This window comes from Nicotiana sylvestris, chromosome 10 (genome assembly GCF_000393655.2).
Source record: "Nicotiana sylvestris chromosome 10, ASM39365v2, whole genome shotgun sequence".
Lineage (NCBI taxonomy): Eukaryota > Viridiplantae > Streptophyta > Magnoliopsida > Solanales > Solanaceae > Nicotiana > Nicotiana sylvestris.
In genome coordinates this window covers 172,730,427-172,874,605 of record NC_091066.1, presented here as the reverse complement: position 1 = coordinate 172,874,605, position 144,179 = coordinate 172,730,427, and the positions used below count along the sequence as shown (strand labels likewise).

Sequence of the window (144,179 nt, the reverse complement as noted above, 5' to 3'; positions counted from 1 at the left end):
GGATTCGATCCTGCTGTACGATGCATGTATCACTCTAATGTCCAAGGACATAGCATTGAAGACTGTCGTTCTTTGAAAAAGGAAATAGAAAGAATGATTCAGGAAGGGGCAATTGTGATCGATGACATGACAGAAGCACGCGAATCCTCTTGAGAACTTGTTGACCGATGTTGATGATATTGAAGCTGGTAATGGTCTTGGCAGTATCGATGCAAAGCTCAGTGGCTAAGATGCCAGTCTTGATAAAGTGGAAGGACGCTCTGTTCCTTGGTTAACAAGAAAGAAGCATTTGGTGGCTTATTTTGTTGTCATTTCTGTTGTCCGGATTATTAAGGTTGTAATTTGGATTTTGTCCTGTGTCAAACCTTCTTATCTTTCCATTTTGTCATAGCAGTTTGTTTTAAATTTTGTCCAGTTTGTGTTAGGATTTTATTATGGTTGTTTTGTTTGTTTTATTATTCAAACCATTTCGCTGGTAGTCTAATACAAAGCAGGTCTTTTGTTATTTCCAGTCGTCTTTTTGTTTAGTCCTTTTATCATTTCGTTCAATGCCGATTCTAGGGATATGACATGCGCACCCAGTTTGGGCCTAATCTTAAAAGTTAATCATAAAACCCTGGGAAGGTGATCAAAGCATTTAAAGGAAATAAGAACGGTTTGAGATTATTTGGATCCCGAGTCATGTGGAACTAGGGCAAGGAAAACACAAATAAAACCGTTAAAAGCAAGATTCGTCAAATTGGCATGAGGGTCATTCATGATAATGAGAGTGTCGCCCAACGATGCTTTAGAAATGACAAAGGAAAAAGCAAATATTTAACATAATTGTCAAGTCTAGCACCATCGGAAGAGACTATAAATCTATTGTTTGATTATGTTGTTTGCACTTGGCATGTCTTGAAGACTGGAATGACGAAGGAATTTTGTTCTGCTACCTAAACACTTTATCCTTCGTTACCTCTTTTGAGCCTTATTTATTTTCTTTCATACCCCTCGTTCGGAATCAGTAGCAACGAAAAAAAAAAGAGAAAGAAAGAAAACAACAAAACGAGAAAAGGCGGAAAAAAAAGAAAAGAAAAGAAAAGAGAAATGATAAAAAAAAAGGAAAGTCAAATGAAAACAAAGGAATTGGGAACTACGTTTGACCTGATTCCTCAAAGAGGATACGTAGGCGCTTCACGGCTCGGTCATAATTTTGAAAAATGAAAAAAAGATCAATCAATTAAAAAATCCCCAAGCAAGAAACTGGGGCAGATGTTGCGTTTGTTGTAAATAAATCTAGTTCCGAAGGTTGTAATTAATAACCCGAAATCGATGCATTTTTGAGCCTTTAATACCCTTTCTTTCTAACCCTATCCAAAACCCACATTACGGTCCCAAGAAAGTCCTTCTGATCAGTCTTCAAAAGATGCCAAGTCAGACAAATAAAGAGTCTTACCGGCGAACATAACATTATGTTCCACAGCAGAAAGGACTCTAATCTCCAGCAGAGAGAGTCATACCGGCAACACTCCAAATCCCCAACTGGGAAGTGATACAAATGAGAGAGTCTTATCGGTGAAAACCTTCACAGGAACCATAAGGCGATGAAAGCTGAGAGAAAACCAAAATGAGAGAGGCTTGATAGTGAAAACCCTTCGGGCACTACAAGTCTAATAAGATTGGGAATCAGATAGGGAATCGTCAAGGGAAGGTCTTGAAAGACGATTGACGGCAGAAGATAGGCCACATGTGCATGTCACGACCAATAGAGTCGGTATCTGCGTTTGATAGGTTTTTATTTATAGTTTCTTTTGTTAAAGAGTCATCCTTTTCCTTTGTCTTTATTCTGTTCCTTTTCATCTTTTCCTTTCATAGAAAAACTCCCCAATAGAGTCTGTCTGGTCAAAACAAGTGTGAATTGACTTCAAAATATGCCATCAGCTTTCCAATTATGCAAGATAAGATCTGACTAGTACATCCAAGTGGTATAGTCAGCGAGGAACAAACGCGAGGCCAGTGTCAAAAAAAGATATCCCCAGCAAAAGGGAATTGACAAAAGGATTGACAAGTGTCAAGAGGGATACCCTTGCCGAAATCAAAGGTTATAAACCTCAAGGCCAAGGCCCGTTGAACAAAGCAAGGAGAGCAGTGAGCATGATTTGGGGAAATTCATACTAGACTAAAAGGTCGGGGAAATGCCAGTTTCCGAGCTATGCCACAAAAGAAGAGGGATATCCCCAGCAGAAAGGGATTATCCCCAGCAAATAATATCATCCCCAACAAGTTGTGCAACGCAGAGCAAGGAAGGAAAAAGGGAAAACCATCCCAGCAGGAGTATCACAACCAACCACCATGTTTTAAACTAACAAATTCTGTTTGATTTGAAGCAGGTAAAGGAAATGACATTGAGACCAGAAATGCATGCCACAAGGGATATTATCAAACTGGGGCAAAAAAATTTCCTTCCATTAAGAAGATTTTCTGGAAGTCAGGTACCCATTCGGGGAAGAATAAAGATAACGCCAGTCTCAAGGGAAGTGGTCTTTAAACCAATGTTGCCCCTAACATAATAAGTTTCAATGGAGGAAGTCGTTCCCCAGCAAATGGATGAAACTTGAGCTTAGAAAAAGCAAGAGGCCAGCATCATTCCCAACAGCCTTCCGAAGAGTGAAACACTAGTTCTGAAGGAATCAGAATCCCCCAGCAGTGTTATCCTCAACAGCGCTATCCCCAGCTGATAACATTTTATCCCCCAATAGGTAAGTAAATAATTCCTCAGCAGTGATATCCCCAACAAGTTTTCGAGGTAAGACATTTTTCATGTTTTTTTCTTTGGGTTCATCCGCCCTCGAATAGGATATGTCGGGTTCATCCGCCCTCGAATAGGATATTTCGGGTTCATCCGCCCTCGAATAGGATATGTCGGGTTCATCCGCCCTCGAACAGGATATGTCGGGTTCATCCGCCCTCGAACAGGATATGTCGGGTTCATCCGCCCTCGAACAGGATATGTCGGGTTCATCCGCCCTCGAACAGGATATGTCGGGTTCATCCGCCCTCGAACAGGATATGTCGGGTTCATCCGCCCTCGAACAGGATATGTCGGGTTCATCCGCCCTCAAATAGGATAGTTTGGGTTCATCCGCCCTCAAATAGGATAGTTTGGGTTCATCCGCCCTCAAATAGGATGTTATTTTCAAAGTCATTGATGAAGACAGGCGCCCACCTGAATAACGAGAGGAATACATTTCTGTCTTTTCATTTCTGTTCTAGGTCACCCACCAGTATAATGCGGGCATATCATTTTTCATGTCTTTACTATTAGGTGCCCACCTGCATAACAAGGGAATACATTTCATGTCTTTACCAACAGGCGCCCACCTGAATAACGAGAGGAATACTTTTTGTCTGTGCATTTCATATTTTAGGCGCCCACCTGTATAACAAGGGAATACATTTTGTGTCTTTACCATTAGGCGCCCACCTGTATAACAAGGGAATACATTCCACGTCTTTACCCATAGGAGATGCATTTCCTCCTAAGTTTGTTTTAGTTTCACCCATAGGAGATGCATTTCCTCCTAAGTTTGTTTTAGTTTCACCCATAGGAGATGCATTTCCTCCTAAGTTTGTTTTTTACCCATAGGAGATGTATTTCCTCCTAAAGTTTATTTTTACCCATAGGAGATGCATTTCCTCCTAAGTTTGTTTAGTTTCACCCATAGGAGAGGCATTTCCTCCTAAGTTTGTCTTTACCCATAGGAGATGTATTTCCTCCTAAAGTTTATTTTTACCAATAGGAGACGCACTTCCTAAGTTTAGTTTCACCCATAGGAGAGGCATTTCCTCCTAAGTTTAATTTCAACCAATAGGAGACGTACTTCCTAAGTTAAGTTTCACCAATATGAGACGCACTTCCTAAGTTAAGTTTCACCAATAGGAGACGCACTTCCTAAGTTAAGTTTCACCAATAGGAGACGCACTTCCTAAGTTAGTTTCACCAACAGGAGACGCACTTCCTAAGTTAGCTTCACCAACAGGAGACGCACATCCTAAGCAAGTTTCACCAAGAGGAGACGCACATCCTAAGTTAGTTTCACCAACAGGAGACACACATCCTAAGTAAGTTTCACCAACAGGAGACGCACATCCTAAGTTAAGTTTCACCAATAGGAGACGCACTTCCTAAGTTAGCTTGACCAACAGGAGACGCACATCCTAAGTAAGTTTCACCAAGAGGAGACGCACATCCTAAGTTAAGTTTCACCAACAGGAGATGCACATCCTAAGTTAAGTTTCAACAATAGGAGACGCACATCCTAAGTTAGTTTCACCAACAGGAGACGCACTTCCTAAGTAAGTTTCACCAAGAGGAGACGCACATCCTAAGTAAGTTTCACCAAGAGGAGACGCACATCCTAAGTTAGTTTCACCAACAGGAGACGCACATCCTAAGTTAGTTTCACCAACATGAGACGCACATCCTAAGTTAGTTTCACCAACAGGAAACACACATCCTAAGTAAGTTTCACCAACAGGAGACGCACATCCTAAGTTAAGTTTCACCAACAGGAGACGCACATCCTAAGTTAGTTTCACCAACAGGAGACGCACATCCTAAGTAAGTTTCACCAACAGGAGACGCACATCCTAATTTAAGTTTCACCAAGAGGAGACGCACATCCTAAGTAAGTTTCACCAATAGGAGACGCACTTCCTAAGTTAAGTTTCAACAATAGGAGACGCACATCCTAAGTTAGTTTCACCAACAGGAGACGCACTTCCTAAGTAAGTTTCACCAAGAGGAGACGCACATCCTAAGTAAGTTTCACCAAGAGGAGACACACATCCTAAGTTAGTTTCACCAACAGGAGACGCACATCCTAAGCTAAGTTTCACCAACAGGAGACGCACATCCTAAGTTAGTTTCACCAACAGTAGACGCACATCCTAAGTAAGTTTCACCAACAGGAGACGCACATCCTAAGTTAAGTTTCACCAACAGGAGACGCACATCCTAAGTTAAGTTTCAACAATAGGAGACGCACATCCTAAGTTAGTTTCACCAACAGGAGACGCACTTCCTAAGTAAGTTTCACCAAGAGGAGACGCACATCCTAAGTAAGTTTCACCAAGAGGAGACGCACATCCTAAGTTAGTTTCACCAACAGGAGACGCACATCCTAAGTTAGTTTCACCAACATGAGACGCACATCCTAAGTTAGTTTCACCAACAGGAAACACACATCCTAAGTAAGTTTCACCAACAGGAGACGCACATCCTAAGTTAAGTTTCACCAACAGGAGACGCACATCCTAAGTAAGTTTCACCAACAGGAGACGCACATCCTAATTTAAGTTTCACCAAGAGGAGACGCACATCCTAAGTAAGTTTCACTAAGAGGAGACACACTTCCTAAGTTAGTTTCACCAAGAGGAGACGCACGTCCTAAGTAAGTTTTACCAATAGGAGACGCACTTCCTAAGAATAGTTTTACCAATAGGAGACGCACTTCCTAAGTTTAGTTTTTCCCAATAGGAGACGCACTTCCTAAAGTTATTGTACCCAATAGGAGACGCACTTCCTTAAGTTTAGTTTTGCCCATAGGAGACGCACTTCCTAAGTTTACTTTTACCCCATAGGAGACGCACTTCCTAAGTTTACTTTTACCCCATAGGAGACGACAACAACAACAACAACAACAACGACCCAGTGTAATCCCACAAGTGGGGTCTGGGGAGGGTAATATGTACGCAGACCTTACCCCATAGGAGACGCACTTCCTAAATTAAGATTTCGCGCATAGGAGACGCACTTCCTAAATTATTTTCATTCATAGGAGACACACTTCCTAGTTCAAAATCATTAAGGTTTCACCCATAGGAGACGCACTTCCTAAGACTATTTTACCCCTAGGAGACGCACTTCCTAAGTTTAATTTCATGCATAGGAAACGCACTTCCTGAATTAAGTTTTCATTATTAGGAGACGCACTTCCTAGTCTGGTTCGCTCAGGTTATACTTTTGCTTTAGGAGACGCACTTCCTAGTCTGGTTCATTTAAGATTTCATTCGTAGGAGACGCATTTCCTAGTTTGAGTCATTGAGATTTTACCCATAAGAGGCACACTTCCTAATATTGATAGTCCATTTATAGGAGACGCACTTCCTAGTTTGGCTTTTTCAGATTATATTTTATTTCAGGAGACGCACTTCCGGAATTGAGATTTCACCCTTAGGAGATGCACCTCCTAGTTTGATTCATTTTAAGTTCGACCATAGGAGACGCACTTCCTAGTCTAGTTTATTGAACTTTTACCTGTAGGAGACGCACTTCCTAATCAAGGTCTTTCAAGTTTTTTAGGAGACGCACTTCCTAAAATCGAGATTTTATTCATAGGAGACGCACTTCCTAGTTCTAGTCACTGAAGTTTTCACCCCAAGGAGACGCACTTCCTAGTTTAGTTCATTCCGATTCAACCATAGAAGAAGCACTTTCTAGTTTGAGTCATCGAGGTTTTTATTTTAGCAGACACATTTGCTAGCAAGAGTTTTTGGTTTTACTCGTAGGAGATGCACATCCTAGTCTAGTCTTTAGTTTACTCTCATCATTGCATCAGTAGTATAAATAGGTTACAATTTTGCTAACGACTCACAAATCTTCCCAGTGCAAACTGAGGTTAGGAAATTTTCGTTTGTTTTGTTTGTTTTGGTGGTAGGATCCCGCCTGGAAAATAGAGGTTGTTAAATTCAAGATGATGAAGCCAGGCGCCCACCTGTATAACGAGAGGAATACTTTTCAGTCTTCACATTTCATGCCAGGCGCCCACCTGTATAACGAGAGGAATACATTCAGTCTTTACATTTCAAGCGTTGAAGTTGGGAGCCCGCCCAGATAACAGAGGCATACATTTCAGCATTAATTTTCAAGTATTGAAGTTGGGAGCCCGCCCATACAACAGAGGCACACATTTCAAGATCAAGTCAGAGGACAATAAAACAGAGGGTTACAACAGGAATCCCCAGCAGGAAACAATAAAAATCCCCAGCACCGGGAAGCAAAAGGATGCAACAAGAGGTCCCAGCACAAACTCAAGTGCATGTGTCAAAAGGAAGAAAAGCATCTGAAGAAAAGCACCGGAGGAAACACAAGCCGACAAGAAAGCAAGGCAACAAGAACAAATTTTAGTCTAGCCTAGCTTCTTGTTTTCTTTTAAACACGGTGTAACAAGGAGATCGGTAAGCAGTGATAACAGCATGCAACAACAGTAACATTGCAGTCTCACGGTAGTCCCAGCTACCAAAACTTCCCGAACTACATTGACCTGATTCCTGTTTAGCCCAGGATATGTAGGAAACCTTTGAAGCAAAGGTTCGGTCAAATCTTTTTCAAAAAAAAAAAAAAATAAAAAAAATGCTTCACACGGAGTACTCGGATGGGCAAAAATCGCTCGCTTTATCTTTGCACGAAAACCCTTCGTGTCTTCGGGCAAAGAGGGGCAGCTGTAAGCACGTGATTTTTGCCCTATATGAGAATTACTCCCAAAAAATTCAAAAAATAAAATAATTTTTCTTGGTGTGCAATTTTTGTGATATTTTGTGTAACTATTTGTATGTTTGTCTATGCATGTTTATTTGTTAAATTAATAAAAAATACAAAATATGTCGCATTTTGCATGTAGGATTTAATTCTACAATTGTTAGTAATTAAATTTGTTTACAAAAATTAAAAATTACAAAAATAGGCATCTTTTGCATTTTTAGCATTTAATGTCCAAATGAACAATTTTATGCTTAATTATTACTTAATTGTGCGTTAATTGTTATTGGAAGTTAATTTGCGCTTTTATAACTTAATTTAGTTCTTAATAATAATTTAAGTACTTTTATAATTTAGTTTTAGAAAAATAAAAGAAGAAAAGAGAACAAAAATACAAAGAAAAATCGGATTGGGCCACTTCTTCAATTTCAAACCACAGGCCCAAATAATTGCCCAACTTTCCCCATGACCCGGTCCACTTCAAACCGGGTCGACCCGGTCCGCTCCATTAACCCAACACCCCTTCTTCATTTTTGTCCAACACAAAACAAAACCAAAAAAATAAAAAATAAAAGGTGAATTATCACTATTAATAGTTTTATTTTTTGTTTTTTTTATATATAAAAAATCCGAAAATATTTTATTTTTATTTTTATTTTAAAAAATATATATATATATAATAATTTCGGGAATGATTTAAAAAAAAATAAGAAAAAGGGAAGTATTGAATAAAAAAAATATAAAAGTAAAAATAGGTGAAATTATCTTTTTTAAAAAAAAAAGTAAAAGAATGTAGAAAATTTAAAAAAAATAAAAAAAAAGTAAAAAGTTTTAAAAAATTTAAAAGTAAAATAAGGTTGGAATTAAAAAATAAATATAAAGGTATCTGAAAATTTAAAAAATTTAAAGTAATTGAAAGTAGCATTTTTAAAAGAAAAAGAAAAGATAGTGGTTTGTTTTTTAAAGAAAAGTTAAATAAAGTGAGATTCTCTTTTAAAAAAATAAAAAGTGGGATTTTAAATAAGATAAAGTAATTAAAGTTGGAATTTTAAAAATAAAAGTAAATAAAGGTGGGATTTCTTTTTCTAAAAAAATAAAAGCAATTTGTAAGTGGGATTTCTTTTAATTAAAAAAATAATAAAATAATAAAAAAACAAATCTGAAAATTTCGAAAATTTTGCTATAAATAGAAGAGAAAATTTAGGAAGAAGTGAGGGAAAAAAATAGGAAAAACTAGATAGAGAGAAGAAGAAAAGAGGGGGCGGAGAGAGCAGTATACACTCGATATACACTCTGGATACACTGAATATACAAGGACAGAATTAATTTTTGAGAGAGTAAAAAAGATAGAAACAAATTTTCTGAAATATTGAGCGCGGAAGAACACCATAGAGAGTTCAAATCTAGAAAGAAAAAAATAAAGAGAGATTTTCGCACTATTTTTCTTCTCCATTTTTACTAGTTTTCTCCGTGTTGCTGGGATTTCTGGACTGAGGTGTTGAAGCTACTGTGTTGGGCTTTCTGCTGTTGTATGTTGCTGTGTTACATACTACTTTGCTGATCTTCTTCTTCTTGTACTGTCATTTCCAGGTACACATTTGTACACTCTCGGCTTGAAGCGAAATGAAATATTAATCAGGCTTTGTTCCTGTTGAATCCCTCCTGTTTAGATTTGTGTTTGAATATAATTTTCCTTTCTTTGTATAAAAATGTAGTCGATTAATTAATGAGTAATGGGCTTGCATATGTATAACTTCTTCATCTAATAATTTTAGTTTAAATTAATCAAATACTAGTTAATTTGTTTTTGATATTATGGTGTGTCAATCTCATGTTCCAGTATTATTGAATAATAGAATATAGAATGAAAGCAATTTTTCTTTGTACAAACTCGATCGCAATTTTCCATTCACATTAGCCGTAAACTAATAACTAATAAGTTATTTTTTTTCAGCATGTAATTAATTGAAAAATTTTCTTTTATTTTTAGAGACAAACTTAATAGAAGAAATGTAGTCACTATTGGTTTATCTTTAAAAATAAGAATGAGATGAGCCTCGCCAAATAAAAATACAAAATTGCGGGGCCCTCAGTAAATATTTGCTTTAAATTGCTTAGACTTCGGGATGGACCGTTTAGCAAAATTCCACGGCCCTACCCAAAGTAGATGATACGCTAGTCGCTTTAGGCGCGCCTTTAATAATTTAATTTTCTTAAACTCGGGTGCACATTGATGTGACCCAAATCCAAATCTCAACGGAGTCAAAGTGTGTCGACGACCACGGGTACATTGATTGTAACGCGGTTCGAGATACATTTTCACAACGTTGCAATTCCTTGTAAAAAATAATAATAATAATTATGAAAGCGGTAAAAAGTTAAAATTTGCACATGAGTTCATAATTGTATAAATCAGATAATCAAGCCAAATATGACAGTTGAGCGACCGTGCTAGAACCACGGAACTCGGGAATGCCTAACACCTTCTCCCGGGTTAACAGAATTCCTTATCCGGATTTCTGGTGCGCAGACTGTAATATGGAGTCATTCTTTTCCTCGATTCGGGATTAAAATTGGTGACTTGGGACACCCTAAATCTCCCAAGTGGCGACTCTGAAATAAATAAGCAAATCCCGTTTCGATTGTCCTTTAATTGGAAAAAACTCCATTGTACCCTCGCGGGTACGGAAAAAGGAGGTGTGACAGGTGGTTAGTTGGTTGGCATTCTGACAACTCACTCATACAACACCCGATCGAAAGACAGGTTGAAAATGGCCAATTAGGAATCGGAAACAAGTATTGTCGACCCATCGAAAGAAGGGGAAGAGTTGGACGTTAATGCAATGGGGAAGGAAATGTATAAGCTAAAGCAACAGATGGCTGAAATGTACCAAGCCTGGGCGAAGGGGCATCCACCGCCAGTCTATCCCGCTAACCCCGCTTATATCCCGCCATTGGCTCAACCTTAGGAACCTTTTACTGTGAACTCATCTCCAGCCTTTCCCCTCTACCAACAATGCCAAGGCACCACTTCCCATACATCACAAGCTCCTACACCCAAACAAGTCCCATACCCTCCTCCACCAGTCACTCCTGTTTTTGTGGCACCTCCACCTTCTACCTTACACCGATCTTCCAGTGAACCTCTATTCCAGACTCACGACAACCCGTATTATCCCCCTGAACCTACCTTCAAAGTTCCAAAACCCTATTCTTACACCCCTAATCTTGATCTCACGGCAGAAACTGAGAAGCCACCCAAAAATCCCGAGCATAAGGAGATGATCAGAAAGGTCAAAAGCTTAGAACAATCATTTCGAGATATGAAGGGGTTAGAGGGCCAAGTAAGTGTGGCCTATAAAGATTTATGTCTGTTCCCAGATGTTCAGTTACCAGCCGGGTTCAAGATGCCTAAGTTTTATCTGTACGATGGGCATGGCGACCCAGTAGCACATTTAAGGGAATTTTGTAGCAAGATGAGAGGAGCAGGTGGAAGAGATGAATTGCTGATGTCATATTTCAGCCAAAGTTTGAGTGGATCGATGCTACAATGGTACACCAGACAAGATCATAGCAGGTGGTACACATGGGACGATTTGGCCCAAGCCTTCGTCTGTCATTTTCAGTATAATCTCGAAATCATCCCAGATCGTCTGTCATTGATGAAGATCGAGAAGAAGCCCGGTAAGAGTTTTCGAGAATATGGGTTCCATTGTAGAGAGCAAGCAGCAAGGGTTGACCCTCCGATGAAAGAGAGTGAGATGGTTGATTATTTCTTGCAGGCTTTGGAGCCCACTTATTTCGGTCACTTGGTGTCAGCAGTGGGCAAATCCTTTAATGAATTTGTAAAAATGGGAGGCATGGTTGAAGAGGGACTCAAGTCCAACAAGATCATGAGTTATTCAGCAATCAAAGCGACCACCCAGGGCATTCAAAATGGTACTGGGGGTGTACTCGGAAAGAAGAAGAAAGAGGATGTTGCGACAATTGAGTCAGGAGCTTGGGCCGGATCTAGGAACCTTCCACGTTACTACAACCAGCCTCGACCCTATCCCCAAACTTACTCCCACACTCCATATAGCCCACCACAATATTACTACCCACCGCCAGATCCCCATTTTCCTGTCCATCACGCACAAACCTATACCCAACCTCCCGCTCACGCACAATAGCATGCGCCAGCTCCACAAAATCCATACCAGGCTCAAAAAATACCCATCCACCCCAAAGGCCTACAGAAATCCTCACGGAACAAGTTTTCGGCCCAATCAAGCTTTTAAGAATGAGAGGTTACAGAAGTAGAAGACTTTCACTCCATTAGGAGAATCATATACCAGTCTATTCTAGAGACTGAGACAGTTGGGTAAGTTGAATCCGATCGAGGCCAAAATGCCAAATCCCCTTCCTAGAAATCTTGACCGATCGATGAGTTGTGAGTATTGTTCAGGGGCCTCGGGACATGACACAGAGAAGTGTTGGAAATTGAAAACAGTTGTGCAAGAGCTTATTGATACTCATCGGATCGAGGTTCAAGCCCTAGAAGCACCAAATATCAACCAGAATCCACTGCCAGCTCGCCATGAGACCCATATGATTAAGTTGATACATAAGGTAGGGGAGCCTAAGAAACCCTCGCAGACGGTGATGATGATCCGTTCCAGTCAAACCAGTCCAAAGGAAAATGTAACCAGCGGGAAATCAGTGGTCCAGTTGAAAGAGGTAGACAACAAGCCAGCTGTGGTAGCCGAGAAAGGGTCGTCAAGTACTGTTGCAGTGAAACCAGAGAAAGCTAAAGTAGTGGTACCAGGGGTTACAAGTAAACCTGTTGTGGTCGTGAAGGGTGCTAGCACAGAGCATGTTATCATAAAACCGATAACTCAATTACCGATAGTCAACAACAAGGCGGTCCCGTGGAATTATGAACGAGTGATAGTAATTTACCAGGGGAAAGAGGTTAAAGAAGAAGTGTGTGAGACCCATGGGTTGACTCGACCGGGAAGATGCTTTGCCCCCGAAGAGTTGAGAAAAGCTAAAACTTCCAAAGACAACCCAGTGTTGGTGAAGAAAGCTGTGACCGAGGAAGAAGCAGAGGAATTTTTGAAAAAGATGAAGGTGCAAGACTATTCCATTGTGGAGCAGTTGAGGAAAACACCGGCTCAGATTTGATTGTTGTCATTATTGATCCATTCCGACGAGCACCGTCGAGCTTTGATGAAGATCTTGAATGAGGCCCACGTCCCTGACAAAATATCAGTAAACCACTTGGAAAAGATAGCTAACAAGATATTTGAGGTGAAGAGAGTCACGTTTTCTAATGATGAGCTACCCATGGAGGGCATTGAGCACAATAGAGCCCTCTATCTGACGGTGAAATATGAAGATTCCGTGGTTACTCGGGTACTGATTGACAATGGGTCTAGTACCAACATTTGTCCTCTCTCTACGTTGAACAAGCTAAAAGCGGAAGATGAAAGAATTCACAAGAATAGTATTTGCGTTTGGGGATTCGATGGTGGAGGGAAAGATTCAGTTGGGGACATAGTGCTTGAGCTCACCATAGGACCAGTTGATTTTACTATGGAATTATAGGTACTCGATGTGGCCGTTTCTTATAACCTGCTGTTGGGATGACCTTGGATTCATGCTGCCAAGGCAGTCTCGTCTACTCTACATCAAGTTGTCAAGTTTGAATGGGATCGACAGGAAATTATTGTACACGGTGAAGATAATTTGTGTGTGCCCGATGATGCTACTGTTCCGCTCATAGAGGTTGAAGACGACAAGGGGCCATGGGTTTATCAGGTTTTTGACACAGTATCGGTAGAGAAAATTCCGGAAGGAAAGTGTGTTCCAACTCCAAAGATGGTTGCGACATCAGTCATGGTAGCCGTTGAAATATTGAAAAATGGTTTTGTACCGGGAAGGGTTTATGTGCATCTCTGCAAGGTATTGTGCAACCAGTTTCTCTTTCAAAGAATCTGGATACTTTTGGTCTGGGGTTCAAGCCTACAGTTGCAGATGTTCGACAATCCCGCAAAATGAAACAGAAAGCATGGGCATTACCAAAGCCAATCCCGCGTCTGTCCAGATCATTCTTCAGGCCGAGTATCAGAAAGTAGTTGTTGTCAAAAGTTCTTGGATGATTGATTGGTGCTGATGGAGACTTGGAGAAGGGAATCGAAAGATTGTTCACCAAGGTTAACATGGTTGAGGCTGGGGAAGGGTCAAGCAAGGCAGATGTGCGATTCCCGGGACCACGTGCAAAAATCAACAATTGGGAAGCCACTCCTCTTCCTACCTAGAGGGATTCTTGGTAGTGGGTTTTGATTTTCTTTTAGTTGTCTGGATTATTCCAGGGTCTGTAATTCAGATATTATGTTCCATCCAGTTGAATGTGTCAAAACCCTGTTATCTTTAAATTCAATGAAATGCAATTATCCCTTTCCCTTCATTTCTTCTAAATTTTTTTTGTTTTCTTCTTGTGTACAGTTCTTTTTATGCTGATATCAATGACATGACATGCATGAGGAATCTTCGACCCAGTTTTAAAAGCCAATCTAACTCTAAAATAATAATACAAAAAATTGAGTGTGATGATGAGTTGGAATGTTACAACCCATATCCACATGTGTTAGTTCATGTCATATATTAGTTAACATAAATCCAAGAAGGAATTATCTTTGAGATGATAAGAAGTCAATCCTATTGGTCTTAAGTGATACAAGAGTGTATAAGGGTGATTAACCAGTATTAGAAGTTAAACGAATCAAGGATGTTGTAACTCATATTTTCAGGTAATCTAGCGGTGCTTAATACACTCAAGAGGTCATTTATTAAGGTATTTTAATCATATAATATCCGTATCATAAGTCTTGAAGTCAAACGAGTTATGAAACAAAAGTCGACAAAAGTTGTCGCAACTTAGGTTCATAATTTTACTTAAACATTAGGTCAAATGTTTCTAATCTTTTCTCATATTTACAAGGAATTACGGGGTGATATGCCAACCAAATTAAATATCTATGAGTCTAGTTTCCAACACATTAAACCGTTCATCGATACGATTTCGGAGTAGAGAGATATTCGCGTTTTCGCGAGACTGCGCCAAAGCACCTCTCTATGGGGCCCACTAAGGCGGTTTAAGATATTTGGACCTATATAGGATGCCTCCAACCCGTTTTAAGTCATTTCTTCTCACTATTTTCAGACCTTAGAACCCTAGGAACATCCTCTCAAGGTTCTCTCAAGATTCAAGACCCAAAAAAGGGGCAAACAACACAAATCAAGTGTCGGGAATTCCGTGGCGCTAGTAAGTCTCTTGTTCTTCTTGTTGTTGCTCATTTTTGTGTCGTTCCAGCTCGTGTGGGAGGTTGTTTTAAAGGGTTTATGTTCTGTAAATACTCCCTCATGTTCTTAATATCAATCCTAGGTGATTTCAAGCCTTCTAAAGTGATTCTAGTGCCGAAAAACACTAATTGATCGCTAGTTTCGCTTTTTTGTTGTTGTGGCAGCATTGGAGGGATATTTCATGGAAATTTAAGGTCAAATTGGAGTTGTTCTTTCTGTATAAAGGTAAGGAACCTCTTACTCTATATGTATTTAAGATTATCCAAGTTGCAGCTAAGCCATTGAAGCTAGAACTTGTGAAATATATATCAAAAGGCTTGGAAGTAATGTTATTGTTTTGTGGACTGTTTTCTGTTGTTGTTGGCTGCGTATTTTACTAATATCTTGTGGAGTTTTGGAGGAGTAAGGGTGTGGAGAAACACCATATATATGTAGGGTTATGGGCTGATAGTTATTCGTAACATTTCCAGGTTGTTTGACACGACTACGGTGGTCGTCGTATGTATGGAGTGATTAGGCTGTGTGTGGACTATTTTGGGAGGCTCAATATGTTTATTATTGATGTTGTTTGGGCTGTTTGGTGACTGTTTTGAATGGTGTGAGGTCATATATATAGGGGAGGTGCTGTCCGTTTCATCGTAAAATAGGTTGTGGTCGATACATAATAGTTATGACGCTTAAATGATAACGATAGTATCGTTTCTCTTATTGTAGACTAAGGAGTTTTGACAATTGCATAGCTTGAGATTGGGGCAGTATATACAAGGTATGTGAGGCTATCCCTTTCCTTCTTTTGCACGACTCTGATTGTACATAATGTAATGAACGAGCTTCCAAGATACTCTACTCTTAGAAGCTAGCAGTACTTACATTGTTTTCCCTCTTATGGAACGATTGATGTTAATGTTGCTTCTCTTAGTCTTATGTTATCAATGTTGTTGGTACTTCCTGATTCTTATAAGGTTCATAGTGAAGAGTTAGTCCTAATAACGTGTACAGAGGATACCGACCTTACGTCACTCCGAAAGGTTTAGAATGTGATTCCATGAGTCGAGCATGCATTATATATATGTATCTATTTTACTCTACCGAGCCACGCTATAGTTGGCCGGGTACGGCACCTATTGTGCAACCACTGATCAGTTGGGTTTTACCGAGCTCCACGTGGCCGGGTACGATTCTACCGAGCCTATTATGGCCGGGTACGATATGATGATGATGATGCCCATAGAGGCGAATGCTTTAAAGGTTTATGTACTTATACATATGTATCATGCATTTCATGTAAGTAGCCCTCAGAGGTACTAAGATGTTACATGTTGTATATTCTCTATCCTTGCTTACATTACTGATCGTATTTATGGTTCCTTGCCTTACATACTCAGTACTTTATTCGTACTGACGTCCTTTTATTTGTGGACGCTGCATGTCGTGCTGCAGGTCCTGATAGACAGGCAGGTGCAGCTCCCCCACCACAGTAGACTGTCCAGTTCAGCGGTGATTGGCGAGATCCCTTCTCCGGACTTGCCTTGGTCTTGGTATGCAATTTTTGTTATAGACATTATGGGTATGTCGGGGCCCTGTTCCGGCTATGTTGCAACACTTATGTTCTTTTAGAGGCTCATAGACAGGTGTCGGCTCATGTATAGTTTGGTATGCCTTGTCGGCTAGTTTTTGTTGTATAGTCTTTCATAGTAGCGTGGTAGCTCATACCTTATATGTAGTTTCTTGATTGTCTGGTCATCCCCTGCTATGTATGTTCATGCCGTCATATTTTATTGCTGGTTGTCCATGATCTAGGTCTACCATTTATATTGATCTCGTCAGCCCTAAAAGATAATAATGAAGGTTAGATGAAATGTGCGTTGGTGCTCGGCAAGTGTGGTCGGGTGCTAGTCATGGCCCTTCAGTTTGGGTCGTGACAAACTTGGTATCAGAGCAAGTCTGTCCTAGGGGTTGTCTATGAGCCGTGTCTAGTAGAGTCTTGATTATGGATGTGTAGCGCGCCACATTTATAATCAGGAGGCTACATGACATCTAGGGTTGTTACCTTCTTCCTGAATCTAGATCGTGCGTAGAGTTGAGTCGTAAGTGTTCGTCTCTAATATTCACCTTGTTTTTTTCCAGTGATGCCTTCGACTAGGAAGCAAACGATTAGTAGACGGCTTGATACAGCAGCGGGAGAGGGTACCAGTCAGGTGCCCCAAGTTAGAGCAGGACAAAGTGAGGCTCAAAGTGAGATGCCCTCTCATACCTCATCTACTCCATCTCCTCCAGAGGATATTAGAAGGCACCCAGCACCTCCAGTTCCTCCGTCTGGCACTCCAGACCAGGATATGCAGAGTGCTTTGCAGTTATTGACTAGCTTGGTAGCTGCTCAGGCTCAGAGGCAGAATACAGGTGCTGCTGAGAAACCAGTTAGTACAAGAGTTCGTGATTTTATTAATTTAGACCCTCCAGTGTTTACCGGATCAGACCCCAAGGAGGACCCACAGACTTTTATTGACCAGGTTCATCGTACACTTCGGGTTATGCATGTTAGTGATACAGAGGCAGTAGAGTTGGCTTCTTATCGGCTACGGGATTTAGCGGTTCTCTGGTATGATAGTTGGGAGAGATCCAGGGGTCCGAACCCTCCTCCAGCTGTGTGGAAGGAATTTTCTGAGGCCTTTCTTCGTCACTACTTGCCAGTTGAGATACGACGAGCTAGAGCTGATAAGTTCTTGAACCTTAGACAAGGTAATATGAGTGTGCGAGAGTACAGTATGCAGTTTGATTCTTTGGCAAGGTATGCTCCCCATATGGTGGCCGAGATGAGTGATAGGGTGCATATGTTCGTGAATGGGTTGGGACCACATCTGATAAATGAGTGTACGACAGCCTCCTTGGTGGAGGGCATGGATATTTCCCGTATTCAAGCTTATGCCCAGACCCTAGAGGATCGTAAGCGCCAGCAGAGGGCAGTTAGGGAGCAGGATAGGGGCCAGCATAAGAGGGCGAGATTTGCAGGGTATTCTGATGACTTCAGAGGCCGCATCAGGCCACAGTTTTCGAGGAGTTCGGCGCCACCTGTAGCTAGTGCTCCTCCACAGTTTCAGAGGCCTCGATATGATCGATCCTATTCTGGTCCAGGTCAGAGTTCGCGGGCATCTGGCTCGCAACATCACAGGGATACTAGTCAGATGAGACCCCCAACACCACATTGTGATCAGTGCGGCAAGGCCCACTTTGGACTGTGTCGTCGAGGTTCTGATGCATGCTATTCGTGCGGGCAGCCTGGCCATATGATGCGGGATTGTCCTAATAGAGGAGGTGATGGTATGGCTCAGCCGACTGGATCTGTGTCTGGTTCTTCCTCATCAGTTCGACCTCCAGCACGGGGTTTTCAGCAGTCGACAGGTCGTGGTAGGGGTAGAGGTGCAGTGCCGAGTTCGAGTGGTGCTCAAAATCGAACCTATGCTCTAGTAGGTCGACAGGATCTCGAGTCGTCTCCAGATGTTGTTACAGGTATTATATCTGTGTTTTCTTATGATGTATATGCGCTGATTGATCCGGGATCTACATTATCATATGTTACACCCTTTGTGGCTAATAAGTTTGGCATTGAACCTGAATTGATAAGTAAACCCCTCGCGGTATCTACTCCGATAGGAGATTCTGTGATTGCTAGAAGGGTATATAGAGGTTGCACTGTGATGATTTGTAGTCGTCAAACCTCGGCAAATTTATTTGAGTTAGAAATGGTTGATTTTGATGTGATAATGGGAATGGACTGGTTGGCCTCATGCTATGCAAATGTTGACTGTCGTACGAAGATGGTTAGGTTCCAATTTCCGGGTGAACCCGTCATTGAATGGAAAGGGAACATTGCTACACCGAAAGGTAGGTTTATTTCCTATCTTAAGGCAAGGAAAATGATCTCAAAAGGTTACATTTATCATCTCGTTCGCGTTAGGGATGCGGAGGCGAAACCGCCTACTTTACAATCAATCCCTGTGGTCAACGAATTCCCAGATGTTTTCCCAGATGAACTCCCAGGCCTTCCTCCTGAAAGGGAGATTGAGTTTAGCATTGATGTGTTGCCTGACACTCAACCGATCTCTATTCCTCCATACAGAATGGCCCCGGCAGAGTTGCGAGAGTTGAAGGTGCAGTTGAAGGACTTGCTGGATAAGGGCTTTATTAGGCCTAGCACTTCACCTTGGGGTGCACCAGTCCTATTCGTGCGGAAGAAAGACGGGTCGTTACGGATGTGTATCGACTATCGACAGTTGAATAAGTCTACTATAAAGAACAAGTATCCACTTCCAAGAATTGATGACCTGTTTGACCAACTCCAGGGTGCCAAGTATTTCTCTAAGATTGATTTACGTTCAGGGTATCATCAGGTGAGGGTTAGGGAGAAGGATATTCCAAAGACGGCCTTCCGGACAAGATATGGGCACTTTGAGTTCTTGGTGATGTCGTTCGGGCTAACAAATGCCCCAGCAGCTTTTATGGATCTCATGAATACTATATTCAGGCCCTATCTTGATGTGTTCGTGATTGTATTCATTGATGACATTCTAGTGTATTCTCGTTCGGAGGCGGAACATGCGGGCCACTTGCGGATAGTATTACAGACGCTTCAGGATCGTAAGTTATATGCTAAGCTCTCCAAATGTGAATTCTGGCTGAACTCAGTAGCATTCCTTGGCCATGTGATATCTGATGAGGGTATTAGTGTCGACACTCAGAAGATCGATGCAGTAAAGAATTGGCCGAGACCTACAACACCATCAGAAGTCCGCAGCTTCCTAGGGCTAGCAGGATATTATAGGCGGTTTGTAGAAGGATTTTCCTCTATATCATCACCATTGACTAAGTTAACACAAAAAGCTACCAAATTCCAGTGGTCTGACACTTGTGAACGTAGTTTTCAGGAGCTGAAGAATCGATTGACATCTGCACCAGTGCTCACTCTTCCTGAAGGAACAGAAGGTTATGTGGTATATTGTGATGCCTCAGGTATAGGTTTGGGGTGCGTATTGATGCAGCGTGGGAATGTGATTGCTTATGCATCAAGACAATTGAAGAAACATGAAAAGAATTATCCAACCCATGATTTGGAATTGGCTGCAGTAATATATGCTTTGAAGATATGGCGGCACTACTTATACGGCGTCCATGTTGACATCTACACAGATCACAAGAGTTTACAATACATCTTCAAGCAGAAAGAGTTGAATTTGAGGCAGCGTAGGTGGCTTGAATTATTGAAAGACTACGACGTCGAGATATTGTATCATCCCGGTAAAGCCAATGTTGTGGCAGACGCTCTCAGCCGTAAATCAATGGGAAGCTTAGTACATATTGAGGCAGGTAGATGGGGGTTGATTAAAGAGCTTCATCAGCTAGCCAATATGAGAATCAGATTGTTAGACTCTGATGATGGAGGTGTTACTGTACAGAATACATCAGAATCATCTTTGGTAGCCGAGGTAAAAGCACGACAATATGAAGATCCTATCTTAGTACGATTAAGAGAAAGCATTCAACAGTGTAAAAGTATGGCTTTTGGGATCGGAAAAGACGGGGCACTGAGATACCAGAGCCGATTGTGTGTGCCTAATGTGGCAGGGTTGCGAGAGAAGATTATGAATGAGATTCATCAATCCCGATATTCCATCCATCCCGGCTCGACAAAGATGTATCATGATGTCAAGGAGCAGTATTGGTGGGATAATATGAAGAAGTCTATTGCAGAATTTGTAGCCCAGTGTCCCAATTGTCAACAAGTAAAGATAGAACATCAGAAACCCGGTGGATTGCTTCAAAATATAGAGATTCCGACCTGGAAGTGGGAGGTGATTAATATGGACTTCATTATTGGATTACCTCGCTCTTATCATAAGTTTGACTCCATCTGGGTGATAATTGATCGACTTACAAAATGTGCCCATTTTCTGCCAGTGAAGACAACTTACACGGCTGAAGATTATGCAAAGTTGTATATCAAGGAGATTGTTAGGCTTCATGGTGTGCCCATATCTATTATATCAGACCGAGGAGCTCAATTTACGGCTAACTTTTGGAGGTCTTTCCAGAAGGGTTTAGGCACACAGGTAAATCTCAGCACTGCATTTCATCCGCAGACTGACGGACAGGCTGAACGTACCATTCAGACACTGGAAGATATGCTACGAGCATGTGTTCTAGATTTTAAGGGGAATTGGGATGATCATCTTCCACTCATAGAATTCGCCTATAACAATAGCTACCATTCCAGTATTAAAATGGCCCCATACGAGGCACTATACGGGAGGAGATGTAGATCACCAGTTGGATGGTTCGAAGTCGGTGAAACAGAATTATATGGGCCAGATTTGATTCACCAAGCTATTGAGAAGGTGAAAGTGATACAGGAGCGATTGAGGACGGCACAAAGCAGGCAAAAATCTTATTCTGATGTCCGACGTCGTGATCTAGAGTTTGAGGTTGGTGATTGGGTTTTCCTGAGGATCTCACCAATGAAGGGTATTATGCATTTTGGGAAGAAAGGTAAGCTGAGTCCAAGGTATATCGGGCCGTATAAAATTCTTCGACGGATTGGACAGGTTGCTTATGAGTTAGAATTGCCATCCGAATTGGAATTTGTCCACCCGGTATTCCATGTATCTATGTTGAGAAAATGTATTGGAGACCCTTCTCGAGTCGTCCCTATCAAAGATGTACAAGTTACAGAGGACCTATCATATGAAGAAGTGCCAGTGGCGATATTAGATCGGCAAGTCCGCAAGCTGAGAACAAAAGATGTAGCTTCCGTCAAAGTATTGTGGAGGAACAAAAATATGGAAGAAATGACATGGGAAGCAGAAGAGGAGATGAAGTCTAAATACCCTTACTTATTCCAGAATGAAGATAACAAGGATGCTGGTGGAAGACAGGATACATTGGAAGGTGAAACGGCTCTATGAGGTAAGCAATAATTTGAGAATACTCCTCCTTAATACAAAATGGTGATATGTAGATAATGTAAATACGCATAATGCTTTGTGTAGCCTTGTGAAGCCATATGTTGGGCTTAATTACTTGCAAGTTTTCCTAGTGACCATTTTATAGGGGAAAATTGATCGGAAATTTCCATTGGAATCCACGATGATTTAAACTCCCCATAAACCCTTACATTCGAGGACGAATGTTCCTAAGGGGGGAGGGTGTTACAACCCATATCCACATGTGTTAGTTCATGCCATATATTAGTTAACATAAATCCAAGAAGGAATTATCTTTGAGATGATAAGAAGTCAATCCTATTGGTCTTAAGTGATACAAGAGTGTATAAGGGTGATTAACCAGTATTAGAAGTTAAACGAATCAAGGATGTTGTAACTCGTATTTTCAGGTAATCTAGCGGTGCTTAATACACTCAAGAGGTCATTTATTAAGGTATTTTAATCATATAATATCCGTATCATAAGTCTTGAAGTCAAACGAGTTATGAAACAAAAGTCGACAAAAGTTGTCGCAACTTAGGTTCATAATTTTACTTAAACATTAGGTCAAATGTTTCTAATCTTTTCTCATAATTTACAAGGAATTACGGGGTTATCTACCAACCAAATTAAAGATCTATGAGTCTAGTTTCCAACGCATTAAACCGTTCATCGATACGATTTGGGAGTAGAGAGATATTTGCGTTTTCGCGAGACTGCGCCAAGCACCTCTCTATGGGGCCCACTAAGGCGGTTTAAGATATTTGGACCTATATAGGATGCCTCCAACCCGTTTTAAGTCATTTATTCTCACTATTTTCAGACCTTAGAACCCTAGGAACATCCTCTCAAGGTTCTCTCAAGATTCAAGACCCAAAAAAGGGGCAAACAACACAAATCAAGTGTCGGGAATTCCGTGGCGCTAGTAAGTCTCTTGTTCTTCTTGTTGTTGCTCATTTTTGTGTCGTTCCAGCTCGTGTGGGAGGTTGTTTTAAAGGGTTTATGTTCTGTAAATACTCCCTCATGTTCTTAATATCAATCCTAGGTGATTTCAAGCCTTCTAAAGTGATTCTAGTGCCGAAAAACACTAATTGATCGCTAGTTTCGCTTTTTTGTTGTTGTGGCAGCATTGGAGGGATATTTCATGGAAATTTAAGGTCAAATTGGAGTTGTTCTTTCTGTATAAAGGTAAGGAACCTCTTACTCTATATGTATTTAAGATTATCCAAGTTGCGGCTAAGCCATTGAAGCTAGAACTTGTGAGATATATATCGAAAGGCTTGGTAGTAATGTTATTGTTTTGTGGACTGTTTTGCGTTGTTGTTGGGCTGCGTATTTTACTACTATATTGTGGAGTTTTGGAGGAGGAAGGGTGTGGAGAAACACCATATATATGTAGGGTTATGGGCTGATAGTTATTCGTAACATTTCCAGGTTGTTTGACACGACTACGGTGGTCGTCGTATGTATGGAGTGATTAGGCTGTGTGTGGACTATTTTGGGAGGCTCAATATGTTTATTATTGATGTTGTTTGGGCTGTTTGGTGACTGTTTTGAATGGTGTGAGGTCATATATATAGGGGAGGTGCTGTCCGTTTCATCGTAAAATAGGTTGTGGTCGATACATAATAGTTATGACGCTTAAATGATAACGATAGTATCGTTTCTCTTATTGTAGACTAAGGAGTTTTGACAATTGCATAGCTTGAGATTGGGGAAGTATATACAAGGTATGTGAGGCTATCCCTTTCCTTCTTTTGCACGACTCCGATTGTACATAATGTAATGAACGAGCTTCCAAGATACTCTACTCTTAGAAGCTAGCAGTACTTACATTGTTTTCCCTCTTATGGAACGATTGATGTTAATGTTGCTTCTCTTATTCTTATGTTATCAATGTTGTTGGTACTTCCTGATTCTTATAAGGTTCATAGTGAAGAGTTAGTCCTAATAACGTGTACAGAGGATACCGACCTTACGTCACTCCGAAAGGTTTAGAATGTGATTCCATGAGTCGAGCATGCATTATATATATGTATCTATTTTACTCTACCGAGCCACGCTATAGTTGGCCGGGTACGACACCTATTGTGCAACCACTGATCAGTTGGGTTTTACCGAGCTCCACGTGGCCGGGTACGATTCTACCGAGCCTATTATGGCCGGGTACGATATGATGATGATGATGCCCATAGAGGCGAATGCTTTAAAGGTTTATGTATTTATACATATGTATCATGCATTTCATGTAAGTAGCCCTCAGAGGTACTAAGATGTTACATGTTGTATATTCTCTATCCTTGCTTACATTACTGATCGTATTTATGGTTCCTTGCCTTACATACTCAGTACTTTATTCGTACTGACGTCCTTTTATTTGTGGACGCTGCATGTCGTGCTGCAGGTCCTGATAGATAGGCAGGTGCAGCTCCCCCACCACAGTAGACTGTCCAGTTCAGCGGTGATTGGCGAGATCCCTTCTCCGGACTTGCCTTGGTCTTGGTATGCAATTTTTGTTATAGACATTATGGGTATGTCGGGGCCCTGTTCCGGCTATGTTGCAACACTTATGTTCTTTTAGAGGCTCATAGACAGGTGTCGGCTCATGTATAGTTTGGTATGCCTTGTCGGCTAGTTTTTGTTGTATAGTCTTTCATAGTAGCGTGGTAGCTCATACCTTATATGTAGTTTCTTGATTGTCTGGTCATCCCCTGCTATGTATGTTCATGCCGTCATATTTTATTGCTGGTTGTCCATGATCTAGGTCTACCATTTATATTGATCTCGTCAGCCCTAAAAGATAATAATGAAGGTTAGATGAAATGTGCGTTGGTGCTCGGCAAGTGTGGTCGGGTGCTAGTCATGGCCCTTCAGTTTGGGTCGTGACATGGAATTTGATGATGATGAGGCCTATGAAGAACTTAGTAAGGAACTAAGTCATTTTGAGGAAAATCCCAAGCCCAATTTGAATGATACAGAAGCAATTAATATAGGGGACCAAGATAATGTCTGTAAAACTAAAATAAGTGTCCATCTGGAACCTCAACTCAGGGAGGAGATAATTAAAGCACTGTTCGATTACAAAGATATTTTTGCATGCTTCTATGATGACATGCCGGGTCTAAGAACTGATTTAGTGGTTCACAAGTTGCCCACTGACCCGACATTCCCTCCTGTCAAACAGAAGCTGAGAAAGTTCAAAACGGATATGGGTGTAAAGATTAAAGAAGAGGTCACCCAGCAGTTCGATGCCAAAGTCATTCGGGTCACCCGGTATTCCACCTGGTTAGCCAATGTTGTGCCTGTGCTGAAGAAGGATGGTAAGACCAGGGTGTATGTTGACTATCGGGATCTCAACAAAGCGAGTCCAAAAGACAATTTCCCATTGTCGAACATCCATATCTTGATTGATAATTGTGCCAAAAATGAGATTGGTTCTTTTGTGGATTGTTACACGGGTTATCATCAGATCTTAATGGACGAGGAAGATGCAGAAAAGATGGCATTCATCACGCCATGGGGAACGTATTGCTATCGGGTCATGCCATTTGGTTTGAAAAATGCTGGGGCAACCTACATGAGGGAAATGACAACAATATTCCATGTTATGATACACCGAAAAATCGAGGTGTACGTGGATGATGTGATCGTGAAGTCTAGAAAGAAGTTTGACCATGTCAGGGATCTGAGCAAGTTCTTCCAAAGGCTTCGCAGGTATAATCTCAAGCTTAATCCTGCAAAATGCGCTTTCGGGGTACCGTCTGGGAAGTTGTTGGGGTTCGTAGTCAGCCATCGGGGTATTGAACTGGACCCATCGAAAATCAAGGCCATCCAGGAATTGCCACCTCCAAGGAACAAGACCGAGGTGATAAGTTTGTTGGGAATATTGAATTACATCAGCCGGTTTATTGCTCAGCTCACGACAACATGTGAGCCAATCTTCAAACTGCTAAAAAAGGATGCCGCGGTCAAGTGGACAGATGAATGTCAGGAAGCGTTTGATAAGATAAAGAGGTATTTGTCAAGTCCACCCGTGTTGGTCCCGCCAGAACTAGGGCGACCTTTGATTCTATATTTGACGGTTTTGGATAATTCATTCGGTTGTGTATTAGGTCAACATGATATCACTGGCAGTAAAGAGCATGCCATCTATTACCTCAGCAAGAAGTTCACATCCTACGAGGTTAAGTATACTCATCTTGAGAGGACATGTTGCGCCCTAACTTGGGTGGCACAGAAGCTGAAACACTATTTGTCATCTTATACTACTTACCTCATATCTCAATTGGATCCATTGAAGTATATCTTTCAGAAGCCTATGCCCACAGGGAGGCTTGCAAAGTGAAAGATCTTGCTCATAGAGTTTGACAGTGTCTACGTGACTCGGACTGCAATGAAAGCACAAGCCTTGGTGGACCATTTGGCCGAGAATTCGGTCGATGAATATTATGAACCTTTGAAAAATTATTTCCCCGATGAAGAAGTGATGCACATTGATGAGTTGGAGCAAGTTGAGAAGCCAGGATGGAAACATTTCTTTGATGGGCTGCAAACATGAAAGGCGTGGGGATAGGAGCGGTACTTATTTCTGAAATAGGGCAACACTACCCTGTTACGGCTCAACATCATTTTTACTATACCAACAACATTGCTGAATACGAGGCATGCATTCTATGTTTGAGGTTAGCTGTGGATATGGGTTTCCAGGAAGTCTTGGTCTTGGGTGACTCGGACCTTCTGGTGCAACAGATTCAGGGAGAATGGGAAACATGGGATTTGAAACTCATACCGTACAGACAATGTTTGCATGATCTTTATCAACGATTTCAGTCGATAGAGTTCAAGCATATCCCAAGGATCCATAATGAAGTCGTTGATGCTGTGCCTACTCTGGCGTCAATGTTACATCACCCAGATAAGGCTTATGTGGACCCTTTGCAGATTCAAGTTCGTGATCAACATACTTACTGTAATATGGTGGAAGAAGAACTTGATAGGGAGCCATGGTTCCATGATATCAAAGAATACATAAGGATGGGTGTATATCCGGTAGAGGCCACAGGTGATCAGAAAAGAACAATTCGACGATTGGCAAGTGGATTTTTCTTTAGTGGAGGGATATTGTACAAAAGAACTCCAGATCTGGGATTGCTAAGATGTATAGATGCAAGACATGCCACAACTATCATGACTGGGGTACATTCCAGAGTTTATGGACCGCATATGAGTGGGTACGTTCTGGCAAAGAAGATTCTCCAAGCAGGTTATTACTGGCTCACTATGGAACGGGATTGCATCAGTTTTGTGCGTAAATGTCATCAGTGCCAAGTGTATGGAGATTTGATTCATTCTCTACCATCTGAATTACATACAATGTCTGCACCATGACCTTTTGTTGCTTAGGGCATGGATGTCATTGGGCCAATCGAACCAGTAGCATCAAACGGACACATGTTTATTCTAGTAGCCATTGATTATTTCACCAAGTGGGTTGAAGCGAAAACTTTCAAATCTGTGACCAAGAAAGCAGTGGTCGATTTTGTGCATTCAAATATCATTTGTTGGTTTGGGATTCCGAAGGTAATCATCACGGACAATGGCGCTAATCTCAACAGTCATCTGATGACGGAGACATGTCAGCAGTTTAAGATTATACATCGCAATTCCACCCCATATCGCCCAAAGGCAAACAGAGCGGTTGAGGTGGCCAACAAGAATATAAAGAAGATAATTCGAAAAATGGTGGAAGGTTCTAGGCAATGGCATGAAAAACTGCTATTTGCATTGTTGGGATATCGCACTACTATTCGCACTTTAGTAAGGTCCACTCCTTATTTGTTGGTATATGCCACAGAGGCAGTAATACCCACAGAAATTGAAATCCCATCCCTTCGGATTGTCGCTGAGGCAGAAATTGATGACGCTGAATGGGTCAAAACCCGCTTGGAGCAATTAAGTCTGATTGATGAAAAGAGATTGGCGGCAATATGTCATGGCCAATTGTACCAACAGAGAATGGCGAGAGCATATAACAAGAAGGTACGTCCACGAAAGTTCGAAGTGGGTCAACTAGTGTTGAGACGTATCTTGCCTCATCAGGCTGAAGTAAAAGGAAAGTTCGCCCCAAACTGGCAGGGGCCATTTGTTGTAACTAGAGTGTTGTCCAATGGCGCATTGTATTTGACAGATATAGAAGGCAAATGTGTAGAAATGACTATCAATTCCGATGTAGTCAAGAGATACTATGTATGATTTCTTTCTTTGATTGTACTTGCTTGTATATGGCATATTTTGAAGATTGAAATGACGAAGACATTTTGTTCGACTATCTAAACACTTTACCCCTTATCACCCCGTTTGAGCCTTATTTATTTTCTTTCATACCCCTCTTTCGGGATCAACGACACAATTCAGAAACGCAAGTGCGGAGGATCAGTAAGGAAAAAAAAAGAAAGAATGAACAAGAAAGGAAAAGGAGAAGAAAAATGAAAGTAGAGAAGAAAGAGAAAGAAAAGAAAAGAAAAGAAAAGAGAAAAAACAAAAAAAAAAGAAAAAAAAAAAGAAAAAGAAAAAAAAAGAAGAGAAAAGAAGAATAACAGAAGAAAAAAGAGAGAAAGAAAAGAATGAGAGAAAAGAAAAATCACAACAACGAAGTAATTTCTATGACATGAACTACGTTCAACCTGATTCCTTTTAAGGATACGTAGGCAGCCTCACGGTTCGGTCCCATCAAAATAAAAATCCAAAGTCCCCATGCAAGAAACTGGGGTAGAAGTTGTGGTTGTTATGAGAAACCTGATTCCGAAAGATGTAACTCTAACCCATTTGAATTGTTTTGAGTTTTTTATACCCTTTCTTTCTAACCTTGTCCAAAATTCCACATTATGGTCCAAAGAAAGACCTTCTAATCAGTCTTTGAGAAATGCCAAGTCGAGCAGGTAAAGGTAATTCATGTTAGGGGCAACACTCTGGTTCAAGAAGGGAAAATAAAAGAGAAGAGAGGGGTACTAAGGATAACTTGAGGTAAGAGAGGGGTACAAGGAATCACCGGAAGTTTCATCGGTAGAATGGATTGGTAATGTCATGGGGGATGCAAAGGTTCGGAGAAAAGGGTCAGAGGTAAAACAACAGCATGGGTATAGAAATCTCGGTTCATCAAAGGTCATGGGGTGTGAAAGTCAGTCAGAAAGTCAAAGCGATTCAGGGCCAGTTCAGGGAAGCCAGTCAGAACAAAACAATGCAGCGGAAGGATCTTCAACACGAATGCCGTCAGCTAACCACCATTTTAAACTGATAAATTTTCTTTGATTGAAACAGGGGCAGAAAAGTTCGTTTGTTTCAGAGGAAGTCTCCGTGGAGAAAGTGAGTCACCAAACAAGTTTGATTTTCGATTTTCAGGACCCTCCTGGAAAATGGGACCTAGTTTAAAGTTCAGAAACAACATAATCTAGCATAAATGTATCCCAAAAAAATATAAGTTAGCTTAGAAGTTTGCATGCTCGATATAGGATTAATTAGGAGTTTCCAGGACCCTCTTGAATAATGGGACTTAGCTTTAAGATTTCGATTAGATAACAACATTTAGCGTAAACTCTGCTGTAGGTAGTATAATTCAGCCATGAAAGTTGTCACCCTTAAGATAAAATTGGACCTTTGATTTTCAGGACCCTCATGGATAATTGGGAGTAGTTTAAAGATTCTCTTCGATAGCAAGATTTAGCAGAAGTCACACCTGTAGAAGATATAACTTAGATTTAAAATTATCGTTTAGTCAAGAGTTGTCAGGACCCCCCTGCATAATGGGACCTAGCTTTCAAATTCTTAGTAATATTTGGTAACATGATTTATTTTTACACTCACATCTGTGCCTAGCCACCAATTGGGGCAGAAAATTTTCTTTGTTTTTGTCTATTTCATTGAAGTCAGGAGCCCGCTTGGAGAGCTGAGAATACATTTCAAGTTCAGCAGTCAGGAGCCTGCCTGGAGAGCAGGAAATACTTTCAAGTTGAAGTCAGGAGCCCGCCTGGAGAGCAGAGAATACATTTCAAGTCAGCAGTCAGGAGCCCGCATGGAGAGTAGGGAATACTTTCAAGCGCAGCAGTCAGGAGCCCGCCTGGAAAATAAGGGAGTACAATTTAAGTTTTAGCTTTCAAATTCTTTGTTTTATCTATGTTGAAGTCAGGAGCCCACCTAGAGAGTAGGGAATCCATTTCAAGTTGAAGTCAGGAGCCCTCCTGGAGAGCAGGGAATATTTTCAAGCGTAACAATCAGGAACCCGCCTGGAGAATAAGGGAGTGCAAGTTAAATTTTAGCTTTCAAAATTCTTTGTTCTATCTATATTAGAAGTCAGGATCCCGTCTGGAGAGCAGGGAATACTTTCAAATGAAGAAGTCAGGAGCTCGCCTGGAGAGCAGGGAATACATTTCAAGTTGAAGTCAGGAGCCCGCCTGAAGAGCAGGGAATACTTTCAAGCGTAGCAGTTAGGAGACCGCCTAGAGAACAAGGAAGTAAAATTTAAGTTCTAGCATTCAAACTCATTGTTTTGTCTATTTTGAAGTCAGGAACTCGCCTGGAGAGCAGGGAGCACTTTCAAGTTGAAGTCAGGAGCTCGCCTGGAAAGCAGGGAATACTTTCATGTTAGCAGTTATGAGCCCGCCTAGAGAACAAGGGAGTACAATTCAAGTTTTGGTTCTTCAAAATTCTTATTTTGGTAATGTGATTCGTTTTACACATGGGCCCAGCCACCAAACCGGGGCAGAAAATTCTCTTTGTTTTTTTCTATTTTGCTGAAGTCAGGAGCCCGCCTGGATAGCAGGGGAATACACTCATGTTTTGAAGTCAGGAACCTGCCTGGATAGCAGGGGAATATATTCATGTTTCGAAGTCAGGAGCCCGCCTGGATAGCATGGGATTGCATATTAAGTTCAGCAGTAAGGCATCCACCTGGAGAAAGGGAAACATCTTAGTTTACAATTCAAGGCGCCAACGAAGGAATTTTACCGAGAGAATACAAGGCAACAAGAAACACAAGATCAAGTTTGAAGATCTAGATAGGATTTCTAAAGCATAGGTCATAGTCTAGTCTAGCTTCTTTTTATTTTTGACATGGTGTAATAAGGTGTTCAGTGAGCAGCAGCGGCAGCAGAAACAGTGAAATCACAGCTCCATGGTAGTCCCAGCTACCAGACATTCCTGAACTACACTGACCTGATTTCTTTTTAGCCAAGGATATGTAGGCAACCTCGGAAGTAGGGTGCGGTCAAATCTTTCATAAATGCTTCCCACGGAGTATTCAAACGGGCAAAAATAGCTCGTATCCGCTCACTTATCTTTGCACGAAAACTCTTCGTGTTTCCGGGCAAAGAGGGTCAACTATGAGCACGTGATTTTTGCCCTATATGAAATACTCCAACAAATTCAAAACAAAATAATTTCTTTCAGTGTTTGCAATTTTGCTGGATTTCGTGGCACTTTCTGTTAATTATTTGCATTTGTATGTGCACGTTTATTTTATTTAATTCATGAAAAATACAAAAAATATGTTACATCTGCATTTAGGATTTGATTTTATATTTTTAGGTTAATTAGTAAATTAGTTGTTTACAAAAAATAAAAATTACAAAAAATAATTCATTTTGTATTTTTACTTTTTAATTTTTGAATTGTATAATTTTTCTTTAAATTTAGGATTTAATTAATTATTATACATGCCATGATGAGTGATTAATCTAATTGAGTAGTTTAATTCAGTTTAAAATTATTACGAGTATTAATTAATTTAGGGTTTATTTTAATTTTGAAAAGAATTTTTTTTTAAATTGAAAAGGAAAAAGAAAGAAATGAAAGGAAATCTGAATCTGGGCATAAACCAATCCAAACTTCTCCAGCCCAAGCGAAATTACCCGAAACCCGGCCCAAACCCACGCCTTGACCCAGTCGGTTTTCCCCCTAAAACCAAATGATGTCGTTTCATGGGCAATAGATTAGGACCGTCGAGGTTTCTTGATTGGACGGTCCTAAAGCCTGGGCCACTTAATATTTAAATGTCCAAACCTGCCCCCTACCCCTCACTCATCTCCCTCACAACCCGCCCCTGCAAACCCTAACGCCGCCGCCCTAAATTCCCCTACCACCAAGGGCGGCACCACCACAAACCGACCCCAAATTAACACCAAATACCCTCCTCAAATACTTCAGTCCAAATCAACAAGCACCTTCCATCGAATAAGCCCAGAACATCTCGAATCTTGGATTGAAAGAATAACCCTAGCGCCGCCCCTGTGTTCTCTGGTGGCAGCGCCGCCTCGGTTCAACCCCAAATCACACCCCTGAATCCTCGTCTCTCCCTAACCTTAAATACCCACTTAGATTCCCTCGAATCACCTCAGAACTCTCCGAATTTCAAATCTGAGTTCGAACCCTAAAAATTCCGTCAAAGCTGTGGGCATGCATGACCTTAAGCCTCTGATCTGCTCGAGTTTGAATCCTGATATAACACGACTTGATGCTGCTCATTTGTTTTTGACAAAGAACAAGTTATTAGCATCAGTTCCATTTAAATCAAGGTGTCTGACGCCATTTCGGGTTTGCTAGGGTAAGTTTCCTTCCCTTTTTCTTTTCTATCCGAGTTTACCTTCTGTTCCTCTTCTTTTCTTCTCCCTTTCTTTAAGTTTTTACCTTGATTGAAATTTGAACAAGGTTTTGGACCTAGTTTCCCTTAATATTGATTTGCGTTCGTAGTTGTTCCGTTGGCTTTTTAGCTTTCTTTTGTTGAAGTTTATGGTCTAGTTAACTTTCATTAGTGCCATGCTTAAATTTCTCATTTTTGTCTTTGTTTTGGTCACTAAGCTTAATTAGTTAGCTTAATCTGTTCCCCGCCTGTTTGTGATTGTTAATTAGTTGATTTGTTTGGTTTTTAGTCTTCTGAATTTGTTTGGGTTTCGTCTTTGGGCTCTAAGGTCAGTCTAAGATCTCATGATTAAAGGCGTTCTGTTTGGCCTGATTCAAAGCCCATGTCTGGTTAAGCATTGAGCCGGTTTGGGGATTCAAGCCCATGTTCAAGTCTGGCCGGGTTACAAGGTAAAATACAGGGGTAATAGGGGTAAATTGGGTAAGTCACCTAAGGGAATCTTGCTATAACAGACTAGGAAGCTTCTAAGAAGCTTGGGAAGGGTTGGTTCTAATTTTCTGTTTTTTATAAGGGTATCTGAGCTATAATGAAAATTGTAAAGGGGGCAGGGTGAAAAACTAAGTCTGCCCTAATAGTTTGCCTATGAAGGCAGCTTTTCTTGCCTTTCAAGGCAGACCCAAAAGGCTAAAAAGAAGGAAAGCTCAGAAAAATACAAAAAAATAGCAGAAATTTTACTGTTTCATTGAATTTCAGTGATTGTGGATTCCCTTTCAAATTTTGAAACTATTTTACTCATCCGAGTGGGAAAGGGACTGAACTTGGTCACCAAAAGTTAGGTTTAAAGTTTTGTTGGTATGCTGTGTGTTCGAGTTTGTTATGTTGAGCTGCTATACATCATTTCTGGGTGGGATTAATTTTTGCTGGCTGTTTCAGTGCTGATTCTTGTTGCTGCTCCTGTTGATTTTTCATTTTTTGTCTTTGTTCATTCCCAGGTATGTATCGATTCTCGATTAACCCATTAAGTGCAAATGTGAGCCATGTAACCAAGTTGAAAAGAAATGGCAAAAGCTAGTTTTCTACTGTCGAGTAATTGTTCGAATGTGTTGTATTTTGTCCATATGTTTAGCTTTACTCTGTATATTTCGCTCATGTGTTAGTCTGGTATTTCGTTACACGGCCTGAATATGTGGGTTTTCTTTTGAATGATGTCTGGACTCTCGTTTGGCCTGATTTAACTGAAGTTCGTTAAACTTTGGAGATGTTTTTTTTCTCTAGTAGTGTTTAAGCATCCCTCAAATTAGTTCTTTTATTTGCTCTTACTCAACAAATTTGGTTTGTATTCTGTTGCCCATCCATTAACTCTTTGAATAAGCTCAGTACTTCAGTTTGTTACCTAGCCTTACTTGACTCGTGAATAAATTCACAAAGGCCTTCAAATAGATATAGGATCTAATTTTGAACTTGATAATTCTCAGATTAGTTTAGTTCTTTGCATCTTGTTGTTTTATCTTGTGGAAATGACTAAAGGCATATGATTCTGACCAATGCATTGGCTTGAGCCCGATTTGGCATTGGGCTATGTAATTTGGCTCTCCTCTATATATGGGCTTAGTCTGGAGCCCAGATCTTTCCATTAGTGTTGTGTCATTGATACATATAGCATGCTACAGCCCACTTGGGCCTGGACTCATAGCCCATTTCTAAGTGGGTACGTGCAGTCCATTCTCTGGATCGGGTGTGACCAGTTCTCATTTGACCGTTGTTGCCACTCTCGTCCATAATAGGCACGGTCCAAAGGCCTAGAAGCCAATGAAAATGATATCCACATAGGCAATAGGCACGGTCCTCACTTCATTAATTTGAATCCTTAGTAACCAAGCATGCCATTTAGCTGAATTTGTATGGCCTTCACAAAGTTGAATATTCGTAGAGAAACCTTTAGGGCCGTTTAAAATACTATCGTGGTTGTGGACACGTTCGCGTGACATGATTACGGTTTCTAAAAATAAAATTGGAGTATGCGTTCGCACAACTTCGAGCACTTTCCTTTAACAATAGAAATAGTTGCTCATGGGCCACTAATCAATTTTAAGAGTTTTGAAGCATGCCATCTACAATTTAGTTTTTCATGGCCCTCATGTTAATAATCTAGATAAAAAGATGACAAATGTTGGTAGTTTGATCTAGGCACATTTAATACACTATCGTGATAGCGTATACGTCCACGTAACTTCGGCCAAACCTTTTGATAATAATAGTGCATTATTAGTTGTGGACACGTTCACGTGACATGATTTTGACGCGCCAAACAGATGGGTACACGTACGTGTGACTCATTTCATGATAATTTTTCTTTAAGCTGTAAAAGGTAAAAGCACATAGGTTCTAAAACGAGTAATTAAACAATTTTTATTAAGCCAAATACGATCAAAGCGACTGTACTAGAACCACGGAACTCGGGAGTGCCTAACACCTTCTTCTGGGTTAACAGAATTCCTTACTCAGATTTTTGGTTCGCAGACTATAATACAGAGTCAAGTTTTCCCCGATTCGGGATTTGAACCGGTGACTTGGGACACCATAAATCTCCCAAGTGGAGACTCTGAATCTTTTAATAATAAATCCCGTTTCGATTGTCCTTTAATTGGAAAAACTCCATTATACACCCTCTCGGGGGTATAGGCAAAAAAGGAGGTGTGACAGGTCCAATACCATATTCATGACTTGTTTTTGAATTTTGGTGAAAAACAGAGTTGGTTTGACGTGATTCGGACGTTCGGTTGAGAAAATAAAAGTTTTAAAGTTTTCTTGAAAATTTCATTTAATTTGGTGTTTAATTCATAATTCTATATGTTATTTTGGAGATTTGATCGCGCAAGTAAGTTCATATGATATTTTTAAACTTGTGTGCATAGTTGTTTTAAAGCCCGAGGGCTCGACTGAGTTTTGGATAGGCTACAGAGTGAAATTTGATTTGAAAATGTTGTTGGTGTTCCAGTTCTAGTGCAGGCCTCTGATCTCGTATTTACGAGATTAGGCTTCGCATTTGAGAGCTCTGAAGGGGCCGCATCTCCAAGCTTTTCCTCGCATTTGCGAAGAGTTGCTGGGCCTCATGATGTTCGCTTTTGCAAACAATTCTTTGCATTTGCGAAGTTGAGCTGGGGTAGGCAGTGGTCGCAATTGTGATCAAATGGTCGCAATTGCGGTGGTCTTGAGTTCGCATTTGCGAAGATAAAAAAAGTGTGAAGGTCTTCGCAAATGCAATGGATTCTTCAAATTTGCGAACCCCAGGTCGCAAATATGACATCTGCAACTGACCAAAATGGGACTTAGATAGGATTTTTGATTCATTCTTCAAATTTTCAAACCTAGAAATACTAAAGGCGATTTTTCAAAGAACTTTACTTCCCCAAATCATTGGTAAGTGATTCTAAACTAGTTTCATTCAATCTTTTACTACTTTTCCTAAGATTTCAACCTAAATCTAAGATTTTCATGGTGGAAATTGGGCGTTTTGGGTATAATTAAGGATTTTTGAAAAATAGGGATTTAGTCCTCAAATTGAGATTAGATTCCAGCACAAATTACATAACCGGGTTCGGGGGTGGATGGGTAATCGGGTTTGGGTCCGAATTTTGGGTTTGGACAAAGCTAGCCCCCCGTGTTGACTTTTGTTGACTTTTTCAGTAATGACCTAAATTGAATTCTTTACAATCGTGGGTAGTCCCTAAGGCTTAATTAGAATCGTTTGGTTGGTAATTTGCTAGATTCTATTGGTTTGGAGGCTTGTTTGAAAGGAAAAGGCGTGGTTGAGCTCTGAGTTTGGTCGTTAGAGCGAGGTAAGTGTCGTGGTTAAGCTTGACTTGAGGAAATAGGACTTGTTTGTCTATTTGCTACATGTTTAGATGTCGGGTACAACGTATATGTGAGGTGACGCGTATGTATGCGTTGTTGTTGGGTTAAAGTATGCGGGTGAGACTTGGTTTCTTGAAATTATTGCTTTCTTTGATTATGTTATCCATGTTAAGACTAGTATTGTTAAATTGATAGTTTTTATCATGTTTACAGATCTTTTGGTGATAATTGAGTATTGATTTCAAGGTTGAGGTTGGCATTGTAGAACCAAATGTTGAAGTAAGGCTTGTTCTTGTTATTTAATCTCCATGTTGTTGATTGATCATTGTTTTATGGTAAGGGAGAGCGTTAATGCACGAAGGGTGATACCGTGCCATATTGTGAGTGTTAATGCATGAATGGTGATGCCGTGCTATATTGTGAGTGTTAATGCACGAAGGGTGATGCCGTGCTATATTTTTAGTGTTAATGAACGAAGGATGATGCCGTGCCATGTTTTTAGAGTTAATGCACGAAGGGTGATGCCATGCCATTTCTATTGATTTATATGGTGAGGTTGAAGGTGAAAGCACGAAGGGTGATGCCGTGTATTTTCCTTTACTCTGTTTACTTGTTCTTATTGGTTCAAGGTATATTGGTTGTTCAAGTTATCATTACTGCTGTAATTCTCTATCTTGTATTCCCCTCAGCATGTCCCCCTCCCGATATTACTTGTCTAGCTTTTATTTGCTATTATTTTGTACATATACTATTATTTGCACATGTTATTTGGTAGGTGTCTTGTCATAGCCTCGCCACTACTTCGTCGAGGTTAGGCTCGATACTTACGAGTACATGGGGTAAGTTGTACTCATACTATACTCAACACTTCTTGTGCAGATATTGGTACCGGCCCAAGCTGATCGTGAGGTTAGCGACTTGATTGCTTGACAGGAGACCCAAGGTAGATCTCCTGGCGTCCGCAGACCTGGAGTCACTTCCTGAACTTGTTAATTTACTGTTTCTTTTCTTTTAGAATAGTATAATTCTTTTGAGACTCTGTTTGTAGTAAATCATAGTAGCTCGTGAGTTGTGACTCCACATCCTAAATGTATCAGATGTTATGGGTTTTTATGATATTCTGGCAAACCAGTTTTAGTTTCTGTTTAGCGTAATTGTTCTCGTTATTGAAATTGGCTAAATTTGGCATTATGAAACCTCTAACATTGGCTTGCCTAGCTAATGAAATGTTAGGCCCCATAACGATCCCGACGATGGGAATTCCGGGTCGTGACACATTCCCCGATGCCCAGGTTCAAGAACTTGCCTTACTCAATCCTATATGCAATGTAGAATTCCCACTTTCGAGTTCAACTCTAGATTCATAGATAGTACTTAATTGGTAATCAAGCAATCAAATAATTAAGCGTATGATTGAATAAACAAACCGATACGATAATCTAAGAAATCAAAATCAATATTCGAATAACAATAGTCATGAAAGAACCACAACCCTAGAACATGAAGTTTAGCTCCACATAGACATGTTAGCCAAACAACAAATCATACAAAGAAACATAAAACTTACTAAGTTTGGCGAAAGAAGATGAAATCCAGCCTCGATGGCGCTTCCTTGCTCCCCCTAGGTTGAATCCCCTTCAAAAAGTTTGTTCATGACCTAAAAGAGGCGTTTTTGGCTTATATATCGTGTGCAAAAGTCGTGGGCTAAAGTTTTCCTTTTCCTATTGCAAATCAGCTTCAGGGATTGATGCTAGGGTGGATGCTTCGCATCTGCCTCAACTTTCACTTCTCAGCATCGGATGCAAAGCATTTTCCCTTTATTCCTTCAATCTTGCTGTGCCCAGGTGCGGATGCTAAGGTGGATGCCTTATCCCGATTTCACTGCTAAGGGTGCTCCAAATAGCTTTTTTTCCAAGGTTAGATGCGACGTATCCACCCTCTTCTCCTATAGTTGGAGCACCTTTTCTTCAAATTTTTGCACTCCAAACACCCTAAATCATCACATACAGCTCAATTAGCCATAAAATCAATAATTAGCCCATGTTGGACATTTTAATGATCAAATAGCACCAAAAAGCAGTTAAAATATGGGTAAAGTAACATTAAAACATATAACAATATGCCCAACATCACCACCCTACACTTAAACCTTTGTTCGTCCTCGAACAAACCATCACTATAGTAGACGAAACAAAATTAAGCTCTTATCATTCAAAGCACACAACACCTATGACCATGGTTGATAGCAATATCTAAGCTCTAGCATATACATTCAACACATACTTTCCTTTAACTTATGCCATATTTCAAAAATATTCAAAACAAAATAACCATGCTATTAACAATCTTACCCTCAAAACCCGACTCAGTTTCACAATGCAGTCATGGCTTGAGCACCCAACATCATAGATAAGTCTAATAACGTATCCTATCCCTCGTGAAACTATGTTCCCTCACACCAAAATCATAGAGAATAAGAAGAATCCACACATTCGACTCAAATACTCAAATATATTTTAAGGACTCATATATCAAAGAAACGTCACTCACTCTCACAAAGAAGTCACATCCATGCACTTGGTACCATCGGCTTTTCCTTAATATAATTCTCTACTATTGTGGGATCGCTCGATCTAAAATCAACTAGAACTTTTTCATAGTTGTAATATGGGAAGAGGGATGGGTAGGATATATTTAGAAAAATTTACTCAACCTCCTAAGCACTTTAACACATCACATAATAAACTTTAAGCGCAAATTCTTCAATCCACTTCAGTTTCACAAACAAGATCACACTCCAAAAATATTTCCTCTTTCTTTAAGCATTATCGTTCTTTACACTCCACTAGCAAAAACAAAAGAATAATTTATTTGTCTACATACATTTTTTTCCTTCTTTTTTCCAGATTTCTCTCTCTGTTTTTTTCCAACTATTCTTTTTTTTTTCTATTATCAATTTTCGCTAGTGGTGTATTATTTTATAAAATAAGTGCACCTTTCTCCCTTTTATTGGTTCCACTCAAAAGACACCCCATTTTGCCTCCTTACTTCTTTTAGCGCTCATTTTACAATTAAAGCGGTTTAAGAGGTAAAGGGATAAAAAAGTATCAATTAAGAACAAAAAGGATATAGGCTTGTAATGTGGGTGCCAAATAAAAGTCTATAGGATCAAAAGGGTTAACTAGGGATAATTTTATTCATGATAAGCAATAAAGCTCAAAAAGATCAAAGAAAGCCTAAAATCATTTTTCAAACCTAGCATCACCTAAAAATTTGCTTCAACTCACATACTGGGCAAGAACTAGACACGATTACTATACACGGACTATACAAAAATCTCACCACACATGGCACATGACTCATTAAGGACAGTCCCACTCCGATTCTCAAATTTATACAAGTATTCTCATAGCCACAAGATATTAAGCATTAAGCACAAAGTGAAAAATAGTATAGTAAAAGAGACATGGCATCAAAAAACATGCTTTCCAATATATAAAGACATTATGCTCAATTTCAAACACATAGGTAAAATATTACACATGCCAAAGCCTAAATATGTTACTATTAACCAAGTTAAAGGCACCTAGGTTCATTATTCTTCCTGCATTTATTCCCTAAATTCCTAATCTACTCTAAAAAATTAAAAACTACTACTCGGTTCAAATTAATCCCATGAAAAAGAACCGAGGCACAAAGAAAAACCATGGAGGATTATTACTACCTAAAGAAAACAAAAAAAGCATGTTTTTTTTTCTTTTTTTCTTTTTTCTTTTTTGTTTAGAATTTAATACCTCAAAAAAACTGTCTAGGAGATCTGTTGTCAGGATATTTTTCAATTTTATAATTTTTAAATTAATCACCTAAAATACTTTAAAAAAATACGAAAATAAAAAAAGAAAAGAAATTAACATACTAATATCATACTACTAATGATATAAAGGAATTATCCTACTCCATACTTAAAATAGTGCAATGTCCCTAATGCACAAATAAAGCAAAAAATAAATAACGAGGGTGGACAAAAAACTCCCTGAAAGGCCAAAGGCCAAAGCAATAGTGGGTCATGTGGTACTTAGACTTTTCCCAGGAATGATCCTTTGTGCAGGCACCACATACTTAGTTCTAACCAGCTGGCAGACTTTTGTACACTTTCATGGATTTTCTCCTTATGCTCAAAATCCCATAAAATAAAACAACACTACACAAATAATAAAATAAAATAAAACAATCAAAACTAAAAGAAAGAAGTAAAGCTAGGTTGCCTCCCAACAAATGCTTGATTTAACGTCGCGGTACGACGTGACCACTTTTTGCCTCCTCCTCGAACTTATGAATTGAGCCTCCAATTTGGCTTCAAGCTTTTTGTTATGCTCCCAGGGCAGTGAGAAAAACTTAATTGGGCCAAGCAACCAATTTTGCATTCTACACTTCTTGGCCTTCGGATGAGGTATTTATTTCAGCCTCTCTAGCACGACGAATTCAAGAATGTAAGCACCCCTTTCATTGTCCATTGGCTACTCCAAAAGCTCAGATGACTCAATTTTCATGTCATTATCCAAATACAATGTTGAAAAATGTATGGAATAAGGACCAATACGTCCTAACTTTGGAATTGTATTACTCTTTACATCCTTATATTTACATGAACTAGAATCTTCAAGTATAACATTATCTGCTTCCTCGCATAACTCAAGTGTACTTTTCTCAACATGGGCATCACCAACAAACATTTGCTCGAATGATTTGACTCTCCACTTTTAGCTCCTCAATTTGGCGTATAAGATCCTTTTCAACTTCACACAACTCATTACTTTTTGTTGGGCGTTAGACACATCAATCTTTGCATTCAATTGAGCTTCTAAGTCGTGAATAGTAGTGCCAAATTTATTGATCTCTTGTCCCGGTTCAGCTCTTTCTTCTATTAAGTCTTTCATTCCATCTGTAATTTTCTCACGTTGAGCCTCATAAATTTCTAACTTTTCAGCTTGTTCCACTAGCCATGTTTGGCTCAAAATTTCCAATTTTTCAAAATTTTCCTTTTTTTTGGAACTTGCTCTCTTCATTCAATTCTTCCATCTTAGCCTTCATTCTTGTGATTGTTGCCCTCATTCTTTTCATATCATTTTTGAGTTCATCATGTTGCTCTGCTACTTGCCTCAGAATATCGCTAACATATGCATCACGTTCCATATCCTGCACTTCATTGCTACTATAAAACTCACAAACATTGTTAGAAAGATTATAATAAGGGTTCAGAGAAGAATGAACAAAATTAGGACAACAATCCTAATGGCCATCTTGACCGCCACATATATTACAAATATTCCACTCAAAGGATTGATAAATGTGCTCACAACTTGCTCCCAGGAACATTCTGACAATTTTATCGCCAGTGGGATCCTCCATGATATGGACAAGGGTCATCAAAATATAAATAACCATCATTCTAATAATTTTCTTTCAAGATGCCATGTTAAAATAAATAAGAAATACTAAATAAACTAAAATAAAAAACTTGAATAGATAAAAAAATAAATGTCTAATCTAGAAAAATATCTAATTCTAAGACCCCGACAACGACACCAAAAACTTATTGCGGCCAAATGCACATACAAGTATATGTGGTTGTCAAATAATAAAATGATAAGATAGAGTATCGAACCCACAGGGACTTATTTTTAACTATTAACTAAATTAGACTATCCTAATTATCTAAATAAGAATTAAACCTAGAAGTATATGATTCTAATCCAATTAAAATAAAAAATAAAAATAACGAACTCTGAACAAAAGAAGAGAAGATTTTTATGTTATCAATGTGATGAAAGAGATCTAAGGTTATGGGCTATCTAACAATCCTATTGTATTCTTCGATTAAATTGACTAATTAATTCATCTAGCTTATTGGTTGATAGGGTTAATATTGCTCATAAGAATCTATCGAGTTCTTACTAGCCTATTCAAGCTAACCTAATGCCTATATGTCTATGAAATTAGAACTATTAAGAACACATTTATTCCTGTATATCAACCAAATAAGATAATTAGGTATATGTCTATCCTAACCGCGAATCTGTTACCCGATGCACAGGCTCAAGAACTTGCCTACTCAATCCTATATGCAATCTACAATTCCCACTTTTGAATTCAACTCTTGATTTTTAGATTGTATTTAATTGGTGATCAAGCAATCAAATAATTAAGCATAGGATTGAATAAACAAACTGATACGATAAACTAAGAAATCAAAATCAATATTCGAATAACAATAGTTATGAAGGAAACACAACCTTAGAACATGAAGTTTAGCAACACATAAACATGGTAGCCAAACAACAGATCATACAAAGAAATATAAAAATTACTAAGTTTGGCGAAAGAAGATGAAATTCGGCCTTCACAGCGGCTCCTTGCTTTCCCTAGGTTGAAACCCCTTCAAAATGTGTGTTCATGACCTAAAAGAGGCGTTTTTGGATTATATATTGCGTACAAAAGTCGTGGGCCAACGTTTTTCTTTTCCTATTCCGAATCAGCTTCAGGGATTGATACTGGGATAGATGCTTGGCATCCGCCTCAGCTTGCACTTCTCAGCATCAGATGCTGGCATCCACCCTCTATTCCTTTAACCTTGTTGCGCCTAGGTGTGGATGCTAAGGTAGATGCCTTCTCCGGACTTTACTACTAAGGGTGCTCCAAATAGCCTTTTTTCCAAGGTTGGATGCGACACATCCACCCTCTTGTCCTATAGTTGGAGCATCTTTTCTTCAAATTTTTACATTCCAAACATCCTAAATCATCACACACAACTCAATTAGTCATAAAATCAATAATTAACCCATGTTGGGCATTTTAAAGATCAAATAGCACCAAAAAGTGATTAAAACATAGGTAAAGTAACATTAAAACATATAACAATATGCCCTACATAACTGAGCCACCAGAGCCGGACCATCTAAAATTTTGCTGGAATATAAAAAATGACCTAAGGAACAATAGCCACCGCCTCGCCATGACCATTTCTTTTTTTTTTTTTGAGTTTTAGGACCATAAAACTAGAATTTCGTCTGATTCTCAGATTTTTGTGTGCTATAGCCCACGCCTTATGCATGGGCCACCAGATCCGGACCGCCTAAAATTTTGTTGGACCATACAAAATGACCTAAGGAACAATATTCATCGCCTTTCCATGAACGTTCCTCGTTTTTGACTTTTAGGGCCACAAAACTAGAATTTCGTCTGATTCTCAGATTTTTGTGTGTTACGCCATCTGCATTGGCCCAGACCACCGGACTTAGACCGCCTAATATTTTGGCAGACCATCAAAAAAGATCTGAGGAACAATAGTCACCACCTCTCCTTGCCCGTTTCTCATTTTTTGGCATTTTAGGGCCATAACTGGAATTTCGCCCGATTCTAAAATTTTTGTGTGTTATAACCCACGCCTTCGGCATGGGTGATAGCTTCCTACTCCACGCTACTAGAAAGTAAGAAGAGAGGGTCTCAATAGCTTTTACCCAATTTGTGGATCGGGATCGATTTCCACAGGAAGCTAGGAATGGAGTCGAGTATCTATTTAGAGTAGAATTGTGTGCTTGTTCCAAATATCACTTCCAATCATTTTTAGGTTTTTCTTTAACAAACTACTATTATCAACTACTAATTAAAATTAAATTATGCTAAGCAATAATTGCTAAGAGTTGTATGGATAGAAAGATACTAGGGTAGTGACTTTCACCTAGATGGCTAATTGACGGGTTATTGCTAAGGCACGATTGACATAATTGGAGAAATATGCTATAACCGTTGCACGATTTTACCCACTCTCACTCCTCTTGATAGAGGGAGTGATTTTGACCAATTGAATTTCTCAAGACCAAATGGGTAGGCAAATTTGCTCAAGCAGCTAGGGTTCAAGTCGGGTAATTACTCTATCGAGGTTTAACCCTTTAATTGGGACTATCAATTCTCTTGAGTCCATCCCAATTCCTTGTTGGGTCAATTTTGGAAACTTAGGCTCTCTTTCTCAAGAAGAGCCAAGTCAACTTAGCACAAACCAGTATTTGCAACCACCAATTCATAAATTAAACCATAAAATTGACCTAAATAACAAACACCCATAGTCTATCTAGCCCTAAATTGCAACACCCATCAATTTCTCACACTAGGATTGAGCCACAACCCTAGCTAATGGATTTAGCTACTCATTCTTGAAGAGAAAAACAGAGAAATAGATGAAGATAAAGATATATTAATTAATTGCTAAAGTAAATACAAATAATCTATCGTTAAAGCTAAGTTAAAATGCCCAAAATGGCTATAGAATGGCTTGTCACGAGCGCAGCTGAAAAAACTAAAATGTCTAATACCCTAAAAATGGAAAAAGGTTCTATTTATACTAAGCTGAAAAAACTGGACAAAAATGCCCCTGCGGGGTCAGTGTGGAAAGCACAAAATGGTGTGCGGCCGCACTAGGCTCTTGACTCTGAAATTACAACTCTCTAAACCTAGGCTCCGCGGACCGCGTCCACGGAGGCATCTATCGCGGTCCGCACAAACACGACCGCGGACCGCATGGGCTTGAGGCTAGGCGCTGGACATCTCTCTGAACATAACTTCCGCGGACCGCATGAAATGGTGATGCGGCCGCGGTGTCTTCAGTGCGGACCGCACAATATGTACTGCGGCCGCACTGCCTTGATGCCTTCAAATCCAGCTCTCTGAATCTCCCTAGTGCGGACCGCACAAAGTGTACTGCGGCCGTACTAGGCCTGTTTGTCCTGAGTTGTCTTGTCTTTGGTACTTGTGCAGGTTTTACTCCTTTTTGAGCCGATCTTTGACATCTCGTCACTTTGTCAATCAAACCTGCAATCAAGCACAACTTAGGAACCTTTTGGGACTATTTTGTAAGAATTTATAATCAAAGCGTAAGCAAGAAGGAGCATGAAATACGTCAAAATCCCTAGTTATCAATGGGCCAGGGCCACCAGACCTGTGCAGTCTCAAATTTTGTCGGACCATCAAATATGACTTAAGAAACAATAGTCACTGCCTCTCCATGATCGTTCCTTTTTTCTTTTTGCATTTTAAGGCCATAAAACTAGAATTCACCCGATTTTTATATTTTTGTATGCTAGCCCATGCCTTCTGCGTGGGCCCAGGGTCACCGGATTTGGACCGCCTAAAATTTTATCGAACCATAAAAAATGACCTAAGGAAAAATAATCGTCGCATCGCCATGACCGTTCTTCATTCTTTGCTGTTTTAGGGCCATATAACTGCAATTCCGCACGATTTCTAGATTTTTGTGTGCTATAGCCCACACCTTCTGCATGGGCCCGAGCCACTGTCCTGGACCACCTAAAAATTTGTCGGACCATAGAAAATGATCCAAGGAATAATAGTCACCGCTTACCATGATTGTTCCTCCTTTTTGGCGTTTTAGGGTCATAAAACTCGAATTTCGCCCGATTCTTAGATTTTCGTTTGCTATAGCTCACGCCTTATGCACGGGACACCAGACTCGGAACACCTAAAATTTTATTGGACCATAAAAAATGAACTAAAGATCATTAGTCACCGCCTCTCCATGATCATTCCTCATTTTTGGTGATTTATGGCCATAAAACTAGAATTCCGCCAGATTGTCAAATTTTCGTGTGCTATAGCCCACCCTTTCTGCCTGGGCCCGAGCCATTGGACCCGGACCATTTGAAATGTTTTTCGTCCATCAAAAATGAGCTAAGAAACAATAGACACCGCCTTGCCATGACCGTTCCTCGATTTTTGGTATTTTAGGGTCATAAAACTGAAATTCCGCCCGATATTTAATTTTTCGTGTGCTATAGCTCACGCCTTCCGGATTGACCCGGGCCACCGGACCTGGAACGCCTAAAAATATTTCGGACCATAAAAAAAACTAAGGAACAATAGTCACCGCCTCACTGCGACCGTTCCTCATTTTTTGGTGTTTTAGGGCCATAAAACTAGAATTCTGCCCGATTCCTAGATTTTATTGAGTCATAGCCAACGCCTTATGCATGGGCCCTGGCCACTAGAACCAGACCTTCTAAAAATTTTTTGGACTATCAAAAATGACCTAATGAACAATAGTCACTGACTTGCCATGATCGTTCCTTGTTTATGGCGTTTTAAAGTCATAAAATCGGTATTCTGCTCGATTCCTAGATTTTCGTGTGCCTTTCGGCATGGGCCCTGGCCACCAGACTAGATCACCTAGAATTTTGTCGGACCATCAAAAATGACCTAAGAAGCAATAGTCACCACCTCGCCATGACCGTTCCTCACTTTTTGGCATTTTAGGGCCTTAAAATTCGAATTTCGCCTGATTACCAAATTTTCGTGTGAAATAACCCACGTCTTCTGCATGGGCCTATGCTACTGGACCAGGACCACTTAAAATTTTGTCGGACCATCAAAAATGACCTTAGGAACAATATTTACCGCCTAGCCATGACCGCTCCTCTTTTTTGATGTTTTAGGGCTAAAAACTAGAATTTCGCCCGATTCTTAGATTTTCTTCTACTATGGCTCACACCTTCTGCATGGACCTGGACACCTGACCAAGACTGCCTAAAATTTTATCGGACGATAAAAAATGACCTAAAGAATAATAGTCAACGCCTCTCCATGACTATTCCTGGGTTTTTGGCTTTATGGGCCATAAACTAAAATTCCGATCGATTTTCAAATTTCGTGTGCCATAGCCCACGCTCTGTGCTTGAGCCCGGGCCACCAAACCCCGGCCGCCAAAAACTTTGCCGAATCATCAAAAATGACAAAGTGCTTTTTGTTCAAGGACAAAGTTTTGGACTTGGCTCGTGAAAAGAAGATTGTGCTTGAAGATGAGAAAGCAAGCGCAAACCAAGTCTCTATCACATTTGGCTCATTCAGTCCAGACGAATTATGTAGTTTTAAAGAAAGTAAAAATGAAGAATTAATGAAGAACAACATAGTTGAAGACGATCAACCTGAGGATGATGAAGGTTGGACATTGGTGATTCGTCGTAGGCGCCACAAAAGGAGCCCAAGAAAAGGATCAATGGAACAACCAACAAGGAAAACAATAGTAAAAAGACCGAGGATACGAAATCCAGTTAAGCATTTAAAGAAAGCAAAAGTGGAGGTGCACCACCCTCAAAAGCCACGACATCTAGTGGCCTTGGAGGATTTCTTGCCATGTTGGTTCCGCGTGAAGATTTCCCGTGATGGTATTGAGGCCTCTTGTTGCAATGCTGATAAAGGGGAAGAAATGAGTGATGGCCTACCCTTGGCACCATCTTCAGAAAAGATAATCGAGTCTATTCCTTAAGAAGTTAACGCGTGCGAGGAAAAGGTTACGTTCACAAATGACCATCTTCTACTGGTTGACACTCTTCACAACTGCTCATTATACCTGGTTGGCTATATGCGCGATGAAAGAGTAAATCGAATTTTGGTTGACGGAGGGTCCTCAGTGAACATCTTGCCGCACTGTGAAAGAACTCGACATTTCCATGACTCTCGGAAAGTCGTGTGATGATTCATGGATTCAACTAAGGGGGGCAAAGAGCCATAAGCACAATCAAGTTGGGAATCATCATTCAAGATATGCAATCAAGTGCATGGTTGCATGTGATCGATGCAAAGACTTCATACAACGTCTTGCTTGGAAGGCCTTGGATACATGAAAATAAAGTAGTACCATCTATCTACCATCAATGTTAAAATTCTACAAGGGTGAGTCGAGAAGAAGATATTTGCTGAGATGAGCCATTTACCAAGGCTCAGTCACACTTCGCCCACAGGACGATTTTCAATTTTTTATGTGGTAATATTCACCCCATCTTCATAAATTCGGGCGATGGGCTCCGCATAGCCTAAAATTTTGTGGGCCCATAAGAAACAACATAACAAACAATATTCATAACTTTGCAATGGTTGTTCCTTATTTTTTTGACATTTTAGGGTCATAAAACAGGAATTCATGACGATTTTTAATTTTTCGTGTGCTTTAGTCCACACCATAATCATGAATTCGGTGATGAGCTCCGAATTGCCTAACTTTGTGTGCCTATCAGAAACGGCCTAATGAAAGCAATAAAAGTACATTTTTGTCTTCTAGCTATTATTCAAAGTATTCCTCAGTTGTTCTCTTTTCTTATTCGCATCCAAGCTTATATCAAGAGTCCGATCGAAGTTGAATTTTTCATCCTGAGATCAGGCTTGATCATCATATTACAATTGGTTTGATCTTTTATTTTATATTTAACTTAATTACTTGTTGTTCTTAGATTTTTCGCATTGAATTGAATTACATATCTTTTAAACCGCATACAAATTTAATTGTTACCCTTTTTTGAGGTTAAACAATCATATAATTACAGGATCACAAGTTTATCCTTCTAGTCTTATAATTCAAATAGATGAACCATACAATAATTCCATCTTAAACATTTTTTTCTCAACCACATTAAAGCTAAATAAAAAGGACAAATAGATGATCAGGGAAAAAAAAACAGAGAAGACAACTGGATTTCAAGTTTGCAACTAAACTTAAGGTTTCAACTTCCTTAAAGGTAATGCACTTAAGCAAATCATTTATAACAGATATTCAAACATTCCAGGGATCTAACTACTATAAGCTTGAATACAGATTTGACTAAAAAGAAGAAAAAGAAAACATAAAGTCCCTAAAAAAAGGAAGCTCAATACATAAAGCATCTCGCGTTCACGCAGGGTTCGAGGCAGGGCTGCACCCCAAGGGGGTGTGATGTAGGCAGCCCACCCTAATACAAGCATTAGTGGCTGAGTCTACGGTTCGAGCCCGTAATCTATAAGTCACACAAAGATAACTCTATCGTTGCTCTAAGGCTCCACTTCATAAAGTCCCTAGAACAGTACTTCAAAAATTCAATATGAATTCTGTTAGTACTTCATCCCTGTTCTCACTGCATTAAAACCATATAAAGAATTCTGTTAGCACGTCATTCCATAATGACTCAATTTTCTACACTACACTTCTATATCAATTAGATTCTATCTGTATTAACAGATCTCAAAGTTTACAAGCCTTTTTATGTGATAAGAAGGTAAGCAGTTAAAAATCGCAGCCGGGTACACTAAGTTCCCGCTATGCATGGGGTGAGGGGAACTGTCGGACCACAAGGGTCTATTGTACACGGCCTTATCTTGCATTTTTGCAAGAGACTGTTTCTACGGCTCGAATCCGTAACCTCCTGATCACATAGCAACAAATTTACCAGTTACGTCCCCTCAAGCAGGTAAAAAGTTAAAACAGAAAAATGAAAGGACACAGAAAATATTGATCAAGAATTCGCTAATATTCAAAGATGGAATTTTACGTACTACTATTGAAGATAATTCGAACTTCTAGGCCATCATTTCCACAGCTTTTTTGCTCTTCTTGAATTTTCTTTGCACTAGTGACGGCTGCAGAACTACACCATTGTATTTGGATGAATTTTAGTGCCATTATTTCTCCAAGACTATAGGGAATCTCTTCCAGGTTTTGGAGGCCAAACAGGAGTAGTTGCTCGAGCATCGGAAAATTATCACAAGCTGCTTCCCACCTTTCCAGATTATATGCGGACTCAATTAGTAGATATTTTAATTTGTGAAACACAATATCTTCATTAAGTCTCCAATCTGTTCCCCAGAATGCATAACGTGTTTTGAGATTAGGCAAGAAAATATCCCTAGGGAGAATGATCCTAAATGCTTGAGATAAGAAAATGTTTCGTTCTGCCATGTGAAAGCATCGCTCGCCGTTGATACTTTAAGCTTTCTGAGGAAATGTGGTCACTATCACTCAGGACATGCACAAAATTCTCCATTTGAGCTTCTCTTATGCACAGCTGTCGAAGAAGATCATGAATTTTGCAAGTTTTCATCCTTCCATTAGCCCGTCGTCTACCAGCCAAAATGAGACTTCTGTCAATTAGCTCTTCTAGATACTCCTCTGCCACCATTTCTAACCTTTTATTGCTTCTTGCCCTTACAAATAGCTCAGCAATCCATAGTTTAATCAACTTTGAAACCCAAATCTCCTTATCTTCAGGAAAACCTCCAACATAGAGAAAACAAGCCTTCAAATGTTGGGGCAAGTAACTGTAGCTCAATGAAAGAATGGATTGACACAGTTCAGATACCGTACCAAAGAATGAGTTCAAATTTTCCTGAACTTTCTTCCAATTGTCACGGGTCGGATCTATCTTTCCAAGAAGTCCAGCAACGACAACAATCGAGAGAGGTAATCCTCGGCACTGCTGTATGATATGCTTCCCAATTTCATCTAGGTGAGGACATATGTCTTCTCTAAGAAGTCTTTCGGTAAATAGAATCCAACTCTCATCAAAACTTAGAAAAGACATATTATGATGAGGAAAATCAGGGCTTGCATAATCGGCCACATAACTAAGGCGAGTAGTTAATAGGATTCGACTTCTATTGTTATCATTTGGGAATATTCTTTGTATTTGATCCCAAGCCTCAGTACTCCAAAGATCATCTATGACAATTAAAAATCTCCTACCAATCACACCTCTATACACAATCTCCGCTAGTTGATCATTGCTCATTTTCTGATTACTTTTATCAGTCCTACCCTGGCTAATTGAAGAGACAAGTTCAAGAAGCATTTGTCTCTCATTATAAACTTCAGAGATAGTTACCCATGCATGTTTATCAAATCTATAACGGATTGTTGAATCATCATAAACTTTTCTAGCAAGAGTTGTCTTACCTATACCGCCCATACCAACAACAGGTATGACAGTTAGCTCATCTGTTTGGGCAGTGAGACGATCTAGTATGGTGTTGAAGTCATCCTTCATCCCGACAACAGTATGTTGCTCGGTCGCATACCTTTTTGATGAGGTAGAAGTACTTGCTTCTGCAGATTTGCTTCCATGCTCGATAAACTCAATCTCCATCAAATCTTTCCTTAGAGAATCAACTTCTTTTTCCACTTTTTGCAATTCCTCATTGAAGGATTTACTAGCCCGTTCTCGTTTCTCTTGATCTACTAGAATGATTATTCTTCTAAGGACTGAATCAACTCTATCTTCTGCTTTGTAGACTACATCTCTGATCCTTTTTTCTATAATCTTCAAAGTTTCAATATCTTTGATTTCCTTTGAAGTATCCTCAAGAAAAACTTGAAGAGCAGAAAGACTTTGAAAAGCAGATTCAACATGTTGTTGTTGTATACAGCTTCTATAAATCAAAGATGATTTAGACTGCAAGATATGCTCCAGTGTATGCATAAGTGAACACATAGCAGCATAAGCCATTTCTCTTTCTCTGAATGTAGATGTTCAATAGAATTTTATGTTTCTTTTCACTCTTTTTTCTGTGATCAATTGGCTTTATAGGTCAAATATATGAAACCATGAGCAGTGGAGTGAAGACTTGTGGAAAAGACCCAAACACCAATTCAATTATTACTTCTATAATGTCCACATCAATTTCTCATTCAAAGTTAATTATAGCCAAATTTATATTATACCAAGTTTGTTAATAAGTCACATTCCGTGAGTGATTAACTATTTCACTAAAAGAAAAACTTTCAATTACTATTTCAAGACGTTTGACTTTTCTGCTAATAAAACTATGCTACCACCCATAATATATTTCTCATGTAATGTTGTTTTCTTTACGTTTGGAAAGCCACCAAGTAATTGGAATTAGTGTAATTATTAGGATACTAATTACATAACCTAGTAATTACACAGTTGTGTAATTACGCCGACCTGTTTATGTTTGTCATAGTGTAATTATAGCGTAATTACAAGTTTACTGTGTGGTTATAAAAGTGTAATTACACTGTTAGATTAAATTTTAAATGAAGTAATTATCAAAACTTAAAAGTTAATATAATAAATATATGCCTATAAATTTTTATAAGTATAAATGATACTTATATTTGATATTTAAGATGTATATTTTTTTTCATGAATATCCATTAATTAGTAATCATATATTTATAAATAATAATTATAAAAATAGTTTAACATATGTCAAATTCCAATATAATAATAGTAAGTTCCACTACAACTTAAGATTAGAAAACATGATAAATTTATAACCACATTTAACACTGAAATTTTACTTTAATTGCATCACTCATTATATGCCAAGTTTGTTAATGACTCATTATTTCTAATATTAGGAGGTGTAGCTTCAAAAAATAAAAAAATAAAAAATAAAATATAAGCAATTACATGAAATCACAAGAAGTAAAGGTAGAGAAATAAAAGATAAATAATGTACAAAGAAAATTATATTTTAAAATTTCAAAAAAAAAAATAAAAATAATATAAATTAAAATGTATAAAGAAAATAAATTAAAATAAAATAAAATAAAATAAAAAGGAAAGAAACTAAAAAACAACCTTGTAATTAAATAGTGTAATTACCACCAATTCTCACCCCCCCCCTTGAAAATTGGAGAGTGTAATTACACCCCTCTAATTACACCCAATTACATGCTAACCAAGTAATTACTTGGCCAAACAAACATGTCAAACTATATAATTACACCCAAATCCAATTCCTAGGTGGCTTTCCAAACATGCTCCTAATAAAGTTGAAGGATTGCCACTTTTGTTGACAAATGAGCACACAATGAAGTCCACTTTAAACTATTAGTAGTGGCTGAGAATTTTTTTTTACTTAAGGGCGTCAAAATATAAAAAAGTAAATATATGAAAAATAAGGGAAGTCAAACATATACTATATATACAAAAGAATAAATTTTTGACATAGCTAACTAGTGTAATTTTCCATCAAAGGAGTGTCAATTGTGTCTCCCCCAGTGACTACTACCAGTACTAGAAATATTACAACAGTACTGCGACTAATTCAATTCTCCACCAACCTAGATTTTCCGCAACAGCAAAAGCTATGAACATGACAAAACTATACAACTAAAGCTACATTTAAAATGCTATCTTATGTTTTTAATTACTAGTTTAGCTGGAATTTTGATGTTACATAATGATCAAATAGTTTTGTACTTCTATGTTGCAAGTAACATGTTCAATCTAAAGATTCAAAATGCTACTATATCTCATTTACTCTGTGTTAAGATCACCAACATCAGCAGATTTTCCAACAATGACTCGACCTTCCTTACGATACAGTTCTAAAATCAATTCAGAATTTGATATCAGTGGCAAAGCCGAAATTGGTGTTCAAACTTCAAATAAGTAAAAAGATTTTCGACAAAGAATATTCAATATATTTTATATATATCTAAAATTTAATATTTTACTTATATGCAGAGTCAGTGGCGGAGGCAGGATTACCAAGTTTTGAACCCCTTGCTTTTGGGCAGTGTCAAGGGGATTCAAAACATAATATATTGAGGTAAAAAAATAGATTTTGCTTTATATATACAGTGTAATTTTTCGGCAAAGTGTGTTCGGATGAACACCCTTCTGCCCCCCTAAATCCGCCCCTGTGCACAGTGTAATTTTCCGTAATATTTCGACGAATACCACCCTTAGCAAAAGGTGGCTTTGCCCCTGTTTGACATAGTTCATATCCAAATTTCTTCAAAGTTTACAAGCCTTTTTATAAGATAAGCATGTAAAAACAGAAAATATAACTAATTTTGAATACTAGATAATTCGAACTTAAAGCTCATAATTTCCCCAGCTTTCTTGCTCTTGTTGAATTATCTTTGCACTATTCTCGATTGAAGAGCTGCAATCTGTTAATTGGATTAATTTTAGTGTCGCTATATCTCCAATACTCTGGGGAATCTCCAGCATCTCACACAATTCCAGTACTAGTTGTTCAAGCATCGAAAAATTATCACTAGCTACTTCCCAACTTTGCAGATATGCGCGCTTAATTCGTAGATATTTTAACTTTTGAAACACAACATCTTCATTTAGTATCCAATCTGTTCCTTTGAATCCAAGGTGTGCTTTGAGTACCTCAAGATTGGGTAAATTAGCCAATACAACCATATCTTCCCATGGAAACAAAGTACAATCTAATCTCAATTGCTTGAGATTATGAAGTTTTAAAATGCACCAGAGAAAAGACAATTTTATTCATGAACAACATGCTCTTTATATGGAGTAGATACAAATGGAAATACATAAAAAGTAGAACAAACTGATATGATAAGATTCTCTGCAGTAGGATACACTAGAATACAGGAAACTAACAAAATCCTAAACCTGGAAAATAGGAAGCTAATAACAAACTCCTAAACTGAAGGATATCAATTGTTATCCTTTAATACGCCCTCGCAAGTTGGGGGTGACTGGAACAAGCCCCAACTTGTGAAAATTGTGCAGAAATGTGGTACGTGGAAGAGGATTCGTGAGGATGTCGGCAACTTGATCAGTAGAGTGAAGGTGACGAACCTCAAGTGCTTTATGTTGAACTTGCCCGAGAATAAAATGAAATGAAAATTAATAGCTACATGTTTCATCCTACTGTGAAAAACTGGATTAGCACAAATGTAGGTGGTACTAACGTTGTCACAGAGGACTGTTGGTGGAGCAGACAATGGGAAATGAAGCTCATGGAGCAAATTCGTGAGCCAATTAACTTCAGAAATAACAGCAGCAACAAATTGGTACTCAGCTTCCGTGGATGAGAGTGAAATAGACCTTTGCTTTTTGAAAGACCAAGGGATTGGTGAGTTCCCAAGGTAGACAACATAACATGTTGTTGGTGTTCTATCTTGTGGATTTCCAGCCCAATCAGAGTCAAAACAAGCAAGTAAACGATCTGTTGGTTGTCGACAAAGCTTAACTCCCATTGTGTTGGTGTGTTTCAGGTAGCGCAACAACCGTTTGATAGCTTTCCAGTGAGACACTTTTGGATAATGCATAAACTGAGACAACTTGCTAACAGCAAACCCGATGTCAGGCTTAGTGAAGGATAGGTAGTGAAGCTTACCAATGATTCTTCTGTAAAGTGAAATGTCAACAGCAGAATCGGCTTCAGAATCAGCGAAGGAGCAGGTTGATGTCATCGGTGTTGGGACACCCTTGCATTCAGCCATGTGCAATTCATCCAGAAGATCCATGACATATTTGTGTTGAGACAAATATATGGCAGTTAGTGTTGATATTACTTCAATACCCAAAAAATTATGCAATAGCCCAAGATCTTTTAGAGATAATCGTTGAGAAAGAGTATCAGTGATGGACCTGACACTTCTTCCAATATTACCCGTAATAATTATGTCATCAACATATATGAGAATGTAGATAGTAACCTATACAATGTGAAGGTAAACAAAGATGAGTCAGATTTGGATTAATAAACCCAATACTTGTCAAATAGTTAGTGAGCTCAGTGTACCACGCCCTAGGAGCCTGCTTAAGTCCGTATATTGATTTTTTTAGCTTGCAAACATATGTTGAATGTTCAGAGGACTCGAAACCAGGAGGTTGTTTCATGTGCACTTCTTTTTCAAGTTTGCCTAGTAAGAAAGCATTATTGACATCCAACTGATGAATAGGCCATGAGCATTGGGCAGCAATTGCAAGGACCAAACGGACTGTTGCGGGCTTGACAATGGGATTGAATATAGAATGATAATCTAACCCAGGCCTTTGAGTGAAACCTTTGGCTACTAGGCAAGCCTTATACCTGTCAATGCTTCCATCAGGTTTATGTTTAACTCTAAATAACCACTTACAATCTACAACATTCCGAGAGGGATCACTGGGAACCAAATCCCACGTCTGATTTCTGATTAGAGCATCATATTATGCTTCCATTGCTTCTTTCCAATGGGGGTATAGTTGTGCTTGGAAGTAAGAGGGGGGATTGGTGGTGAGAGGTTGGTTTTGACAAGAAAAGGCTTGGGTTTCAGTGTATTTGTTTTTGATCGGGTAACCATTGGATGAGGAAGGGTGGTTGGTTTTTGTTGTGATGGAGGAGAAAGAACGTGTTGGGGTTGGGATTTTATGGGTTGCTGTGGTTGAGGGGCTTGGATAGATACGGAAACTTTAGAGGTCCGACAGCTATAGGTTTGGATAATGGATGGTTTACTTTTTGCCGCATGAGGAGGGAGGATGGGTTGAGTAGGGAAGGAATAATCAGAGGTACTAGTTGGATTGTTGGGATAAGGAGGAGAATTACCTAAGCTTTGTGACGCTGCTGGAGAAGGAACGTAGCAAGAATTTTCTATACACGTAGACAACGACAAAGGTAGTTAAAAATAATATAACTCTATTGGGATATCTATGTGTGTTCCTTTTGGTGAAGATACGTCATCCCAAGTAATTTTTAATTCAGATTTTTATAATTAGAGAAAATTGGGAAAAGGATAATTTTTTTCAACAAATACTAAATATCTCAAAAGATAAACTTTGGAGGTAGTTGGGTCAAAGCATTGATGGCAATAATATTTATTTGAAAATCCCAAATAAACACAGGGCTTTGATTTTGAATCAAGCTTATTTTGTGAATACAGATTTAGCCACGGATAACATAAACGACCAAATATTTTGATGTTCATAACTTGGTGATTCTTGAAATAAAATCTCATATGGAGATTTGTCTTTTAAAATTGGATTTATCATTCTGTTAATGAGAAAACCAGCTTGATAATATGCAAAACTCCAAAATGTGGCCGGTCTTGGTGCATTAGAGTTTTGGCAGTCTCGACGACATGGCGATGACGTCATTCTACCAGAGCAACTCTTTGTAGAGTATAAGGTGTGGAAACTAAGAGTTTGATGCCTTGTGATTTTAAATAAGAAGTTAAGCTTTAAATTCACTCCTCCATCAGTGTAAAAAGATAGTATTTTTGTTTGAAACCGACATTCGAGCAAATGATGTAGTGTTTTCTTGATCTTTTCAGCAACATTGCTTCCTCATTTAGATCCATTTGTGGAAGATCTTGCTCCTTTTGAGGATAAAGAGCCAAAAATAGGGGTTGATTTGGACGGAACTTGGGGTGCTTGTATTCCTAACAAGCTTGCTTTGCTCCTCGTAACTGGTTCAAAACTTCCAAAGGTAACATCGAGGATGCTTTCCACATCAGCATAGAACCTGGAATTTAGCAGCTTTGGTAGAAGTTGAACCAGAGTTGATTTTCTTGGAAGCAATTTCAATGTTCTTAAACTTTGGTGATTGAAAAGTTGAGATGAGAGGTGGAGTTGATTTTCTTGGAAGCCATTTCAATGTTCTTAAACTCTGGTATATTTTCTGAGTTATGAAGACCTCTATTTATTATTGTGGAAGGGAAGAGTTGTGATAAGAACAAACTCTTTTCGACCAATCAAATTGAAGTGTGACGTGACAAAATTTGATTGGCCAGAACTTCTTACTTGCACACGTGGCATGGTTTCATTAGCCCTATAATGTGACTTGGCATGCCTTGTCATTTTGACACGTGACATGATCCTATGGGCTCTTTCGTTTGACTTGGCGTGCCACGTCATTTCACGTGTGGCACCAAACTGGGCCTCTTGGAAGTTGATATCTCCGGCCTAATGAAATAGGCTCATTATTTGTAGCCCAATTATATTGGACTTATATAATTAATCCAATTATATTAGCTCATAATATTTATTTGGACTAGTATATTTAAAATATAGTCCAAATTATTTTTTGAATTTAAATTCAATAAATTTTATATGCCTACAACACCAATTGGCAATCCATCAACTTTATTAAAGAAAATGATAAAAAGTGAATACACTACATCTTGTCTCCCAATTTTAAAAAATGTGCAAATAAAAAGAACATCTATTATTTGGACAAAACCTCCGGCCTGATAATTAATGATAGAAACTAAGAGTTTACTAAACTGTATAGAGAATCGGGTTCTCTATCAGTTACCACAGAACACATACATCAATAAGTAAATGAGACAACAGAGTTTTACGTGGAAGACACTCAGCTCATGGGATTAAATACCACAAACCGCACTCGTAGGATTTCAACTTCCCTAACTGAGCAAACTTTTATAACCTTCTGTAATTCCTCACCTACTTGTAATAACTTTATTACAAGCCTCTTTGTAATAACTCTATTACAAAGCCTACACTTTGACTAACTCTAGCCAAAACACAAACACAAGATTTATGATTTTACAAACGATCTCCTACAGATTGCTTCTAACTAAGTTGAGTAAGAATTACAAGTAGATAACACTAACAAAGGTACAACAACACTAAGAACATATGATAACACAATGAAGGGATCCGGTCCTTCATTCTGTTGTTACTTTGTTCTTGAAGGCTTGAAGTCACTGAGGGCGGCAACACACTTGAGAGAATGACTTGATGATTTAGGGTTGTTCAAGTGTGTGTTTTCCCTTGCCTCAAGTTGATAATATATAAGTGAGGTCATTTGGATGATACAAGCAATTATCCGGTACAATGCATTCTCTATAAAGTGATTGTTGCACTATTGCATGTGCAAAGAAATAGTGTTCGACAATGCAGCGACTTTACAACAGTAGAGAGTTGACTTGTACTGCCACTGGAGGAACTAACAGACATCTGTTCTCTCTGCCGTTTCTTTGATTCAAGTTGATTGAACTTGTCCCAGACATGAGACTTTGTTCTTGAGCACTTTGAGGATGTGTAACGAGTTCCCAATCTAGTTCTCATATGAAGTTTGCTAGATCATCAAAATACAAAAAGGTACATAACTTAATAATTTTCACTTTTTTGATGATGAAAAACTTATTATTGAAGTTCCCCATGAGAACCAGATCTCAGTACAGTTTTTCCTGCAGAATGACTTTATTCCCCCTGAGAACTTGTTCCTCCTCTTTATTTTCTTCCCTCTTTTGGCATCATAAAATGAATATACATAAGTAAATGCAAAATGAAGTCAAGCAATGTTAACACATGCCACATGTGTGCACACAACATAGCCAAAATAGAGCGCACGAGCATAACATACATAACAAAGGATGAGATGCTCATTAACTTATGAGAGAAGAATACAGAGATAGTAGCACCATTGTTATAGTAACATCCACATAAAAACAACTTAAAGTGCCAGTCATGATAACAACAAGCCAAAAAGAAGAAACAGGGATTATCCAAACTAGACATTGAGAAGGAAACTATTTAAGGGGCACTGGAAGAGGGAGGGAATGATGAGGATGCAAGGGTTATGAGAAGAATATCCATTCAAGAATTTTCAGACAGTTTCTTGTTAATCAGCCGCACTTTCAGGTCCTCAACCTGTTTCCTCAGGTATGTATTTCAGTAGTCAGGCGAGTAACCTTTGTGCCTTGTGCACTGTTAGAACTAGGCTCCTCCTTGGATTGACTGGGTTTCCCCTCAAGAATTACATCCCTGTCCGTCAGCCTCCTTATTTCCTTGTTTGCAGCATTCTCAGCATCAATCAACTGAGAAATAGTAGAATCATTGCCAAACACACCCCTTCTTGTCAATACACTCACATTCCTCCAAGGTTGTCTTTGAGAAAGTTTGCTTGCGAGTTCCCACTAATGCTCTTCCCAAAGGGAAATTTAAGAATTCAAGCACTTCAGTGAGCAAGAATGCATAAGGCAAACCATGGTTCCCGTCCTTGAAGTCTACCACCTTCTTCATATGTTCAATCATGATACCAGGCAGATTGATGGTGGTGTATGCATCTAGAGCTTCCATTAGGAACAGGTCTACTTTTGAAGTAATTGAGTGCCTTTCTATGCATGGAAGAAGCACCTTGTTCACTGTTTCAAACATAAGTTGATACTCTGAAAGGAGGGCCTTCTTGTGCACCAGATCTCCTTGCTGCACAACCTAGCTTTTAGAATAATTGTTCTAAAGTCAAGGGAACAGGTCCCTTCAACATATGAGAGCCTTTCAGTAAGCACATCCAAAATACTTCCTAGAATGGCCTCGTCCATCACAAAATCTACTCCATTCACTATAAAGCAAATGTTGTTATATTCCACTGTAAATATATCTGCGTAGAAACTACGAACCTCCTCTTCATAAACCTTAGGACTCTAGGTTGTAAACAAATGAGTCCACTTCTGAAATTTACAAATGTCAAACAGATGTCTCATGACTGACATTTCGAGAATGTTAGAGTCAAATGCTCTACCCCAAAGCACCCTCATCTTCTTAGGGTTTTCTCTGCTTTCGGCCTTTGATACAAGTTTGTCATCATTAAAAAGGGGAAAATTGATAAGTTATATGCCTTTTTGTATTTTGATGATTTGACAAAATTCACATGAAAACCAGATAGGAACCTGTTACATATCCTCCAAGTACTCAAAAATAACAAGTCACATGTATGGCACAAGTTCCGACAAGTTCAGTCAAAGAGACGGCAGAGGGAACAAATAGCTATCAGTTCTACCGAAGATAATACAAGTGAACTCTTTACTATTGTTAAAGTTGCTGCACTATTTCTGCACATGCAATAGTGTAGCTGTCATTTATGAAGCATGCCTTGTACCAGATAATTGCATACACCATCCCAATGATCTCACTTGTATATTACTTACTTGAGGCAAGAGAAAAACACACACTTGCAAAACCCTAAATCATGAACTCTCTCTCAAGTGTGCCTCGCATTGACTCCAAGGCTTGAAGAACAAAGTTTTAGGCGGTCTGGGTCCGGTGGCCCTGGCCCATGCAGAAGGCCTGGCTATAACATATGAAAATCTAGGAATCGAGTAAAATTCTCATTTTATCACCTAAAATGCCACAAAATGAGGAACGATCATGGAGAGGCGGTGACTATTATTCCTTAGATCATTTTTGATTGTTCGAAAAAAATTTAGGTTGTCCTGGCCCATGCATAAGGTGTAAGATATAGCACACAAAAGATTGGGCATCGGGCGAAATTCTAGTTTTGTGGCCCTAAAATGTTAAAAAAACGAGCGGTCAAGGCGAGGTAGTGGATATTGTTCCTTAGGTCATTTTTTATGGTCCAAAAATATATTATTCAGTCTGGGTCCAGTAGCCCAGGACCATGCCAAAGGCGTGCGCAATAGCATACAAAAATCAGGGAAGCAGATGGAATACAATCATTATGGCCCTAAAATGCCAAAACATGAGGAACAAATATTGTTAGACAATGAATATTTTCCTTAGGTCATTTTTGATGGTCCAGAAAATTTTAGGTGGTCAAGTCTGGTAGATCGGGCCGTCCATGCAGATGGTGTGGGCTATAACACACGAAACTTTAGTAATCGGGCAAAAGTCTATTTTAATGGCCCTAAAATGCCAAAAACAAGGAACAATCAAGGTGAGGCAGTGACTATTGTTCCGTAGGAAATTTTTGATGGTCCGATAAAATTTTAGACGATTTGTGTCCGGTGGTCCGGGCCCATGCAGAAGGCGTGGGCTATAGCATACGAAAATCTGAGAATTGGGCGGAATTTCAGTTTTAGGGACCTAAAAACCCAAAAGAATTGGAACAGTCGTGGCAAGGTAGTGACTATTGTTCCTTTGGTCATTTTGATAGGCCAAAAAATTTTTATGCAGTCCGGTCCGGTCCGGTGTCCCAAGGCCATGCAGAAGGCGTGAACTAAAGCACATAAAAATCTAGAAGTTGAGAGAATTTCAAATTTATGACCCTAAAATGCAAAAAAAACAAGGAACGGTCATGATGAGATTTTGACTATTGTTCCTTAGGTCAGTTTTTATGGTCCAGAAATGTTTAGATAGTATGGGTACGGTGGCCAAGGTATATGCAAAAGGTGTGGGCGTATAGCACACGAAAATCTAGAAATCGGGCAAAATTCTATTTTGATGCCCATAAAATGCCAAACAACGAGGAACGACCATGTATAGGTGGTGACTATTGTTCCCAAAATCATAATGGCACGACAAAATTTTAGATGGTCCGGGTCTGATGGCCTGGGCCAATGCAGAAGGCATGGGCAATAGCACACTAAAATGTGATAAATCAGGCGAAATTCTAGTTTTATGGCCCTAAAACGCCAAAAATCGATCAACGATCATTGCGAGACGGTGACTATTGTTCCTTAGGTCGTTTTAGATGGTCCGACAAAGTTTTTTAGGCGGTCCAAGTCTGGTGGCCCTGACCCATACAAAAGGTGTGGACTCTAGTATACAAAAATCTGGGAATCGGACGGAATTCTAGTTTTATGGCCCTAAGACGCCAGAAAACGAGTAACGTTCATGGCAAGGTAGAGACTATTGTTTCTTATGTCATTTTTTACGGTTCAAAAATATTTTAGGCATTTTGAGTCTGCTGGCCCAGGCCCATGCAGAAGGTGTGAGCTATAACAGATGAAAATCTAAAAATTGAGTGGAATTCCAGTTCTATGGCCCTTAAACGCCAAAAAATCAGGAACGATCATGGGGAGGCAGTAACTATTGTTTCTTAGGTCGTTTTTTATGGTCCGAAAAAATTTTAGGCACTCCGGGTCTGTTGGCCCGATCCGATGTAGAAGTCATTTTTTATGGTCCAACAAAACTTTAGGCGGTCGCGGTCAATATGAGAATCAAGCGTAATTTTAGTTTTATGGCCATAAAATGCCAAACAATGATGAACGGTCATGGAGATGATAAATTGGGAATCGGGCAGAATTCTAATTTTATGGCTCTAAAATACAATAAACGATCAACGATCATGACGAGGTGGTGACTATTGTTCGTTAGGTCATTTTTTATGGTCCAAAAAAATTTAGGCGGTCAGGGTTCGGTGGCCCGAGCCAATGTTGAAGGCATGGGCTATAGCTCACGAAAATATGAGAATCTAGCTGAATTCTAGTTTTACGGTTCTAAAACTCCAAAAAATTACGAACATTCATGGTGAGACGCTGATTATTGTTCCTTAAGTCATTTTTGATGGTCTGATAATATTTTAGGTGGTCTGTGTCCTGTGGGCGGGCTCATACAGAAGGTGTGAGCTATAATATACGAAAATCTGAAAATTGGGTGGAATTCTAGTTTATGTCCCTAAAAATGTCAAAAAATAAGGAACGGTCATGGAGAGGCAGTGACTATTTTTTCTTAGGTCATTTATTATGGTCCAAAAAAATTTTGGGCGGCCGGGCCCACGCAGATGACGTGGGCTATAGTACACAAAAATTTGAAATTCTTGCAGAATTCATGTTTAATGACCCTAAAACGCCAAATAAAAGAGGAATGATCATGTCAAAGGGCTGAATATTGTTCCTCATGTCATTTTTATGGTCCAACAAAATTGAAAGCAGTCTAGGTCTGGTGTCTTGGGACCATGCAAAAGCTGTGGGCTATAGCACACAAATATCTGGGAATTGGGCAAAATTCCAGTTTTATGGCCGTAAAATGCCATAAAATGAGGAACAGTCATGGCGAGGTGGTACTATTTTTCCTTAAGTTAATTTTTATGGTCCAAATGTTTTTAGGCTATCTAGGTTTGGTGGCCCGGTCCAATGCAGAAGATGTGGGTTATTGCACATGAAAATCTGGGAATCAACAGAATTCCAATTCTATGACCTTAAAATGCCAATACCAAGGAACGATCATGGAGAGGTTTTGACTATTGTTCCTTAGGAGTTTTGGATGGTCCGGTAAAATTTTAGGTGATCCGGGTTCAGTGGCCCAGTCCCATGCAGAAAGGTGTGGGCTATAGCACATAAAACTTTAGGAATCAGGCGAAATTCTAATTTAATAGCCCTAAAATGCCAAAACAAGGATTGTTCAAGGCAAGGCGGTGACTATTGTTCCTTAGGATCTTTTCAATGGTCTATTAAAATTTTAGGCGATTGGGTCCGATGGCCCGGGCCCATGCAGAAGGCGTAGGCTATAGCATGTGAAAATATATGAAATGGGTGGAATTCTAGTTTATGGCCCTAAAAAGCCAAAAAAAAAGTGAAAAGGTCATGGAGAGGCAGTGACTATTATTCCTTTGTTTATTTTGATAGTCCGAAAATATTTTATGCGGTCGTCTGGTGTCCCAGGCCCATGCAGAAGGCGTGGGCTATAGCACACGGAAATCTAGAAGTCATGCAAAATTCCAGATTTATGGCCCTAAAATTCCAATATCGAGGAACGGTCATGACTAGGTTTTGACTATTGTTCCTTAGGTCATTTTTATGATCCGGTAAAATTTAGGCGATTTGGTTAAGGTGGCCCGGGCCCAAGCAGAAGGCGTGGGTTATAGCACACTAAAATCTGTCAAATCAAGCAAAATTCCTTAGGTCATTTTTTATGATCTGCCAAACTATTTTAGGCGGTTCGGGTCTAGTGGCTCGGGCCCATGCAGAAGGTGTAGACTCTAGCACACAAAAATCTGGGAATCAGACGAAATTCTAATTTTATAGCCCTAAGACGCTAGAAAATAAGTAATAGTCATTGCGAGGCGGTGACTATTTTTTCTTATGTAGTTTTTGATGGTTCAAAAAAATTTGAGGCGGTTCGGGTCGGGTGGCCCTAGCCCATGCAGAAGGTGTGAGTTATAGTGCATGAACATCTGGAAATCGGGCAGAATTCTGGTTTTATGGCCCAAAAACGCAAAAAAATGAGGAACAGCCATGGGGAGGCGGTGACTATTGTTCCTTAGATAGTTTTTTATGGTCCAAAAAAATTTATGGTGGTCCGGGTCCGTTGGCCCGGGTCCATGCGGAAGGCATGGGCTATAGCACACAAAGTTTGGGAATCAGTGAGAATTCAAGCTTTATGGCCCTAAAATGCTAAAAATAAGGAATGGTCAAGGCGAAGTGATGACTATTCTTCCTTAGGTAATTTTTTATGGTCCAACAAAATTTTAGGTAGTCCGAATCCGGTGGACTGGGCCCATACAAAAGACGTGGGCCATAACACACGAAACTATGGGAATGGAGCGTAATTCTAGTTTTATGGCTGTAAAATGCCAAATAATGAGGAACGGTCATGGAGAGGTGTTCACTATTGTTCCTAAGCCCGTATTTAACGGTCCAGTAATATTTTAGGCGGCCTAGGTTCGGTGGCCCAGGACCATGCAGAAAACTTGGACTATAGCACATGATAATCCGAGAATCGGGTAGAATTCTAATTTTATGGCCCTAAAATGCAATAAACGATGAACGATCAAGTCGAGGCGGTGAATATTGTTCCTTAGGACATTTTTTATGGTCCGAAAAAACTTTAGTCGGCCCGGTTCTGGTGGCCCGACCCATATTGATGGCGTGGGCTGTAGCATACGAAAATTTGGGAATCAGGCAAAATTTCAGATTTATAATTCTAGAATGCCAAGAAATGAGGAACAGTCATGGCGAGCCACTAACTATTGCTCCTTAATTCAGTTTTATGGTCCGATAGTATTTTAGGTGGTCCGTGTCCCGTGCTCTGGGCCTATACAGAAGGTATGGGCTATAGTACATGAAAATCTAGAAATTAGCCAGAATTCAAGTTTTATGGCCATAAAATGTTAAAAACAAAAAGGAACGGTCATGGAGAGGCTGTGACTATTTTTTCTTTGGTCATTTCTTAAGGTCCAAAAAAAATTTAGGCGGCTCGAGCCCACGCAGAAGATGTTAGCTATAGCACATGAAAATTTGAAAATCTGGCGGAATTCAAGCTTTATGGCCCTAAAACGCCAAAAACGAGGATTGATCATGTCGAAGCATTAACTATTATTCCTTAGGTCATTTTTTATGGACCGGCAAAATTTAAAGCAGTCTAGTTCTGGTGACCTGGGTCCATACAAAAGGCGTGGGCTAGCACAGAATCTGGGAATACGACGAAATTCTAGTTTTGTGGCCCTAAAATGCCAAAAAATGAGGAACCGTCATGGAGAGGTGGTACTAATTTTCCTTAGATAATTTTTTATGGTCTGAAATAATTTTAGGCAGTCCAGGTCCGGTGTCCCGGTCGTATGCATAAGGCATGGCTTATGGCCCTAAAACGACAAAAAATGAGGAACGATCATGGAAAGGTGGTGACTATTGTCCCTTAGGTATTTTTTGATGGTCCGAAAATATTTTAGGTGGTCCAGGTTCGGTGGCCTGGTCCCATATAGAAGAAGTGGGTTATAGCATACGAAAATCTGGGAATCGGGTAGAATTCAAGTTTTATGCCCTAAAAGCCAAAAAACGAGGAACGATCATGGTGAGGCAGTGCCTAATATTCCTTAGGTCGTTTTAGATGATCCAAAAAATTTTGAGGGCCAGGGTCCAGCGGCCCTAGCTAATGCAGGAGGCGTAGCATAAGAAAATCTGGAAATCGAGCGAATTTCTAATTTAATGGTCTTAAAATACCAAAAAATGAGAAACGGTCTTGAAAAGGTTTTGACTATTGTTCCTTAGTAGTTTCTATAGTCCGGTAATATTTTAGGCAGTGCGAGTCTGGTGGCCTGTGCCCAAATGGAAGACTTGGGCTATAGCACACGAAAATTTGGGAATCGAGCAGAATTTCAATTTTGTGGCCCTAAAATGCCAGAAAATGAGGAATGGTCATGGTGAGGCATTGACTATTATTTCTTATTTATTTTTTATTGTCCGACAATTATCAGGCGGTCCGGATCTGGTGGCCTTGGCCCATGCAGAAGGTGTGGGCTATAGCATATAAAAATCTGGGAATCACGTGGAATTCTAGTTTAATAACCCTAAAATACCAAAAAATAAGGAACGATCATGGCGAGGCGAGGACTATTATTCCTTAGGTCATTTTTGATGGTCCGACCAAATTTTAGGTGGCCCGGGTCCAATGTACTAGGCCCATGCAAAAGACGTAGGCTATAGCACACGAAAATTTAGAAATCGAGCGGAATTCTAGTTTCATTTGCCCTAAAATACTAGGAACTGTCATGGCAAGGAGGTGACTATTGTTCCTTAGGTCATTTTTGATGGTTCGGCAAAATTTTAGGTGGTCCATATCTGGTAGCCTATGCCCATAAAGAAGGCTTGGGCTATAGCATATCAAAATCTTGGAATCTGGCGGAATTCTAGTTTTATGGCAAAAAATGCCAAAAAATGAGAAACAGCCATCGCAAGGTAGTGACTATTGTTACTTAGGTCATTTTTCATTGTCCGGTGAAATTTAGGCGGTCAACGTTCGGGTATGGTGGCCTAGGCCAATGCAGGAGGTGCGGGCTATATTAACACACTAATATCTAGGAATCAAGCGGAATTCTAGTTTTATGATCTTAAAACGTGTCAGGAACGGTCATGGCAAAGAAGTGATTATTGTTCCTTCGGTCGCCTTTACTGGTCCGGTAATATTTTAGGCTGTCCGGTCCAGGTGGCCCGCGCTCATGTAAAAGGCGTGGGTTATATAACACACGAAAATCTAGAAATCCGACAGAATTCCAAGTTTATGACTATAAAATGCCAATAAACGAGGAATAGTCATCGCGAGCTAGTGATTATTGTTCCTTAGGTCATTTTTATGGTCCGAAAAAATATAGGTGGTTCGAGTTCGGGTATGATGGCCCTAGTCAATGCAGAAGTTGTGGGCTATAGCATTCAAAAATTATAAAATCGGGCGGAATTCTAGTTTTATGGCTCTAAAATGCCAAAAAATAAGAATGGTCATAGAGAGGTGGTGAATACCGTTCCTTAGGTCATTTTTGAATGTTCGGAAAAATTTTAGGAGGTTCGGGTTCGTGCTTAAGGCGTGGGCTATAGCGCAAGAAAATCTGAGAATTGGGCGGAATTCAAGTTCCATGGCCGTAAAACGCCAAAAAATGAGGAACGGTCATGGTGAGGAGGTGAATATTGTTCATTTTTATGGTCCGACAAAATTTTAGGTGGTCTGGGTCCGGTGACCTGGGCCCATGCTTAAGGCGTGGGCTATAGCACACAAAAATCTAGGAATTCGGAGAAATTCAAGTTTTATCCCCTACAATGCCAAAAAAAGAGGAACCATCACGAGGCGGTGGCTATTGTTTCCTAGGTCATTTTTGATACTCCGATAAATAAACACATACAATAAGCAAATTAATATAAAACCATTCTCAATATATTTAATTACTTGACGCATTGTTGGTTATGACTTTTAGTATTGTAGTTTTACATACTATTATGAATAGCTAATTTGTTATCTAGAGTTTTGATAGAACCTTTTGTAGGATAAATTCTTGTTATGTTTTTATATAATTGAGCCGTTTATGCGGTCCGACTTTGGTGGTTGGGCCCATGCAGAAGGCATAGGCTATAGCATACAAAAATCTGGGAATCAGATGGAATTCTAATTTTATGTCCCTAAAAAACCAAAAAATGAGGAACAGCCATGGAGAGGTGTTGACTATTGTCACTTATGTCATTTTTTATGGTCCAACAAAATTTTAGACAGCCAGGATATGGTGGCCTGGGCCCATGAAGAAGGCGTGGGCTATAGAACACGAAAATCTATAAATTATGCAGAATTCAAGTTTTATGGCCTAAAAATACCAAAAAATGAGGAAGGACCATGGCGAGGCAGTGAATATTGTTCCTTAGGTTATTTTTGATGGTCCGGGTTCGTTGGCCCGGTCCTATGTAGGCGGCATGGGCTAGCACACGAAAATCTTAGAATCAGACAGAATTCTAATTTTATGACCCTAAAATGCCAAAAAATGAGGAACATTCATGGAGAGGCAATGACTATTGTTCCTTAAGTCGTTTTTGATTGTCCGACAAAATTTTAGGTGATATGAGTCCGGTGGCACTTTCCCATTCATAAGATGTGGGCTATAGCAAACGAAAATTGGGGAATCAACCGGTATTCCAGTTTTATGGCCCTAAGCCGCCACAAAATGAGGAACGGTCATGGTGAGGCGGTGAATATTATTCCTTAGATTTTTTTGATTGTCCAAAAAAATTATAGGTTGTCCGAGTTCAGTGGCCCGGGACCATGCAGAAGGCGTGGCCTATAGAACACATAAATCTGACAATTAGGTGAAAATCTAATTTTATGGCTTTAAACGCACAAGGAAAGGTCATGGCGAGGCGGTGAATATTGTTCATTAGGTCGTTTTTGAAGGTATGAAATTTTTTTAGGTGGTCTGATTCTAGTTGTCCAGGCCTATGCAAAAGGCGTGGACTATAACACACAAAAATCTAGGAATCAGGTGGAATCCAATTTTATGGCCCTAAAATGTCAAAAAATGAGGAAAAGTCATGGTGAGGTAGGGACTATAGTTCCTTAGGTCGTATTTGATGGTCCAAAAAATTTTTAGCCAGTCTTGGTTTGGTGGTCAGGGCCCATGCAGAAGGCGTGGGCTATAGCACACGAAAAATTAGTAATCGGGCAGAATTCTTATTTTATGGTCCTGAAATGTGGAACATACCAGGAGAGGCGATGTCTATTATTTCTTAGGTCGTTTTTTATGGTTAGGAAAAAATTTAGGCGGTCCGGGTCCGGGTGCCCGGGCCCATGTAGAAGGCGTGAGCTACAGCACATTAAAATTTGGAAATCTGGTAGAATTCAAGTTTTATTGCCCAAAACGCTAAAAAACGAAGAACAGTCATGGTGAGGTGGTGATTATTGTTACTTAGGTCATTTTATATGATCCTGCAAAAATTTAGGCATTCTGGATCTGGTGGCTCGGGCCAATACAAAAGGTGTGGGCTATAACACACGAAAATCTAGGATTTAGATGGAATTTCAGTTTTATGGCTATAAAACGCCAACAAATAAGGAATGGTCATGGAGAGTAGGTGACTATTATTCCTTAGTTCATTTTTTACGGTCCAAAAAAAATTAGGCAGTTCGTGACCCAGGCCCATGTAGAAAGTGTGTGCTATAGAACACAAAAATCTGGGAATCTGACAGAATTCTAATTTTATGGTCCAAAAAGGCCAAAAAATGAGGAAAGGACATAGCGAGGTGGTTACAATTTTTCCTTAGGTCATTTTTAAGGTCTAGAAAAATTTTAGGCAGTCCGGGTCGGTGTCCTCTGTCCATGCAGAATGTGTGTGTCTTGTAGCACATGAAAATTTGAGAACCGGGAGGAATTCCAGTTTTATGTCCCTAAAATGCAAAAAAACGAGGAACGGTCATGGAGAGATATTGACTATTGTTACTTAGGTTATTTTTATGGTCTGGAAAAATATTAGCTGGTCCGGGTCCGGTGGCCCAAGCCCATGTAGATGGCCTGGGCTACAACACATAAAAATTTGGGAACCAAGCGGACTTCCAATTTATTGTCCTAAAAGGCCAGAAAAGAGGAACGGTCACTGCAAGGTGGTGATTATTGTCCCTTAGGTCCTTTTAATGATCTGGAAAAATTTTGATGGTCCGGGTCCATTAGCCCATGCCCATGTAGAAGACATGGGCTATAGCATATGAAAATTTAGGAATCCAACAGAATTCCAATTTTATGACCCAAATACACCAAAAATGAGGAACGGTCATGGCAAGGCGGTGACTACTGTTACTTAGGTCATTTTTTATGGTCCAGAAAATTTTTAAGCGATACGGGTGGCGTGGCCTGAGCCAATGTAGTAGGTGTGGGCTGTAGCACATGAAAATATAGTAATCGGGCGAAATTCTAGTTTTATAGTCCTAAAACGCTAAACAAATGAGGAACGATCATGGAAAGGTGGTGAATATTATTTTTTAGGTCATTTTTATGGTCCAAAATATTTTTAGGCTATCCAGATCTGGTGACCCTGGCCTATGCAAAAGGAGTGGACTATAGCACACGAAAATCTGGGTATTAGGCAAAATCCAGCTTTAAGACCCTAAAATGCCAAAAAATGAGGAATGGACACGGCGAGGCATTGACTATTGTTTCTTAGGTCATTTTTGATGATCTGGCAAAATATTAGGCGGTCCTAATCTGGTGACCCGTGCCCATGTAGAAGGCATGGGCAATAACCTATGAAAATCTAAGAATCAAGTAAAATTCCAGTTTTACAAAATGAGGAACGGTCATGGATAGGTAGTGACTATTGTTCCTAAGGTATTTTTTGATGGTGCGACAAAAGTTTAGAGAGTCTGGGTCCAATGGCACAATTCCTATATAGAGGGCAATTGCTTGTGTTCGATATTTTCCAGATTTGGTTTCTGTCCCTTTTACCTTTCGTCACTTACTTCACCTTTATTATTCAAAACTATTTTGTGAAGATATTTTTTCTCTCGTGGCTAGAAGTAAAAGGGTTTTAGTCAACCCTGGGGATGACCGTGACCGTGGCTGATACGCCAAATTTGTTGTTTCCCCCACTAGTGGATTAGTGAGTGATGAAAACATGCATTTTTCTTGAAAAATTGAACTTTGCATGTAAGTGTTTCTCTTTCATTCCTTCTTTGATGTCTTGAGTTCCTTTACATGATCGTATATTCATTTTTTCAGCAACAATGAAAGTTTTCGAGGAAATTTCTGACTTTTGTGCTTGGGTATAAAAAATGTTGACTGCTGCTTCCATGGACAAAAGATCTTAAAAATTTCGTCACAGAAATTCGGATGGAAAGTGAAGACTCACTGTACCTTTTTATTCCTGCGGTTTTTTTTCCTCTTTGCTTGCTTAACATATATAACTTTTTTTTATTAGGGTTTGCTATTCGTGGAATCAGCTCCGCATCTGTTCCCATAGTCAGTATTTTTGTAGCCTCTGCACAAGAGCGAATTTTGAGCATATCTTTCTCCAAGAGGAATACTGCTGAAGCCCGTGGGTCTGATGATGAAGAGGATACCGAAGAAGGTTCCTTAGTAAGGAAACCGCGTGTCAGAAGGTGTGTGGTTTTGGATGATAAAACCCATGTCTCTCAAGATCCCTTTCAAGTTCAATCCCTTTTATTCTTGTTGAAGAGCCAGAAAATGTCCCTTTGGATATTTCTGATGAAGGTAACTTAGACAACCCTCCCTTGAGCCCTGTTTGTAACAATCCGGCCAGTCATTTTGAGATTTTACGCCTCGATCCCCTATTAACTAATTTTCCCATGTCTTTTTTACTATTTTGATTTGCCGGGATGGTTCATTTTAAGTTTCAGAGTGTTTTGGGATACTTAGTCCCTAAATGAGAGTTTAAGTCTTAGAATATAGACCGTAGTCAGAGAAGTGTGAAGACGGTCTAGAATGAAATTTCGTCACTTCCGTTAGCTCTGTTGGGTATTTTGGGCTTATGGGCGTGTCCGGATCATGTTTTGGAGGTCCGTAGCTCATTTAAGCGTGAAATGGCAAAAGTTGAATTTTTGGAGTTTCGAGCCATTAGTGGAATTTTGATATCGGGGTCGAAATTTGATTCCGAAAGTTGGAATAGGTCCATAATGGTGAATATGACTTGTGTGCAAAATTTGGGGTCAATCAGACATGGTTTAGTTGGTTTCGGCATCGGTTGTAAAATTTTGAGATTTCAAGTTCATTAAGTTTGGATTGGAGGGTGATTCGTGGTTTTAGCATTGTTTGGTATGATTTGAGGACTCGACTAAGTTCTTATGATGCTTTAGGATTGGTTGGTATGTTTGGTTGAGGTCCCGGGGGCCTCAAGTGAGTTTTGGATGCTTAACGGATTTGGTTTGGAACTTAGGCATTGCTGAAGATTTGCTGCACCTGATATAATCGCACCTACTAATGTAGGACCACAGGTGCAGAACCGCAGAAGCGCAAGGAAACTGCAAATGCAGAATTGGACCTGGGCATCAGGAATCGCAGGTGCAGCTGGGGGACCGCAGATGCGACCTAGTGACCGCAGATGCAACCCCAACATAAGTGACCTTCGCACCTGCGATGATTTTTCCGCAGATGCGGGACCGCAGATGCGTCCCCATCAGCGTAGATGCGGTAATCGCTGGGCAGAAAAGAGAATTTCGAGGGTTTGAAAATTCATAGTACAAAATTTGATTTGGAGCTCGATGGAAGGCGATTATTCGAGGGTTTTTGAAGAAGAACTATTGGGTATCAAATTCTAACTCTAATTTGGTCATAGTAAATTAATATATTATTGTTTTCCTCATCTATTTAAGGAATTTGAGGGTGGAGGTTTGGAAATGGGGGAAATCCCCAATTGAAAATATGAGGTTTGAATAGGAATTTGACATCAGATTTGGATGATTTTTGTACGAGTGAACTCATGAGTGAATGGGTGTTCATAATTTGTGACTTTCACCCGATTCCGAGACGTGGGCCCGGGGTGGATTTTGGGCTTTTTTCTATTTTCTTTCCTTAGCTTCAATTTTATTAGTTAAATTAGTTGTTTGTAGTTATATTTATGTTATGTAATTGATTTGATTAAATTTAGGCCACTCGAAGTTGGATACTCATGGCAAGAGCGTGCTTTCGAATTTATTTGAGCTTGGTTCGAGGTAAGTGGCTTGCCTAACTTTGTGTGGGGGAACTCCCCTTAGGATTTTGGTATTTTTTGATATATGAGCACCGTGTACGGGAGGTGATGAGTGCGTACACGGGCTATTTGTTGTAAAACTCTGTTTTCCACTAAGTCTTGACTTGTTTTCTTTGTTGAACTACATTAGCATATGTCATTGCCTTGATTAGGTTAGAAAAGCATGTTTACGTGTTAAACTATCTATTTGAACTCTCTGCAGCATGTTCTAATGAAATTTCTTATTTTCCTTAAATGCAAACTTAGTTTGAACTGCAAATTCCTTGATATAACTGTTGTTTGTATTGACTGTGCTTCATATTTACTTTGGGACTACGGAATGGTATTCCGGGAGCTCCTCCTGTACTACATATTTACTTTGGGACTACGGATCGGTATTCCGGGAGATCCCTCAGCACTGTATATTTACTTTAGGACTACGGTACGATATTCCGGGAGATCCCCTGAATGCATGTTTGGGACTACGGGATGGTATCCCAGGAGATCTATTGTTGCTATTGCTGTGTTTTGAGCTGTTGCTCTTCTGTGCTTATTTCCTGGTTAAAATTTCAGCATTTACATTCTTTACTACGATATTTATTTCGGTTAAATTTTATCATATTAAAACCAGTAGAGGCCTGACCTGATCTCGTCACTACTCGACCGAGGTTAGGCTAGGCACTTACTAGGTACCGATGTGGTGTACTCATGCCCTTTCCTGCACATGTTTCTTGTGTCAGATCTAGGTACCTCTTCTCAGCCATACTTCTGGTAAGGCAAGGCGATCTCAGAAACTTCGAGGTATATCTTCTACATCCGCAGACCTAGAAGTCCCTCTCTATTCCTCCTTTAGTTATAGACTTCTTGTATTTTTCTTTGTTGATAGATTTCCGGAGTTAGAAACACTATGCACTTCTGTAGCTTGTGATTCATGAGATTCCGGGTTTTGGGAGTGCTTATATTCAGTTCGAGAGTGTTTTATTGTATATGTCGAGCGGCATTTTAAACTCCTTTATATATTTACCTGTTAAATTGTTTGTTTTTGTATCTTTGTTTCATTTCCACAAATTGTTAGGTTTACCTAGCTGTAAAGACTAGGTGCCATCATGATAGTTCACGGAAGGAGTACTTGGGTCGTGACAAGCTGGTATTAGAGCTCTAGTTCATAGGAGTCGTGAGTAACAAGCCGGTTTATTAGAGTCTCGCGGATCAGTATGGAGATTTCTGTACTTATCTTTGAGAGGCTATGGAATTGTTAGGAAAATTCCACTTCATGTGATTCCTTGTCGTGCGAGATTATTGACTTCAAAATTCTAAACTTCTGTCTTCTATTCTCTCATAAATTGTGAGGACACGTGCTACCGGAGATGACTAGGCACCCGTGCCTCCTACTAGAGCCGCCAGAGGTCAGGGTCGGGGTAGATGCCGAGGACGTGCACGTAGTGCAGCCAGAGCACCCGCACGAGCTGCTGTAGAGGATCCACCAGTAGTTCCAACTAGAGCATAGGTACCTGATACGCCTACTGCTACTACTCTAGCTCTTCAGGAGACCCTTGCACAGTTCATGAGCATGTACAACACCTTAGTTCAGGCAAGTTTGATTCCCCTTACTGTAGCCATATCTCAAGACGGGGGAGGAGCACAGACTCCCGCCGCCCGCACTCCAAAGCAATGGTTCAGGCCGATCAAATCCCAGAGGTTATACTTGTATCGCTTATAGCCCCAGTTTAGCCCGAGGGTAGGGCAGCAGCTTCAGAGGAGGAGCAGCGAAGGCTTGAGAGGTACAAGAAGTACAAGCCTCCTATATTTAGTGGCCTAGCCTCAGAGGATGCTCATGGATTTCTGCTGGAGTGCCACCATATTCTCTGAACTATAGGTATAGTAGAGTAGAGTGGAGTCCCTTTCACTACCTTTCAGCTTCGAGGGGTAGCCTATCAGTAGTGGCAGACTTATAAGTTGGATAGTTCAGTTGAGGTAGCTTCCCTTTCATGGACTCAGTTCTCTGATATGTTTTTGAGAGAGTATGCCCCTCAGAGCTTCAGGGATGCTTGGCGCGCGGAGTTTGAGTAGTTGCGGTAGGGTACTATGACTGTTTTGGAGTACGCAGTCCATTTTAGTGACTTGTATAGACATTCCCTGGCTTTATTAGTAGGTGGTGAGTATTTCTAGGAGAGTAGAGGGCATGCTTGCTCGAGATAGGGAGGAGAGAGAGGCCAAGAGGTCTCAGGAGTCAGGTCATTATTATAGTGCTTGTGACCCAACTGTAATTCGTCATGGTAGGGGTTATGTGAGTCGCCCCGTTCATTCAACTCTTCTAGTAGCCAATGGTATTCTAGCTCCACCTAGATCTCAGGAGCCTTATTATGCACCTCTAGTATCTAATATGCCTCATGTACAAGGTGCCATCAGTGGTCAGTCCAGCAGACCTGGCCTGAGTCAGTCACAGTCGCCACGTCCTCCTAGAGCTTATTTTGAGTGTAGTGACACTCACTATGTGGTGAGGGATTATCCCAGATTTAGGAGGGGTGCACCTCCACAGACTTCCTAACCACAACGTGCTTCGCCAGGTCCTCAGGTTATGATTACAGCATCAGCTGCTTCCCTACCTGCTCAGCCAGCTCGAGGTACAGGTCAGGGTGGTAGGGGTCGCCCTAGAGGGGAAGGTCAGGCCAGATACTATGCCCTTCCTGCTCGTATGGAGGCTTTTACTTCGGATTCTATCATTACAGTTATTGTTTCGGTCTGTCATAGAGATGCATCGGTTCTATTCAATCTAGGCTCCACTTATTCTTATGTGTCTTTTTATTTTGCCCCGCATTTGGGCGTATCTCGAGATTCTTTGAGTTCTCCTGTTTATGTTTCTACTCTTGTGGTAGATTCTCTTGTTGTGGACTACGTTTATCGGTTGTGTTTGATTGCTCTTAGTGGTTTTGAGATCAGAGTCGATTTATTATTGCTTAGCATGGTAGATTTTGATGTTTTCTTGGGCATGGAATGGTTGTCGCCCCATTATGCTATTCTTGATTGTTACGCCAAGATCGTGACGCTAGCTATGCCAGGTGTACCGTGAGTAGAGTGGAGGGGTACTTTAGATTATACCCCCGGCAGGGTTATTTTATTTCTTAAGACCCAGCGAATGGTTGAGAAGGGGTATGATGCGTATCTAGACTATGTGAGATATGTCAATATTGATACCCCTACGATTGATTTAGTCCCATTAGTGAGGGATTTTCCTTATATGTTTCCGGTTAATCTTCGGGGTATGCCACCAGACAGAGATAATTATTTTTGCATTGATCTATTGTCGTAACCTCAGCCCATCTCTATTCCTCCTTATCGTATGGCTCCTCCTGAGTTGAAGGAGTTAAAGGAACAGTTGCAAGAATGTCTTTATTCGGCCTAGTGTGTCACCTTGGGGTGTTCCTATCTTGTTTGTGAAGAAAAAGGATGGTTCTATGCATATGTGCATTAATTATCGCTAGTTGAACAAAGTTACAATGAAGAACCAGTATCCTTTGCCTCGTATTCATGACCTGTTTGATCAGTTACAGGGTGATTGAGTGTTTTCTAAGATTGACTAGCGTTCAGGTTATCATCAGCTGAAGATTCGGGAGCCAAATTCCCGAAGACTGCTTTCAGGACTCGGTATGATCATTACGAGTTCCTTGTTATGTCATTTGGGCTGACCAATTCCCCAACAGCATATATGCATTTGATGTACAATGTATTTCGGCCATATCTTGACTCGTTCATCATTGTCTTTATTGATGACATTCTGGTATACTCCCGGAGTCGGGAAGATCATGAGCAGCACCTGAGGACAGTGCTTCAGACCTTGAGAGAAAAGAAATTATATGCAAAGTTCTCAAAATGTGAGTTATGGTTGGATTTCATAGCATTCTTGGGTCACATAGTATCGAGTGAGGGATCAAGGTAGACCCGAAGAAAGTGTAGGCAGTGTAGAGTTGGCCCAGACCATCCTTATCCACAGAGATCCATAGTTTTCTTGGTTTGGCGAGTTATTACTGTCAATTTGTTGAGGGGTTCTCATCTATTGCAGCACCTATAACTAGACTGACCCAAAAGGGTGCTCCATTCAGGAGGACGGAAAAGTGTAAGGAGGGCTTTCAGAAGCTCAAGACAGCTTTTGACTACAGCCCCATTATTGGTATTACCTTCAGGTTTGAGGTCTTATACAGTTTATTGTGATGCATCGCGAGTCAGCCTCGGTGCGGTGTTGATACAGGACCGTAGGTGATTGCTTACACATCCAGATAGTTGAAGGTGCATGAAAAGAACTACCCTGTCCACGACCTTGAGTTAGCTGCTATTGTTCATGCCTTGAAGATTTGGAGGCACTATTTGTGCGGTGTCCCTTGTGAGATCTACACTAATCACCGGAGTTTGTAGCATCTGTTCAAGCAGAAGGACCTTAATCTGCGTCGGAGGTGGTGGTTAGAGCTGCTTAAGGATTATAAAATCAATATGTTGTACCACCCGGGGAAGGCCAATGTGGTAGCTGATGCTTTGAGTCGCCGGGCAGAGAGTTTGGCGTATCTACCAGCAGCAGAGAGACCCATGGTAATGGATGTTCAGGCCTTAGCTATCCAGTTTATGAGGTTGGATATTTCGGAGCCCATTCGGGTCCTAGCTTGTGTATTTTCTAGGTCTTCCTTGTTTGATCGTATTAGGGAACGTTAGTATGATGATCCCCATTTGCTCGTACTCAGGGACAAGGTTCTGCATGGTGATGCCAGAGATGTGACCATTGATAATGACAGGGTATTGAGGATGCAGGTTCAGATATGTGTGCCCAATGTTGATGGGCTTTAGGAGTTGATTCTAGAGGAGGCCCACAATTCACGGTATTCCATCCATTCAGGTGCCACAAAGATGTTCCAGTATTTGAGGCAGCACTATTGGTGGAGGCAGATGAAGAAAGATATAATTCAGTTTGTAGCTTGGTGCCTCAATTGTCAGCAGGTGAAATATGAACATCAGAGACTGGGTGGCTTGCTTCAGCAGATAGAGATTCTGGAGTGGAAGTGGAAGCGGATCACAATGAACTTCGTAGTTGGACTCCTATGGACTTTGAGGAAGTTTGATGCTATTAAGGTGATTGTAGATTGGCTAACCAAGTCCGCGCACTTCATTTATGTGTACTACCTATTTTTATAGAAGTTGGCTGAGATTTATATCCAAGAGATTGTTTGCCTGCATGGTATTTGTCGATGCCCCCTTTTTCTAAAGAGCGAAATCGGGTTTACGACATTATGGACAAAACAACTCTTATTCCCTTTTGAGGAATCGGGTTATGGAATTTGAAGAGTTATCACCTAATGATTATAGTGCATTAGGACACTTTAAATAAAAGAAGAAGATTTTTTTGAAAGAAAAACCAGAGTTCGGGTAAGGGCTTGAGATTATCTCGAGGGGAAGGTGTTAGGCACCCCTCAAGATCCACTAGTGTGGTTCCCGGCTGTGCTTAGTTGTGACTTTAAGAAGAGTAGGAATAAACAAGCAAAGTTTGCACATAGGAAGTATAAACAAGTTGAAAAATTTTGAAAGAAGAAAGACACAAGTGATTTTGAAAATAGAAAGCTTAGTTGAAGAAAACATTAATTTAAGAAAACATCAATAACTAAAGAAGGAGAAAAGGGGTTCTAGGTTTAAATATAATATGGATCACTTTAGTGCAATACCCAGCAATCATTCTCACACGAGATATTAGCGCACCAATTATCATATCCATATTCTACCCTTCCCACTCCGTTAAGGTATTTAAACATGATTAGTCTTGTTTACTTATTGCATGCTAATACCCATTCCGACCTATCAGTCCCGGGGTATTAGGACTTCTAATCCTAAGGGGGGGGGGGAGAAAAGGGACAGAGGCATATATTTTTCAAAAGGATAAAAGACTAGGGCGTCAATCAAAACAAGTAGCAAGTAATGGGGAATAAACAAACATACAAAAGGCTTCACATAACCCGTTAGATCATAACAACAATTAGTTTAGCATGACTTACACGTACTGGTTTGGTCTTTAATTAAAGAATTAAGGGGCGGACGAATCAGTTTAACTCATAAAGTTGGATAAAAAACCCGCATCGAGCCCCCCGGGTCTAATTTGTTAGTTATTGAGGTGTTAATGCAGAAAAGTTTCAAAAGAAAGTAAAGGCTGCAGTAAATTTGTAAATGATTTGAAATCAGCGGACTGTTTGAGTAGGAAAAATGCAGAAGAGTTACGAAAAAAATTTTAGAGGCAGGAATGTCTTAAGAAAAGAGTGAGTTACAGGACTATTTAAAAGACAATCTTAGGGATTGAGTAAAACATTTAGGCAGAATATTTAAAAGATGCAGATTTAAAGAGTTTAAAAGAAATACTGGTTTGCAAAAGTTTTTATTGAAAACGTTGTATTAGGACACTAAAGGCCCATTAACGGACTGTTATTATTTAAAACGAATCAGACAAGTTGAGACGGAATCCTATAGGCATGATGTCTATATCTGATTTCATCTGATTTGTTATTGCTTTTAGAACATTAAGGAAATGAGTAATTAATTTACCTACTGTTTGCCTAGCCTTTTATGCGTTTCTTGTAGGCATGATTTCTATGATTTACAATATTAAAGTCCTATAGGCATGGTTTCTAAATGATTTACCATATTAGAATCTTATAGGCATAGTATCTAGATAGTTAAAGCATAAAAGATCCTATAGACATGATTTCTACCCATTAACTTATGCTAACAGTATAAACCCATCCCACTCCCTTTACTAATATTTTCCCCGAGTTTTATTGCATAGTTATTACAAAAAATGAAAAGAAAAAGACTGAAATAAGTACATCAAATCTAAAGTCAGACCCGAGGAGGCTCAATGCAACCTTCAACATCCAACACATGCGTTTTACCAAATCCGGATTCCAGATTCCAAGGCCTTCTCTTAGAGTGTTTCCAAAGTTCCAAGGGTCTTCAAAAGCCCAGACAATGCTTACACTCTAAGGATTGAGAGTCATAACAGAGTAGTGCAATGTGTGGAATTACCAACCCTTAGGAATCCAAGTTCAGAGGGAACTCCGGGGTCCCTAAGCATGGCTTACCATAGGGGGTAGAACTTAAAGAACTAAGAGTAAGTGTAAAGTGAGAGGACTAGAGGAAACCAAAGCAAAGGGTGGTCATACCCAGTCATGAGTAAGACTGGTACACCCCTGACCCTCCACTTGGTTTAAGCAGATAAAGAGCATACTTTTAAAAGTCATACAGAAGCCTAGGTGGTGATGAGGACACCACCAGACTCTAGTCAGGGCTCAGCACATAAAGGGGGTTAAGGGAATGGGACTAGTTTGAGTAAAGGTTCAAGAGAACCAGGTCCCAAGTTAGGGATAGCAATAGGGTGCTACCCCCAGCCTAGAACAACTACTCACACACAAAGGGGAGTTAAAGGGAATGGGATCACATGAAGGAATTCATATAAACATCAAAGGGGAATAAGAGAGCATAACAGAATTTAAAGATGCAGAAACATGAAGACAGAACATAACAGACTAATGTATAGTCACATAATGCAAAAAAGCTAAACACGTAGTGAGAGGTTATGTGAAAAGGCAAAGTAAACACATAGTTTTGGAGAATAGTATTTAAATCATAGAGACATACCAGTTGCAAGTTTCAAACAGCAGAATAAATAAAGCAGGAAATCAGCCAGAGAATTCACTCAAGCTTCAGCAAATACTTGAGAAAAACAAGAAGGATTCTATAGTCTAGCCTTGGCTTTCAGCCGGCTAGACACAAACTGTAGTACTAGTAGCAGAGAAGAGAAGAGGTTTAGAGTGTCTGTGTATTTTTAACTCTATTGTTCGTGTGTTTGAAGAGAAGGAGTAGGGTATTTATAGTTTGAAAGCAGGTAGGGAATAAGGCAAGGAAATAACTCTGTATCAATCATAATCAATCAGGGGAAAGGGAACTCCTTTAATTAAGGAGTTCGAATCTGAATAGGAGAGAGTAGATTTTTATTTAAGGAAAGAAAATCAAGAACACCTTGTGTAATAAAAGGGTAAATACATAAGGGAAGTTTTAAAAATACACGGTTTAGATAAATAAGGTAAGCATGAAATCAATTAACACATAGTAAATTAAGGAATTAAGGATTCGTACTTAATAATGAACTGAGCCAGAAAATTGGTCCAAATCAGACAAGGAAAAATTCAAATAGGCTCACATAATGGTGGTCTGAAATCAATCCCCAAAAATTAGGGTTATTTTGAGACAAAAAGGTTTGACTATAAAGAGAGCATAAACTTAAACATGCGAGGCTAAAAATTAACAGAGTAGTCATGCAGTCAAAGTAGAAGAACATAGCCATGAATGAAATCAAAAGGTCTTGCAAGGCTTAGAAGGAATCAGAAACATGAGACGAGCTTATAAGATTTAGGGTTTTGAAATCAAACAGGCAGCAAATAAAATACTCGTGCACAAGCAGTTCGAAAACCCCCAAAATCTAGGGTTTCTTCCATAAATTAAAGGTAAAAGATGAAAGCATAGAGAATCAGGCAAAGAATAAACTCAGCAAGTCCAAAGAACACAAACATTCATGGAAACCTAAGTAAAGAAAAATACAGTAAAGAAATTACTCGGAAACCCTAGGAGGAATTACAATAAAGGAAAATACGCAGAAATCATAGTGAAAACATTTAGGAATTACAGCAAAGCCAAATAATGCAAGAAATCACAGTAGAACAAGTAGAAATCATAGAAACCCTAATTTTGAGAAGATGAACAGTTTTGAAAGCAAAAAATCGGAAAAGATGTGGAAAATACTTTAAAATCTTAGAAAATAGCACGGATCTAAAGTAGATCTTAGAGAGAAACAAGAAAACCTCGAGGGCTTAGGGTTGCAGAGAAAATCCTAGAAAATGAGAAAAGCCTGGAACGGGCTGGTCCTGAGTCGGAGATGGACCCACAGGGCTAGGACTCGCCGAAGATGAGCCGGAAAGGGCCATAGAACTTGAATAGGAAAGATTCTAAGCCAGATTCTTCAAGGTTAGACCTTGAATCTTCATGCAAAAGGAGTATAAGGGCACGTGAGGGTGGGTATAGGCCACCTAGGGCCTGAGAGGCCATGGTTTTCGGTGAAATAAGGTCGGAGACCAGTGAAATGGGCTAGGGTTTCGGAGAGAGGTTGAGAGCGTTTGAGAGACGAAGGGGATACAAGGGCGGCTCGTTTGTGTGAATGACTAGGGTTAGGGGGTCGGTTGGATTAATTAAGGAAAGGGCCAACGTGGACCGTTGATTAAAACAATCAACGACCACGATTCAAAATGGGGGTCCGGGCGGGTAATATTAATTGGGTCAGGGTCGGGTAATTATTGAAATTGGGTAGTGTGATTGAGGGGTTAGATTGGGGTCGAAATTAGGCTAAAAGTGAAAGTAAAATGGGCTACAATTGAAATAGCCACTTTTCCCTTTTTTGAATTTACAAAAATAGTAAATGATGGTTAAAATCAAATTAAAAATACTGAATTAATAAAAAATGCATAAGTACTAATTTAAAAATGTTAGGAATGATTTTGTGATTAATAATGCTATTAAATATAGAAATAGGCTAAAATTGCATAAATAGTTTTAAAAAATACCAAATGGACTTGTAAAATTATGCAAAAATCAAGTAAATTATATTTTTGTGTAAATGTGAGAATAAAATAAATTATTCACCAAAATGACAAGTTTTGGGAATAATTATTGGATTTTATAGTGCAAAATAGGCCATAAATTGGTTTTAAAAAATCTTAAAGAATTTGGGAAAAATACCAAAACTTTTGAGGATGCTTATATATGCATATACATGCTATTTTGAAAGTAAAAAATACATAGGAAAAAAATTGGGTGTCAACAGCTGCCCCTCTTTACCCGAGGAGGATGAAAGAGTTGTCGGGTAAAGATAAGATGGCCAATTTTGACCGGAAACGATGATTGTAAAAGGATTTTGACCGCGCTCTGGTTTCTGAGCTGCCTACATATCCCTGGTTTTGCAGGAATCAGGCCATATGTAGTTCAGGAACCATTGACGGAATATGCCGATGGAAATTCGAAAAGACAGACGCGATGGTTAGGTCTGAGAGGAGGTTTGGGATCGAACAGGCTGCGGAGAACTGGAGCGGGATCGCTCCTGCTTAGACGGCCGTGAGTCAGCCGGAGTACCTACAAATGGGCGATGTGCATATATATTGCATAATTTAAACGTGATGCAAGTTCCCTTTGGACCATGAATGTTTGTCTTCAGACGGTTGGGATGATGTCCTTAGACTATGATGTCCAGGGCCATGAAGATCATAAAAGTAAGAGTTCGCAGGCCATGAAATGATGTTCTCGGGCTATGCAGATGGTGCCTCCAAACTATGACGCCTTTGAACGAGTTGGCGATCTTTTCTCCCATGAGAAGGTGGCAATGTCTCAGTCATATGAATGCAAAGGGTGCCGATCTTTCAGCTAGACGAAAAATAAGATGGCGATATTTCAGCCATGCAGGGCGGAGACAATGCTTAGTCTCGGAAGGCAGATAGGAGCCTTATGTAATATGGAGGTAGAGCTTAACCTCGGAAGGCAGAGAGTAGCCTTATGCAAAGTGCGGATGGAGACAGAGCTTAGTCTCGAAAGGCAGATAATAGCCTTATGCAATAGGGAGGTAGAGCTTAACCTCGAAAGGCAGAGAATAGCCTTATGCAAAAAATGCAGATGGAGACAGAGCTTAGTCTAGAAAGGTGGATAATAGCCTTATGCAATAGGGAGGTAGAGCTTAACCTCAGAAGGCAGAGAATAGCCTTATGCAAAAAATGCAGATGGAGACAGAGCTTAGTCTCGAAAGGCAGAAGATAGCCTCATGCAATATGGAGGTAGAGCTTAACCTTGGAAGGCAGAGAATAGCCGTATGTAAAAAATGCAGATGGAGACAGAGCTTAGTCTCGAAAGGCAAAAGATAGCTTTATGCAGGATGCAGGATGGAGATAGATCTTAGTCTCGAAAGGCAGAAAGTAGCCTTATGCAATGCAGAAATGTAAAGGAATGAACATTAGTAAGTTCTCTTAGCTGATAGATGATTGCGCTATCTTGACTGCTGGGGAATGCTGGGTATAGATAGTAGACTTTTGTGAAATGAGTGATTGCTTTGAGAGTTTCGACTCTGAAGAGTGGGTGCATTTTACTTTGCAGCCTGAATTCCTGCATCCAAAGAAAAATTGTGAGTTCTGTAAAGGGGTAAGCTTAGTTTGTGTCCCCTGGCTCTTGCTGTTGCATATCATTGGGGTAGCGTTGCTAAACGATGCGATCCAAATGATATTTGTGCATAACTTAGTGAATATAATGCAAGTGCATGTATATATAGGTAAAAAGAATAATTTTATTTTGGGATGAACCAACAACTGCAACGTGGTTCAAGACACGGCAACCTCGCTTGCTCCGGAATTTTGAGGGTCCTCCTCAAAATTCTACCCCAGTTTACTGGGCTGGCGCTGTTGATGGCTGTGCTGCGTGATCGAACGCGGATCGGCTCCAGAATTGTGAGGGTCCTCCTCAAAATTCTGCCCTAGTTTACTAGGTTGGTGTTGATGCGATACTGACAAACTGACTTCGGAATTTTGAGGGTCCTCCTCAAAATTCTGCCCCAGTTCCAATAGCGGGGGAAAATGGGATTTTTATTAAAATATGACCGAACCCATAGGGCTGCCTACGTATCCCCTCTTAAACGGGAATTAGGTCAGGCGTAGTTCAAATTACATCATGAAAGAAAAGCATATGATCAAATATAGTAACGCTTCACTGCGTTTGCGTTTATAGGCTTCGGCCAGACTTCTCCATCCATTTCTGCGAGAATAAGGGCTCCTCCGGTTAGAACCCGATGCACCATATACGGACCCTGCCAATTGGGAGAGAATTTCCCTTTGGCTTCATCTTGATGCGGAAGTATCTTCTTCAATACTAACTGCCCTGGTGCGAACTTCCTTGGCTTGACTCTCTTGTTAAAGGCTCTGGACATTCTGTTCTGATATAATTGACCGTGACAGATAGCATTCATTCTTTTTCCGTTTATGAGGGCTAACTGCTCGTAGTGACTCTTGACCCATTCTGCATCATCTAATTCTATTTCTTGTATGACCCTTAAGGAGGGAATTTCTACCTCGGCGGGGATGACCGCCTCTGTACCATAAACCAGCATGTAGGGAGTGGCCCCGGTTGATGTGCGGACCGTGGTATGATAACCCAGTAAGGCGAATGACAACTTCTCATGCCACTGTTTGTGCTTTTCGATCATCTTCCTTAGTATCTTGTTGATGTTCTTATTGGCTTCTTCTACAGCTCCATTCATTTGAGGTCTGTAAGCCGTAGAGTTCTTGTGTTTAATCCTAAATATTTCGCACATTGCCTTCATCAGGTCGTTGTTGAGATTAGAACCGTTGTCGGTGATGATTGATTCCGGAACCCCGATCCGACAAACCATACGATCTCGGACGAAATCTGCTACTATTTTCTTGATGATTGCCTTGTATGATGCTTCTTTCACCCATTTGGTAAAGTAATCAATTGCCACTAGGATGAACCTGTGCCCATTTGACGCGGCTGGTTCAATTGGTCCAATGACATCCATTCCCCAAGCGGCGAACGGCCATGGTGAGCTTGTTGCAGTAAGCTCGTTTGGAGGTACCTTTATCATATCTGCATGTATTTGACAACGGTGGCATTTCCGGACGTACTGGATGTAGTCTGTTTCCATAGTCATCCAAAAATACCCTGCTCAGAGTATCTTCTTTGCCAAAACGAAACCATTCATATGCGGTCCACAGGTCCTTGCGTGCACTTCCTCCAATAGTTTGGTTGCTTCTCTTGCCTCGACACATCTTAATAATCCCATATCGGGAGTCCTCCTATACAGGATTCCTCCGTTGTGAAAGAAGTTGTTGGACAATCTCTGAAGTGTTCGTTTCTGAGTAGCATTGGCAAGCTTTGGGTACTCTCCTGTTGTCAGGTACTCTCTGATATCGTGGAACCAAGGTTTCCCGTCGGCTTCTTCCTCGACGTGAGCACAATAAGCTGGTTGGTCGTGAATCTTGACCTAGATGGGGTCAATAAAGTTTGTATCGGGATGCTGGATCATAGATGATAAAGTGGCTAAGGCATCAGCAAACTCATTCTGTATTCTGGGAACATGCTGGAATTCTGTCTTTCTGAATCTTTTCCTCAACTCATATACATGATGCAGATAGGGGAGTATTTTGGAATTCTTGGTTGCCCATTCTTTTCGAACCTGATGTATGAGTAGGTCCGAATCTCTGATCACTAATAGTTCCTGAATGTTCATGTCAATTACCATCTTGAGCCCTAAGATGCAGGCTTCGTACTCGGTCATGTTGTTGGTGCACAGGAATCTGAGCTTGGCAGATATTGGGTAATGCTAACCAATTTCTGATACCAAGACCGCTCCTATACCAACTCCTTTGAAATTGCGGTTCCATAAAAAAACATCCTCCAGCCGTCATAGGATTCTACAATGTCTTCTACAATGAAGGCTATCTCCTCATAAGTAAAATACGTCTTTAGAGGTTCGTATTCTCCTTCTACAGGATTCTCGGCGAGGTGATCTACCAAGGCTTGTCCTTTGACTGCCTTCTGGGTAACATAAACGATGTCAAATTCACTTAATACTATCTGCCACTTGGCGAGCTTGTCGGTAGGCATGGGCTTCTGAAAGATACACTTCAATGGATCCATCCTGGATATGAGATAAGTGGTGTAAGCACAAAAATAGTGCCTCAATTTCTGAGCCACCCAGGTTAGAGCACAACAAGTGCTCTCTAATAAGGAATAACGAGCCTCGTACGGGGTAAACTTCTTGTTGAGGTAGTAGATGGCTTGCTCCTTTCTTCCCGTCTCATCATGCTGTCCCAAAACACAACCAAATGCCCCATCCAACACTGCAAGATAAAGCAATAGAGGTCTCCCTGGCTCGGGTGGAACCAAGACTGGCGGTGTCGACAAGTATTCCTTGATTCTGTCGAAGGCCTTTTGACAATCATCAGTCCATTTAGTGGTGGCATCCTTCTTTAGTATCTTGAAGATGGGTTCACAAATTACAGTGGACTGAGCTATGAATCGGCTGATATAGTTGAGTCTTCCCAGAAAACTCATTACATCTTTCTTGTTCTTTGGCAGTGGCAACTCTTGAATGGCTTTGACCTTTGTCGGGTCCAATTCTATTCCTCGGCGACTCACAATGAAACCCAATAACTTTCCGGCTGGGACATCGAATGCACACTTGGCGGGATTCAGTTTCAAGTTGTATCTCCTCAGTCTGTTGAAGAATTTTCTCAAATCTCCCATGTGATCTGCAGTTTTCCTGGATTTAATGATGACATCGTCCACATATACCTCGATCTCTTTATGTATCATATCATGAAAGATTGTGGTCATGGCTCTCATGTAGGTAGCACCGGCATTCTTTAAGCCGAACGACATCATTTTGTAACAGTACATTCCCTACGGCGTGATGAATGTCGTTTTCTCTACATCTTCTTCATCCATCCATATCTGGTGGTATCCAGCAAAACAATCGACGAACGACTGGAGCTCATGTTTGGCGTAGTTATCAATCAGTATGTGTATATTTGGTAAAGGGAATCGTCCTTAAGACTGGCCCGGTTGAGATCCCGGTAGTCGACACAGACTCTAAACTTCGCATCCTCTTTGGTACCGGCACAACGTTGGCTAACCATGTTGGATACTCCACTACTTTGAGAACCCTAGCTTTGACTTTCTTCTTTGATTTTCAAACTCATGTCTGGTTTGAACTTTCTGAGTTTCTGTTTGACCGGTGGGCATGCCGGATCTGTCGGCAGCTTGTGAGCCATGATGGATGTGCTGAGACCGATTATATCATCATACGACCAAGTGAATATATCCTCATATTCTTTCAAAAACTTTGTGTATTCTTCCTTTTCTGATGGTGACAAGTGTACGCTGATACGTGTTTCCTTGACATTTTCTGCGTCCCCCAAATTAATGACCTCAGTTTCGTCTAAGTTAGACTTAGGTCCATTCTCAAAATTCTTGACCTCCCTGACAACCTCTTCTGGTATTTCGTCCTCTTCTGAATCTATGTCCGTTTGTCGCACTGTCTCGTTGCAAGTCACAGTTGTTGGTTCATTATCAAGATATGTAATAGTAATGCTGTGTAAAATAAAGTAAATGGTAGAGAAAGTAAATGAGAGCGAAACATAAAGATAAACTTGGAAAATGCTTTTGATTAAATTCATAATTGTCTAAAACATCGGAGCTCTTTTCAAAAGTAAAGATAATGCGGAGAAGTAAAATCAACTAAAAGTAAAGTGCGATGCATATGCATCGTTTAGCCTTGCTACCCCGAGGCTCTCCGGGCACTAGTGGTCCTGATTGACCAATTGGCGAGGTGTTCTCCTCGGTTCACAGCTTGAATGGAAGGGCCCTCCTCCCCTTCCTCCTCGAAGATAACACAGCAATCCATATTATCCTCCAGAAACAGGTTCTTCATTGCTGCCAGTGTCTCATCTTCCTCTTATCCACATATGACATCAGCTGGCTGAAAAGTCTGCTCTAACTGAGGTAGAGGGTGCTCCAGCGGGTAGTAGGGACCGCGCCATGGTGGCAACCAGTCATTGAACTCCTCCCAAGTGTATTCATAACCCAGGCCAAAAGTAGTTCCATGCTTCTTCAACTGGATAGGCTTGGTGATACCCTGGAGATTCTTGCCAAGCCCCTTTCTGGGCTCGTATCCACTCCAATTCAGAATGCTCTCAATTTTGTTATCCTACCACTTATCTTTGTCTATGGCATTGACTCGCTCGATGTGATGGTATGTTTCTCCACCGATTTTCCTTCTACCTCCGATCATCAGGATGGCCTGGCGACTATATATAGGGTTGCTATTATCGCCATGGATGATTACTTCCTGATGATTCCATTCAAATTTTACAGCCTGATGCAAAGTTGACACCACAGCCCCAGCAGCATGGATCCAGGGTCATCCTACAAATTGTGGGACGCTGGTACGTCAATGACTTGGAACTCGACATCGAACCAGGTGGGTCCCATCTACAAGCATAAGTTGATTTCTCCAATGGTGGACCTCTGAGATCCATCAAAATCTTTGACACTGATAGCCCCGTCTTTGATCTCGTGCAATCCCTTACCCAATGTCCTGAGAGTTACCAATGGACAAATATTGAGGCTGGATCCCCCGTCGACTAGAATCCTGGTGACAAAGTGATCCTCGCATTGTGTAGTGATGTGCAATGCTTTGTTGTGACCAAGCCCTTCTGGCGGTAATTAATCTTCGTGGAAGGTGATCTTGTGGCTTTCCAGTACCTGCCCCACCATGTTTGCTATTTCGCCTCCTGTTATGTTGTTGGGAACATAAGCTTCACTCAGTATTTTCATTAAGGCGTTTTTATATGCCTCTGAGCTTTGTAGAAGAGCCAGAATAGAAATCTGTGCTGGCGTTTTGTTCAGTTGCTCGACGACCGAGTACTCTTTGGCCTGTACCTTCCTCCAAAGGTCATCGACTCTAGTTTCAACAGCCCGCCCAGAGGCCTGCTTGTTGGACTCAGCCAAGTGTTCCGGGGTGTATACCCTGCCTGTCCTGGTCATACCCTGTGCGGCAATCGCTTCCCTAGTCTATGTCTTTCCCTTCCTTCTAGCCTCAGCGGTGTAATCCCAAGGTATAGCATTTGTCTTGAACGGGGTTACGTCTGTCATGGAGACTGGAATTGGTGACTTGGGAGGTAACATAGTAACTTCAAACGGTGTAGGCACCTTTGGAACCCCGAACTCAACCTCAGTTGGTTTTGGCGCCTTTGCAGGAGGTGCTTCAAACTCGAGTGGTACGGACACATTTACCATATCGCCCTCAGAGGGCTGAATCTGGACAACAATGGAATTGAGAATAACTGTTGGCTTCTTAGGCTCGTCTCCTTCAGCTATCAAACCGATTGACCCCTTTGGGTCCCAATCATCTTCGATCTCGATCATGTGGATGCCTCCACCCTTGTGGCCAGGCAGAGGGTTGTTGCGGACATTAGGAGTGGGCTCCTTTACTATAATGGTCTTGTTGTCAATCAGATTCTGAATCTTGTCTTTCAACGAGCGACACTCGTCGATGGTATGGCCTTTCATCCCGGAATGGTATGCGCAAGTCTTGTTTGGGTTGATCCACTGGGAAGGGTTTTCTGGAGTTACGGCTGGGATAGGGGTAACATAACCAACTGCCTTGAGTTTTTGATATAATTGGTCAATTGGCTCGGCTATGGCGATATATTGTCTAGGAGGTTTGCGGTCGAAGTTTGGTCTAGGTCGAGGGAAGTTTTGGCGGGTAGGAGGTGATGGGTAGTGAGAAGGTTGGGAGTTATATGCTTGGTATACGGGTGCGGGTTGGGAATATCTGTGTGAAATGGGTTGATACGTAGGTGGTGGAGATGATTGGTAAGCCGGTGGTGGAATTTGGTAAGTGGGTGATGGTGCTTGGTAATTTAGGGTAGGTTGATATGTTAGTGGAGCTGAGGGATCAGTTTGGTACTTCATGGGGAAGTTGTTCCTTTATGCAGCCATTACAGAATTCACATCGTTTTTCTTTGACGAGCCACCAGACTATAAAGCCTTGTTGGTAGCTTGCAGTGCCTCGAGGTTAGTGACCATACCATTTTTGATGCCTTCTTCGATTCTTTCTCCCAACTTGATAATGTTGGAGAACTTTTGGCCCTCTTTTAGCATTAGCCTCTCGTAGTACTACAGATCCTGAGCACAGACGAAGAACCTGTTCATTTGTTCTTCCTCCAAGGCCGGTCTGACCTTAGCAGCTTCTGACCTCCAACGAGTAGCATACTCGCAAAAGGTCTTTGTGGGCTTCTTCTTGAGATTATGGATATAGAACACATCTGGTGCGTTCTCAGTGTTGAACCTAAACCGATCCATAAAGTCAGACGCCATGTTCACCCAACTAGTCCATTTCTTCGCATCTTGGCTAATATACCAGGATAAAGCATCACCCTTCAAACTCCTCATGAACAGCTTCATGCGGATCTTCTCGTCCCTTCCGACTCCTACCAACTTGTCACAATACATTCTCAAGTAGACCTGTACCATCGAATAGTTCGAACTTAGGAGGTTTGTACCCCTCCGGGAGCTCAACATCTGGCTAAACACAGAGATCTTCGTAATTCAACCCTTCAACAACTTTGTTACCTTCGAAACCTTGGACCCGGCTAGTCAACTTCTTGATCTCAGTAGCCAAATTCTGAATGAGGGAGCTCTTGTCATCTGACTCGATTGCACTGGCGATTGGCTGACTGTAATGTGGCATAGTGTCCACAAAGATTGGAGTGTTATGGTCTTTTGTGGTGTTTTGTGTTTCCGGAATGTGCAGTGGAGTGTTATGAGTGGGTTGCATTGGAGGTTGTGGGATGTTTTGCAGTGGTGCGGGGTTCTGGGTGTTAACATCGGGAGCGGCAAGAGTGATTGACAGGCTTGCCAGGTTTCTAACTTGGTCCAATTCCTCTTGGAAACTTAGCAAAGTTTGCTCCAGATGAGCATCAGTCTCTTTGGTGATTGCAGCATTCTGAGAAGTTTCTTCAAGTTCCTTTCTAGCGCTTGTATCTCCCATTTTGCCTTTGTTCCTGTTTCTTGTAGGACTTGGAGGAGGAGGAGGTGGAGGACCTTTGGACCTTGTGGAGTACGCTGATGGTGCCAGAATGCATGAACTAACCTTTGGGGAGGGGAATAAAAATAAAAGAAAAACAAAAAGGTAAAAAGTTAGAACGGATTTTGATAAATAATATTGCAATATTTAAACACATTGTGCAGGAATATAAATCACTTCCTAATTTGGGTGCCTCGTTGTGCCCGAGGTAGGCCTAGCGACAAATTAAATTTGGAGAACTTATAATGCTAAATGCCTCATTTTATTGATAAAAACAAGACGAGTCTTAAAACAACTGAATGATAAAGACGTCACTAATGGCCAACGACCTTATTACATTTAAGAAAGCAGAAGAGTAAAAATCCTAACTACTTGGTCCCAGAAGGACCTTCCCCAGATTCGGTATTCTTGCCTCCCTCGTACAGCTGCACCAGCTCGCGCAATCCTAGTAGTAAGTAGGCTCGGGCCAAATGCCTGCCCGTATTTCCCTCGGCATTCTGGCAATCTTTGATCCTCTTCAAGAACTTTCCTTCCAATTCTACTAGACCCCGTTCCAGATTCCCCAAACGGCTATTGGCATTGACAACCATATCCTTCCATTCGTTGATCAGCTTCTCGTAGGCCTCCTATATTTCCCGATGTTCATTCTCACATTCTCTCATCCTCTTGTGCAATTTATTGTATTTGACTTGCGCTTCAGTTTTCTCGTCAATAATCATGTGACCGTGGACGAATCCTGGACGACCCAAACCAATGTGATCATCTTCCAACCAACCTGTGTAGTGCGGCATGATACCTGTCTGGTTCAATAGACTCCTTCCCTAAAACGAGCTTGCAGTGCCACATATGCTGAGCGTGACACCTGTGCGGGCTATCATCATCTTGAAAGTCAGCCCTAAAATGACTCATTTTCTCTATCCTGGGTATGATTTGTTTCCTTCCGGCTTGCCTCATGACTCGGAGGGGGACGTAAGGATGAGTTCCCCTCAGGCCAATGAGTATGAGGAATGGTGCATCTCGAGAACGGATAATGAACTCCCCTGTTGGGAACCACTCGAACGTCCACTGAATTTGCTCTTTTTTTAGATTCTCGAACAACTCTACCCATCCACTGGCGTCCTCTGGCTGAGCGAACGTGTTGAGCATGAAGTTCATTCGCTTTAGGTGATGAAAAGCGATATGGTCATCCCAATCCCTGCATATGATTTCCTGTCTGTAGTCGCCTTTTTGAAGGTGTTCTATGAGCCATAGTTGAAGTAGCAGATTACAACCCTCGAAATGTGGAGCCCCTTGCTGACACTTTCCCAAGGCTCGATAGATTTCAGCGATGATCATAGGTACTATGCTGAAAGACTGTCCGTCGATTCCTTCCATTAAGGTCTTGGTCACCATGGCTAGTCTGGTGTGGATCCTAGCCTTCTTTATAGGGAAAATTATCATGCCCAAGAAGCAAAACATGAACACAAACACCCTTCTATGTATGTTCCCTAAAGATGTAAGGGCGAATTCCTTGGAGTAGGTGCGATAGGACTTGTTGTGGCCATATCTCTCGTATAAGAAGTCAAATGGTATGTAGGAGTCCTTCAAGCAAGAAAGGTCGGGATTTTTCTTGAATCCCATCATTTTGAAGAAACCTCTACCCTTACGATTTTCTGGCATAAGTAGACCTGGAGTCTCCCAAGGAATTACAGCTAGACCTCCAATTTCTTCTAACAAAGGGGTCATTTCGAGGTCCTCGAAGCGAAAAACCGATCGATCACTGTCCCAGAATAGAGTAGCAGCTTCAATGATTTTGTTGTTAGGCCTAACTTCCAAAAGGTAATGGAGGTTTCCTAAGTATCTGCGGACAAGGGTCCAATAGCTGGCATGAAGATCCTCCCACCAGCTTAGCAACCTTGGGTGGATGTTGGATACCATACCGAATCTGGGGACCGCGTGCCTCATTTTCTGCAAAACAAAATGTTAGGACCTTAACCCCACCGGACTCGACTATTTAAATCAATAATTAAAAAATAGTCATTTAGTTCTCCAAATAAATGCACACTACATGAAGGCATCCGTTTGGGTTTCGAGGAAACCCGTTGGACTTCGGTTTAGGCTATCTTAATGAGTCATTATGCGGACAACATAACTGACTCGCCTAAGTTTGACCATGATGCATGAACAGTATAATGGAGTAAGGTTTCTACTTTTGAAGTGCTAGACAAGGTACCCTTGAGCGGACAACTCAAGAGGAGAAGGCGCGGAACCGTCGACTACACCATTGATCGACTGGTTTTACCGCAAATATGCCTTTGCCACATTTAGGGGGTTTATAATATTGGAAGGGCGCAACCACTCATTGTAAGTGTTGCTATAGGATTTGTTTTGGCACGAGTGGAATATGATGTTGAAGAATGCAATTACAACAATGAAATAAATTACATGTATTTTCACGTTCATAAAGTAAAGATTACAATAAATGCTCGGAAATAAAAACGGAATTGAGATAATGGTAAAGCAGTAAAGGGGAAAGCAATTAAAGGAAAAGAAAACACGAAGAGTCAAGTTAGTATTCATGAAGAAATTATTAAAAGCAGGAAATATAGGCAATAAAGGAAACAATAAAGTCATAAAAAGCACGTAATGGTAAAAGCCTTAAAGAAAATCCCCAGCAGAGTCGCCATGCTGTCGACGCCCCCTTTTTCTAAAGAGCGAAATCGGGATTATGACATTATGGACAAAACAACTCTTATTCCCTTTTGAGGAATCGGGTTATGGAATTTGAAGATTCGTCACCCAATGATTATAGTGCATTAGGACACTTTAAAGAAAAGAAGAAGATTTTTTGAAAGAAAAACCAGAGTTCGGGTAAGGGCTTGAGATTATCTCGAGGGGAAGGTGTTAGACACCCCTCAAGATCCACTAGTGTGGTTCCCGGCCGTGCTTAGTTGTGACTTTAAGAAGAGTAGGAATAAACAAGCAAAGTTTGCACATAGGAAGTATTAACAAGTTGAAAAATTTTGAAAGAAGAAAGACACAAGTGATTTTGAAAAGAGAAAGCTTAGTTGAAGAAAACATTAATTTAAGAAAACATCAATAACTAAAGAAGGAGAAAAGGGGTCCTAGGTTTAAATATAATATGGATCACTTTAGTGCAATATCCAGCAATCATTCTCACACGAGATATTAGCGCACCAATCATCATATCCAGATTCTACCCTTCCCACCCCGTTAAGGTATTTAAATGCGATTAGTCTCATTTACTTATTGCATGCTAATACCCGTCTCGACCTATCAGTCCCAGGGTATTAGGACTTCTAATCCTAAGGGGGGGATAAAAGTGATAGCGCATATATGGAGTTTCAAAAGGATAAAAGACTAGGGCGTCAATCAAAACAAGTAGCAAGTAATGGGGAATAAACAAACATACAAAAGGCTTCACATAACCCCTTAGATCATAACAGCAATTAGTTTAGCATGAGTTACACGTACTGGTTTGGTCTTTAATTAAAGAATTAAGGGGCGGACGAATCAGTTTAACTCATAAAGTTGGATAAAAAGCCCGCATCGAGCCCCTCGGGTCTGATTTGTTAGTTATTGAGGTGTTAATGCAGAAAAGTTTCAAAAGAAAGTAAAGGCTGCAGTAAATTTGTAAATGATTTGAAATCAGCGGACTGTTTGAGTAGGAAAAATGCAGAAGAGTTACGAAAAAAAATTTAGAGGCAGGAATGTCTTAAGAAAAGAGTGAGTTACAGGACTATTTAAAAGACAATCTCAGGGATTGAGTAAAACATTTAGGCAGAATATTTAAAAGATGCAGATTTGAAGAGTTTAAAAGAAATACTGGTTTGCAAAAGTTTTTATTGAAAACGTTGTATTAGGACACTAAAGGACCATTAACGGACTGTTATTATTTAAAACGAATCAGACAAGTTGAGACGGAATCCTATAGGCATGATGTCTATATCTGATTTCATCTGATTTGTTATTGCTTTTAGAACATTAAGGAAATGAGTAATTAATTTACCTACTGTTTGCCTAGCCTTTTATGTATTTCCTATAGGCATGATTTCTATGATTTGCAATATTAAAGTCCTATAGGCATGGTTTCTAAATGATTTGCCATATTAGAATCTTATAGGCATAGTATCTAGATGGTTAAAGCATAAAAGATCCTATAGACATGATTTCTACCCATTGACTTACGCAAACAATATAAACCCATCCCACTCCCTTTACTAATATTTTCCCCGAGTTTTATTACATAGTTATTACAAAAACTGAAAAGAAAAAGACTGAAATAAGTACATCAAAACTAAAGTCAGACCCGAGGAGGCTCAATGCAACCTTCAACATCCAACACATGCGTTTTACCAAATCCGGATTCCAGATTCCAAGGCCTTCTCTTAGAGTGTTTCCAAAGTTCCAAGGGTCTTCAAAAGCCGAGGCAATGCTTACACTCTAAGGATTGAGAGTCGTAACAGAGTAGTGCAATGTGTGGAATTACCAACCCTTAGGCATCCAAGTTCAGAGGGAACTCCGGGGTCCCTAAGCATGGCTTATCATAGGGGGGTAGAACTTAAAGAACTAAGAGTAAGTGTAAAGTGAGGGGACTAGAGGAAACCATAGCAAAGGGTGGTCATACCCAGCCATGAGTAAGACTGGTACACCCCTGACCCTCCACTTGGTTTAAGTAGATAAAGAGCAGACTTTTAAAAGTCAAACAGAAGCCTAGGTGGTGATGAGGACACCACCAGACTCTAGTCAGGGCTCAACACATAAAGGGGGTTAAGGGAATGAGACTGGTTTGAGTAAAGGTTCAAGAGAACCAGGTCCCAAGTCAGGGATAGCAATAGGGTGCTACCCCCAGCCTAAAACAACTACTCACACACAAAGGGGAGTTAAAGGGAATGGGATCATATGAAGGCATTCATATAAACATCAAAGGGGAATAAGAGAGCATAACAGAATTTAAAGATGCAGAAACATGAAGACAGAACATAACAGACTAATGTATAGTCACATAATGCAAAAAAGCTAAACACGTAGTGAGAGGTTATATGAAAAGGCAAAGTAAACATAGTTTTGGAGAATAGTATTTAAATCATAGAGACATACCAGTTGCAAGTTTCAAACAGCAGAATAAATAAAGCAGGAAATCAACCAGAGAATTCACTCAAGCTTCAGCAAATACTTGAGAAAAACAAGAAGGATTCTATAGTCTAGCCTTGGCTTTCAGCCGGCTAGACACAAACTGTAGTACTAGTAGCAGAGAATAGAAGAGGTTTAGAGTGTCTGTGTGTTTTTAACTCTATTGTTCGTATGTTTGAAGAGAAGGAGTAGGGCATTTAAAGTTTTAAAGCATGTAGGGAATAATGCAAGGAAATAACTCTGTATCAATCATAATCAATCAGGGGAAAGGGAACTCCTTTAATTAAGGAGTTCGAATCTGAATAGGAGAGAGTAGATTTTTATTTAAGTAAAGAAAATCAAGAACACATTGTGTAATAAAAGGGTAAATACATAAGGGAAGTTTTAAAAGTACACGGTTTAGATAAATAAGGTAAGCATGAAATCAATTAACACATAGTAAATTAAGGAATTAAGGATTCGTACTTAATAATGAATTGAGCCAGAAAATTGGTCCAAATCAGACAAGGAAAAATTGAAATAGGCTCACATAATGGTGGTCTGAAATCAATCCCAAAAATTAGGGTTATTTTGAGAAAAAAAGGTTTGACTATAAAGAGAGCATAAACTTAAACATGCGAGGCTAAAAATTAACATAGTAGTCATGCAATCAAAGTAGAAGAACATAGCCATGAATGAAATCAAAAGTTCTTGCAAGGCTTAGCAAGAATCAGAAACATGAGACGAGCTTATAAGATTTAGGGTTTTGAAATCAAACAGGCAGCAAACAAAATACTCGTACACAAGCAGTTCGGAAACCCCCAAAATCTAGGGTTTCTTCCATAAATTAAAGGTAAAAGACGAAAGCATAGAGAATCAGGCAAAGAATAAACTCAACAAGTCCAAAGAACACAAACATTCATGGAAACCTAAGTAAAGAAAAATACAGTAAAGAAATTACTCGGAAACCCTAGGAGGAATTACAATAAAGGAAAATACGCAGAAATCATAGTGAAAACATTTAGGAATTACAGCAAAGCCAAATAATGCAAGAAATCACAGTAGAACAAGTAGAAATCATAGAAACCCTAATTTTGAGAAGATGAACAGTTTTGAAAGAAAAAAATCGGAAAAGATGTGGAAAATACTTTAAAATCTTAGAAAATAGCACGGATCTAAAGTAGATCTTAGAGAGAAACAAGAAAACCTCGAGGGCTTAGGGTTGCAGAGAAAATCCTAGAAAATGAGAAAAGCCTGGAACGGGCTGGTCCTGAGTCGGAGATGGACCCACAAGGCTAGGACTCGCCGAAGATGAGCCGGAAAGGGCCATAGAACTTGAATCGGAAAGATTCTGAGCCAGATTCTTCAAGGTCAGACCTTGAATCTTCATGCAAAAGGAGTATAAGGGCACGTGGGGGTGGGTATAGGCCACCTAGGGCCTGAGAGGCCATGGTTTTCGGTGAAATAAGGTCGGAGACCAGTGAAATGGGTTAGGGTTTCGGAGAGAGGTTGAGAGCGTTTGAGAGACGAAGGGGATACAAGGGTGGCTCGTTTGTGTAAATGACTAGGGTTAGGGGGTCGGTTGGATTAATTAAGGAAAGGGCCAACGTGGACCGTTGATTAAAACAATCAACGACCACGATTCAAAATGGGGGTCCGGGCGGGTTATATTAATTGGGTCTGGGCCGGGTAATTATTGAAATTGGGTAGTGTAATTGAGGGGTTAGATTGGGGTCGAAATTAGGCTAAAATTGAAAGTAAAATGGGCTACAATTGAAATAGCCACTTTTCCCTTTTTTGAATTTACAAAAATAGTAAATGATGTTTAAAATCAAATTAAAAATACTGAATTAATAAAAAATGCATAAATACTAATTTAAAAATGTTAGGAATGATTTTGTGATTAATTGCTATTAAATATAGAAATAGACAAAAATTGCAATTTTATGCAATTTTAGTTTTAAAAAATACCAAATGGACTTGTAAAATTATGCAAAAATCAAGTAAATTATATTTTTGTGTAAATGTAAAAATAAAATAAATTATTCACCAAAATGACAAGTTTTGGGAATAATTATTGGATTTTATAATGCAAAATAGGCCATAAATTGGTTTTAAAAAATCTTAAAGAATTTGGGAAAAATACCAAAACCTTTGAGGATGCTTATATATGCATATACATGCTATTTTGAAAGTAAAAAATACATAGGAAAAATATTGGGTATCAACAGTATTCCAGTTTCCATCATTTCAGATAGAGGTACTCAGTTTACATCACAGTTCTAGAGAGTCGTACAGCATGAGTTGGGTACTCGATTGGAGTTGAGCACAACATTTCACCCTCAGAAGGATGGACAGTCCGAGCGCACTATTTAGATTCTTGAGGATATGCTCCGTGCGTGTGTGATGGATTTTGGAGGTTCCTGGGATCAGTTCTTTCCACTTGAGGAGTTTGCCTACAACAACAGTTATCATTCCAGCATTTAGATGGCGATGTATGAGGCTCTGTATGGTAGGCGGTGTCGGTCCCCAGTGGGTTTGTTCGAGCCGGCGAGGCTAGATTATTGGGCATAGATTTGGTTCAGGATGCTTTGGAGAAGGTTAAGGTGATTCAGGATACTTCACACTGCCCAGTCCAGACAGAAGAGGTATATGGACCGGAAGGTTTGCGATATTTTATTTATGGTTGGAGAGCAGGTCTTGCTTCGGGTTTCTCCTATGAAGGGCGTTATGAGATTCAGAAAGAGGGGCAAGTTGAGCCTAAGGTTTATTGGTCCCTTTGAAGTGTTGCGACGTGTTGGGGAGGTTGCCTATGAGCTTGCCTTACCTTCCAGTTTGGCATGAGTTCATTCGGTATTTCATGTTTCGATGCTACGGAGGTATCACGGTGATCTGTCACACGTGTTGGACTTCAGTTCAGTGTAGTTGGACAATGATCTATCTTATGTTGAGGAGCTAGTGGCTATATTGGACAGGCAGGTTCGAAATCTGAGGTCAAAAAAAATTGCATCCGTAAAGGTTCTGTGGGGGGTCAGCCGATCGATGAGGCAACTTGGGAGACGAGCAGGACATGCGCAGCCATTATCCTCATCTTTTCACCAATTCAGGTATGTCTCTATGCTTGTTTGAGGACGAACGAATGTTTTAAGAGGGGGAGGATGTAACGACCCGGTTGGTCATTTTGAGAGTTTACGCCCCAATCCCCTATTAACTGCTTTCCATGTGTCTTTTTCTGCTATTTTGATTTGACGAGATGGTTCATTTTAAGTTTCGGAGTGTTTCAGGACACTTAGTCCCTAAATGAGAGTTTAAGTCTTAGAATTTGGATCATAGTCGGAGTAGGGTAAAGACGGCTCCAGAATGAAATTCTGTCGATTTTGTTAGCTCCGTTTGGTGATTTCGGGCTTAGGGACATGTTCGGATCGTGTTTTGGAGGTCTGTAGCTCATTTAGGCTTGAAATGGCAAAAGTTGAATTTTTGGAGTTTCGGGCCATTTATGAAATTTTGATATCGCGATCGGAATCTAATTCCGGAAGTTGGAATAGGTCCATAATGGTGAATATGACTTGTGTGAAAAATTTAGGGTCAATCGGACATGGTTTGGTTAGTTTCTGCATCAGTTGTAGAATTTTGAGATTTAAAGTTCGTTAAGTTTGGATTGGAGGGTGATCATGGTTTTAGCGTTGTTTGGTGTGATTTGAGGCCTCGACTAAGTTCGTATGATGTTTTAGGATTGGTTGGTATGTTTGCTTGAGGTCCCGGGGCCTCAGGTGAGTTTCGGATGCTTAATGGATTTGGTTTGGAACTTAGGAATTGCTAAAGATTTGATGCACCTGATATAATCGCACATGCGGAAGTGGGACCATAGGTGCGGAGCCACAGAAGCGGCAAGGAAGCCGCAGATGCAGAATGGACCTGGGCATCAGGAACCGCAGGTGTGGCTGGGGGGCCGCATCAGCCCTGATAAGTGACCTTCACACTTGCGATGATTTTTTCATAGGTGCGGGACTGCAGATACTGCCCCATGAGCGCAGATGCATCCCCATGAGCGCAGATGCGGTAATCACTAGGCAGAAAAGAGAATTTTGAGGGTTTGAAAATTCATAATACAAAATTGATTTGGAGCTCGGTGGGAGGCGATTTCTCAAGGGTTTTTGAAGGAGAACTATTGGGTAACGAATTCTAACTCTAATTTGGTCATAATACATTAATCTATTGTTGTTTTTCTTATCTAATTAAGGAATTTGAGGGTGGAAGTTTGGAAATGGGGGAAAAAGTTCCCCAATTGAAACTCTGAGGTTTGAATAGGAATTTGACATCGGATTTGGATGTTTTTTGTACGAGTGAACTCGTGAGTGAATGAGTGTTCATAATTTGTTACTTTCACCCAATTCTGAGACGTGGGCCCGTGGAGGATTTTGGGTATTTTTCTATTTTCTTGCTTTAGCTTCGATTTCATTAGTTAAATTAGGTATTTGTAGTTATATTTACATTATGTGATTGATTTGATTAGATTTGGGTCACTCGGAGTTGGATACGCATGGCAAGAGCGTGATTTCGGATTGATTTGAGCTTGGTTCGAGGTAAGTGACTTGCCTAACCTTGTGTTGGGGAACTTCCCTTAGGATTTTGGTATTGTTTGATATATGAGCATCGTGTACGTGAGGTGATGAGTGCGTACATACGCTATTTGTTGTAAAACTCTATTTTTCACTAAGTCTTAACTTGTTTTCTTTGTTGAACTACATTAGCATACATTATTGCCTTGATTAAGTTAAAATAGAATGTTTACGTCTTAAACTATTTATTTGAACTCTGTGTAGCATGTTCCAATGAAATTTCCTGTTTTCCTTAAATGCAAACTTAGTTTAAACTGCAAATTCCTTGATATAACTGTTGTTTGTATTGACTGTGCTGTATATTTACTTTGGGACTACGGAATGGTATTCCGAGAGTTCCCCCTGTACTGCATATTTACTTTGGGACTATGGATCAGTATTCTGGGAGATCCTCCAATACTGCATATGTACTTTGGGACTATAGAACGATATTCCGGGAGATCCCCTTAAATGCACATTTGGGACTACGGGATGGTATCCCAAAAGATCCCTTGTTTCTATTGTTGTGTTTTGTGCTGTTGCTTTTTTGTGTTTATTTCCTGGTTAAAATTTCAGCATTTACATTCTTTCTTGCGATATTTCTTTCTGTTAAATTTTACCATATTAATACCAGTAGAGCTCTAACCTGATCTCGTCACTACTCGACCGAGGTTAGGCTTGGCACTTCTTGGGTACTGCTGTGGTGTACTCATGCCCTTTTCTGCGCATGTTTCTCGTTACAGATCCAGGTTTCTCTTCTCAGCCATACTTCCGGTGAGATTTCGGGTTTTGGGAGTGCTTACCTTTAGTTCGAGAGTGTTTTATTGTATATGCTGAGTGGCATTTTAAACTCCTTTGTTATATTTACCTATTAAACTGTTAGTTTTCGTATCTTTTTTTCATTTCTGCAAATTGTTAGGCTTAATTAGTCGTAGATACTAGGTGCCATCACGACAGTTAACGGAGGGAGTACTTGGGTTGTGACACTGTTGAAAGGCTATTTGCCCATGGATTTGAGGGTGAAGAAGGACTCGAGCCTGTGTCAGAATACCAGCCACTTGCTTCTTTTCTAGTGTTGCCAGTTACACCTACTATTAACCCTCCTGTTTCTTTGCCTAAAGTTACCCCAATGATTTCCCCATTGATACCCTTTGTGTAGAAGCTGAGCCTTATAGTGGTAGGCAGGGTATGAAAAAAGTTTTGATTGAAGTCACTGATGGTGGGAATTTGTTGAAAAATCTGATCAAGCTGATGTGTGGCTAAAACCGTTGCTAGGACTGTTGCGCCCACATTTTCTATAGCGAAATCAGGTTTATGACATTTGGAGGGACAACTCATTCCTTTTGGGAATTGGGTTTGCATTTGAAGATTCGCCACCTAATGATTAGGGTGCATTAGGACACCAAAAGAGTTTGATTTTGAATAACAAGAGATTAGGGTAAGGGCTTGAAATTATTCCAAGGGGAAGGTGTTAGGCACCCCTCAAATCCACTAGTGTGGTTCTCGGCTAGACAATTATTGTGAATTTGGGGTGCAATTAACATGTAGACAAATAAGGCTCAAATAAGAGGGGGTTTCATATAATGGTTTGCAAACAAACAAAGTTTGGAAGAGCAAAGAAAGCTGACTTTTTAAAGGAGTTGAAATGATAAAAGAAATAAAGAAATAAGGGAAATGGGGTCCTAGGTTTATTAACAATATGGATCACCCCACACAATGCTCGGTAATCACTCCTCAATGAGGGGCTACACGTGACATTATAGCATGGTCATCATATCCATATCTACCCTTCCCACCCCGTTAAGGGATTTAAAGCGCTGATTGGTCTCATTTACTTATTGCATGTTATTACCCGTCCCAATCCTATCAGTCCCGGAGGTATTTAGGACTACTAATCCTAAAAGGCAGGGATATTAGGCTTATTTGTAGCTTCAAAGGAAAAAAACTCTAAGGCGACATACAAAACATGTATTGCAAATTGGGGAAAACATATAACAAGCAAAGGCTCAGATATACCTCCTTAAACAAAGAAGCACGTAATTAGCATGACTTACACATACTGTTTAGGTCTGATTTAAAAGGTATTAAAGATGAGTGAGAGGAAACTGTTAAGACAGTTTCAACTTATCACATAACTCAGATAAGAAGTCCGAATCAGGCCTGCCTGCTGGTTGTAATTATTAACAGAGGCAGATTCAGTTTATATTTATTACCCTAAGGCTTGCCTAAGTGTTGGACAAGGATCCTATAAGTATGGTATCTACTGGATTCAGAAAGAAATGAAACAGTAAGGCTCGAAATGAACTATTTGAATGCATACTCGTTAAACTTGCTAAGTGAGGGACCCAGATTATTGAAAGAGAGAGGTAGAATTTAAATGAATTGATTAAAAGTTTTGCAAATGATAGAAGCCATTACTATTGGTTTTATATCTAACACTGAGTGAGGCGAATCGGATTTTTTATTAGAAACTCCTATAGGTATGCTTTCTAGGCGTTACTGATTTTAAGACCTTGCAGACGTAGTATCGAAATGCAGAAGCCTTAGAAACATGATTTCTAAGTGAAGTTTGAATATGCAGAATCCTATAGACATGATTTCTAAGTGAAGTTTGAATATGCAAAATCCTATAGCCATGATTTCTAAGTGAAGTTTGAATATGCAAAATCCTATAGACATGATTTCTAAGTGAAGTTTGAATATGCAAAATCCTATAGCCATGATTTCTAAGTGAAGTTTGAATATGCAAAATCCTATAGACATGATTTCTAAGTGAAGTTTGAATATGTAAAATCCTATAGCCATGACTTCTAAGTGAAGTTAAATATGCAAAATCCTATCGCCGTGATTTCTACCCTTTGCATACATAGTTACCCACCCTTTTCACTAACCAGACCCAAATGTTTATTACAAAATATTACAAACCAGAATAAATAAAATAACATCCGGAAAAGTAAAAAAGTATAACTAGAGGAAACCTGATTCTGACTTCCTCTCTGAATTACAAGATAAACCCAACTCAAAGACCATTGATCCAAAGCCTTTCTCCAATTTGAGTGTGTCAGAGTTCCCTAAGAGCCTCAATAGGACTCCGAGCAGTGCTCACAGCCAAATTGTATTATCAGAATAGGGGCAAGAGCAGTGTGGAAGTGCCAGCCCTCAAGTGTCCAAGTTCAGAGGGAGCTCAAGGGGTCCCAAAGCAAGGTTCACAAGAGGGGGGAAGAACTTAAAGTCTAAAAGAGACTGAAAGTGAGGAACAGGGTTCTAAAGAGGTGGAGAAGATAGCTACAAACACTACACAAAAGGTGTTCAAGGGAATAGGGAAGTTGCAAAGAGCCTATGTGCTTAGACATTTAGCTAATTATGGGCATGCACAACAATAAAGAGTGTTGTTATACTTTAAAATCAACAAGAATACACAACATATGATAGTGAAATGGAGGTTATGATTCCAGGGGAATCAAGTTTGAGCCATAGGCAATAATACTTAACATTGTCATGCCTCAAACAAACCATTAGCATCAAACATATTAGGATAGGGGGTTTGGGATTCATAATAGGAAGGAAATTACAGCATGCTAAAGTAAATTCCGAACTAAACATAAGCAATAGTCAGACATGCAAGTGAAGGTATTAAATAAACACATTGTTGTGGTTGCTGAAAACCTTAATCAGGACATACCGGCTTCAAAAGAGCAAAATACAGCAGTAGCAGTACTTGAAAGAAAACAGGCCGCAGTACAAGTAACAAGAGAGAGAGTGTTTTTGGAATGTGAGTGTGGGTTCAGAAAACTAAGAGTGTTCGTGTTTCTCCGTGTCAATGAAAGAGCATGGTATTTATAGTTTTAAAATAGGCAAAGAATAACCATGTACCAATTAAAATCAATCAGTAGAAGAACTTCCTTTAATTAAGGAGTTCAAACATAAACGGTAATGAATAGAAATCATTTAAGGAAAGAGATCAAATAAGCATCTTGTGAAAAGTAGACAATTAGGGGTAAATACATATGATATGAGAAGGATCTTTGAAATACACTGTTAAACAAATAAGGTAAGAATCAATCAGTACATAGTAAATCAAGGAGTCAGAGATTCAAAATTACTGGTTCATGAATAAACCAAGTCAGAAAGGCTAAGGAAAGTTTTCAAATCAAACCAAGAAACAGGGAAATTAGTAAAACAAGGAAAGAATCAATCAGACTTACACAAGGAGGTCTGAAATCAGTCAAAAATTGGAAGTCATATTAGAGGAGAAGCTCAGCATATATAAAGAGCACACAAGTATTAGGCATGCGAGGTTGAATTTAGGATAAAGAAAAGTGTCATGCAATTGCAAAATCAATAAGTAGTGGACTATAGGAACATGGTAGTCACATAGGTTAGTTTTAGTAACTCAGCAATGGAGAAGGGAGAAAGTATCAAATAGCATGCAAAGGGTCCAGTAGAAAGACCTTAGAAGAGTTTAGCAGGGATTCAGAATCATATAAAGAAAAAAAAGATTTTGAAATTCAGTCGAGCAACAGATGAAACAACTTCAGAAACTCAAATAGGTCCAAAGAAATTAGGGTTTTGAAACCAAAAAAGTTCGGAGATGAGGAGCAAACAAATCACATAGCAAATAATATCAGAACTCGAATGAACCCCAAATCTTAGGGCTTTTGCCATCAATCGAGTGTAGAGGTGAAAGACAAGAGAATCAGGAAAAAAAATCAACAAAGAAAATAAAATCAGAAACCCTAAGAAAGAACTTAAGGCTTTAAAATAAAGAAACACAGTAGAAGAATCAACGTAAGAAACATAGTAGAAGAACAACATAAGAAACACAGTAGAACATCTAAAGATCAGAGACACTTCTAAATATCTTGCCAAAACCCTAAATCGGAAAAGATAAACGTTTTGAAAGCAGAGTTTTGAAAGAAACTTTGAGAAAGCATTTGAAAATTTAGGGAAAACACGGATCTAGAACAGATCTAAAAAATCATAAGAACCTCAAAAGTTAGGGTTTCAGAAGAACCCCGATGGTGAGAAAGGCTTGGAAAGTCATTGATCTAAGCAGGAGAAGTCGAGATCAGGCTCGAATAGCTATGGCTGGCCGGAGCAAGGTCGGAGACGGCCATAGAACTCGAATCGAACAAAGTCAGGGCCAAGCTTTTTCAGGGTCAGGCCTTGAAACTATAGTAACGAGGTGTGTAGGAGTTATAGGAGGTCGGTATAGGACTTCAGTGGCCTTGGAAGTCATGGATTCCGGTGATTTTAGGGTGGAAGCGGAGGGAGGCGGCTAGGGTTTGAGGGGAGCTTGAGATAGAACTAGGAGAAAGAGTGGATTCAAGAGTGGCTACAGAAGGGAAAATGATTAGGTTTAGGGGTTAGGTCGGGTTAAAAAGGAAGGGGTTAAGGATGGCCATTGATCATTTTGATCAACGGCCTGGATTGAAGGGGAATTCGAGCGGGTTATTTTAAAGGGTCGTGGGTTGGGTAGATTTAGGATTTGGGCTAGGTAATTGGATTTGAAATTGGGTTTATTTGGGGTGTCAAATCTGGCTAAAATTGAAATGCAAATGGGTTAACGTTTAAATAGCCATTTTTCCTTTATTAATTTTATAAAAATAGTAAAATAATTTCTGGAAATAAATTAAAGTACTAAAATGATTAATAATAGGTAATTATCAAATTAAAAATACTGGTGTTAATTTTATAAATATAATTATAATTAAATCTTGAAAGAGGCCAATATTGCAATTATATGCAATGTAGCTTTAAAAATACTAAATAAATTTATAAAATTATGCTAGTTATGTTTTAATATAAATATGAGAATAAAATAAATGAATTTCCTAAAATGATAATTTTGTGGATAATTATTGGGGTTTTCTTAATAAAATTGAGCAATAAATTAATTTAAAAATCTTTAAAAATTAAGAGAAAAATAATAAAACCTTGGGACATACTTATATATGCACATACATGCTATTTTTTAGAGTATTTTGCATATTAAAAATATACAGGAAAAAATTGAGTATCAACAGCTGCTCCTCTTTACCCGGGAAGGATGAAAGAGTTGTCGGGTAAAAATATGATTGCCAATTTTGACCGAACGAAATGGTTCGAGGAGACTTAGGCCATAATCTAGTTTTTGATTTGCCTGTATATCCCTGGTTTTACAGAAATCAGGTCGTACGTAGTTTGGGATCTGTCGGCGGAATATGCCGATGGAGACTTTTCAAGAACGGACGCAATATTCAGGTTGGGGTGAATGGTTTGAAACCTGACAGGGCTGCGGGATAGAGCGGGATTGCTCCTGATGAGATGGCCATTGCTTGCTGGTTTACCTGCAAGTAAGTGATACAAGCATATATTGTGCGCAAATTTAAACATGATGCAAATTCTAGTTGGACCGTGAAAGTTGTCTTTAGACGGTTAGGATGACATCCTTAGACCATGACATCATGGGCCATGAAGCGTATAATAAAGGATTTGCAGGCAATAAAATGATGCTCTCGGGCTGTGAGAATGATGCCTCCAAACTATGATGCCTTTGAATAATGATATGCAAAAGATAAAAGGGGTCCTCAGGCCATGAAATGGTGTTCTCGGGCTATGAGAATGGTGCCTCCGAACAATGACACATTCCGATAATTTGGCAATCTATCAGCCCATGAGATGCAGTGTCGGGCAATCGTTTAGCCTATGCAATGCAGTAGGTGGCGATCTTTCAGCCAATGCAAATGTAAATAAGGTGGCGGTCTTTCAACTGTGCACATGTAAATAAGGTGGCGATCTTTCAGCCGTGCAAGTGTAAATAAGGTGGCGGTCTTTCAACTGTGCACATGTAAATAAGGTGGCAATCTTTCAGCCGTGCAAGTGTAAATAAGGTGGCGATCTTTCAGCTGATGCAAATGTAAATAAGGTGGCGATCTTTCAGCCGATGCGAATGTAAATAAGGTGGCAATATAAATATAGATGGAGGTAGAGCTTAACCTCGAAAGGCAGAATGGTAGCCTTATGCAACGCAAGAATGCAGATGGAGGTAGAGCTTAGTCTCGGAAGGCAAAATGGTAGCCTTATGCAATGCAAGAATGCAGATGGAGATAGAGCTTAGTCTCGGAAGGCAAAATGGTAGCCTTATGCAATGTAAGAATACAAATGGAGATAGAGCTTAGTCTCGGAAGGCAGAATAGTAGCCTTATACAATGCAAGAATGCAGATGGAGACAGAGCTTAGTCTCGGAAGGCAGAATGGTAGCTTTATGCAGGAAGTAAAAAAGCAAATAATAATAGAATTTTCTTAGTTGATAGCGGATTGCGATATTACGACTGCTAGAGATATTGTGTCTACCGGGGACACTGCGTACGGATAGCAGCTGTGAGTAAGTGCAACAGTTCTGAGAGTTGTATTTCTGAGCAATGTGAGTCTCATGAGTGTATAGTATATTTGATGATTTTGCAACTCAAGTGCCTATATCCAAAGAAAAATCGTGAGTTTTGTAAAAGGGGGGAGGTTAGTTCGTATCCCTGCTGGCTATGCTTGACCTACTCAGCTTTGATCTGGTGATACTGCACATATCATTGGGGTAGCGTTGCTAAACAAGGAAATTTTGGCAATAAACATGCATGATTTAGTAAAGGCATACATAAATACATAATTAAGAATAGTTTTCTTTAGATGAACCAATGACTGCAACGTGATTCAAGACATTGCAACCCTTCTTGTTATGGAATTTTAAGGGTACTCCTCAAATTCTACCCCAGTTTATTGGATTGATGCTTTCGATTGTTGCTAGCGATGATTGGCTGAAATTAACTTCGGAATTTTGAGGGTCCTCCTCAAAATTCTGCCCCAGTTTCCAATTGCGGGGGGAAATAAAAGTTTTATTTAATTGTGACCGAACCCATAGGGCTGCCTACGTATCTCCTCTTAAACGGAAATCAGGTCAGACGTAGTTCAAATTACATCATATGAGGAAAGCATAAAGATTACACATAGTGACGCTTGACTGCATCTGAATTGATCGGCTTCGGCCAAACTTCTCCGTCCATATCTGCGAGTATGAGGGATCCTCCTGTCAGAGCCCGGTGAACCATGTATGGACCCTGCCAGTTGGGAAAGAATTTCCCCTTGGCTTCATCTTGATGCAGAAAAATTTTATTTAACACTAGCTGCCCCGGTGTGAACTGTCTTGGCTTGACTCTTTTGTTGAAGGCTCTGGACATTCTGTTCTGATAAAGTTGACCATGGAAAACTACATTCATTCTCTTTCCATCGATAAGAGCCAGCTGCTCATAACGACTCTTCACCCACTCTGCATCGTCGAGCTCAGTTTCTTGTATAATTCTTAGGGAAGGAATTTCCACTTCGGCGGGAATGACTACCACTGTATCGTAAACCAGCATATAGGGGGTTGCCCCGGTTGATGTGCTCACTATGGTGCGATATCCCAGTAAAGCAAAAGATAACTTCTCGTACCACTATTTATGCTTCTCTATCATTTTCCTCAATATCTTCTTGATATTCTTATTGGCGTTTCTACTGCTTCATTCATCTGAGGTCTGTAGGCTGTAGAATTCTTGTGTCTGATCTTGAACGTTTTCACACATGGCTTTCATCAAGCCACTTTTGAGGTTAGAGCCATTATCGGTAATGATTGACTTTGGAATCCTGAATCGGCAAACAATGTGGTCGCGAACAAAGTCTGCCACGACCTTCATGGTTACTGCTCTAAGATGATACTTCAACCTATTTGGTGAAATAGCCAATTGCTACCAATATAAACATGTGCCCGTTGGAAGCAGCGGGCTCGATTAGTCCAATAACATCCATTCCCCAAGTGGCGAGCGGCCATGGTGAGCTTGTTGCATTAAGCTCGCTTGGAGGTACCTTTATCATGTCTGCATGTATCTGACAACGGTGATATTTCCGAACATACTAGCTGCAGTCCGTCTCCATAGTCATCCAAAAGTAACCAGCACGTAGTATCTTCTTTGCTAAGACAAAACCGTTCATATGTGGACTGCAGGTCCCAGCATGAATTTCCTCGAGTAGCCTGGATGCTTCATTTGCATCGACACACCTTAGCAATCCCAAATCAGGAGTCCTCCTATACAGGATTCCTCCGCTGTGAAAGACATTGTTGGATAACCTCCGAAGTGTGCACTTCTGAGTAGGATTTGAGAGCTCCGGGTATTCTCCTTTCGCCAAGTATTCCTTGATATCATGAAACTAAGGCTTTTTGTCTGCTTCTTCCTAAACATGAGCATAATAAGCTGGCTGATCATGGATCTTTACCTGAATTGGGTCAATGAAGTTCTTGTCTGGACATTGTATCATGGATGATAGGGAAGCCAATACATCGGCAAATTCATTCTGGACCCTAGGAACATGTTGGAATTCTATCTTTATGAACCTTTTTCTCAATTCATGTACATAATGCAGATACGGGAGTATCTTGGAGTTCTTGATTGCCCATTCTTCTCGGACCTGATGTATAAGTAGGTCCGAATCTCCGATCACTAGCAACTTTTGAATGTTCATGTCAATAGCCATTTTGAGCCCTAAGATGCATTATTTATTTTATAAAAAATAGTAAAATAATTACTGAAAATAAATTAAAGGTACTAAAATGATTAATAATACGTAATTATCAAATTAAAAATACTGAAGTCGATTTTATGAATATAATTACAATTAAATCTTGAAAGACGTCAATATTATAATTATATGCAACTTAGCTTTAAAAATACTAAATAAATTTGTAAAAATATGCAAAAATTATGCTAGCTATGTTTTAATATAAATATGAGAATCTAATAAATGAAGCACCCAAAATAATAATTTTGGGGATAATTATTGGGGTTTTCTTTATTAAATAGGGCAATAAATTGATTTAAAAATCTTTAAAAATTAAGAGAAAAATAATAAAACCTTGGGACATACTTATATATGGACATACATGCTATTTTGAGAGTATTTTTAATATTAAAAATATACAGAAAAAAAATTGGGTATCAACAAGGACCCGTGGAAAAGAAGAAGTTAGAGAGTCACGGTTCTTTGACTATGATGAATGACATCATTCAATCTTCTCTCAAGGTACATCTTGTCGTGCTTATGTATATATCCTTCTTTTCTAATTCATAACTCCTCTTCTTTTTTCTTTTTTTAAATCAATTTGACAGGTACAGAGCTTATAAAAATGATTTATTGGATTGATCATCAAATAGTCGAGTTGCGCACTAAGGCTGACAACTGGAAAGAATAATTTGAAGGCATTCAACTAGAGAAAGACGTTCTTGCTGAGGAGAAAGGAACTTTGGAACAACAACTGAGGATGGTCTCCATTGAACAAGTGGTTTTAAAAGCTTTTACCAGTCAAGTTGAGAAAGATAAGGATAGACTGGAATCCTCCTTTGTTGAACAACATCCAAGGCTACTAAAGAGATAAGGAGTTTGAAAGAGCGCCTTAATCAAAAAGAGGTTTACGTGGGTGATCTGGTACATATGCTTGCCCAAACTCAAGAAGACATATGTGCCTCCACAAATAATATTCAGTTCCTTGAAAGTTTTCTTGCTCATTTGAAGGTAGCTTATAAAGCCTCGAAAGTAGAAAATGAAGCATTGAAAGTTAAGATCGAGTAGTGGGAGAAGGATTACAAAGCCCTTGAAGATAAATCATCGCTTGATATTAGATGGGCTTTTTGAACACTCGCTTCGAGACTTTAACTTAAGCTAGACAAGAAGGCTTTGACCTTAATGTCGAGATTGCAAAGTCTAGAGAAATAATTGAACAGACACAGCAGTGTCCAAGCTTCTCTACGCCCAAGGACGAAGGTTCCAATAGTGACAGAGGTGGACTTACTCCTGGTGAAACCATGTTCAACCCTCCCCTTCTCAAGTTAATCCCTCTTAAAACAGCCAACAGTTTAGAGGTGCTAATGTTAAAGTTGTAATCCCCTATTCTTGCTTGAGTATCACAATCATTTCTTCGGGTATCCCATTCCTTTTTTAACTTGGATGAATAACTCACATCTTTTTACCTTGATCTTGAATGAAATCATGCATTCTCTTGTTTATATCGAGAGTCTCACCCTGCTGGTCCCATATATGGCTCGTACTTGTTTTTACCAAACCTTCTCTCTGATTCTGAGCGTTTCGAACCTGGTCTTTACTCAACCCTTGGTTGTGCAACTGTATCTTCTTCTATCTGTAGTTTCATGTTGTATATATTGTATACATCGTTCCAAGTTGTTACAAGAAATTCTCGCAAACTGTCTTTCAGCCTCCTTGTGGCTTCTGAAATTTTCTCGTTCAAGTTGCTCGTGAATGCCATAGCCCTCCAATTATCAGGTACTCGTGACATCATCATCCTCTCTTGTCGGAATCTGTCTATGCATTCCCTGAGTAATTATGTACTCTCTTGTTTAACTTTGAAGATGTCTTCCATCCTTTTTTTTAATTTTTTGAGCCCCAAATGTGCTTTTATAAAGAAATCTGCAAGCTCAGCAAAAATAAGTCAATGAAATTTTCAAGTGTGAGAGTTCCACCAAACTTTTTAACCAAAACTAATTCAATCTCCTACTTGGTTAAATCATTGCCTTTCACACCGGTAATGAACGCAGTCACGTGATCCCGGGTGTCAGACGTCCTACCATCTTTGGGAATATTAGGCATTTTAAACTCTTTGGGAATTGGCAGAGGTGTTGCACTTGGTTTTCAGGGTTGTTGTGGATACTTGTCAATATCCACACCTTTTATCATGGGAGTTACGCCAAGGTATTTTCTCTATACGCTCGTTTTGCTCCTTTTGCTGTTTCTGTAAAGTTGGCACTAAACTTTATAAGCTAGAATTATTTGGTGTACCTGACCCTCCATCGCGAGATTCATTGGGTATTTCTCCACTTCCAGAGTTATCAAGCACCGAATGCGGGTTTTCCAAAGTTCTATTAACTGCTGGAGGAGCTTGCTCTGCATTGGGTAATCCTCTAACAAAAGCTTGTAGTGCATCGTTCATGGTTCTACAATCAATTGCTTCAGAGCATCGTGTTCAATGTCTTGGTCGCCTCCATGCTGAACATTAGTGCTTGAAGCGGACCTTTCACGTAAACTTTTATGGGATTGCCGAGGAGATCCCTTAGGTGTGTGATGTGGTAGATTTCTACCTTATTGGTTCAACCGGTTGTTATTGTTAGCGGTTGACATATTTGGTCGTTAAAAATAAAGTTAGGGAAGTGAACATATTATCAGATTTCCGGTAATGGAATCAATTTTATTTAATCCAAAAATAGATTTCTCTGTCAAGATCAATATCAAGAACAAAACGGGTTACTGATAACCAAGATTTACTTCACTTTCCCAATAATTTGAAGAATAAAACAGCTAATGGAAATAATTGACAAGGAAAGAAAAATATATTGATAATTACTCCCAGAATTGTGGTTAGAATCTTATGAATGAAGTAAAGAGTGATTACATGTATTTCGAAAAAAAATGGATGTCATTACAAATGAGGACTAAGTCGTTATATAGGAGTACACAATTATAATAGTTTCCTTAATTCGGGCTTGTTAATTACATTAATTGCCTTGATTACCCATTTATTTGACTAATTCATATTATTAGAATTCGACCGGGACCCTCCGTTGTGGACCTCGAGGAGTGCCTAACACCCTCTCCTTGAGGTAATTTGAGCCCTTACCCGATCTTTGGTAACACAACTAGTAAACCCAAGTTATTTGCAAATAGGTGCCCTAACACACCTTAATCCATTAGGTGGCGACTCTCTTTTAGTAACCGTTCCTTTAAAAGAGTTATCATATGTCGAAACCCGATTTTGCAAGAAAAAGAGGCGCGACATATAGTACACGAAAATTTAGGAATCGGGCGAAATTCCAATTTTATGGCTCTAAAATGCCAAAAAAGGAGGAACGGTCATAGCAAGGTGGTTACTAGTTTTCTTTAAGATAATTTTCATGGTCCGAAAAAATTTTAGGTGGTTCAGGTCCAGTGGTCTAGGCATGAGCTATAACACATGAAAATTTGGGAATCGGGAGGGATTCAGTTTTATGACCCTAAAATGTCAAAAAATAGTAAGGGCATGGCGAGGTGGTGGATATTACTCCTTTATCGTTTTGATGGTCCGACATATTTTTAGGCGGTCTGGGCCTGGTGGCCTGAGCCCATGAAAAATGCATGGGCTATAACAAACGAAAATCTTAAAATCGGGCGGAATTCATATTTTATGATCCAAAAACGCCAAAAAAGATTGAAGGTCATGGAGAAGTGGTGAATATTGTTCCTTTGGTCGTTTTTGATGATCGGGCAAAATTTTAGGCGGTCTTGATTCGGGGGCCTGGGCCCATGTAGAAAACGTGGGCTATCTCACACAAAAATCTGGGAATCTGGCGAAATTCCTATTTTATGGCTCTAAAAAGCCAAACAAGCAAGGAACAATCATGGTGAAGAGGTTAATATTGTTCCTTAGGTCATTTTTGATGGTCCAACAAACTTTTTGGCGGTTCGAGTCTGGTGTTACAGGCCCATGTTGTAGGTGTGGTCTATAGCACACGAAAATCTGAGCAGTAGGGGGAATTCAAATTTTATGGCTCTAAAATGCCAAAAAATGAGTAACGATTATGGCGAGGCAATGAATATTATTCCTTAGGTCCTTTTGATGGTACATCAAAATTTTAGGCAGTCCGGGTCTGGTGGCCCCGGCCCATGTAAAAGGCGTGTGCTATAACACACGAAAATTTAGGAATCGAGCGGGATTCTAGTTTGATGGCCCTAAAACGCCAAAAATGAGGAACGGTCATAGCGAGACAATGACTATTATTACTAAGGTCATTTTTGATGGTCCAACAAAATTTTAGACCATCCGGATCTGGTGGACTGGGCCATACAGAAGGCGTGGGATATAGCATACGAAAATCTCGAAATCAGGAAGAACTCCAGTTTTATGGCTCTAAAACGCAAAAAAATGAGGATTAGTCATAAAAAGGCAGTGAATATTATTTATTAGGTCGTTTTTAATAGTCTTGCAAAATTTTAGGCGGTCGGGATCCAGTGGCCGGGGCCCATGTAGAAGGCATGGGTTATAGCACACGAAAATATGGGAATCAGGCGGAATTCCAGTTTTATGATCCTAAAATGCCAAATAACTTGAATGATCAAGGAGAGGTGATGACTATTGTTCCTTAGGTAATTTTTGATGATCCAACAAAATTTTGGGCGGTCGTGTCTAGTGGCCTGACACATGCATAAGGCGTGGGCTATAGCACACGAAAATCTGGAAATCAGGTAGAATTTAGATTTTATGGCCCTAAAATGCCGAAAACGAGGAACGGTCATGGAGATTCTGTGACTATTGTTTCTTAGGTTGTTTTTGATGATCTGGAAAAATTTTAGGCAGCCCTGATCAAATGGCACGAGCCGATGCAGAAGGCGTGGGGCAAAATTCCAGTTTTATGGTCCTAAAATACTAAAAAATGAGTAATGGTCATGGCGAGGTGGTGAATATTGTTCCTTAGTTCCTTTTTTATGGTTTGGCAAAAATTTAGGCGGTCCAGATCCGGTGGCCCCGTTCCATGCAAAAGGCGTAGGCTATCGCATACGAAAATCTAGGAATCGGGCAGAATTCCAGTTTTACGACCCTAAAACTCCAAAAACGAGGAACGGTCATGGCGAGACGGTGACTATTGTTACTTAGGTTATTTTTGATGGTCTGAAAAACTTTTAGGCGGTCCGGATCCGGTGGCCCGTGCCCATGGAGAAGGCGTGGGCTATAGCACATGAAAATCTTGCAATCGGGCGGAATTCCAATTTTATGGCCGTAAATCGCCAAAAAATGAGGAATGGTCATGGCGAGACGGTGTCTATTATTTATTATGTCATTTTTGATGGTCCAAAAAACTCGGTGGCCCAGGCCCATGTAGAAGGCGGGGTTTATAGCACATGAAAATATTGAAATCGGGCGAAATTCAAGTTTTATCATCCTAAAACGCTAAAAAATGAGTAACGATCATGGCTAGGTGGTAACTAGTGTTCTTTAGGCCCTTTTTGATGGTTCGAAAAAATTGTAGGCGGTCTGATGGCCTGGGAATATGCAGAATGCGTGGGCCGTAGCACATGAAAATCTGAGAATCAGGAGAAATTTCAGTTTTATGACCCTAAAATGCTAAAAAATGAGTAACAGTCGTGGCGAGGTGGTGACTATTATTCCTTAGGTAATTTTGATGGCCCAACAATATTTTTGGAGGTCCAGGTCTTGTGGCTCGGGCCTATGTAGAAGTCGTGGGATATAGCTTATTAAAATATGGGGATCGGGTAGAATTCTAATTTAATGGCCCTAAAACACCAAAAAACGAGAAACGGTCATGGAGAGGTAGTGACTATTGTTCCTAAGGTAAATTTTTATGGTTTGACAAAATTTTAGGCCGTCCGAATCCGGTGGCCCGGGCCCATATAGAAGGTGTGGGATATAGCACACCAAAATCTTAGAATCGAGCAGAATTCCAATTTTATGGTCTTAAAATACCAAAAAATGAGGAACAGTCAAAGCGAGGCGGCGAATATTGTTTCTTAGGTCATTTTTGATGGTCCAGCAACATTTTAGGTTGTCATGGTCTGGTGTCCAGCAACATTATAGAGCAGTGGTCAGGCCTGCCATGTTGTATGGGACTGAGTGTTGGCCAGTTAAGAACTCACACATACAGAAGATGAAAGTAGCAGAGATGAGGATGTTGAGGTGGATGTGAGGGCATCCATAGATGGATAAGATTAGAAATGAAGATATTCGAGAGAAGGTGGGCATGGCCCCCATAGAGGACAAGATACGGGAAGCAAGACTCAGATGGTTCAGGCACATTCAGAGGAGGAGCACTGATGCACCGGTAAGGAGGCGTGAGCGACTGGCTGTGGTGGGCACGAGGAGAGGTAGAGGGCGACCTAAGAAGTATTGGGGAGAGGTGATCAGGCAGGACATGGCGCGACTTAGGATCACTGAGGACATGACCCTTGATAAGGAATTGTGGAGGTCAAGCATTAACTTGTAGGTTAGGGGGAAGTTGTGAATATTTCTACAACGCACTAGAGTGAGACTAGCCAGTTAGGAGTTAGTCTTAGGATGCTAGTGGTCATCTACTGATGTAGGGCTTTATCTGCTGGTTATTATTATACCATCCATCTATTCCTTATTTCTTTTATTTTTGTTATTTTATTATGAGTCTATTGATGGTACTAATATATCGTCTCTTGTTGCTTTCTTGAGTCGAGGCTCTCCTGGAAACAGTCTCTCTACCCCTCGGGGTAGGAGTAAGATCTGCGTACATATTATCCTCCCCAGACCCCACTTGTGGGATTATACTGGGTCGTTGTTGTTGTTGTATGGTCTGGTGCCCGGACCCATGTAGAAGGCATGGGCTATAGCACACGAAAATCTAGAAATCAGGCAGAGTTCCAGATTTATTATCCTATAATGTCAAATAACCTGAAACGGTCATGGCGAGACAGTTACTATTTTTCCATAGGTCATTTTTGATGATTTGGCAAAATTTTAGGCGATCCTAGTCTGGTTTCTTGGGCCCATGTAAAAGGCATGGGCAATAGCACACGAAAATCTGGGAATCAGGCAGAATTCTAATTTTATGACCCTAAAATGCCCGAAAACGAGAAATGGTCATGGAGAGGCGGTGAATATTGTTCCTTAGGTAGTTTTTGATAATCCAAAAAAATTTAAGACGGTCTGGGTTCGGTGCCTGGGCCCATGCAGAAGGCGTGAGTTATAACACTCGAAAATTTGGGAATCAGGCAGGATTCTAATTTTATGGTCCTAAAACACCAAAAAACATGTAACAGTTGTGGCGAGGCGGTGACTAGTATTCCTTAGATTGTTTTATGGTCCGATAAAATTTAAACGGTTCGGGTCCATCGGCACGGGCTCGTGTAGAGGTGTGGGCTATGGCATATGAAAATCTGGTAATCAAACGGAATTCTAATTTTATTGTCCTAGAATGCCAAACAACGAGGAACGCACATAGAGAGGCGGTGACTATTGTTCTTTAGGTCATTTTTGATAGTCTGGCAAAATTCTAGGTAGTCCAGGTCTGGTGGCCAGGGCCGATGAAGAACGCATGAGCTATAGTGCATAAAAATAAAGGAATCGTGTGAAATTCCAGTTTTACTGGCCCTAAAATGGAAAAAATAAGGAACGGCCATCTTAAGGCGGTGAATATTATTCCTTAGGTTATTTTTTATGGTCCTGCAAAATTTTAGGTGGTCCGGGTGCTGTGTTCTAGGACCATGTAGAAGGCATACTCTATAGCATACGAAATCTAGGAATCAGGCGGAATTTCAGCTTTATACCCCTAAAACTCCAAAAACCGAGTAATGGTCGTAGAGAGGCAGTAACTATTGTTTTGTAGGTTCTTTTTTATGGTTCAACTAAATTTTAGCTATCCGGGTCCAATGGACAGGGCCCATGCAAGAGGCAAGGGCTATAGCACATGAAATCAGGAAATCGGGCGGAATTTCAGTTTTATTGCCCTTAAATGCCAAAAATGAGGAACGGTCATGACGAGGCCCGGGCTCATACAGAATGTGTGGGATATAGCACACGAAAATCTAGGAATTAGGCAAAATTCTAGTTTTATGGCCCTAAAATGCCAAAAATATGAGAAACGATCATGGCGAGGTGGTGAGTAGAGTTCCTTAGGTTGTTTTTGATAATCTGGAAACCTTTAGGCAATCCGGGTCTAGTGGCCCAGGCATATACAGAAGGCGTGTGCTATAACACACGAAAATTTGGGAACTAGACGAGATTCTAATTTTATGGCCCTAAAATGCCAAAAATTATGTAACGATCATGACGAGGCATTGAATCTTGTTCCTTAGGCCGTTTATAATGGTCTGACAAAGGCTGTGCAGGTCCAATGTCCTGGTCCCATATAGAAGGCATGGAAAATATGGGAATCAGGCGAAATTCTAGTCTTATGGACCTAAAACACCAAAAATGAGGGACAGTCATAGAGAAGCATTGACTATTGTTCCTTAGATCATTTTTGATGGTCCTGCAAAATTTTAGGTAGCCTAGGTCCGGTGGCTTGGGCCCATGCAAAAGACGTGACACTCAAAATTTGGGAATCGGGCGGAATTTCAATTTTATGGCCCTAAAATGCCAAAAAATAAAGAACGGTCAAGGTGAGGCCGTGAATATTATTTCTTAGGTTTTTTTTGATGGTCCAGATAAATTTTAGGTGGTCTGGGCCCTTGTAGAAGGCATATGCTATAGCACACAAAAATCTAGGAATCGTGCAAAATTCTAGTTTTATAACTCTAAAATGCCAAAAAAATGATTACTGGTCATGGCAAGGTGTTGAATATTCTTCCTTAGGTCCTTTTTTTATGATACAACTAAATTTTAGACGGTTCGGGTCTAGTGGAATGGGCCCATGCAAATGGCATGGGCTATAGCATACGAAAATCAGGAAATAGGGCAGAGTTTCAATTTTATAGCCCTAAAATGCGAAAAAATGAGGAACGATCACGGAGAGGCAGTGACTATTGTTCCTAAGGTTATTTTGATGGTAAAAAAACTTTTAAACTGTTTGGATCCGATGGCACGGCCCATACAGAAAGTGTGGGCTATAGCATATGAAAATATGGGAATTGGACAAAATTCTAGTTTTATGGCCCTAAGATGCCAAAAAACTAGTAACGGCAATGGCCAGGCGGTGACTAATGTTCCTTAGATAAATTTGTATGGTTTGACAAAATTTTATGTTGTTTGGGTCCGGTGTCCCAGACACATGCAAAAGGCGTGGGCTATAGCACATGAAAATCTGGTAATCAAGTGGAATTCTAGTTTATGGCCCTAAAATGCCAAAAAACTAGCAACAATCATGGCGAGGTGGTGACCAATGTTACTTAGGTCATTTTTGATGGTTTGGCAAAATTTTAGGCGGTCCAGGTTTGGTGGCCCCGACCCATGCAGAAGGCATGGGCTATATAACACACGAAAATCTAGGAATTGAAAGTGATTCAAATTTTATAGACCTAAAATGCCCGGAAACGAGAAGCGGTCATGGCGAGATGGTGTCTTTGGTTCCTTCGGTCATTTTTTATGATCCGGAAAAAATTTTAGACGGTCCAGGTTCGGTGCCCATGTATAAGGCATGAGTTATAACACTCGAAAATCTGGGAATCCGGCGGGATTCCAGTTTCATGTCCCTAAAATGTCAAAAAATAAGTAACAGCAATGGAGAGGTGGTGACTACTGTTCCTTGAATTATTTTTTATGGTCCGACAAAAATTTAAGCGGCCTGGGTTCGATGGCGCGGGCATATAAAGAAGGTGTGGGCTATAGCACACGAAAATCTAGTAATCAAGCAGAATTCTAGTTTTATGGCCCTAAAACGCTAAAAAACGAGCAACGCTCATGGAGAATCAGTGACTATTTTTCCTTAGTTCATTTTTTATGGTCCGGCAAAATTTTAGGCAGTTCGAGTCCGGTGACCCGGACCCATATAGAAGGCGTGGGCTATAGCACATGAAAATATGAGAATCGGGCGAGATTCTAGTTTTATGTCCCTTAAATGCCAAAAAACGAGGAACAATCATGAAGAGGCAGAGCCCAATGTTCCTTAGGTCAATTTTGATGGTCCAACAAAATTTAAGACGGTTCGGGCCCATGTAGAAGGCATGGGCTATAGCACACGAAAATCTAGGAATCGGTCGGAATTCAAGTTTTATGCCCCTAAAACGCCAAAGAAATAAGTAATGGTCAGGGAGGCAGTGACTATTGTTACTTAGGTCCATTTTGATGGTTGAAATTAGGCTGTCCGGGTGCGGTGGAAAGAGCCCATGCAGAAAGTGTGGGCTATAGCACACGAAATTCGTGAAATCGGGTGGAATTCCAGCTTATGGCCCTAAACTGCCAAAAACGAGGAACGGTCATGGAGAGGCAGTGACTATTGTTCCTAAGATTATTTTTGATGGTCCGAGAATATTTTATATGCTCCAGATCCGATGGCCCGGGCCCAAGAATAAGGTGTGGCCTATAGCACACGAAATTCGGGGAATCAGGCAAAATTCCAGTTTTATGGCCCTAAAATTCTAAACATGAGGAACGATCATGGAGAGGTAGTGACTAGAATTTCTTAGGTCATTTTTGTTGGTCCAGCAAAATTTTAGGCGGTCCGAGTCCGGTGGCCCAGGCCTATGCAGAAGGCGTGGGCTTCAACACAAGAAAATCTAGGAATCAGGCGGGATTCCAGTTTTATGGTCCTAAAATGCCAAAAAATGAGTAGAGATCATGGAGAGGCGGTAAATATTGTTCGTTAGGCTATTTTTTATGGTTTGACAAAATTTTAGGCGGTCCAGTGGCCCGGTTCCATGCAAAAGGCATGGCTATAATACACGAAAATATGAGAATCCAGCGAAATTCTGGTTTTATGGCCCTAAAAATGGCAAAAACTAAGGAACGGTCATTCTGAGAGGGTGAATATTGTTCCTTGGGTCCTTTTTGATGGTCCAACTAAATTTTAGGCAGTAAGGATATGGTGGACAGGTCCCATGCAAAAGGCGTGAGCTATAGCATACGAAAATAAGGAAATCGAGCGGAATTCCAGTTTCATGGCCCTAAAATGCCAAAAGGTAGAACGGTCATGGCGAGGTGATGACTATTGTTTCTAATATCATTTTTGATGGTCCAAAAAAAATTTATACGGTCCGAATCTGATGTCCTGGGTCTATACAGAAGGCGTGGGCTGTAACACACGAAAAATATAGAAATCAGACTAAATTCTAGTTTTGTGGCCCTAAAATGCCAAAAAATAAGGAACAATCATGGAGAGGTGGTGAATAGTTTTCCTTAGGTCATTTTTGATGGTCCAAAAAAAATTTAGATGGCCCAGGGCCATGCAGAAGGCGTGTGCTATAACACATGAATATCTGGGAATTGGCGGGAGTAAAGTTTTATGGCCTTAAACGCCAAAAAATAAGGAATGGTCATGGCGATGCGTTGACTATTATTCTTTTGGTCATTTTGATGTTCCAAAAAATTTTTAGACTGCCCAGACCTGATGACCCGGGCCCATATAGAAGGTGTAGGCTATAACACATGTAAATCTGGGTATCAAGCGAAATTCTAGCTATATAGCTCTAAAATACCACAAAAGGAAGAACGATCATGGCGAGGTGGTGACTAGTTTTCTGTATGTCATTTTTTATGGTCCAGTAAAACTTTAGGTGGTTCGGGTCCGGTGTCCCGGGGCCATACAAAAGGTAAGGGCTATATCACACGAAAATTTGGAAATGGGGGGAATTCCAGTTTTAGGGCCCTAAATTTGCCAAAAAAAAAAGTAACAATCATGGATAGGTGGTGACTATTTTCTCTTTGATCTTTTTTGATGGTCCACCAAAATTTTAGGCGGTCTGGGTCCGGTAGCCTGGGTCCATGCATAATGTGTGGGCTATAACACACCAAAATCTGGGAATTGGGCGAAATTCATGTTTTATGGCCGCGAAAAGCCAAAAATGAGTAAAGGTCAAGGCGAGGTGCTGACTATTGTTCCCTTGGACTTTTTGATGATTCACCAAGATTTTAGGCGGTCCGGGATCGGTAGTCTGGGCCCATGCAAAGGCGTGGTCTACATCACATATAAATCTGGGAATCGGGTGAAATTCTAGTTTTATGGCCCTGCAAAAAATAAGGAACGATTATGGTGAGGTGGTGACTATTATTTCTTAGGTAGTTTTTGATGGTCTGAAAAACTTTTAGGCGGTCCAAGTCCGGTGTTATGCGCCCATGCTGTAGGCATGGTCTATAGCACTCGAAAATCTGAGAATTATGCGGAATTCCAATTTTATGGCCCTAAAACGCCAAAAATAAGTAACGGTTATGGCGTGACAATGACTATTATTCTTTAGGTCCTTTTTGATAGTACATCAAAATTTTAGGCAGTCCAGATCTGGTGGCCTCGACTATGTAAAAGTCGTGGGCTATAACACACGAAAATCTAGGAATCGGGCGGGATTCCAGTTTGATGGCCCTAAAATGCCAAAAAACGAGGAACAATCAAGGATAGATAGTGACTATTGATCTGAAGGTCATTTTTGATGGTCCGACAAAATTTTAGGCCGTTCAGATCCAGTGGCTCGGGCTCATATAGATGGCGTGGGATATAGCACATGAAATCCTTTGAATCGGGTGGAATTCCAGTTTTATGGCCCTTAAATGCCAAAAATAAGGAACAGTAACGGCGAGACTATGAATATTATTTCTTAAGTCGTTTTTGATAGTTTGGCAAAATTTAAGGTTGTCCAGGTCCAGTGGCCTAGGCCCATGTAGAAGGGGTGGTCTATAGCACACGAAAATTGGGGAATCCGGCCTATGGTCCTAAAATGCCAAATAACTTACAACGGTCATGGAGAGAAAGTGACTATGGTTCCTTAGGTCGTTTTTGATGATCTAGAAAATTTTTAGGCAGTCCGGGCCCATGAAAAAAGCTTGAGTTATAACACTTGAAAATCTGGGTATCGGGCGGGATTCAAGTTTTATACCCCTAAAATGCCAAAAAATCATTAAAGGTAATGGCAAGGTGGTGATTACTGTTCCTTAGATCATTTTTTTGGTCCGAAAAGATTTAGACTGTCTGGTTCCGATAGCCCCAGCCCATGCAGAAGGCGTGGGCTATAACACACGAAAATCCGGTAATCAAGCGGAATTCTAGTTTTATTGTCCTAAAAGCCAAAAAATGAGGAATAATCATAGCGAGGTGGTGACTATTGTTCCTTAGGTTATTTTTGATTGTCCGAAAAAATTTTAGGCAGTCCAGGTCCGGTGGCCAGGGCCCATGTAGATAGCATGAGATATAACAGAAAATATGGGAATTGAGCTAAATTTCAGTTTTATGACCCTAAAATGACAAAAAATAAAGAACAGTCATGCTGAGGCGATGACTATTGTTCCTTAGGTCGTTTTTGATAGTCCTACAAAATTTTAGGCGGTCCGGGTCTAGTGGTCTGGGCCCATGTAGAAGGCATGTGCTATACCACACGAAAATCTAGGAATGGAGCGGAATTCTAGTTTTATGGCCGTAAAATGCCAAAAAACGAGTAATGGCCATCGCGAGGCAGTAAATATTGTTCCTTAGGTCCTCTTTGACGGTCCAACTAAATTTCAGGCTTTTTAGGTCCGGTGTACAGAGACCGTGCAAAAGGCGTAAATAGACCATGGATAAATCCAAGCGACCTTTTCTTAAATTCAAGCGATCGTTTCGTATGCGTTTGCGCCCGATTCAATCGGGGGATCGAATTGATTATAGAAAAATGAGTCTAATTAGTCGATTTATTAGTGAACAAGGAAAAATATTATCAAGACGAGTGAATAGATTGACCTTGCGGTGAATGAATCCTTCTTAGATAAGGAATGTTTGTTGTACACCCACCAATGTCCAGTTCCGGCTAGCGCTCCTCGTTGCCTTTGTTTGCACGGTCTCATCACTTAGTGGTCTGGCATGCAGTTAAACAGGTTGACCTTGGAAATCGCTTTCTTAAGTATGATGTACTAGGGGACAATGTAGGAGGACGCTCGTGTATATAAAAGAATTTTGGGTAATTGGGCTTTTTCTTTCCTATCAGAAATCTATGATTTCCCATAGCACACGAAAATTAGTAAATCGAGCGGAATTCAAGTTTTATGGCCCTAAAATGCCAAAAAACGAGGAACAGTTATGACGAGGCAGTGATTATTGTTCCTCAAGTCATTTTTTATGGTCCAAAAAAATTTTAGAATGTCCGGATCCGATGGTCCGGGCACATACAAAAGGCGTAGGCTATAGCACACGAAAATCTAGGAATCGGGCGAAATCTAATTTTATGATCCTAAAATGCCAAAATATGTGGAACGGTCATGGCGAGTGGTATCAATCTTCGAATTGCCTAATTTTTTGGGCCCATCAACAACGGGTCAATGAACAATAGTCAATGCTTCTCCATGACGGTTTCTTGCTTTTTGGCATTTTAGGGTCATAAAATAAGAATTCAGGACGATTTCTAATTTTTCATGTGTTAATGTCCATGCCATCTTCATGAATTCGGGCGACAGGCTCCGAATTGCCTAGAATTTTGTGGTCTCTTAAGAAATGACCTAGTGGACCATAGTCATAGCTTTGCAATAGCTGTTCCTAATTTTTTAGCATTTTAGGGACATAAAATAAGAATTCAGGATGATTTCCAATTTTCCTGTGCTAATGTCCACACCATCTTCATGAATTCGGGCAACGGGCTCTGAAACACCTAAAATTATTTGGTCCCATCAGTGACGAGCCAATAAACAGTAGTTATTGCTTCTCCATGACCATTTTTCACTCTTTAGCTTTTCAGGGCCATAAAATAGGAAATCATGATGATTTTCAATTTTTGATAAGCTAATATCCACCCCATCTTCATGAATTCGAGCGACAGACTCCGAATAGCCTAAAATTTTGTGGGCCCATAAGAAACAACATAATGAACAATATTCATAACTTTGCAATGGTTGTTCCTTATTTTTTGGCATTTAGGGTCATAAAACAGGAATTCATGATGATTTTTAATTTTTCGTGTGCTTTAGTCCACCATAATCATGAATTCAGGCGATGAGCTCCGAATCGCCTAACTCTGTAGGCCCATCAGAAACGGCCTAATGAAAGCAATAAAAGTACATTTTTGTCTTCTAGCTATTATTCAAAGTGTTCCTCAGTTATTCTCTTTTCCTATTCGCATCCAAGCTTACATCAAGGGTCCGATCGAGGTTGAATTTCACTGTTCATCCTGAGATCAAGCTTGATCTTCACATTACAATTGGTTTGATCTTTCATTTTATATTTAACTTAATTACTTGTTGTTCTTAGATTTTTCGTATTGAATTGAATTACGTATTCTTTAAACTGCCTACAAATTTAATTGTTACCCATTTTTGGGGTTAAACAGCCATATAATTACAGGATCACAAGTTTATCCTTCTAATCTAATAATTCAAATGGATGAACCATACTGTAATTCCATCTTAAAGAAATAATAGATTCTATCTGTAATAACAGATCTCAAAGTTTACAAGCCTTTATATGAAATAAGCAGGTAAAAAGTTAAGAATTGCCTATTAGTCAAAGATGGAATTTTACTTACTTTAATTTGAACTTCAAGGCTATCATTTCCACAGTTTGTTTGCTCTTCTTGAATTTTCATTGCACTAGTGTCGGCTGCAGAACTACACCATTCTATTTCGATGAATTTTAGTGTCATTATTTCTCCAATACTTTGGGGAATCTCTTCCAGTTTTTTGAGCCCAGACAGGAGTAGTTGCTCGAGCATCGGAAAATTATCACTAGTTGCTTCCCACCTTTCCAGATTTATTGCGTTCACAATTTTTAGATATTTTAATTTGTGAAACACAGCATCTTCATTTAGTTTCCAATTTGTTCCCTCGAATGCAGAATATGCTTTGAGCTTCTCAAGATTGGGTAAATTAGCCAGCGCAACCATATCTTCCCATGGAAAACGACTCCTACTGTTTACAAATGACTCTTCATGAACGACCTTTACTGTTCATGAATATGACTCGTACTATTTACTTTACAACTTTTTTACATGACTCTAACTATTTATGAACGACCTTTACTGTTCATGAATGTGACTCATACTATTTACTTTACGACTTTTTTACATTATTTGTTTCTAATAGTTGTCTTCTTCTTTTGTCTTCTTGCTGATATCTTTATTCTAGTTGGACTTTTGGTACTTGGTTATCTTCTCCGTTGCATTTCGAACATATGTGGTCTGGATATTCGTGTCCCACTAGTTTGCAGTATCTTGTTAATAATTCATTAGAAATAAATTCCTTCTTTAGAGCTCTTGTAGTTGGTTGTACTTCTGGTTTTAGTAATGATAAAATCCATTTTTGGACTTCATCCATATCTCCTTGTCGTAGTTCTTTTGAGTTGGCATATATCATTAGCTGGTCTCTTGAATAATAGCTCCAGATAGCATTTCCTTGTAGATAATTGTTGGCTAGCTCTTGAATAATAGTTGCTATGCCAATTATTCTTTTGTTGGCATAAAAACTTGGTATCTCAATTTTCGGTATTTCTGGTTGTTGTTCTATTTCTTCCGGTATTATCATATCTCGTGTTAATCCTATCTTTACTACATGTATGATAGGTTTTATTTCATCGTATAATATCTCAGCTGGTGCTGTATAGAATTTTATGAAAAATAGGTTGCCTTTTGTAATTCTTTTGAAGGTAATGAATGCTTTGTATATTTCTGGTATTCCACTTATCTCTTCTCCGTCGTAGGTATATACAGTGCTAAGTAACCCGTAGTTGTAACATGTCTTTACTAGATTGGCTTTTGTTTTTGGTTGGGCTATTAGCCTATTATATCCTTGGAGCTTTTGAGTTATATAATCCTGTGTTGGATCTATAGTACTAGTTGCTCTCGGGTTTAGGTTCAGAAATGTTTGAATTTTGTATATATTCTCAATATATGTCTGAGTAATATGGTTGTATATCTTTTTGTTGTGATGTAGGCTGTTGGCATAGGTTGTAGTTTGTGGGGTCATAACTATTGCTTCTTTTGGCCTTTTCGATGTAAATGGTTTATCAAATATGTTGTTTAAATTTACATTAGTATGTGGCTTCTTGTTCACCTGTTTACTTGTGCCTGCAGCTGTAGGTAAACAAACTTTGTCATGAGTTTTATGGAGTTTCCCAATGTCTCCTTCTATCTCTGGAAGTTTCGAGTCTTCCGATCGACTTAGCTCCGCATTTTTATAGTCATGCTGCTGACTTTCTAGCTGTTGTAATCTTTTGCCCATACTATCCATCTGTAAGGATAGAGTAGTAAGGATTGCAAATATATCTTTCGATTATTGGTTTTCATCAGTTTGAGTACTTTTATCTTGATAAGTAATCTGCAATAACATTTTTGTCTGTCCGTATTACTTCAATTGTAAATGTAAAATTTTGTATATTCAATACAAGTCTTCTTATTTCCTTGGTAGTTACTGAATCTTGTACTTTCCGTGTTATCCACCATTTCACTTGTGTATTATCTGTTCTTACAATAAACTTGTTATAAACAATATATGGCTCAAATGCTAACAAACATTTATATAATCCAAATAGTTCTTTCCTATTTATCTCCCATTTTATTTGTGGTTCCGTGTATGATCCTGAATAATATCTACAATGGTGTTCAATGTTTTCATTATCATATTTATATTTTAGAACTCCTCCATAGCTGTGATCACTAGAATCAGTTTCTACAATATATGTGAACTGTTTCTTTTCATCTGGGAAATATAGTTTTGGTAATTTTCTACACATATTTTTTATCTTCTGTATATGTATTTTATCCTTTTCATCAAAATGATATTCTATATCCTTTTTTAATTTTTTTTGTAATGGTTTTAAGTTTTCTGCTAATTTAGGGATATATTCTCTTACTTGGTTAACCAATCCTAAAAAAGATTGTAATTTCTTTTTTGTATCAAGTGTTTCGTTTAAGTCAATTATTTTTTGTACTATATGAGTTTGCATTTTTATTCCATTTTTATCTATTTGTATACCTAAGAATTCTATTTGATTTTTCATTATTTCTGCTTTCTTTTTGCTTAAACTAATTCCTGATATTTCTACAATGTGTATGAATTTTTCTAGTAGTTTTATATGTTCGTTCTCTGTTCTAGAATATAACAGTATATCATCTATATATATTATACAGTTTTCTAATTGGTTAAAGTAGTTATCCATAAAATGTTGGTATCTACCTGGTGCATTTTTATATCCAAATGGTAATACGTTCCATTCGTAAAATCCTTGTGGTACTGTGAATGTTGTTAACTTTTTAGATTCATCTTCTAGTTTTAAATGGTAAAATCCTGATTTACAGTCAAATTTACTGAAATAGTTATATCCTTGTATTTGTCTGATTTTTAGTATTTTATTTGGTATCGGATAATTATATGTTTTTGTTTTTGCATTTAAATTTCTATAATCTATAACCATACTGCTTTTTCCTCGTTTTTGTTCACTATACTTATCTACTATAAATGTTGGGCTAGTATGTTTACTATTACTTTCTTGTATGTACTTATTGTCTAATAATTCTTTTATATGCATTTTAAATTCTATTAAATCATTAAAATTGTATTTTAAAGGTTTTTGTGTTATTATGCTATTTTTATCTATTAGTTCAATCTTTATTTTTGTTTTATGTTTTTCCCATCCTTGGAGTGGATTATCATTATATAGTAATTCTAATTTATCTTGTAGTGGTTTTATCTTATTTATTGAGAAAATGATTATTTCTATATTATGGTTGCTTTGTATTACATTTTCTAATTTTTGGGTAATTTTTTCACTTCCCTTAATCCAGAGTGTTGTTTTTCTTACTTTATTATTTACTCTTTTTGCTCCTAATTTTTGCTTACACGGGGTAGTAAACCACCAATGTGTTTTTGTTATAATATGTGGGTATAATTTATCTAAGAATGACATTCCTAATAATATATCTTTATTTGTGAATTCATAACTATATATTTCTCCTATAGTTAATATTTTATCCCATATTTGTATTTTTAGATTCCTTGCTTTGTATGTTATCATACTTCCCTCATTGTTAAATCCCGTTACTACTATAGGGTTTTTTTAGCTTTTCCCATTACTTTTTGGTAGACAATTATGTCTACACATGTTAGCTTCCGCTCCTGTATCCATCATATGTGTATAATATCTATTATTATATCCTTCTATTATTATTTTGGCAAGTATATATATTTTTGGCATTATATTAAGGTTCTTTTTATTATTATTTTCTTATTTTTATAACTTATTGTTAATTGCCTATCTTCTAACTTATATGGTTTGACTTTTTCTAACCATTTTATTCCTAGTGTAATGTTTTTATCTCCTTGATATATTTTAAAATTTATTAATATTGGTATTCCTCCTATAATTAATTCTTTTTCAGTTGTTTCTTCGTTTTTTCTTAATGCTTTTGGTAATTCTGAATTTTGCTGTTCTATTGTCACTATCTCTTGTTCTGGTATTAGTTCTCTTATAACATAATTCTCTTCCTACCCTGTATTTATTAATATTAAATATTTTCTTTGGTCCATTATTCCTGTTATATAATAATGGTGTGGGTTTATTTCTTCTATTTTTTGTTCTATTAATTTTTGTGGAGTTATATAATCTATTCTTCTTGATGTACTTCTTGATGTACTTATTCTTGATGACGTTTCTGGCATTTCATTATTTGTTCGTTTTGACATGCTTAATCTTTCTTTTACTATTTCTAAATCTTCTTCTATATCCATTTCCTTATAACTATAATCATTGTTGTCTATAACTGATACTACCTTTCGAATGGATTTTCTAGTGATGGATGCACTGACTCATCATATTCAAGGGGAGGTTCCATGGTGCATGCTATTTGCTGATGACATTATTCTAATTGACGAGACAAGAGGCGGCGTCAACGAGAGGCTAGAGATTTGGAGACATGCTCTTGAGTCTAAAGGTTTCAAGTTGAGTAGGACGAAGACGGAATACCTCGAGTGCAAATTTGGAGTTGAGCCGACGGAAGCGGGAGTTGAAGTGAGGCTTGACTCTCAAGTCATTCCCAAGAAAGGTAGTTTCAAGTACCTTGGATCGGTTATTCAGGGGATCGGGGAGATTGACGAGGATGTCACACACCGTATAGGGGTGGGGTGGATGAAGTGGAGGTTAGCGTCGGGAGTCTTGTGTGACAAGAAAGTGCCACCGTTACTAAAAGGTAAGTTTTATAGAGCAGTGGTTAGGCCTGCCATGTTGTATGGAACTGAATGTTGGCCGGTAAAGAACTCACACACCCAGAAGATGAAAGTAACAGAGATGAGGATGTTGAGGTGGATGTGCGGGCATACAAGGATGGATAAGATTAGGAATGCTGATATTCGAGAGAAGGTGGGTGTGGCCCCCATGGAGGACAAGATGCGGGAAGTAAGACTCAGATGGTTTGGGCACATTCAGAGGAGGAGCACTGATGCACCGGTGAGGAGGTGTGAGCGACTGGCTGTAGTGGGCACGCGGAGAGGTAGAGGGAGACCTAAGAAGTATTGGGGAGAGGTGATCAGACAGGACATGGCGCGACTTAGGATTACTGAGGACATGGCCCTTGATAGGGAATTATGGAGGTCGAGCATTAAGGTTGTAGGTTAGGGGAGAGTGTGAATATTTCTACAGCACAATAGAGGGAGACTATCTAGTTAGGAGTTAGACTAGGAATGTCATTGGTCGTCTATGGATGCAGGGCCGTACCTTCTAGTTGTACTATACCAGCCATCTATTTCGTATTTCGTATCCTGTATTTCATATTTCATATCTCTTATATATTGTTGTTATTTTTATTACGCATTTTTATGGTACTAATATATCATCCCCTATTGCTTTTTTGAGCCGAGAGTCTCCTGGAAACAGCCTCTCTACCCTTCGGGGTAGGGGTAAGGTCTGCGTACATATTACCCTCCCAGACCCCACTTGTGGGATTATACTGGGTCGTTGTTGTTGTTGTTGTTGTTGTTATTTTATTTTTAGCTGTTATTTTATGTTTCGTTGTTAAGACATATAGATTTTTACATCTTGCTGTGAATATTTTACTTCCTGGTGCTAGTTCTATTCCAGACATTTTCCAATATAGCACTAATGATTTATCTATATTTTTATCATCTATTGCTACTGAATAGTTGGCACTTACTATGAATTTAAATTTTTGGTATATTAAGTTACCTCTTACTGCACTTATTATACTTTTTTCTATAGGTTGTACAATTCTATCATCTGCCAAGTATATCTCTATAGGGGTATCTATTCCTTCTCTAAAACATTCCTTTATTAGTATCTCTGTTCCTCCTAGATGTACGTATTTTATCGGGGTTTTTGCTTTTATATCTTGTATTTCTTTATTTAGTAGTTTTTTATTTAAAATTGGTATTTGTGCTTTACCTTTGATGTATTTACAATCTATTATATGTTCTCTTTGGCTTACTACATAGTATTCTTCTTTCTGTCTTTTAAACCAATTCTTTATTGTTGGTACTTCTAATATTTTGTCTATGCTTAGATCCAATTCTTTTCCTTTTATTTGTTCAAATATATTAGCGTCAAATATTATTTTTTGTTCTGAAGATTGTTCATCTTGGTGTTCTTCTTGTTGTATAATTTGTATATCTTTTTCAGTCATAATTTTCTTCATCTGATTCTTCTATTTCATTATTATTTATATCCTTTTCATTTTCTGAGAACTCGTTTTCTGATATCTCATATATGCTGTCTTCACTGTCTAATTCATAATCTACATATTCTATTTGTGTATATTTATCATTGTCTATCATTATTTCGGTAATTTGTTTCTTCTTTGGATTTTTTGGTAATCTGCAATCTTTAGCTAAGTGTCCTAGCTTTCCACAATTGTAACAAGTACATTCCGTTAGTCTTTTCTTTTTTCTATATGATTTTTTATGTTTGTAATTTTTTACATAATATCTTTCTCTTGGTTTCTTATACTTATATTTTGAATATTTTGATTTATATTTCTTTTTCTTTCCTTCTTTTTTTTTGTAATATTTATCTGTGCAGACAAATTGGGGTGCTATTCTACTTTTGCAACATGCCAAATATTTTACTAATATTTTATCCATTTTGATATTTTCTTTATATTTTTCACATAATTCTATAAATCAGTTTTGTAGAAATTTTATTCGAGCTCCTAGAGTATCTGCTAGTTCTGCTTCATTCCAATTTTTTATTATTTTCGAGCTAAAGGGTTCTGGTAATTTTGTAAAATATAATTTTCTTATCTCTTTACTTTCATCCGGACTAAATGTTCCTTTATAATAATAGTCTCTAAATGCACAAGTATATTCATCTATATAACACATATTATATATTGCTAATTTTGTCATTAAATTTCTATTTGTAGTCTTTTCTTTATTTTGTTCTTCTACTTCTGTTGTCATACTACTAAATTCATTTCTTATTGCTATTTCATATTTATTCAATATATCTGTAACTGTTGTTGCAGCTGTACCATCAAGTTTTTTATTACTTCTTAATGTATCTAAGCTTTCACTTGATAAATTTTGTAACCATAGTTTTACCGTTCCTATAAGTGTTCTTTCTATATATCCTGGTGTTTCAGCTATTGCAATTTTATTATCTATTAGTTGTTTGGAGATGTACCCTATTCATAATTGGATTGTTTTATTTATATCTGCGACACAATCTAGATCTAAAAAATTACATTGTTCAGTTATCTGTCTTGGTGTCCATTTCCTATTTAGCCTTTTATCCCATAATGTTGTGCTTCTATCATATGAATCATAACTTACTCTGTAATAGGTTGGGTTTAGTTGTCTTGAATTTTTTACTCCTGATGTGCTTGGTTTATCCTCGGCCATATCTCCTATATTTATTTCTGGGTTTATTTTTATCTTTTCTATTTTTTCTATAAGTTTTGTGTACGTTTCACTTGTTTCCGAATAGTTTTCTACTAGATCTTTGTCGTCATCACTTTGGTTATTTATTTCATTTATGCTTATATTTGGTGGATTATCCTGTACCTCTTCTAACTGTATTTTAAATTTTTCTATCTCATTTGTCAGTCTTAGCTCTTGTTCTTCTTCTTTACGTTTTTTCTTTTTCTTTTAGTCTATTATTATATAGTTGTTTTAGCATTTCCAATTCTTTTTCTAATTCTGTTATTTTAGTGTTTTTTACTTCTATCTGTTGCAGAGGTAGGGGAAGATCTTCCCCTAGTAGGACTTATTCTCAGGGATCGTCATATGGATCCTCATCAAACTCCCCAGTAATACAAAGAGGAAAAAAGAGTTTGATAAACTCAAAGGTGCCGCATACAGGAGAATCCTCAGGACATTCTATACATCTGGAAGATATTCCAGAAGATAGTCCGTTATATGGACATTTGCAGGCTTATTTAGCATCCAAAAAGCAAAGTGATACTTTTGCTTCAATTGCTAAAGAGGAAGACAATGACGATATCAAGTCATATGAAAAGTTACCAAAGAGAGAAATGATATTTCTCCTTGAAAACTCTGAGATTCAGAGAAAAGAAGAACCGTGGAAAATATTTCAGAGATATCTGATTAATGGATTATACTATCCAGGGGAATCATATAAAACCCGCACCTATTATGAAACTATCCTGATCAGTACAGGTAGTGCAGAATTCCAGCACTTTTCGGGTTATAACACGAATGAAAATGTTTATAACTTTTCAAAAGTCATTATCAAACAGATTATATCTGTTGAAGAATGGGGTATTTCAACAATGAAAGAAAGGCAGATAAGCCTTAATAAATCACCTATGAATTTCACTTATTGGGATTATATTCAAGCATTTGATAGGGTGCTTTATTATAACAATGAGAGACATAAGCATACTTGGTTTATCAAAGTATGCGCAAAGGTATTTACAGGACCTATCCCTAACTGGTTTTTAAACTGGTGGTCATACCACGGTCCTACTACCAAGATTTTGCCCGAACCATTTCTAAAGTTATACAAAGAATGGACAAAAGCTTCGCCGTTCTTAACAGATTTATATCACGCAGATCATATCTGCTACCTAGAAAAAATTGATCAAATCTACTTTTTTATTGAATTTTCAATCCCCTGGATCCATAAATGGACTCCGGAATTAGGTTATACGGAAGAACAAATACCTTGTTTATATAGGGTATTCTACAATAATTTTTGGGACAAATTGATGAAGACTGATCCCAAAACAAAGACATTATATGGACAAGAATTATTAGATTCTATCAAAACACAAGTCCATTTATATGTAACGGCCCCTCAAAAGAGGATAATAGAAGAAAGCACTGTTAAACATATTGCTCGGAGAATATCAATCCAAGACGGAGATAAAATTGATTTGATAAATCAATACTTAGAAGGATTGAAAAGAAATCTGCTCCAATCACTAGATCAGTGCGAAAAATCAGACACTTCGATGAGAAGTGAAACGAGTGGTGATGACCTCGTAGAAGATACACAACCTATACAGCCAGAAATGATATTATCTGACAGAGATATCGACAAGGTGGAAGAATTCCTCCAACAAATGCACAATTTGGACAAAAAGAAGACTTGACAGCTTATCAGCCGCCAGGACCCACTTAAACAGTAGATACACTGTTCATCCACAGTAGAAACACTGTTTATCTACAGTAAAAACACTGTGTAGGGACCCAGATGTGGGACCCATTTTACTATTCAAGATTCTTTTTTTTGGTTATATAAGGATGTTTCTTCATTTGAAGAAGGAAGGCCGGAACTCCCCCATCTCTCTACTTTCTCTCTCCTCTCTCTCTCAACCAACCCCCTTTGTAAACATTTAGTTTATAGTTTGTAAATCAGTTGAAGTATTAATAAAAATTTTGAAGTGCATCTTCAGGGCCTTGCTTCTCGGCCTACAAGGTACATATTTTTATTTTTAGTAATTTTAGTCTTTCTCCCCAGCCGTGACTATGTCCGGCTAAACGGATTCATATCTATGTTGAAGAACTAATTTCTCTTGCATATTAACCATGAAGAATCCAGACTCTTTCAAAATATAAAGAAATTTTAATATAGTTTCTTGATTTGGTTCCAAGATGGTGGTACAGTCGGTTCTGGTACTACTCTTATTGGCTTTGCCTTAGTGGCTACGTCTAGCCAGCTGTGACATTAAAGCCCGCTGAAGTTGTCAAAAGGGCTACCTCTTTCACAGTTAGAACTGCTAGACACATGGGCTCAGTAAGAGTATGTATCGGGCTTAGACAGGCCCCTTGCTTGGGTAAAAGGATATAGATCCTTCCATACAGTCATTAAACTATAATAGAATTTCCGTATATTTCGAATCCTTATTGGTCGTGCGGACTACCGCCAACCTTTAAAGTGTACTAAAGCAGCTAGATCTGGATGGCCGTGCGGACTACCGCCCGCCTACCTAGATCCTGGTGTAAAATGGTATCAGAGCCTAGGAATTTTCATGGTAAATGTGTAATAGATATGAAAGATTCAACATAGATATGAAGCTTTTGGAATGGATCTGGGAGAAACAAGTACTAAAAGTACTAGACTTGAAGAGGTAGATATACCTCAAAACCTTGATTTATTAAATAAATGGACAATTCCTAAAGTTTCTATAAAAACCATTTATGATTATGGTTGGTTTGATAAACTTTCTTCTAAACAATTGATAAAAACGACTGAACAGTCTTTAGCATTAAATTCGTCTGAACAGACTATTCGTTTGTTAAACAAGCATGATATAGATTTATATAAACATCATTACCATTATGTGCATATTGGTATGGTTCAAATTGCATTTAAACCTTTAACCCTTAAAGGATTACCAGAGACCTTTTTAGCAGCTCTTAGAGATGCTAGAAATCTGAATTTCAGACAGTCTCTAATGGGTTCGATAGAATCTACAGTGACCTATGGTCCGGTATATTTTAATACTCAACCCAATCTGCAATTATCTCTTTCTGATGCTAATATTCTTGATGCTTTGACTTTAAATGTGAAAACGCATGGTTATAATTATGCGTCTGGTTCTGAACTTATATGTCTATCCTATAGGATTTATTTCAAATTGTTATCTACTTTAAATCCTAGATGTAAGTTATACGATACATCGGATCAGACCATATTGGTCGAAACCAATTTTGCAAAGTCCAAGGTCACCACAAGGAGACCTATCAGGTGGGAGGAAATTAATTTTCCAACTACATGGACTTTAAATTCAGTCATATCCACAAGTCAGATTACTAACGACTTGTCAAATACTGAATTTTCACATGTTACTCAAAATCCGGATGGTAGGATTTGTATTCAATTTGATGATAAGTCTACTGTTTATAATAGACATTCATTTTCTAATCATAGACTTCTACCTGCTATTCAACATATTTCCCCTGTTGAACCAGTTTACGGTCCAGCCCGCAATCGTGCGGCTTCTTTACACACTATTGCTAGTGATAAGCCTGATCAAAAGGTTAAAAGGGTTGAAAGGGTTAAGATTAACCCTCAAACAAATATTGTTCAAGATAATGACAATATTTCAGATAAGGATATTCCTTCTTTATCCGAGATGGATTTCGACCCCAATAATATTTAATGATTCCACACCAAATTGATTTTAGCCCCGGTTCTCGGGCCCGTATTTACATTCAAAAAGAATTTTTTAGTGAAAAATGGAACCAGTTTAAAACATGGTTTTTTGATACTTATAGTAAAGAGGATTTGAGTAATATATCTCAAGAATTTTATGAAACTTGTGCCTTACATAATCAAATTATGTATTTTGTTCCTTGGTTTATAACAACTTATTTACCTCTTTATATAAAGGTATTAGAAAGATCTTATAAAGACGGGAGTGGTAATATTACTAAAGCAATTTATCCGCCTCAGGCTCCCTTTATTTTACCTAATAATACTGGTATTACTTTCACTGCCTTTCAAAAATTTATTGATGATAATGTGGCAGCTATTAGTATTGCAGAAATTAATAAATTGATTTCTCAAAACAATTATTTGGGTTTATATGTTAAAATTTTAGGAGAACATATTGGTTCTCTTGATAAAAAACTTGATGATTTGACTATTTTAATAAAAGAAATGGGTACTAAGAAAGGACCAACTGATATTGCCTCCACTTCAGGAAGTAAAACAGTTGATCAAAACATTCTTACTCATATTCAAAGACCTCCTGAGATTCAGGATTTTAAATTTAAATCTCTTGATGACTTAGCTCAGCTTTTAGATAAAAAGCTTTCTGGTTTAAATATTAGACCTATTGATTTATCAAAAAAATTTGCTGATAAAATGGAGACCGTTTCTGATTATAAAACTGAGACTTGGTCAGAGTTTAATAAACTCAAAGGGATTGTTAAACAAAATCATAGGTATGCTGATAAACCAAGAATGCAGACCTATTATTATCCTCGTCCTACTCCTCAAGATGTGTTGATTGAGGAACGAGATTGGAATCAGACTAATACGTCTTATAACGGTTCCGAAATTTATGAATGGAATCTTGATGGTCTAACTGATAGACAATTAACCATTCTCGTACACAGAATGCTTATGTATTCGACTATCTGTAAAAGTGTTAAAAATACAGATAGAACTATTTGCAAAATGATTATTGCAGGATTTACTGGCCAACTTCGTGGCTGGTGGGATAATCATTTATCTGTAGAGGAAAAGGCTTTCGTCATAAATGCTACTGCAACCGACGAAGGTGTTGATAACATAGGAATGGCTCTAGTAGTGGGTAGAGAAGATGCAGTATTTTTTCTTTAGCTTGCTGTTGTATTTCTTTAATTTCTCGGTTTCTATCTATTTCTTCGTTTTCTTTTGTTATTCTAACCGTTGCGGTTAAACTATCTTCTAGTTTTACAGTTTCTTTTTCTAACATTAAGTTCAGGTTATTTCCTATTTTCTTGTATCTTCTTCCTAAGTTGGAAAATATTATTGTTATTTTTAATCCTTCTGGATTTTCATATGTTTTCTCTTCTAGTGCGAATTCTTCTTTATTCATCTTTTATTTTTAAGATGGCAAATATATTTATATTCTGTTTTAGATATTATATCAATTAATTAAGACAACCTAGCTTTGTTTATTTTTGTAATACTTAAGTATTCATATTCTAGGTATAGTTTCTTTAGTTTCTTCCTTATTTTCCTTGATTTTTTAGTTATTTTAATCTGTATATTTTCAGTAATTAACTCACTGTTTATGGATACCAATCACACCTCTATACACAATCTCCGCTAGTTGATCATTGCTCATTTTCTGATTACTTTTATCAGTCCTACCCTGGCTAATTGAAGAGACAAGTTCAAGAAGCATTTGTCTCTCATTATAAACTTCAGAGATAGTTACCCATGCATGTTTATCAAATCTATAACGGATTGTTGAATCATCATAAACTTTTCTAGCAAGAGTTGTCTTACCTATACCGCCCATACCAACAGGTATGACAGTTAGCTCATCTGTTTGGGCAGTGAGACGATCTAGTATGGTGTTGAAGTCATCCTTCATCCCGACAACAGTATGTTGCTCGGTTGCATACCTTTTTGATGAGGTAGAAGTACTTGCTTCTGCAGATTTGCTTCCATGCTCGATAAACTCAATCTCCATCAATTCTTTCCTTAGAGAATCAACTTCTTTTTGCACTTTTTGCAATTCCTCATTGAAGGATTTACAAGCTTGTTCTCGTTTCTGTTGATCTTCTAGAATGATTATTCTAAGGGTTGAATCAACTCTCTCTTCTTCTTTGTAGACTATATCTCTGATCCTTTTTTCTATAATCTTCAAAGTTTCAATATCTTTGATTTCCTTTGAAGTATCCTCAAGAAAAACTTGAAGAGCAGAAAGACTTTGTAAAGCAGATTCAACATGTTGTTGTTGTATACAGCTTCTATAAATCAAAGGTGATTTAGACTGCAAGAGACGCTCCAGTGTATGCATAAGTGAAGACATAGCAGCATAAGACATTTCTCTTTCTCTGAGTGTAGATGTTCAATAGAATTTTATGTTTCTGTGACCACTTAGGCTTTATTAATCAAAAAATATATGAAAGCATGAGCAGTAGAGTGAAGACTTGTGGAAAAGACCCAAACAACAATTCAATTATTATTTCAATAATGTCCACAGTGTTATGAATAGTTTGTACATTGGATACTACTTTGGATACTACATTGGATGCTACATTAGATGTCCATATTGTGAATAACTTAAAGATTAAATTTCCTACTTTATGTCCATCATCTTTACTTTTTATGCCTATAAAAGGCCATGTAATTGCAATGGAAAAATACACCAAAGTGAAAGAAGAAAATACTTCTCCCCTCTTTCTATCTCTTCTTATTTACATTTTACTGCATTGCTTTTATTTTATAATATGTTATCAGCCCGAAGCTCTAATTTTTATTTCAGCTATCATCTTAAAGTACGAAGGTAGCCAAGTTAATCGTTGAACTACAAAATATTGAATACCTAGAATCAGTTACGTTCTCGGTGGAAGTTTGAGTATTTCATATGTGAATCAATTTGCTTCAATTGTCCAGGGAGTATTTTTTTTCATTTTTCCTATGAATTCTCATTTTAATATTTGGGATTTAAGATTTCATATTATTCATATTACACAAAAGTACAATATCATTTGTGCACGAAAATAAGCGGGTTAAATCAAGAAGAAACATATGTAAGCTTACAGTTTACTAATTTTCATTTATTGAACTTGAAAATTTTCCAAAGCTTTCAAGGATGTGATTCTATTCTGTAAAATATGTGAGATATGTTTCCTTCACTTAATCTTCTTAGCCTAACAAGTGTACGCGGTCCGCTTTAGAACTCTTATATCATCATTTATTAATAATATTGTTAGTTACATTGATTTTTAATAATAGCTAAGCTTTTCATATGTAAGCTTTCAAAACAGAACTTGCTTAAGTTGAACTATGGTTTAAATATTCAGTTTTTTTAAGTACTTTAATTTTTCTTTGAATTTTTCATCAATTTGGATTTCTTTTGAATCTCTCTGATCACTTTAAACTATTTTAGTCTTTGTGTAATTTAAATAGCTTGATCAGGTGTGTTGACCTATTCAATAAATATTGAACATGTATATATTTTTAATTTGGCTACTAATATATCATGTAAATACTTAGTGATTTTTTTATGCGTTCTATAATATTTATCAAACACTATCATGATTTATTACAAGTTATTGGATGTAAATTTGCAGCATATAAATATATTGATTATTTTGAAGATGTCTCTCTCTCTTTTAGAAAAGAGGATTTTAAGATACATTTTATTTGGAAAGTGGTAACTGACAGATGTCAATGCTTAATTATGAGATTTAATTGTCAATAGATCATAATAATTTCTTAATCGTTTTCTATATGGTTGTTACTACTTTGCTGATGGTTTATCAGTACCTAAAATTTATTATATAATAGCTATTTAAAATTGAAAATCTTGCATTAGTAAATAACACTTGAATTATAGCAAAGTTTCATGATATACATGACTTGTGGAAGTGATTATATTCTTATAACTAACTCCGCTTCTACTGATGACCACAAGATTAATGATAATTGATATATTTCATAAAGGCTCAAGGGTGAGTCATAGTGCATTTTGGCATATTATGACAATGATTTTATATCCATTTAAACTCTAATAGAATTTAGAAGAAATATTCTGACTAAAAACGGTTGTATTTCATATAGATGCTACAAATAATTAATAAAGTTTTATGCTAATTTGAGATTTGTACACTTCTTTAAGAAAGCAAATTTGATTTGCTAAGTTGCAAATTAGTTGTTTACAACTTTCTTGGCATGTTATTAAAATTAAGGCTTGAGAGTGAATCTCAATATTGTTTAACCTATTATACCATTGATTGAGGGTAAGACATCGAGATCAAGTCCTGATGCTCCATAATAATAAGAGTTGAGTTTGGATCCCAATTTATTATGGCCTAACATGCCTTTATAGAGGTAAGACATTGGGTTTTGTGTCCCATTGTACCATACTGATGATACAATGATGAATAAAGAGAATAAATATTATTGTGTGGTTACATGAATATGTCAATGGTCACGTACATGTGATACGCCAAATATTATTTTGTCATGTCTTATAAAAGTTATTAAAAGCAAAATTAGAGCAAGAAATGATTTTGCTTATGATGATTTTGACCATGACAATTTATTATGATATAAGTTTCTCCGTGAAAGATACATTTACCATATGAATGGTATGATAAAATATCTTGTAGTACAAAAGTTATTAAGAGCTCCGAAAAAACTAATTTGTTACTACCCGGATGAATAAAATTAGTCATGATATTGATATTGTAAAGTCTCAAAAGAAACTTTTTTTGAGTTTCAAATGTATAAGTCAAAGTTGTTGGCATATTGAGACTATAAATGAAAGGAAGATTGACTATCTTCATATTTCTATAATCATACCGGGTAAATATGAAAGGTTACCCGATTTTCTTTCTATTTGTACTACACAAATAAAAGCATGATGATGAATTAATATGCCACAAGTAAACTAGAGATTTACTAAAATAAATATTAGTTGGCATAACCGATTGACCATCCTGGTTCAATTATGATGCGAAAAATTAATTGAGAATTACATTGGCATATATTGAAGAATAGAAAGATTCTTCAAGAATTATCTTGTGCTGCTTATTCTCATGATATACCAGTTAAGGTTATTAAAAGGTGATAAATATATGGGCCCAGTCACCTACCATGTGGACCGTTTACTATTATATGATTTTAATAGATGCATCTATTATCTGGTCACATGTGCATTTGTTATCAACTTGCAGTTTGGCTTTTGCAAGATTGCTTGCTCAGGTTATTAGAGCACAGTTCTAGAATATAAATTATAATGATTTATCTTAATAATACTGGTTTAAATTCAAGTTGGTTTAGCAGAAATTGTATGCCTCCAATTATTGCTAAATCATTGGTTATGAGAATAAAACTCCCAAAAACGAAATTTGGTATGAGATGTATTATTTAATATACAACAGCACTTGTACGCATCTAGCGAAGTTATAAAAAAAATTCTCCGTATCACAATCGGTTCAGGGTCAGGAACCAAATAATTTCTATATAGAAATATAGATGTGCTATATGATTTAATTATGCCACAAAATGCACAAAGATGAGTTCCCAAAGAAGGTTGAGAAATGTGTTGGTGATCCCAACTTTAGGGGGAGAAAATGGGCAGCTGATAAAGTGATACGTGAAATGAATTATTATGAATATATATAGATCCCCGTACAAGAAAATATGAACTTGAAGTTCAAGTGATAATTCATTTACAAATTATTGCCAGACGCATTTGCTGACCCAAAGCTAAATGTCATATTTCAGTTGTTAATGCTCCAAATAAAATAAAGTCCATGAGGGACAGAGTCTATGGTACGCATGGAGCGTAACAGACCAATCGGTTCCAAAGATAAATCTCCTTGAAGAAGGAGAAGGGCAAATATTCAAAATGGTCATAATAAGGATGCAAGTGCTGTAGAAGAACACCACGACATAACACTTCGTAAAACCTCATGTGAGAGGCTCAGGTACCTGAAAAATAATGAGATAAAGAGATCTTGATAAGTTATTTCTTTATTATGTAATAATTGAA

At 39.1% G+C, this 144,179-nt stretch overlaps 1 protein-coding gene across 3 annotated transcripts; it reads right to left on the bottom strand.

Moving 5' to 3' along the window:
- Positions 1–48,883: 48,883 nt before the first annotated feature.
- Positions 48,884–140,513, bottom strand: LOC104233937 (disease resistance protein RPP13-like). Of its 3 annotated transcripts, none has more exons than XM_070160665.1 (3): positions 139,955–140,513; positions 49,697–50,402; positions 48,884–49,278 (listed from the first exon to the last, which is right to left on the bottom strand). In XM_070160665.1, the coding sequence occupies exons 1-2, from the start codon at positions 140,496–140,498 to the stop codon at positions 50,062–50,064; spliced, it is 885 nt and encodes a 294-aa protein (XP_070016766.1). In that variant the 5' UTR covers positions 140,499–140,513; the 3' UTR covers positions 48,884–49,278; positions 49,697–50,061. The 3 variants fall into 3 exon arrangements, with proteins under 3 accessions (XP_070016766.1, XP_070016765.1, XP_070016764.1); XM_070160664.1 differs by lacking the exon at positions 139,955–140,513 and adding an exon at positions 51,093–51,776; XM_070160663.1 differs by lacking the exon at positions 139,955–140,513 and having other exon boundaries at positions 49,697–51,775.
- Between the last annotated feature and the right edge of the window lie 3,666 nt (positions 140,514–144,179).

Coding starts and splice junctions, on each gene's coding strand:
- LOC104233937 (XM_070160663.1), bottom strand. CDS start 51,642: ATGGCTTATGCTGCTATGTGTTCACTTATGCATACACTGGAGCATATC.